Consider the following 142,357-nt stretch of genomic DNA (forward strand, 5'->3'; position numbering starts at 1 on the left):
TTCAAGTCACCTCTCAAGTTCCCTCTCGAGTTCCCTCTCCAGTCTCCACTCAAGTCCCTACTCAAGTGCCATTGGAGGTTCCGCTGGGGGTCCTGCCAACCCTGTGTCCTGTCCCGTTGGGGGTTCCGCCGACTACTCTTCTGCCGGGGGTCCTGCCAACTCCATGTCATGTCCCGTTGGGGGTCCTGCCGACTGCTCTTCTGCCGGGGGTCCTGCCAACCCTATGTCCTGTGCCGTTGGAGGTCCCGCCGGGGGTCCTGCCAACCCTATGTCCTGTGCCGTTGGAGGTCCCGCCGACTACTCTTCTGCCGGGGGTCCTGCCAACCCTATGTCCTGTGCCGTTGGAGGTTCCGCTGGGGGTCCTGCCAACTCCATATCCTGTTCCGTTGGAGGTCCCGCTGAGAGTCCTGCCAATCCCATGTCTTGTTCCGTTGGAGGTCCCGCCGTCACCTATCTCTCCGGGGGTCCTGCCAACTCCTGGTCCTCTTCCGTGGGGGATCCTGCCGAAGCCTGTCCCACCGGTTCCTGTCTGGCCGACACCGGGTCCTGCCCGGCCTCCGGAGCTGTCCTGTCAGCGCCTTCCTGCCCGTCCTCCGGAGTTGTCCCGTCGCCGCCCTCGAGCCCAGCCCCCTGAGTGCCGCGGTCTTCGCCCTCGAGCCCGGCCCCCTGACTTTCTCGGCCGCGGCCCTCGCCCTCGGGCCCGGCCCCCTGACTCTTCCAGCCGCTGCCTTCGCCCTCATGCTCGGCCACCTGAGAGCTGCGGTCTTTGCCCTCGAGCCCGGCCCCCTGAGAGCCGCGGTCTTCGCCCTCGAGCCCGGCCCCCTGAGTGCCGCGGTCTTCGCCCTCGAGCCCGGCCCCCTGAGAGCCCGGCCCCCTGAGAGCCCGGCCCCCTGAGAGCCGCGGTCTTCGCCCTCGAGCCCGGCCTCATGAGTGCCGCGGCCTTCACCCTCATGCTCGGCCCCCTGAGTTCGCCCGCTGTGGTCTTCGCCCCTCCCTGGTCTCTGCCTTGCCCCCGGGCCGTCCGCCCGAGATCCCCTCCATGGTCTCTGCCTTGCTCCCGGGCCGTCCGCCCGAGACCCCCACCATGGACTCTGCCTTGCCCCCGGGCCGTCCGCCCGAGACCCCCACCATGGTCTCTGCCTTGCCCCCGGGCCGTCCGCCCGAGATCCCTTCCGGGCCCTCCGCTGTGCTCCTGGGCTGTCAGTCCAGGCCCCTCCTGACCCCCTCCACCCACCGGTCCTAGTTTTGTAGCTCCAAGATCATGTGACCTAATGACCCTAAAGCCATATACTTGTTCTTCACACACCTCTTTTATCGGTAGAGACCCTGGGTCACATGACATGGAAGGTTGAACTTTCCTATACAAAGAAATGCCTGTGTAAATATTTATATGAAATAAAAGGTGGTCTAAAATCCAATAAAAACAGTTATGTCCAACTTGTCCAGTGTAGTAAGGAGGTCCGCCATTTATTGGGAGATAATGGGTCATGTGACATAGAAGATATTGAAGCAAATTAGACATTTCATTGAAATACTCCTGAATTTACATCTACAATCCTAAAAGACATGTGTCTCACTTGTCCAGTTTAGTAATAGACTTCTGTATTGAATTGTGTTATTTGCTTACATCTTCAATGTAACAACTCACAGTAAGAATGCTGAATTAGTTTGGAGTCATAAGCTCACGTGATATGAAAGCTATTGAAAAAGTTCTAGACTATAAAATCAAAAAACAGCTCTATTGTATTAACAATGGTCATATATAATGTAAGTAGACCTACAATTCAATAAAAGGAGGTCAGTATCTTTTGTTCAGTGTGCCATATTTTGGCATGACTGGGAAGCTATTGGAGATCAAATTGACTTTGAACAAAAGATTGCTGAATTTTTATAAAAAATATTCATTTGAAAATAGAAGACACAGCAGGCCGATTATCGGCGTCGGTGGGCGTCAGGCCGACGATGAGCGTCGACACGTCCCCATTCAGATTGGTGTGTCCCGCACGCACCGTCGGTCTTTTCAGCTGGGCCCACGCCTTTTCGGCCGAAAACCCGCCGGCCAAAGGCAGTCGCCTGCTGGTAGGGAGAGTTATTGCCACTCACGAATGGAGTGGCAATAGACGCAGGAGACGTGAGGCGACGCAACAGTCGGGGTCCGTCTGTGTCAGTTCTTTGTTGTCAGATTGTTGTGTCCGGGCCTTTACATCCAAAACAATAAAATAACGTACCTTCATATTACTGAGCCAGCGTGTAGACTTAATAACTTCTTGGGTGCATGTGATGTGAAGTGAAGGCAGGAGAGAAAGTAAACTGCCTTAATCTGATGCACATACACGGTTAACACCCTGTAGGCCTAGTTCATACTGCAGACACTGAACATTAGAAAGAGTCCCATATTTAGCATACTATTCCACTGAAGATTTTTAACCTGAAATGTACCTAGAGCTGCAGTGTTTGTTGTGTCCACAGGGGGGCAGCAGAGTCCCTCATATGTTTTACAAAGCAGCTTGGCAAATCCAAAGGAAAATCCCGTCTCTTCTCTTAGCCTTGCTGCTTCTTCTTTGTTTTTCTTTAGAACACAATACTGCACGCTTTGTTGTATTAACTATTTATTAAGGATTAGAAACATGAAAAACATACCAAAAGCCTGTGAAAACATGAAACAATCGTACACACTGAATAGCAAAAGACGTGTACAAAACATTGATAATACTAAGGCTAAAGTAGTTAACCTCTATAAAACCTTAATGAACAAATTCCTCAGCAGTCACTGAGGTTGGCACCATGCTAGCAGAGCATTTTCACATGTAGTGGTTCATATTGTGCTTGTGTGAGCAGACACCTGAGCTTTGAGACAATGTTATACACATGAAAGTTGGAATGTTTGGCTGCTGGTGTTTCACCGTTTGTATGTGTGCATTCTGGTGCATCATGTCTGCAGTTTGAGAGAGTGTGATGAGTTGTCCCAGTTCTTGTTTTCTGGCTCCAAAACCAGGTGATGTGCTCCTCCTCTGGATTTGAATGTGCAGAGGCAAGGTGGATGATAAATGGATGGTTAATCTATTATTATAAAAAGTTAGAGTCATGGTGGACATATGGCTGGATAGATTAGACTATGACAGATGTTTGTACGTGTATGGAGGCTTCGTGGAGGTCAGGACAGAACAGGCAGAGATCTGGTGCTGACCGGGCTGCACTTCACTCTGGATGGGGATGGAGAAGGCTGGGTGAGGTGGGGGGAGGAGGGGGAAGGATGGAGGTGTCCACCCTGCTCTCTCCCTGTCCAAGAGCACTCAGAGCCCAGGGCCTGAGACCGACCTCTGGGCCTGCGTAACTCAGGCGGGGTGGAGGAGGAGGAGGAGGAGGAGGGGGGGAAGCTTGTGTACCGGGAGGGGGAGTGATGGGAGGGTGGGTGGCAGGAACTTGGAGCAGAATGACGGCTGGGTGAGGGGTGGTGGCCGGGTGAGGGGTGGCGTCCAGGTGAGGCGTGCCTCCCAGACAAGGCTTCGCGGCTGCTGTGTGAGTGCTCCCTGCTGTGTTTGGGTGATTTATGCACCTTGGGTGTTTTGGGCGATTTGGGCGATTTGGGCATGGGGTGAGAGGAGGAGTATGAGTTGCCGCTCTGTGTGGGAGGGGCGTGGATGGGAGAGGTGGAGTCTTCACTGTTGGGAACCTTGTAGAGGAAGACGTCATATTGAAGGGGCGAGCCGGTCTCTGAGTGGAGCTTGGCCTCTTTGGGGAGGAGCACCTCCAGGCCAATTGTGACTCCATCCTGATGTGGAAATATAAGTAGGATGCAACAATGTAGGAACAGTCACACAGGCAGAAATAATCAAATTAACATTTATAAAGTAGCTTTCGTTCATTTGAAATAGCTGTAATAAAGGCACAGATTAATTAGGCATGGTATTAGAATAGTAATATAGGTGTGGATGAATTATGAGACACTAAACCCATTGGCACATACAAATTGACTCAAATCTGCAACAATTGATCTTTTTAGTCACTTGGGGGCAGTGGAAACAAGTGAACACATTACTGATATGATAGCACCTTTTCAGTTGAGATGACAACAGTTGCCTATATACACATCCAGCACATATGGAGCAACATTAGCATTCATTTGAAGAAATTGTGTCAGATATTACTTATCCTATAAGCTCTGTTTTTTCATTTAAATCAAAACCCAGCCTGTTCTGAGTGGAAGAATAGAAAGGTTACATTTTAAGCTCTTGTGGTGCTTTCTTCATTTCAAAGAGCTGTCCGTGGTGCTGAATGAGCCCACGGTAACCATTGTGTGGTGTAATCTGTGAGCAGCCTACTGTAGCACAAAAGCAGGGTCAGCGGTGCATTCAGTTATTATTAGCAGGGGAGCAGTTGGGCAGCAGTTAGCTTCATTATGAGCAGACATGCAGAAAGAGAGAGAGGGAAAGTAGAGCTCACAGCAACACACAGGGACAAGCTGGATAAAATTAAAAAGATTTATTCCAACAACCTTGAATAACAATCCTCCATGTATACCAAAAAAAGTACAAAAGAACCTCAAGTACATTAAATATTATAAATCACATTGAAATCCAAGACACGCGTGTGTTATATATGTATATAGATTCAAATATCAACTCAATTACTTTGACCTCATGAAATCTAAAAGTATCCACCTATAAGCAATGTCAAACACCAATATTCCGCAAGTACAGATTCACTTGATTTCCACTTACTTCTTTTGCAAATATTACTTTTTTCAGACACTTTTTGTCGATAACAACAATGCATGCGGGCAGAGAGAGACAGTAAGGCGGGGCAGGCAGAGGCGAGGGGAGGGCTTGGGTAAACAGGAGAGGAAACAATGAGGGAGCGAGAGTTCATTGGTCAAAGACCAAGGCAGGGCATCAGTAGAGAGGAAAGTCACTCATTAGTTGGTCCAAGCCAGAGATTTTAGTCCAGCGTAAGAGGTGAAAGAGGAAAGAAAGGAGGCGGCGGCGCCACTATGTGAACAGCATTGGCATAGCAGCCTTGTAAACAGGAATGTTGTGCTTCTCAAGGTGTATTCCAAAATGCATGTGCTTTTGTTTTACATTGTGCCTGATTGAAATACATATAATGCACTTTACCACAATATATAATAATTCTATCCATGCACTTGTGTGTGCTTTAAATATTTTGGTCCGATTTTCCGGCAGCACACTTTGAAAGATGCTGATATTATACTAGGTTGTTCTGCAGCGAGTTTACCTCTGCATTTTCCTCTGTGTTGTTAGGGGTGTGGCCCGGGTCGTGGGCGACAGAGGTCGGACGGTTGTTCTCGTGTTTGGGGGAGTGAGAGTTGAGGATGTTCATTGAACCCTCTTCCTTGGCTTGGGCGGACTTCGCTGGGTCTTCCTGCTTCTGAGGGTCATCCTGGGGGGAGAGTTTATTACTTTTCATACACACTCACCCACAAACACATCTTAATATGTTCACACCCAGACACATGGGGCACAGGTAATTAGGCAGCAAGATTCATGTGTGTCAGCTCTTCGTGATCTTATCTTCCCTTCTTGCATCTCTCTTGTGTTTCACATTTTTATTTATGCCATGAAGATTCAGGTAGTATTTCTTTTTATTTTCGCTGGACTAGATTATCAATTAACAGGAAACCCCACAGCTGTGCGGATATACTGTGTGCAACATTACCTGCACAAAACAGAAGGAGTGCATGAATACGTTTTGTGGCGAATAAGAAGTAAGCTCCTGACCAAAAGGGTCATCTTTTTATTTTTAAAGCACTTTTAAATGGCTAAAACAGTTTGAATGTGCTAAAAAATAAGATTGAAATGAAATGTACTTAAAACATGCAATAAAGTCATGTCCAAAGGAAACATCTCCGCAGAAGCTCATCCCCATACTAAAGATGATACTGTGTTCGGACTGAACCTGCACCTATAATGCTAAGACCTTTATTAAAATGAACCAATCATGTCTCAGCATCTGAAAAGATACCAATCGGATCTCTGACATTAAAAAAACTGCATTGCAGACCATGTGTCTGCAGGGGCTATTTAGCCTCTAGACCTGACATTTAGAGCATCTGGGAGTCACGGTCACTCATTTTTACCCACAGCACTGAAATGCCAGCAGAGCTCAGAGAGTACGCTAGTAATAAACAAGCAAGGCACAGTTTGATCTTGTCATTAAGGCCAACCAAGTAGGGCTAGGACTAAAAATGAACACATGATTTCAAAAAAATCCATCACTGTGTGCTTGTGTTAGTGCTCTTTTTCAGAGATCTATGTTTGTATGACGACACAACTGGTGTCTGTATGTCTGCATGTGTCAATTTGTAAAAGAGCAAGCCATCGATTGATTAGCATGTCAGACATCTGAAGGTCATGGGCACATCAGGCAGAAAGTAGGGCACCATTGATCAGTCACAGCGGCTACTGATGGACAACACTCACTAAACGCCCTTTCACACCAGAGACAACAAGCTAAAAGGCTTAAACTCATGGGGGCAACATTTCTTTCATCTGTTGATCTTGTCAACTTGATATGCTGTTTATATTTAATCTGATTATATCTACACAATCTCCATTGTTTATTGAGATGAAGAATGTAACCACGCATTACTGACCCTATACATTGGCTTAGTGACCCAGTAAGCAAGTGTGATTGAGGAACAACGAACAGGGGCACACAAATCTGCCCCACAAACACAGAAACATAGATGGAAAATAACTCATCAATGTGTACAGACTCTCACACACACACACACACACACACACACACACACACACACACACACACACACACACACACACACACACACACACACACACACACACACACACACACACACACACACACACACACACACACACACACACACACACACACACACACACACACACACACACACACTGCTACAGAAAGCAGCTGTTACAGTAGCACTAAATGCACAGCCATGGGAAAAGAATTGCGTGGAAAAGTGGGAAATGAAGCACAGGGACCCTAAAATGGCTGTCTGAGCTTTATGGGCACAGGAGCAAAGCCAGCAGATAAAACAAAATGGAGGCCAGGCTTTCTCATCGAGTTACTCAGGAAGCTGCAGAGGTGCACAGGTAAGAGAGGCAGCTAATGTGGGAACTTGCTATTTAATCATACAGCTGTGACAACATAATAACTCTGAACAACTCGTTGCAGGACTCATTGGGAGGAGGTGATACATCATTTTAACTTACAGTGCACGTGGAAGGCAGCTGATATCAGATGCAGAGAGAGTTTGGGGAAAGGATGTTTGCAGTTAATGGGAAAATGTGGCCTCTAGAGGTTGCACAGTGGGTAAGATCAAACAAAGCCAGAAAGGGGAAATTGCTTTGGGGCAATGCGGTCATTTATGCTATGCTTACCTGCAAGTTATTATAGGGGTATCTGGGTTTATATTCCCAGGTATAGCTGGCTGTTGATGGCCTCTGAGGGGATTGGTGTGTGTGAAAAACATTAAATACACAAATACTGTACATTCAAAATTCCCAATGGGAATCCCAATGACAAGTAACTGATTTAACAGGGCGTTAAGGGGATTCAATGTGTGCACAACACTAAAAGCTTATTTGGACAAGAAAGATGGCCATGCGCAGAGACAAACAGACAAACTAAGACATGTACAAAGAAAATGTTAGCGGGAAGACACAAAACATGGTCGATGACATCATGAACAGATGGAGAAAATACATTTTAGATGAAGATGGGACTGCAAAGTTAGACTAGGATGAAAGGAGAGACAAAGGTGAGTAAACCTGAGGAGAGTAGGGGCGTACCTGACAGATAATGTTGTCATAGTACGCCAGGTTGTGAGTGTGAGCTTGGGGAGCAAGCGGAGGGGTGTCGCACAGTTTCCTTACGTTTGGCTGCGAGCCGTCGGCCATGGTGGACACGGAGAGGCCGTCTGTCTGTGGCTCGCTGCTCTGTGGGCGGTATTTACTGCAGCAGGGCAAGAGAGAGAGACATTTGTGTCATTAATATTACCATTTAAAAAGTGTTTCCTTTTGCATTCTGTGCATTTGTATCTTTCCATGTCCATGTTTTCCCTATGTTGCTCTGTACAGCGGGAATCTGGGGTTAAAACCTCAAAATATATATTATCTCAGTCTACAAACAATTTTGTGGATACCTAAGACAATTAGATTCTAGAAGCACTTACATTACGGCTTATGATATGATATATAATATTATTTGATTTGACTCATTATATCATAAATTGAACTCCATTCTCACCTCCCAGTCACACACCTGCGTTTGCGAAGGCGGTTGTTCTCGTTCTTGAGGCGGTGCAGCTTCTTGGCAAAGCACACAATGATCATGAAGAGGAAGATGAGTACCACTGAAGCCACGCCCACCAGCACGCACATCACCTGGAACTCTGTGATCGCCCAATCACAGCGTGTGCCTTTGTTCCAGATGTACTCCTGCACATTGCACCTGGATGCAAAGTAGCAATATGTTTTGATCATCAATGTGACACTTTACGGTCAGGAAACAAGCAGTAAATAACGTCCCTTCCCTGACCTGCTGTATAAATAAAAGGCCAAAAGTCAAGAGATTTAATCAGAGTGTGTGTGCCCACTGCACTATCATGTTTAACATATGTATAGCCACATCATGTAAGCCAACGTAAGAATGTAAAATGGTAGCCTGTCCAGAAAAGCAGGGATTCTGCCTGCAGCCAACCCCTAATGAGATCAAAGGCTAAGGATAAGTGCGTGCATGTGTAAGTGTGTGTGTTTCTTGTCCATATTCCTGTCTTACGCTGTCCAATTGCATGCAAGTGTTTGTGTCTTGGAAGTGTGTTGGCATGAGTGAGTGTGTGAGCTGTTGCTCAGCAGGTATAATGACATGACCAACAGTTTACCACCATGCTTACACTGAGTCTGCTGGATGACAGATGGTGCTATCAAGGCGTAGTGTATGTGCACTTGGAGCATGTGCACTTGGAGCATGTGTGTTCCTCCCTGACCTTACTGTATTTTCGTTATACGATCTATGTGTGCATACTGTTTGTGTCTACATCAACTGTCACCAGCCAATGAGCAAATATACACACACACACACACACACACACACACACACACACACACACACACACACACACACACACACACACACACACACACACACACACACACACACACACACACACACACACACACACGTCTTTTATCACCCGGCACCCGCCTTCCAAACTGAGCTAATCCTTTAGCAGCCCTGCTGTGATCTTGATGAAACATTGACACATTAAGCCGACCTTCTATCCAAATGTATGTGTGCGTGTGTGTGTGCGTGTGTGTGTGTGTGTGTGTGTGTGTGTGTGTGTGTGTGTGTGTGTGTGTGTGTGTGTGTGTGTGTGTGTGTGTGTGTGTGTGTGTGTGTGTGTGTGTGTGTGTGTGTGTGTGTGTGTGTGTGTGTGTGTGTGTGGTGTGTGTGTGTGTGTGTGTGTGTGTGTGTGTGTGTGTGTGTGTGTGTGTGTGTGTTTTCAGTGTATGTACGCTTGTTAGAAGTGTCGTAAATATTTTCTTTTGTGCTGGAATGGGAAATCATCCCAACAAGATCATTAAAGAGGGGAATATTTGTAGCGCCGAACAACCCCTAAAAGCCCCTGCTGCCTATGCTGTAAAGCTTAAACTGCTTACTTGCAAATGCTAGAAGGTTTTTTCTCATTCATTATTACTAAATATGAATATAAAATGTAAGACTGTGTCATAATTTCTACAATTTACAGAAGTACCAATACAAACAAGTGTATGCCTTTTTTCTCACCTGCAGAAAGCTCCCATGCCTGCCACCACGGTGCAAACTCCTCCATTGAGGCAGAAATTGGGATCAATGTCACACTGAGACACACAGACTCCAGGTCCAGAGCGCACATAGCCCAGCCTGCAGCCGTCAGCCCCCATGGCGCCCCCTAACCCTAACCCATCACCTGTGTCTGGCGCTGGCATGGAGGGAGCTGGTATGGAGGGCTCCACGTCAGGCCTCACATTGTCAGGAACAGCAGGAGAACCAGCAAGGAGCGGATTCTCATCTTCCATGTCAGGCGGGGGTGAAGGGGTGGGCTCAGGTTCTGGGGTGGCATCCAGGGCTGAGGGGTCGTTGTCAGGGGACAGGTAGTCGTAAAAGTCAGAAAGCGTCCAGGCAGTTGGGTCCCCTCCTTTTTGCTTCTGGGGTTGAGGGGCTTTGGCCCAATCCAGAGCACCGTCAGCGGGCACAACCTCAGGCGCAGGGCTGTGAAACTCCACGGTGATGACTTCATCAGACATGGGGTTTCCCGGCTGGTCTGGCCCCGCGCCTCCGGCAGTCAGCTCCTCCCCCACAGGCGGGTCTTCATCAACAACGTCTAGGTGGGCATGTTTATGAGAATGGTGATGTTTGGTGGAGCTGAGTGGGAGTTTAGCCCCGAGCCCGATCAGGTGGTCCCTCTCTGCTGAGTCATCACTGAGCACCATCCGGGCGTTCAAGGCCTCCTTGTTGACAGATGATTGGTTGTGGTGATGATGGTGCCTTGACAGAGAATGCCTCCCTGTCAATCAGACAAAAAAGATATTAAAGAAGCGATTTTAAGAGTTGGTCTTCCATTAAGTTGGGGAATCATACGAGGAGTGTTACAAAATGAAACCAGAGGCTCAGGTGTCAATCATCGGTCAAGCTGCAGAAACGCTTTAGTTCCAATCTTTTTATCAGACCCTATCTACCTGATTAGTTCCGTTGTGTTTGAAGAAAGTGTCTCTTGAGATTTGAACTTGAGATAAGAAAACTAATTCCCTTTTCGAGGGATATGCAGTACTCCACCTGACATGTAAAGTGACTTTAAAGTATAAAATAACATCATTTTATTAACATAATCTTATTGCATTGTAGGAGTTTGTCTGTTGTTTTCTGTTATTTTATTTAAATGTAGATGACAAAAGGGTAAACAAAGCGTTGTACGCACACAAAGACACACATTATATGTTTTTTTCCAGTTGGCGCTAATCCCAGTGTACTGACTATATTTTGTTTGATAAAGATTGTAGCCCAAGCATGAGGCATTAATGATTTAAATGGATCCCTAAAATATAGTGAAAGATGCCTGAGGCTGTAATAGGCTAGTTTTCTAAGAAAACGCTATTATGTCATTATATCTTTGCGTTCTCACAAGAGATCTGATTTGCTGAAACGTGCGGCTTAGCAAAGAAAGCGTTGTGGTTCACGCTTTAGCGCTAAGTGATTTATTGTCAAAGAAATCAGAACAAGCGCTGAAGACTGCCGTGTAATCAGACTGTAGCGATGTAGGATTAAGCACATTGAGTGACTAATGTGTTCTGGTGACCGAGACTAGGCGAGGATTAGGATTTAGAGCAATAGGTTAGAGGCTGAATGGTCAGGGACTTCTCTTGTACTTGGCAATCTGCAGAGAAAGACCTCATTCAGACCTACAGATCTGTTTAAATTCAAGTGGAGAAGCCAAGTTTCCAAAAAATACCACACCATACATTTTGGGAACAACGTGTCTAGAAAAAAACACGTCATCTTGGGTTTGAATATTCAATATGACTTTAATTGAGAGTGAAAAAGAGTTGTAAGGTGATATAGATACTGTCAGGCAATGTAGAATAAATTGAATATAAACGTTATTAATTCAACGTTTTGTAGAATTCACAAATTCTCTTTCTTGCCAAGACTTAGATCGGAAAATGAAAGCACTCTCATGTGAAGACACAACCAGCAGCCAGTAAGCTTAAACTGGAAACCGAGAGAACCAGCTCACAGGCTCTGTCCAAAGGCAACAAGATCCACATTTCCAGCACATAAAGCTATTTTCCAGCCAACTGTGTTACTTGGAAAGAGCTGGCCTAGCTTTTTTCCAAGGATTTTGCTTAGCTAAACTAACTTGCTGCTGCCGGTAGTTTCATATTTATCGTAGAAAACGTTAGAGCACTATAAATCCTCTCATCTGAATCTTGGAAAGAGAGCAAATATATACATATCTCAAAATGTCAAACTATATATTTGAGGGGAATTGGAAAATAAAGATGGAGAGAAGGAAAGAAAGAAAGAAAGAAGACCCTTCTGTAACACATTTTAGGGAATGTTCCCACATTCGACTGAATTTCAAGAAGCCACTTCTTAAAACTTTCCTGCAAACGGCTTCTCTCCCACCGCCACCCTGAACTCAGTCTGTCCAATCAGATCCCTGCTTCCAGTGTCTGGCACTTCATTCAGTGCTAATACTAAAACCATCTGAACGTGCCTTGAGTCACGAAGACTAGTGGTAGCTGAGGAACCATGAGATCCACCTCACACACACACACACACACACACAGTCACACACACACACACACTGTAGTTGCCATGGTGAGATGTAAAGAGGTGCCATGTTGAAAGGAAGGAGTGGAGCGAGGGAGTTGCAGTGGAGACAGAGAATCCAGTGTTTGTGCTTTCTCTCTCTTGTTTTTCAATCAATCAGCCAGCCAGCAAGTGTTATATGCCAACTCCATCTCTGGGAAAAACCGAGCTGGAATGAGCTCGAATGCTTCCCAGTTTGTGAAAGAGATAGACATGCTCCACCAGCTCAAACTCATTACAACTGATTCAAATTTCATTTAAAGGTTCAATCTGCCAATTTGTTCCCTGTTGACTGTTGATTTATATGCACAGCATCCTGTTAGCAGCTGGCAGTCGTAGCGATTACAAGAGCAAAAGGGAACATGAAGATATTACAAGGGCAAGACGAGCATATTGAAGGCACGAGCCCTGCTTAGAGGTTTCCGTCTTAGAAATACTGTGATTTATGCCTTTAACTGCTGCTCAATTCTCCACCTATAGGCATCATGCTGAGCATGTCACCATGGTAACAAGTTTTACCTGAGGTCACTGTGATTGGCTCGAGTGCAGATTCCCAGCAGCCTTGTCACTTTACCAGCAGGACACTGTTGGAAGTATGTATCATGCACGCTGTTATTGGATGGAGACACAATAGCCCTACTTTGTGAATTTGCACAATTATACACTGTTTGTACCCCAATTGAATTACAACCAACTAATAATTGTTCAACTTGCATGATTCAACCATTATATCCACTTGTATAGTATTCTTCCTCCCCTTCTGTGAACAAAAGGGAGTCAGGGAGAAGCTGGTGATCTGATCTACTGTGACATTTTATCAGCTTTCTAGGGCTAAAGGGCAGATGGACCTCACAGTATGCGCTCGCTCACAGAGACACGTAAACACACACAGTGCACCCAAGAGTCTGGATTTGATCCAAATTGCTTAAAATGGCTATCAAGGACACTGTGCGTATGTTTTGTATTGGTTTCTGAGAGTTGAACTAATCTGTTAATTAATCAATTAGCTGATTATAATCCGAGTCATTGACATCCATTTTAAGAAACCACTTGTCGTGATCTTGTTTCTAAACCAAAGTAATTTAATTTCCTGAATTTTGACTCTTTAAATGTGAAAATGTGCTGCTTTTCTTCACCCCCTTGTAGTAAATGAAATTGATTGTTTGTCAAGTTTAAGATCCTGAAACAATAGTGCTAATTTGTAGTTATTGTCTGTACAAGTTGATAGCTTTGATATAATCATTAAAATGGCAGAACTGCTATGAAAGCAAAATTATAGGTGCAGCTGAAACAATTATAATCATAAAGAAGGCTACTGAGTCTTCAGATTGATTATCCCTATAAGAACTAGGAATATTAAGGCTATCTTCAATTGTCTGCCTTGTGGTCATCTTTTAATGGTCTTAGAGTCAAATAAATACATGTTTCTTCTCACACTTCACTCTAATTCTCCACTGATAGCCAAACAAATGAATGAATCACATCATGTTTTTCGACAGCCATGTGGTCTTTGGGTTTTAAAGTATGACAGAAAGGACGCCTTTCGTATATTTACCGATCAATATGTCACATTGTTAACGCCTGGTTACACATTGAGGGCGCGAGATGAGACGAGGGGGTGGGAGGGGGTAGTAATGGAGGCGCGTGCCCACATGAACCCCGGCGACCCTCCGTGCACGAGCCACCCTGTTGCTGGGCAGCGGCAGCATCTAGAGCTAATTTCTACGTTTCCAAGATTTTTCACATCTCCACTTCTGTCACTGGGAGGAATAGTGAGCCAGACAGGGAAGGGGCTGGTTGTGTCCGATTTTGGTTCAAACACTGATTGCCTCCGTGTCTCAAGGGATGGACAGTAACGAGATGGAGAAAGCAATTGGGGGTGTAGTGTAACAGGCCCGGTTGTCTCGGGCTTTCCCTGAATGTCTGGAGGAATTCATCCTTTCAGAGCCGTAAAAAGGCCTCCTGTAGCCCGGCCACGGTGCACCTAATCCCGCCTTTGTCCTGGCTGTACGCACAACGGAGAGTCGCAGCTGCACAACTGCTCTGTCAAATGTGTCTGCCCCCCTCTCTGATCACCTCCAGACCTGCCTGCCTTCTACATACAGACCCCCATAGACACTAGAGATGATGACATTAAGAACAAATCAGTAGTATTTAATTGTTTCAGGAAGGAGATGCCCCTTCAGACTCAGGATGGACCTTAGATTGGCCGGAGCAAGGGTTCAAGTGTCTTTAATGTTCAATACAACAGCTTGAGCAGCTCAGCATGACAGAACAGGGCAGAAAAAATATCTTTCAGCACTGATCAATTATTGGTCTTTCGAATGCAATTGTAATCCAAATGCAAAGGCTATTGGCATAATACATACTCAAATTCAATTGATTAACAATGCATTTTAAATATTAGAGACCATAGAAAAGACATTTCAAAACCCTGTCAATTCCCACCTGCAATATCTCTCACCAATAAAAACAAGATTATTTAATATTTTATCATGCCCCTGTTTTAAATGCTGCCCCGTGCCGCATTAATGGGTAATTGTCATGATCCATATAATGCAGGAGTGATTTGAATCACGCACGGGCGAACACATGCACACACACACGCACAGGGTGGGACTCCGGTGCAGCGGATTTACCGTGAGCAGACAGCGGGATGATGACCATGGAGATGGTCAGAAGCACCTGCCAGGTGTCCAAACGACTGTCACTGCGCGCCATACTGCTGGCTCTGCCTTTGACACACTGATGCAAACTGTGATCCCGTTCCTCGGTGTGCCGGTCAGATCCGTGGGCTGAACCTCTCCTTACAGCTGATCCTCTAAAGTTCAGATATTGCCCGTTTTCGCCATGTCGCCTTTAACCTCCACAACGTTTGGCCTCAGCTGTGTGCGCGTTTATCTCGGAACCGATTAACTGCTCGGGTTCGGTCCCATTTTACCGAGCAGTTTCCCTCTCCTCGGCACTTTTACCGCGCGCTTTGGGGTCCGTCTGCAGCACCGCGAGGAGCTGTGGTAGTGGGCTACTGCGCGCGACCGGCGTAGGGTCTGCAGACGGGATTTTAATGAGCCGGGTTTGTCGCTGCCTGTCTGTCTGTATGCGATCCGTTAAGCCTTCCCCTAGGCTGCATTGGCGATGCACGGCAAATCACGGCACGGCACGTTGTGCGCGCACAGTGCGTTTGGGTGTCAAAGTGTCAACACACACACACACACACACACACACGCACACGCGCACGCGCGCGCGCGCACACACACACACACACACACACACACACACACACACACACTCACTCGCCAGTGTCCACCCTCAGCTTAGCTGATGAAGAAAGGGGCTGAGTGGGATTTAAGCAGCGTCTGTTGTCACTGCAATTCAATATGTTCCATTTTACACTATAGCTAATGTGTGTGAACATGTCCAAGAATCTCTCTCTCTGGGTGGGTTTTATATGTCAGTGGGTTATTTGGGTGCATGTTGGCCAGCAGAGCAGTGTGTATGCGTGTGCACAGTGGGTGGCTAATCCTCTTACTGTTATACTGTGAAATATGCTCCAGACAATGGCATCTGCTGCTGTATTGCCCCCCTTCTCACCACTAAAAAGTCCTCTTTTTTCCAAATGCCCCCCATTGTTTAACAGTGTTTCTCAATTTCCATTGTATTCTTCCTTTCCCTTTTCCATACGAATCTCTGATGCACACACATTCGTTTTCACACTGCCTTTGCACCACTTGATTTGAATGCCTAGTCTAAATGCCGAATATTGCTTTCACTCCTTGACAGTAAAATAAAAACCTAACACTGCCTGCGGAGGGCTGGCTGTCCATTTCTAAATGGGATTATGTCAAATACATTGTGAAATAATTGAGACCAAATGCTCTGTTCCTATAGTGAAACATTGCAGTTTCACTCATTACTCAAAAAAAATCTGAAGTAAATTGATCTGAACCCCCCACTGTGCCACATCAATGATCCTCCCAAAAACTAAGTCTATACTTTAAATCCTTACCCTCAGTGGAAGCCACAAGAGAGGAAGGGAGAGTGAGTGTGTGATGGGATTCAGTGGATGGACATAGATGGGCGAGTGTTGAAGAGAGGGAGCTGTTGCGATAGGGAAACTGAAAAATGTTCACTGATGCACTGCCAAACAGAGCAGAACGAAATTGCTTCCGCACCCGCCTACCCCCCTACACACAAACACACACACACACACACACACACACACACACACACACACACACACACACACACACACACACACACACACACACACACACACACACACACACACACACACACACACACACACACACACACACACACACACACACACATATCTGCCATGATAAGTACACACAAGCACATCCCATCGTTCAACTCTCTACCTCCTATGGCTATTGAATTCATTCCAGTGTTTGGATTTTCACATATAGGTTAGTTTTTTTAGATGATACTTCGACGAAAGAGAAGTGTTTGTGCAGGATGAACAGATGGATCACACTGAGAACCAGAATGGGAGAATAGCACACCTTAGTCGATGCCAAGATCAGTACGTGCATTTTGTGCTTAGGCCACAACGGGTTTTCCATCCTGTTCCTATGCTGAACAGTGAGGGGTGGACAGGATATCCAAATCTGATCAGGTGCAGTGTCAGGTAGTGTCCAATGTTGCAACGTCCTCTCTAGAGAGAAGAAGAGGCCGATCCCATCTTCAAACACAGCCTTCATCTACACCTATAACATTGTTGTGGTGTCAAATAAGGTCCAGTGTGTGTGTGTGTGTGTGTGTGTGTGTGTGTGTGTGTGTGTGTGTGTGTGTGTGTGTGTGTGTGTGTGTGTGTGTGTGTGTGTGTGTGTGTGTGTGTGTGTGTGTGTGTGTGTGTGTGTGTGTGTGTGTGTGTGTGTGTGTGCCCTCCCTTGCTTGGACCACGCTCATATTTGAACAAGGCTTTCATTTTGATCTCAATTAAACATCCATAAAGATTCAAGACTGCATGTTGCACAATGACGACACAATCACAGTCACAAAAAAAGATTTTCATTGTCATAACTACACTGTAGCTATGCACACATGACAATAAAAGCCTTGAAACCTTGAAAAAAAAATCTCTGAAAAGGTGAAAAAAGCCTACATTTTCTCACACTGCATATTCTTTTTAAGCTGAACCTTTAATCTCATTTCCTGTCCTTATTTTAACTCCCAGTATGGTAAATCAACCAAAAGCTTATTCTCGGTGACTCATCATAAGATTGACAGTTTAAGATGATAACAGGGGAGGCGTCAATTTGCTGGATCGATACAGAAAATAAACTCAAGAGAGCTGTGCTGCCACTAGGTGATGACAAAGCTTTTCAATGATTCAACCAGCAGGGTGCAAACAGACATCTTTACTTTCCTCCAGTGCTGGTTAAGGTAATCAGACCAATGAAAACACCCTACATGTTAATAGTGAGATGCAGATCAGCATATTCACAGACCATGTCAATGTAGCACTGGGCACATCGCATTATTGCATAATATTGTTATTATATGATATGACATTAAACCTTTTCAAGTTTGCAGAGCACTTTGTCAAGCAGTTGTCATTCCTCTGTAAAAGGCATCATTGGAGATGTAGCCTAGTAGAAGATTGTGGCTTCGATATAATGAGATGATGAAAATAAAATGGAATAAAGTAGTATTCAGTTCTGTTTTGTCTTGGAATTTGTATCTTTTCAAATTTGAGATTTGCAAGTTAGCGAAGGTGAAGGTGCTTCATATATATAATTGAGTGATAAAGTGACAGATAGTTTTAAATAAAAAAGTACCCAAGCTTACTATTCCTATGGGATACTATATAGTGCCACTGTCTAATTCATCTAATTATATTCCATATTTGGGGAAATCATGATTTCAATTTCATTTTTTTACATAAGATTTTTGAGTTCAGTGATGTTGATATCAGTACTGCTTAATGGAAAAAGTTACTTTGTGTTTTATTGTCTGCAAACCTAAACAAAAAAGGTTTTTACTGTGTATCATCACTTATTGGATTAAGGCAGATTTAAGACTGTAATTCTAAAATGAAAGTGTGTTTCAAGAAACACCCAAAAATTGCTTTTATACTGATAACTTACCGTGAGAGGAATCAATTCGACAAGACAAAGGTCATATCACAGGAGCCAAGTAACAACTGGTCAAACAAACAAAAGGATTTGCTCAAGATGAGGAATCTAATCCAATTGGAAGTCCAGAAGAATGCAATTTCTGTGTATAAATATGTCTACTACTCTATGGCTATGCTGTCACCGGTCAGTGAATAAATCGGAAACATGCTTCTTTCTGCTCAAATTAAGGTTTGATCTTGTGATCTTTTGGAGAAATGCGGCTTTGAAAGCAACACATAGTTCAATTTCATGAAGTTGTGATAATAAATACTAATCTCTCTGAACTGCCCAAAGAGCTTACAGAATAAGTCTGTGTTTACCATGTTTTCACCCATATTGTTTCCTCAATAACTTATTGAATCTAGTTTGTAACAAATTAGTCAAGTCATACATTGTATATGAAAGTTTTGAAGCTAGATAAGAAAAATGTATTTCTGTATCTCCTCTTCAAATGTCTTACACGTCGTTCGGTTTTTACAAAGATGGTCATTGGAGTGATTGCGCTGAATGTCACTAACGTGCTCAAAATAGAACGTTGTGGATTCAATGCAATTTAATACTCACACTTGGCCTTTGATCCGTGAAGGGAACCAGGAATCAGCCGCCAGGAACACAATAAAAGGGTGTTCTTGTGTCTTTGCTCTGACATGCCACATGGGTCTGGCACTGAGCCGTTTCTATAGCATCTCCTCTTCTTGCAATATTAATACACGATGAAAATAAATGTTTGTGAAAGTCGATGTGCTCATAATAGACACATTCAGACCAAACCAACGCAAAGTGTCAAAGTGGCTCAGACCGAAAGGATCTTTTGTTGTATTGTCACAAAAACTACACACCTAAATAACACAGGGAAGATAGGTTGACATTTTTATGTTGTCCAACTACTGGGGGCACACACTCAAATGTTTGTCCTTTTTTATGACATAATGCTTTAACCACCTTTTTTTGTCACTGAGGTCTGCTTTAAATCGAGGTTAAAGCAGCGAGGAGACAGAGCGTTTTGTTGCAGCTCTAAAGTTATGGAATGAATTGCCCCTCCAGGTTAGACTTGCTCCAACTCTGCCTGTTTTTAAATCTCGTTTAAAAACCCACTTCTTTTCCCTGGCTTTTACAGGCCAGGTGACACTCGTGCTTTTAAATTTGGGTTTTTATCTTACTAGTGTTTTGTATTGTTTTTACGTCATGTAGGAGTTTTTCAGTCTGTGGCTTCTGATCTGGTTTCATCGTCTCATGTTTTACATTTGTTTCATGTCCCGTCTGTTTTTCATGTATTTATGCTATGTTTTTTTGATGTACAGCACGTTGTTCAACTCTGTTGTTTTTAAATGTGCTATAGAAATAAAATGGATTGGATTGTAAGGATGGTTTAGACTTTCGATATTATTTCATCTGTGAGCAACAAACTACCCCCTACCCTCAAACAAGCCTTTGAAACAGTTCCTCAATACAAAGATCTAAAACCCAAATCGCTCCTCACCAGTGCACACTCAGACACACACTGAATAAAAGCTAGACAAGAACAAGAGATACATTTGGTTTCATGTAAAACAACTTTAATGAGTTGAGTTAAATCTTCAGATTTCTCAACTCTGACGGCAGAGCACAAATAATTCACAGATATAAGACGGACTGAGCCGTTGACCAAATTACACATTAACTGCGTCCATGTGCTTGTGTGTCTATAAACATGTGACTAGTACAGAATAGTTACATTATTAAACTTCTTAATTGTTACTGAACATTTCTGCCGGTGTTCCTTGAATCTTCTCGGACATAGGAGGACTGGTATGTGTGCATTTTGTTGTTCTGGTCTGTTCAGTTGTGACTGGCTGCTGGAGGGCCCGGCTGAGCTGGTGCTATCCCATCAGGCTGAGAGGACGGGTCTGAGACAGTGACAGAAGAAGATCACACCCACAGAATCAGAACATGCTAAAAAAAATAACATAAAACATCCCGTTAAAGCTATTGCTAGAAGCTATTACTCACACATGCCATTGGGAGCTCCAGGATGTCGAGGAGCCATTGTCTGGGCGTTTACTCCACCAGGAATCATCCTGTTGGGCATGGGCTGAGCTGAAGCAGGAGGCACAGCTGCAGTATGGAGAGAACCACAGATATAGGACAAACAATGATTTAACAGACACGAAGTAAACACACTTGACTCGTTTCATTGCGTTCTCAGAGGGTTAATCTTAAAGCAGGTGTGTCAAACATACGGATGACTTTGCAAAGTGTAAACATCGCAGAGAAGACATATGGGGGGGATAACTTGACCTTCTTCCTGAATAGTTTCCACTTAAGTTTGTATGGTGGTGTGTCAATTCAGTTGGTCAGGTTTACTACATAGATGTGGAAATTAATGTAAAATCATTTCAGATCTTGACAAGTTGCTCTGATCATAAAGTAAAATACTATGTTGTTCAGCTCCAGATACCTGTGTCGAAGTGTTTTGTCCATGTAGATACACTGTAATCTGTACATTGTCATGAACAAGTGTAAAGGATAAACTGAGGCATGAACTTGTTAAAATTGCACTATTCTTCTTAAGAAATGCCAGATTGTTCAAAGTGTTTTTAAAAAAGATAGTTAATTAAATGTGAACATTCCCCAAATGTACATGTTGTTGCACTAAAACAAAAAGGGAAGGAGTTGTTATTATTATTCTATGATTTTACTGGTCTGACGCACTTGAGATCAAATTTGGCTGTATGTGGCCCCTGAACTAGAATGAGTTTGACGCCCCTGTCTTAGAGGGTGTTTGATTATTGGTCGGTGTGTGTGGGGTCACCTGTTGGCTGCACGGTGCATCCCGGCTGCGCCTGCTGCTCCCTCTGCTGGCGAACCTTGATCTCTGCCTGTTTGAGCTGCTCGGTGTGGAAAGTCTGTCTCTCAGAGAGGAGCTGCTGCCGCTGCTGCTCCAGCTGTAAGATACACAAAGACAAAAAGTATGAATGATTCGCACAGATTACTGGACATGTTGCAAAAAAACTGAGAGCAGCAGATGTTCACTCACAGCCTCTTTCTCTCGGTCCATGATGGTCTCGAGCTCCTCAAAGTGTCTCAGCTTGATCTCCAGCTTCTTCATCTGGGTCTCCACCAGCAGAGCCACCAGGGACTTGATCTTCCTCTCTTCTACTGCTGCCAGGTGCTGCAAACAAATGAGGCAAACATGGAGAAAGTTAAAAGCAGGTAAATGTTGGAAGGAAATGGACACCATAAATGAGTAAGGACCTGGTTTAGAAAGAAGGGAATGAAGAAAGTAGCAGAGGTGAAGATAAGAGGGACAACACAGAGGAAGGAAGGAAAAGATAAGAGGTGAGAGGAGGGTAGAATAAATTGGGTGTGACAGAGCGTGGTAAGGAGTGGGAGAGAAAATAAATTACGAGACTCTTCCGCAGCAAGAGATGGGACAATAACTGATCTAACTCATATAGCTCCCTGGGTTACAATAACATACACATTTTGAATCAAAGCCAATTTTAATCACTTATCATGTGTTTGTATTATTTAAAATAATCCCTGTCTCTTATCTGTCAGACATGCTGAAAATCCAAAATAAAAAATACTCAATTCTATTTGCCGGTCTAAGTCTTAGATATATTTGTTTTATAATTTCCGGGGCTGAAAGGAACAACATTTCGTCTGTTTAATTTTACACACGTAAATGAAAATAAATCCTCTCTAAGATGGTGCATGTCGAGTTGCTTAGACACAGCTGCAGACCTGCTTTTTATTTTTTATAAATGACAACCATTTCTTCACTTTGCGTCCCTGTGATAGGGCGGGCTTTACCTTGGCCTTTGTGGCAGCGGAGGAAAGAGCAGCAGCTGCTGCCGTGACAACGCTGCCATCCACCAGATCCTGCTCCAACAACCTCCCCTCATCCACGTCTGCCTGATCAAAGCTCTCGTCATCATCTACCCTTACTGGATCAAGGAGAGAATTTCTTTAATAACAGACACACAGTCAATTTGTATACTGTAAATATTAACATACCTCCGTCTCCCTCCTCTGCCAGCATATTTTCAGCATTTTCGCTTTTGACTAGTTCTCCCGTCACATTGGCCACACTGGGTTCCACTTTGAGCCCATCTGCCCTTAAAGGAACCTGAAACACACACACACACACACACACACACACACACACACACACACACACACACACACACACACACACACACACACACACACACACACACACACACACACACACACACACACACACACACACACACACACACACACACACACACACACACACACACACACACACACACACACACACACACACACACACACACACACACACACACACACACACACACACACACACACACACACACACACACACACACACACACACACACACACACACACACACACACACAGTTAGCCACTAAACTCACCAGCAGACACAATAAAACTAAGCTCTTATTGCTGTTTCACCTGAAGGGGGGTGGAGTTTGTTTCAATTTTCTCTACTTCCATTGATTCTGAAAAACGGAGAAAGACAGAATAAGATATGCATTGTGGACAGCAATGAGAAACATCTTCATGTCAGGAGCAATATTAAAAAGAGCCCCATTAACTGAGTTTTAAACATCAGCATATCCGGTCATAGTCCGGTAATTACCTGCTAACGGAAACTCTGCTACACAATTATTATTATTATTGAAACATGACCGTAAGTTTCAAATTTGTCCCGTAAAATAAATTATTTCCGGACATTTGACCGGCAAGAAAAAATCCTAGCGGAAACCCTGCTTCATGTGTGTGTGAATATGTGTTACCTGTTTTGTCAGGCTGGTTGGACGCTTCAGAGATCTTATCCAGCGACTCCTCGTGCACTTTGGAAAACTCCTCTGAAGACAAAAACAGAGAATCAATACACACATACTAAACATACAGTAAACCATCTCACAACCACACCCCGACCTAAACACTACACTACGCTCCTCCATCAGTCCACTCACCCAGTGCGGCCTTAGCTGCAGATGATGCCACCCGAGGGTCCACCACAGAGGCCAGGAAGGCCACGGTGCTCATGACGGGGTTTTCTGATTGGCTGAAAGGCACGGGCTGGTACGCCAGTGGGCCGAGGGAAGCCGCGGAGTCTTCTAAGTAAGGGTCTTCTATCGGCAGGCGGAGGAAGTGGAGAATACACTCATCCTGCGTTCTGGAGCCCACATGCTCAGATACTTTGTTCCAGTCATCTCTGTACACCTCTAAGGCCTTAGAGAGAAGGATAGAAGAACAGGTGAGAGTGAGAACAACCACTTTGTGTAAATTACTAATTAATAAAAAACTATGATAATGAAGAGAGGTGATTGAAGATGAGGAAGTATTGTATATGTATGTATAAATGTAAATGTAAGTAGGAATAACTTGCAGAATGATTTAAAGGACAATCATTGATCAAGTAAGGGGTGGGAATTAATAAGCATTTGCTTCCTCCTGCTCCCTTTCGGACACATATGATTTATTATTATTATTAATATGAAGACTTTTTTTTGTTGAATATATAAATATTATCATGAATGTGGATAAATACTGTATTTTAACAATACGGTATTCTGTTTTTCCCATTTGTTATTTTTTTAATCTGTTTGAAAGATTGAAATGAAAAATAAAAAAAGCCATCATGTGTAAGACCTTTGAAAGAAACCCCAAAGAAATGTTGTCTTACCTCTAACAGCAAGAGCGTCTCTTGCTCCGTCCATTCTCTTCCTGATACTCCTTTAGTCTGAAGCACATGTCATAGGAATCATTTTAGAATCATTCAAACCAACACTTTTAAAATTCCTAATAAGAGAAATTGGTGAAATGAGAGAATAGTCAAATACATATTTATTTTAAAACAAATGAACAAAGTGTTTGTGCTGTTTCTGTTTGAGACCTTAGGGATTTTCTTGGTGTAGATGTCGGAGCGCAGACCAAAGTTCTGGCATTCTGAAGGCTTCTCTCTGCTCTTTTCCTGGAAAAACAACATGTTCTGCGAGGCCGACACCTGCGAGAGCAAAGCCAGTGGCAGAGTGAGGAGGAGGCCTTTCATTCAGTTCAAATGTGCGTTTCTTTCACATTTGCACGGAGCTGTTGTCATGTTTTCTGTGTGTGTTTACCTGCAGGGGTTTGTGTTGAAGTGGGGCCAGCCCGGACGGTGTGTCAATCAATACATTGAAATGAGGGGTGGGTGGGGGTCCCATGGGCAGGGGTTTGCTCTCTGCATCCACCTGGTAGTTAATCAAACCCCACTGCTCCAAAAGTGAATGAACCCTGGACACAAAAAACATACATTTTCATTAACCATTTTGCTGCTTTAAAACTGCCCACACAGATGACACAATATAAACACACTGACAACTCCAGCATGTGTCATGTATTCAAAATAAAAGCTGATGCATTTGGTTCACCGCGTACCACATGTTTTATTAGCAACAGATTTAATTATTTAGCATTTTTCTTTTACAGAACACCCACATACCACAGTTAATGTAGCAGATGCAGCAGACAATACACGGATGGAAACGCCCACACACACAGTTATACCTTATGACAGAGCAGACGTCTCCAGTGAGGATGCGTCTGCAGGACGTTGAGCTGAGGTATTCCTGGGGGTTGAGCCGGTATGTGTCGATCATGAAGTTACGGTATGCCAGGTAGCTGAAGTGCACAGGAAAATCCATGTTTTAAAGTGAGATATAATCTCTCTAATCTTTATCAACAGATGAACCTAAGCGGTAACGTCTGGATGTCTGCAGTACTCACATTTCTGGTGATTTTGACTTGTTCTTTCCATGGAAGAATTCAGGCAACGAACGTTTCTCTATCGAGTGAACGCTGGAATATATGGATGGAAAGGTTGTTTGGGGTTCATTTATGAAGTTTGGATGGAAGAAAGCTAAGTTGGAGTATTAGTTTGAGGGGGATTTTATCACCTGTTGTTATTGAACCAAGACGTGTAGCTCGGTATTATGATGTGATGTGTTTGTTCTGTGGTGTTGTCTTCTCCTTCTGAAAGCCGATGTATATCCCCTCTTCCCTCCTCATCTTCCTAGACGCACACATACACACAGATTACATTTACATCACCCTAAAAATAGACTGATAATTGCTACAGAATAGTATTTACACAAACATCTTGGTTGTGAAAAATAAAATCATGTTTACCCTTCCTGGGAAATCCTCCTCCAGTTCATCTGAAAAAGACAAATGAGAATGGGTGAAAACTCAAGGCGAATACACAAAAAGTGTTTTAGATAGAAAAAACATGAACACATGCTTTACTTTATACATCTCCTTTAACATCAGCTATTACACTTTTCTTACCCAGGTCAGCCATGGTCCCTCCTTTGACAGGAATATTCTCACTGTCCTTCTTCAGGTTGACTATGAGAACATGGGAAAAAGGTTTAGAGACAAAATCCTCTACGTTTTTGGGACACATTTGTAAGTCACTGTTTTGTAATGTTTTACCATTCTTGGGTAAAATAACTTCCTCCATGTTAGGGACAGGGGTAGGGTCCTCCATGTCTTTGGTCAAGTCTTCTTCTGGCTCTTCCTCCTGTGGTCCACGCCTTCGCCTGCACACACAGACAAGAATCAATACCGACACTTCCCCTGGAAATGGAAAAAGTATACCCTCCTGTTGGGTTAAAACAAATGTTCCTCACCCCTTCTTTCCCTTCTTCCTGCCTTCAGAGGGAGGAGAGATGGAGCGTCTTCTCTTTTTTGAAGGGGTGTGTTTGGAGTCCTGAAACAGAGGGTGGTGAGAAACTTAGAAAAAGGAGACCTCAAGCACCATAAGATGTAACATCATACATCAAGACTCTTAGTAATATTAAAAGGAAGGTCTCCTGGTTGGCTGTTGCCTTCATTTTCAACCAGGAAACTGAAAATCAAATTATTGATAATTGCCTTTCCCTTAAAAAACCCTGCTGACCAGAAACAAAATCACACAAACCTGCTCGTCTCTGAGGTGAATACGCCGGCGCAGAATGATAGCTACATTCCTCTCATTCACACAATAGTCTTCTTCGTTCATCCACTCGTTGAAAACATCCGTGTCCAGAACCCAGCCAGCATGGACCTGGAGCGCACACACCAGACACAATTCATATTAATGCACACAAGAGATCATACAGTGCTGTACAAGACCGGTCACCCCTGTAGTAACATTGATATATGTATTTTATAAAAAGTGAAAAGGTCTTTGAGTTTCAGCTGAAGATCATGATATAACCAAATTCCAGTAAAATTGAGACTTATGATACAGTAAATAAAGTGAATACTGTGTTGTGTAATTAAGTATTTAGCGTGGTACAGCATCACGTTTTTGTAGGTGTTCTGAAGTACTAACCCGCCACGGCTTTTCTGAATGTGGTGGCTCTTCAACCTCTCCTTCAACATCACTTGAGGACATCCAACTGTCATAACTATATAAGAGTAGCAAGAAAGACAAAAAGGGTTAATAATAATAATAATAGCTTTGATTTATATAGCGCCTTTCAAGGGACCCAAGGTCACTTTACAAGTAGTAGGGCAAAAAACAAACATAACAAAACAAAAGTCAGACAGACAAAACAACAGATCGATTAGGGGCCGAAAGCCTTGGCAAACAGATGGGACTTGAGGGCCCTTTTGAAGGCGTCAAGTGTGGGGATGTTGCGAATCTCCGCAGGGAGAGCGTTCCAGAGGGTGGGGGCTGCCACACTGAAGGCTCTGTTCCCGAAGGTTCGCAGTTTGGTGCGGGGGGTGGTAAGCAGGCCAGAGTCTGAGGACCGCAGGTTCCGGGGTGGGGCATGTGGGTGAAGGATGTCCGATAGGTAATGGGGGGCAAGGGCATGGAGGGACTTGTAGGTAAGGAGGAGGACTTTGTAGGTGATGCAGGACTTGACTGGCAACCAGTGGAGGTGGATGAGGGTGGGAGTGATGTGTTGCCACGGCTTTGTGTGCGTGAGGACCCGAGCTGCACAGTTTTGGACATACTGGAGCCTGTCCAGGGTTTTGTTGGGAACCCCGAACAGGACACCATTGCAGTTAGTGTTGGGGAATAATTTGCCTAGGTATTCAACCTTTGACACAGTTCATCATTTTCTCCTCTCACTGTCTCCTTTCCCATGGCATAGTTCTACGGCCTTGGGTATTGCTGCTATCTCTCTTGAGGAGGAGCAGCTTGGGCGCATTGTTGTTGCCTGTCTATGACAGAGCACAAGCCGCCATGAGGTAGTTTACTGTTCAGGGACGAAGGTTCACTGGCGCGCATTCTTATCTATGGACGAGAGCTCTAGTTAGATTCAAGGTCCATATTTGTTTAGTCTCACTGATGAAGAATGTTGATTATTACACTCCGAACTAGATAAAACCTCGAGCTACAGAAAGAGTTCTTCAGAATTGGTTTGGCAACCGCTGTGTCAACTCGTGACACACCATCTGTCTTGTCAACTCTCCGGCCGAAACTCCAAATAAACCATCAGTGTTTTACATCAAAGCTGCAGGAGCTTTGATGTCCCATCCCATGTCCCATCCCGTGTCTCCTTCATGAGTCGGTGACTCCCACTGCATTGCTACACAGAAGTTTCCTCCACAGTTAGCATTGTGTTTGTTTGTGTATAAGCATCCGTGTGTGTGTGTGTGTGTGTGTGTGTGTGTGTGTGTGTGTGTGTGTGTGTGTGTGTGTGTGTGTGTGTGTGTGTGTGTGTGTGTGTGTGTGTGTGTGTGTGTGTGTGTGTGTGTGCTCATGCATTACCTGTCAGGGTGCATGCCCCAGTGTACCAAAACATGTTTGTCTTTCCTCATGACAGGACGCATCCATTCATCTGAAAATACAAGTGTATGAAAAAATGTATCAAGTTACATTTGAACAAGCACTTAAAAGACAACAAACACACAGTCATGTACAAACTGTTACTGACCTTCCTCTTTAGAAGCAGGTGAGGGGTAGATGTGGTGACTGGCGAGCTTTCGGTCCTCAGTGAGCGTACCCTGTGTAAGAACAAACTGTTACCCTGTTGCACTTATATCGAACTACATTATGAGAGCTTTGCTTAGTTTCATGTTTCTGTCTAAGAATACAGCAAGCTATAAACCTTTTCTCCTACATCAGTCTGGCTTACGCTCTTGTCTGCTCATAATTAACTCCCCTCTGCAGCACTTTACCTGGTGTTTGGCGATCACATCTGTAAGTCTGCTAACCAGCTCCTGGTCTAGCGTAGGGTCCACATATACCACAGGCAGTGACATACCATTGTTCTGTAGACGCACCCAAAACAATTAGTTCATTAGTGGTCCCTGTTAGGCTGATAGTTGTGTGTGTTTGTATTAATGTGTGTGTTTGTATTAATGTGCGTGTCTGTGTCACCTGGATCAGTGATATTCCAATGGCACCAAACATCTCAACATTCCTTTCAGTTCTTGATGGATTCTGCAAGTCAAACCTACGCCTGTAAAAAGATGTAAGGGAAGAGATTACATTTAAATAACATTTCTGGTGAAAAAAGGCAATGTTTGGCATGTCACTCACCAGCCTTGCTCTGCCTTAAACTTGTAGGCAGTGCCAAGAATGTGGCAGAGTCCACCCGCTGGTCGCAGGTCCAGGAAGCTTTGTGCCTGCAGGGAAATTGTCAAATTAACAGCCGATTTTTTTACTGGATGTCTTTAAGCTATCTTGCAAGATTATTTGTCACATAACTATTTTCCCATTTAAATTGAAAGAAGCTTTGAGATTTACTGTGTTATTATATCCTTTGCTTATGCTAATACTATTTCAAGACTTTTCAAATGTGTCATATTATACATAGTACAACGTATAGTGAAAATATGTTGTGCCTCGTTCCAGAAAGCAATGTTCAACTAGAATATGACTGCTTCAAAGGCAGAATGAATGCAGAATTGTATTTATATTGTAGTTAAACAAATGTATGTACCCAATTCCCAACACATTTAATTATACATTGTGATGCAATTAAATAATGATCTCTACCCCTGCAAAAACACTATATTAACTCAACATTAATCATAAAGGATTGAAACTTTGGAAACTACTAACAACAACAACACAATTAGGTATTTCAGATTTAGATTACTCGGACTGAATGACAATTATTTCAATGACAGAGAGAGAGGGACTCACAGGCAGTTTGGTGAGAACAGGGCTGGTCGCTTGTCTGCCAAACGCATCCTCTTGGAACTGGAGGAGCTGCAGGGTGACTGCAGCCAGAGCCTGACACGAAGGAGCATCCACCAGCACATACTGACACACACACACATATTGAAAGTGATATGACAAGGACAATTATTCGTTAAAATGCTTCAATGCAACCTACTGCTTTCTACGATAGTCTAGCCAGTTCACTGTTGTATTTATACTGTTTTTCTTCTAGGATTTGGCTACATTTGCACGTCATCTTTTGCATGCATTATTGTAAATAGATGAAGCACTTATTAACTTTATCACACACATCCTGCTGGGCAGTATACACGTAACATTATGCAGCATGAGACGTTTGTTTACAGTCTGAGCCATTGGACAAGCTAGCAGGGGGCGGCTAGCTTTTAGCTTCCTAACCAGCTAGCTACCTTTTTGTAGTGCTTCCCGATCCACTGTCGCACCACCTCCAGCTGGGCTAAAGTCTCCGGACTCTCCCAGAACCTAGCGGACGGACTGCTGTCTTTTTTCCGGTGTGCGGAAGTTCCGGAGCTGGCTAATCTTGCCCCGGGAATGCCGAGGTTTGTTCCTCCGGACATTGTGGCCATAATAAAACGAGATAAATCTCTTACAGAAGAACAAAACTGGCTAGCGCGCCTGCTAGCTTTTGCGTTCTCGATTTATCTCGCGAGACGCAGCGAGATTGTGGCTGTTAGGCATGGTTTCCTATTTTTGAATAATTACATGTATTTCATTTTCACGTTGTTTTTTTTAACTTAATTGAGCCCGTTTTGATTCAGAATCAGCAGTCATCGTCTTACTGCACTTTTTTTATGCAGAATACACGCCCTCGTTACACACCAAGGGAGCTTTATTTTGAAGTACAACATAACAAGGAAATAAGTACGCAAGACATGTAAACAGAAGTGAAGCAATTTTAAATTGGTAAGTTACAGCTTGTGTGTTGCAATGCTCTCGTTCCAAGATTGATTTTCTAACACTTGTTGGGAAATGTCCGGCATTTTGTTTATTATCTGCATTGTTTTGTTGCAGTACTTTCCGTTTTGTGTTGAATCGACCCTCATACTGCCTTTGAAAAACATATTTCCAGCTGTCTGTCGATCACATGATGATTTTTTTCCGTCGCATTCAAACCGCAGACTGCATACACCCTCAGACCAGACAGGCTACAATACTCTGTGTGGCACTGAATCACCAGCAGTGAGTAACATCTTCTCACTCCATGTCTTCCTAGGCCCTGAGACCCCATGGGTGTACATGGTCTGACCACCTATGTGGAGGGCAACAGAAACTTTCTCCACGATGTGAAGTTCAGGGACAGCCGCCTGGTTATTGATGGCTGCAGCCTGTTTTTCCGCCTCTACTTTAACTATGGTTTGGACCAGCAGCACGGAGGGGACTATGATGCATTTACTTGCCTGCTCTCCCAGTTCCTCTCTGCATTGGAGGCCTGTAACATCCAGCCATATGTGGTTCTGGATGGAGGTAAGGATGCACTCAGGTCATTCTTATAGGAAACTCAAGTAAATGACAGGATATTGTGGGATGCTCAGTCAAAGCATCATGCTCATTTTTGTTTAAAATAGATCAACAAGTTATTTTGAACCTGCTCCAATAATTGGTTTTTTCTTCAGTTGACACACCCATAAACATTTAATTACATTTCTTTGTTTGTTGTGATAAGGAATTCACCCCAGTGACAAGAAGTTTCCTACGCTGCGCCAGCGTCTGCAGTCCAAGATAAAAGAGGCAGACAGTCTCTCCCACGGCCGCAATGGCTCTGTCCTCCCCCTCCTCACAAGAAGTGTCTTCATTGAAGTCCTCATTCAGAGAGGGGTCCCTTTGGTCCAGTGTCCAGCTGAGGCGGACTGGGATATTGCATGTTTGGCTCACCAGTGGAAATGTCCAGTCCTGACCAATGACAGCGACTTTTATATCTTTGACTTGCCAGGTATGGGTAGCAACAGGATTCTTGTACCTTAACAACATTAAAAAGACCATTGTAATAAATGGTAGTGATAGTATCTCACTTGATGTTTCGCTATTGTTGTTTCCCTAGGTGGTTATCTTCCACTCCATTATTTCCAGTGGACCAACCTGAACGGTAAAGCCTCTCACCGCTACATCTCGGCTCGTTGCTACACCACTACCGGCATCTGTCGCTTGTATGGGGGCATGAACCAGCAGTTGCTACCCTTATTTGCTGTCCTGGTGGGGAATGATTATGGCACTCCAAAAGATGCTGATGCACTCCTGGGTCTGTTAGATGCGGGTGTCTTAGTGAAAGGTGGTGGCAGGGGCAAAGGTAGAGCACCCGCTTCCCGCATTGAGGGCCTTCTCCTCTGGCTGTCTTCTTTTTCTAGTCCGGGGGAGGCCCTGGAGGAAGTGAGCAGGCTAATGGGGGAGAAAGATAGAGGACCAAGGGGAAAAAGCAGAGAGAAAGGTGGGCTCAGTTCACAGCTGTGGGCAGGAATGCAAGAGTACCACATCACGGCTCAAAGCTCTTTGGCTGGCTGGTTCTCTGGAGGTAAGACAGCTCCTGGACGACCGTCCTCTGGGATGCCAGCGTGCCTGTCGCTGGCTGCAGCGCAGGGACGGTTAGCTCCTTTGGTGGTAGATGCTATTGTGATGCGCAGGGTCCTTCTGATCCCACAGGTTGAAAACAGCAAGCTAGCCAGCAGCCATTGCAGTGCAAGCAACATACGCCAGGCTATATATGGGATATTAATGCAGAGAGGCCAAGATGTTCAAGCAGAGGATATGACGGCACAAGAAAAAATCAACCAAGGTACGAAAGGTGGGAGAGGGGCAAGGGGGCAGAGAGGTGGTCAGGTCGGCGGAGGTAGGGGACAGGGAGACATTTTACCCACACAACAGGGGGTAAATGTAGGGTTTAGCAATAGTGCAGCTACAGTGCACGCTGAGGTCTCTAGTTCCCCGATGTGTGTCGAAGAGTATGACCGCGTGGATCTGAACTTAAAGAAAAACATTCTAGAGGCACATCAGCTCAGGACCCCCGTACATCTAGATACACTTGGCCAGGTAAACACGACAACACAAATAATGTTTTCTTGTTGAACTTGTTATTTTTAAAGAAAATTGTTCATGTGATTTATTAAACCTTTCCTATTTATCCCGTCATTTTTTATCCAGGCTCCTGTGGCGGTTCGTCTTGGTGTACTGTTAGATGTCTTGGGGATGAAACAGTCCGTCCTGGCTCCTGTTCCTCTCCACCTGAGGCTGGCTGTAGCAGTGATAGCTTTCTGGCGTCGAGTGGCCTCACCAAAACCCTCACAGCCCCAGGTGCAGGCTCTGGTGCTGGGCATGATTTACGGAGAGCTGTCCTCGAACAACCAGCCTGGAGCTACCCACTACCAACAAGCCAGTTAGTTGTGTTGTATATGTTTTACTATCACACCAGGTTACAAACACTGACATGTCATGTAATAACAAGGCAAACAGCATGCATACAAAACTGGCTTTTAAAAAACAGATACAAAATATTAAAAAAGGAAAGAATGCAACATCTTCTTTTTTTAGGACATAAAAACATGTTGCTATGTGTCATCTTAGACCCACAGCTAAACTGGGCTGCGGAGCGTCAAGTGTGCGCAGGGCTGGATCGGCAGCGTGTGAGGCCAGGGGAGCGACGTGGATTGGATGTTGGAGCGGCTCACAGTTTTAGCCAATGGCAGGCCTGCCTCTGGAGTGCGCTGTGTCTTAATCAGCTGTTGCTGCTGCCACTGCCTGAACCCCACATATCATGGTAAGGCACAATGAGAGATTGCATTACATTGCCCACCAATGAAAACCAGAGCTGCAACTAATTTGCTTTTTCTTTAATAATGCAGTCTATAAACTGTAGCAAATATTTACACATTGCCACATTTGTCATTTTCATCATTGTCTTGAAAGACACCACCACGTCCAGGACATTAGAGGCATTTGCACTTATAGGGTTGTATGCTCAAATTACAGATGTGTTCAGTGCCCTTATTGTGATTGAATTCTGTTGGTGCAGGTTTATACATTGAAATATACTGAAAATAAATCAAGAATAATTTAGAACCCTGTTATAAAACAGTACTTTGCTAAAGGTTTTTTTTATCGTATTTTTCCATAGAAATATATATTTTTAATCCTATTTACCTCATCTGTATCAGGGACCTATGGTAAAACAAAACATTTGAGCAGATACCACCATGTGGAAAACAAATAATTGGATTCCTTCTCTCCCTCTGTGTGTGTTACAGGTTGTACAGTGGTACTCTGGTGCACGGCCTGCTCAGGTACCTGAAAGGGGGCCAGGCTGCTGAATCCCTCCTAGCTGGGGGTTCCTTTTCAGTTCATCTTTACTCCTCCTTGCTGGATGCTGTGAGGAGCCGCGACTCCAAAACCCATCCTTCCTCTTCAGCAGCAGGGAGGGGGAAGAGGGGTGGAGGTCGGGGAAGGAGAGAGAGAGGAAGAGGGAGAGGGGGGAGAGGAGGAAGGGGAGGGGGGAGAGGGTCTGAGGAGATAAACAACAGGTTTGCCCTACTGATGAGCGAGGATGAGTCTGATGACGATTGATGAGGAGAAAAATTTACTGATCGATATTAAGCAGTTGTTTTGGGCCAAATAGGGGACGATATTCCAGTGTTTTATTCATCACACTCAGGGAATGCTACAAGCAAAGAACAACACATCTTAATATTGACCACTGAGCTTCTGCCTATGTAATCATGTTGCATTCAATTAACTTAGTCACTAATGTTTATCTGCCTATCTTCTGTTGCTGACTCAAATGAAAAGATGTCCATCAAGCAAAATGTATTTTCCCCAAGCATACTCTTGCCATATTTTACGAGAGCTTTATTAAAGTAATGTCACTGTAATTAAAGCACGTTTTTAATGTGACCGTTTTTATTAAGTTACATGAACCTAAAATCTAATCTAAAAAAGTACATTTACATCTTATCATCTGTTGACCACAAAGGTGTATGGCAGCTAATGTCATTTTAACCTGTTAAGCCCCAAAGACCCCCTCGGCGGGTCTTTTTTTTTCACGACACTGTGTCTCATGGCATCTTAATATTTAAGAACCTATTAATGTGTTATACCAGATTAACGGGAAGAATCTCAGCTAACTGACGATAAACTATTTTTACCAAAACAAAACACAAGTCTCATAAGAAGCATCTAATGGCGCGTTTCCACTGCAGCGGGTAGCTCGCTTTAAGCGTGCGAGCCGTGCGGGGCCCGTTTTTGGTTGCGTTTCCACTTGGCCTAGTACCGGCTAGTGGGTCCTAATTCACAGTTTTTCTGGCCCCATAAAATCGTGGTTCTAGGGCCAGGAACAACCAGGCTGAGTCGGGCTGAGTATGCTAAACTAGAGAGAGAATCGCTGGCAAGGGGGCTACAACTACAAGAAAATGAACATATTTTACCGTGATTTAATTGTAATACACGTTTCAAAATGATGCCGAAGTAACAACATACTGATACCGGTTAGTAAAAACCATGAATTAATGCTTTGACAAGTCTGCAGACAGACGGCAGGCGAAAAACCCTTTTAAAATGCGGGTTTTCTAAATGGAGCTTGGCTAAGCTAACGTTATATATGCTCCGACCGTCCACACTCACAACAACGGCCTATACAGACATAAATAAACCAGCGACTGTATTCGCCTTGACACAGGCAGTCTGTGGTTTGCACTTGTTTAACTTTTGTCTAGTTTCTGAACAGATATGAAGAGCTGTGAGTGCTAAGAGCTAACGGCTGTGTTGTTTTTCTGGGGCTCTCATTGAAGATGACGTCACAGCTCCGCCTACACTGCGTTACTATAGGAACTACCCCAATTCCTAAACTGTAATGGAAGCGCAGCATTAAAGTGAGCCGGGCCTAATAAGGCCTAACCAAACCGAGCGAGGCCTGCAGTGGAAACGCGCCATAAAGGACCCCTGAGCGAAAAATGCTAACACACTTTGGCACAGGACTCAAGATGGGGAAGCAAACAGACATCACAACACGTACCTTTACGGAGCTTTTACGGGAGATAGTCTCTACGTAGCTGTCAATCTGATCAAAAGACGTGTTCAGTGGCGTTAAAACGAGAAAAAACGCGGCTGAATCGTTTAATCCATAGATTGATAATGTGTCTGTAGCTTTGAAAAAATTATTTATAATCCATAATTCCATTTGTATGTAAACATCGGAGAGTAAAAGTTAGCTGCTAATGGTAGCCACCAGAGTTATCGCAGTTTCCGGTTTTGGCGTCACTCTCACACACACATTACCAAAAGAGTATGTGGGAGTTCCCCTCGATTCCATTGGCTCTGACGGTTAGAAAGAGTTGTCAATCATCAAAATCGACCAAGGGGGGGCCACAGATATGGAAAATCCACCCAAATGACCCCAGAAGTGTTTTTTTTGTGCTAAATCTCTCTAAAAAGGTCAAATTTCACTTGTTTTGCAACAAACTTGATACAGAGTACTTATTATATGTTGTAGATTGGATTCCTAAAGCTTTTAGTCTACCATCCCATCATTCAAGGGTGGTTTTCACTACAAGTAATTTACTTTTTTGGACGGACACAATCATTTACATTTTTTTACTGTGTTCAATCTGAATTTACTTTAAAAATAAAAACATGTATATTGATTCTGACACTTCTACATCCAACTCACAGATGTAACATTGCTTTGAGAAAAAAAGATTATAAATGTAACCCTTTTAGAAGGGAAGATATGGTCATTTGTTCCGGGAATGTCATTTTCGAGCCTGAGGCCTGAAAAACAGGCTCGGGGCTTTAAGGAGCAACTTGTAAAATCTAACCTTAGCGCAGATGCCTTTATACTCATGAATTTGGTGCTTGACTTACTTATCTTTCTATAATAAAAAATATAAATCAAACTTATGAAGATGTTGTTGTTTTTTCAAAATGATAATAAGTCTGTGCATTATAACTATGATACCAATTGTTCATGATATCGTATTCACAATTGAAATATTGTCCACAATCGAAATATCACTTTTTATGCAAGCCCTACGAGGATGTTCACATGAGTAAGAGCTGACAGGCCTTGCATATTAAAATCAACTCCATTGTTGATTGTAGGCCTAAAGTGTCATCAAAAGTCACAACTTAAAATATAAATGAATCTTCGTCTTGTCCTACGAGGATGATGAGGTTGAAGCAGATGGAGAGGTAGAGGCAGCAGCTGCAGCGTGTGGCTGAGAGTCTATGAGGTCCATGTCTTCGTCTTCGTTAACTCCACAGGTGTCGACCACACAGACCAGGCAGCTGGTGACGGGAAACGCTCGCACCTTGCTGCAAGATACCCACCTGAACACACAATAAAACTGACTTAGAGGATTTGAAATATGATTCAGGGTTTAGAGTCATAAGTAGAATATCTACTTATTTATTTACGTAATATTTAGTGAATACACTGACCTGTCGGTTTCAGTGTGGTACTCCAGGACGTGTCCGAGCCGCCCCACACCTTGAAACCCTGCCAGCACATAGATGATGTCACCGACCACTGCACACTTCACTGTTATACCTCGCCAAGGCATCGGCGAGGCAGCACGCCACTCATTAGTGGCTATGTCGTAGTATTCCACCGAGTCAAGTCCACCTGTAAAGAAAACACAAAAACTCCATCATTCAGAGGCCACATATGCTATAACTACTTGTTGCGACCTGGCTCAAAAGGCCACAACAAAAAGGAGACACAACATGTCAACGGGTAGAAAAATATGTTTATTAAAGAAAGTCATTCAAATTAGCCAGATTCATAGAGTGCAACAAAGTGGAGCAACTGAGAAAACCCGTACTTCATACTCAACCAAAACCCAGGTGTCTGCAGGGGAAAGCAGAGTGAGAACAGAGAGGAGCAGAGAGGCTTCAAATAGCTGCAGGACACCAGACCCAGGTGCCCTGAGTTACTGTAATCAATACAATCACTGGAGCCAATGCAGCACAGACAGAACAGCCACACCCTCTCCACTGATGGACCCACAGGGGCATCACACTACTATTTCAAATAGTAGTATAACATAATTATGATAACGTGTTTGTACCCAGTGCCCCCTGCCCTCCAACAGCATAGATCCTGCTATTGACCGCCACCAGCCCATGGTTCTTCCTGACCTCTCTCATCTCGCACAGCTCCCTCCATCTGAGGACAGAGGGTTGGAGACAGACACAGGGACAAATATGGGATTAAGGAAGAGTGTAACAGAGAACAACATTACCTGATTTGATCCCTTTTGGGTGCATGTGCATATTATTATTGTGAGGTACAAACTTTGAAACTCAAGTTTCTTTCTAATAAAATGAATAGTTTTGACTGGCATGTCTCCCTGCTTTTTTTTTGTGGAGAAGCTTCTTTGACCTCCTGGCCTGATACAATCTTTTAAAAGCACATTAGTCAAAATAAAAATGTTGTTCTTGTCAATTTGAACTGGTGGCTGTTATCATTTCTACTGAGACTTTGTGATTCTCACCAAACAAAATCGATTTGATATTGTTATGCATATACTTTTCCTCCGCTTTGCTGTATAATTCTGAATAATTTTTGCGTGACTCACTTTTGAGTGCTGGGGTCGTAAACTTCACAGTTATTGAGGACCCTGCCAGATATGTTGTTGCCCACCGTGCCTCCACACACGTATATGAGCCCGTTGGCCTCCACTGAGCCGTGGCTGCAGCGAGCCAACAGCATGCTGGTTTTCACCTGCCATGACTCGGTTCTTGTGTCGTAGCATTCGAAAAGGTCCAGGGCAGAGCTGCCTGCGGACACACACATGGATCATGGTTAAATCCTTTCATAAGGGATGACTTTCTACTATGGAGAATTCTCAATGTCCACTATCCCCAACACAGTCAGTAAACACACAAAGCATCCAAATTCCCAGGTTTCAAGTCCACCCCTTCGACCCGCCTGTACTCACCCACTTCTGACCCCCCAGACGTGTAGATCTTGCCCTGTGAGGCACAGGCAGCCAGGCTGTCACGAGGCGTGGGCGGCCCCAGCTTGGAGTACCAGCTGTCCTTTAGGACGTTGTAGCAGTCCATGCGCTTGATGGGGAAGAGCTGTGAGCCCCCCAGGATGTAGACCACGTTGTCCCAGAAAATAGCTGTGGCATCGCGCCGCTTCTCGAAGGGGCAGCGGATGTCTGTCCATGAGGAATCCTGCATTAAAAGCCAGATTAGAAATTAAACAGTGCAAACTTTTATTTTTACATTACATTACATTACATTGCATTTAGCTGACGCTTTTATCCAAAGCGACTTACAATAAGTACATTCGACCAGGAAGACACAACCTTGAGGAAAACAGAATCATATAAGAACATCAGGTTTCAAAGAGCCAATCGTTTCAAGTGCTGCTCAACTGGCTAAGCCAGTCCTTTATTAGTATATAAGTGCTCTGTTAGCAGTTCTTTGTTAGTCATTCTATCGCTCGAAGTGGAGTCGAAAGAGATGAGTTTTCAGTCTGCGCCGGAAGGTGTGTAAGCTTTCTGCGGTCCTGATTTCAATGGGGAGCTCATTCCACCATTTTGGAGCCAGGATTATTTCCATTGCCATAACTATATACAATGATATAGCTGTAATGCTTGTTTTGGAAGTATTTGGTCTGATTAAAATGAAATGTACTCTTGAAATATGTAAGATGTCAATTACAAAAACTCAAAGTCTTGGTTCTGAAATTGAAAAATGTACTGAACAAAAGAATATACACCTAAAATACATTTACTGCCTTGGTACCTTGGGGTTGAAGTAGCGGCAGGATTGAGGCTGGGAGCCCCCGAACAGAGCGATGCGGTAGTCGTGCTTCTTGCGTCTCGGTCGGCTGCTCTCTCCCAGATCCTCCCGGTCCTCCAGGGACAGCAGGTGGTAGCGCATCCCACCTGGGACAAAGGCATCGGGGGTTTTATTTTTGGTGTTTTGACATGCTCTTTTGAATCAGAATCTTAAATATGAGATAATTTAAGACATTAATTCAGGGTTGGGGATACAGGTGGGTTAACACCATCTTTGGTGGTGGCACACATTTGAAACATTTGCAAGAGCCCTGCCAAAAACTCAGAATTGTACCCTCAATAATAATACATATTTTATCTTTCAATACTATAATAGAGTATGTCGAGATGGGTTGCATCCAGTGTAATGTAATTTGTCTACACCTAGTAGACAATATGACCCTTTACTTATTACACCAATATTTTTGCGCCCCTTTTTTTAAATAAGCTACAACCTATTGTTGTTACATTATTGTTACTAAGCTTACACTTTTATCCAAAGCGACTTGATTGTACGTTTAGCAAATTAACCACCTAAACCTAGTGGTCTATTGTGTGTAGAAATGTGTGTGTTTCTCTCTCTTTCTACTTACTGATGACCATCTTGAGACACTGTGGGTTGTCCTGGATGAGGGGCTCAGCCTGCACCGTCTTTGAGAGGAAGGTTTTGGAGACCAGAGGAAAGCGAACACACCCCAACACTTCCACCATGTACTGCTGTCTGTTACACACATCGTACTTCAGCCATCGTACTGCTGCGTCATAAATCTGAACACCAATGCAAAAAACAACAACATACAGATTATTGCTGTTTTTGCAAGAGCTAGGAGTCATTTGTCATGATGTATTGAAACCATATTTGTTTGGTTTTCCGAGTTGTTCTTTGGATAATTAGCATGTATTGCTTCTTTTTCTAATTTTAAATATTGTTAGGGACTTATTATTTTTGCACTAAAAATAGTCAACAAAGGTACATCTATATCAACAACTATGATATGTTTAAAAAAAAAAAAATATTCCTAAAAATAATAGCACAAAAGATATGAATTCAAAGGATGTGTAGAAGTGTACCTGGGCCTCAGCTCGGATAGTGAGCTTGTCCTGGTGCAGTAAGTGTGTGAGCTGTTTAACGTCCAATTGCAGAAACTCATCCAGTTTGTAGACTTCAGTAAAGTGGAGCTCAAAGAAGTCGTCTGCTGCAGCCTTCAGGTCAGGACAGTCCATACAGTCTGCCAAGGAGGAAATACCTGCAGGAGGACAAGACAAGGATCAATCACTCCAGAGTAACATGATGGGGCAGGATGCAACAAAACACATGTGTAGGACAGATAACTTTAATTCTACTTTTCAAAACAAAAGCAGCTGGAATAGTGTGTGCACCTTAGTAATATAAGTGGTATTTATAATTGATGCTGGGCAGTCCATAGATAAAGCATCAAAGGGCTCAGCAAATGTTGAGGTCACAAACGATGATATGTGATTTCACCTTGATTGTATTTACGTTCTTACCAAGGCAGTTTGTTGCATCAATTTGTCCTTTGAGGAACTCCACACACATCTTTTTCACAGGCTCAATCTGGTACTGGTTGGCTGCATCCAGCAATGACTGGACGTTACTGCTGTTCACAGAGATCCTGGCACACACACACACTTCATCATTAAAGAGATGCATGTGGCTGTTTTGAAAGCAGTTATGATTAGCATCCCCAGAGGCCTGTACTAAGCCCGCTAAAAAGAGAACCAGCGTCGTAGTACCGGAAACCCAGAGTTTTCCCTGAAGTTAGCCCGCTAAGCAAAAATCCAGCTTCGTAGTACAGGCCTCTGGTCACATTACATTTTAAGTTGCCCCATTATGTCTTAAACCAATACTGCTATGTTTCACAATATACTCTCTATACTTTTAGCCAACACGCTTACCGAGCTGTGTAGATAAATTCAATCAAAAGCTCAATGATCTCTGGCTCAGCACTCCTGAGCTCCACCTCGTGGGAGGTCGACTCCATCATTCTGGCTAGAGGTAAGGAAACATTTATTGAGATTTCAATGAAAACAGAAACCTACCAACAATGCATGGCAGATTACATTTCTTGTTATGCCTAGCAACAGTTTGGAGACCGCTGCTTAAATAATATTGTGACTTTCCAAAAATATTATCTTCCATTCTAAATCTCATGTAGCAACAGAGGCATTTTATCACTATGTTTTTATGTTGCAGAGGTACATACGATAAATGCAGACCAGACTAAAACCAAACGACAACAAAAACATACATGGTTATATAAACAAAACCAATTCAAAACATTTAAAATTAGGAATTGTCTTAGCGGTAATCACAATGTAGGCTTTTGGTTGAAGCACATTCTAAGTATGTGGAGCATGTTAACGAAAGCCAGTGTTTTGGCACAGCAGGCAATGGTGTGTACATTAACTATCTCCAGTAATATCTTGGGCTAGTTGTACAAAATATTAAGTGGCTGTCCTGTTAAAAGTTCTGTGTTTCGTTGTCGACACTTACTGGTAAACATGAGACTGAAGAAGTGGCTGGCAGCTGCCAACACTACCCTGTGGGCATGAAAGTGTTTCCCCTGAACCATCAGGGTCACATCGCAGAGGGTACCCTGAAGAGGAAAATCTGTCAGAATTCCCTATTTGTCCCGCAACGGGGAAATGTACAGCATTACAACAGCAGAAGTATAGTGCAGATAAAGTAAAGAAAAAAATGGTTTACATATTAAATAAAAAAGACAATAATTAAAAACTAATAACACGATGGTAAAAATAAGAAGCAATATATATTTTTAAAGTGACCATATTCAATTAAAAAGGTTGCTGGTACTGTTTACAGATTGTAAATACATTTAAAGAAAAAGAAAGCGTGAATTGCACGAGGGTATATTGCACATGAGTGTATATTGCACATATATTATTGTCAAATTTACAGTCAGTGTTATTGCACATCAGGTGTATTACAGTCTATATGTGTGTGAAAAAAGCACACACAGTTAGAAAGCATCAGGACAAGGAAGGACACACACTTACACTAAATGTCTTATGTCAAGCCCTGACACACTCGTGTTCTTTTGTCACACACACACACACACACACACACACACACACACACACACACACACACACACACACACACACACACACACACACACACACACACACACACACACACACACACACACACACACACACACACACACACACACACACACACACACACACACACACACACCTGTTTCCTTAGGTTGTTCATGACTCCCATGATACCGGACAGCTGTCTGTGCTCCTCCTTGATGGCACACTTCCTCTCGCTCTTCTTCTTGGCGCCTGGCGACTTCTCTGGAGAGGCCACCCCCGTCATGTCAGCCAGATTAATGTGATCTGTTCTATGAAATGACTCTTTCTGCACCACTGCCAGCAGTGTGTGCAGTTGCAGCCTCTTTGTTGTCGCTCAGCAACTGATTATCAGAAAGCCTGTTGTTTTTAAATAAACTAAAAAAGCCGAAATGTGTCAACTGCTTCGACTCTTAGAGATAAAATCATAAAACATAACTTTCTGTACATACAAAATGATAAAAATAGTGCATTTGTTAAGCTACAGCTGCAGCTGCAGACTTTAGCTTGGGTTGTGGTTGTTTCCTTCTTCTACGGTTTGTGCTTTGGTTGAAGATGCTCGCCTTCGCCCCCTACCGTCAGATGTGAGAATTTACACTTTCACCTGCAGGATTGCGGAACTGATTTATTCATCAATTACAAATATTTTTTATTTTACTTTAGCGGGCATTGTTGGGTTTTCACAACAAAAATACTCAGAGCTATTCAAGCCCTTGGAAAGACACATTTTTGATATCCAAGGATCTAAAACAGCCAATAGCAACAACAGCAGAGTTGTGTTGTTGATCTCACTGCAACTCACCTGTAGGTGCACCTGTCTGACATGCTCATATCTGTGCACTTGTCCAGTAATCATAACCAGGAAGAAAAGTTGTATAGAGTCGCGTGACGTTGACGTCAGTTGGTATGTGCAGACTCCAAAGGCATTGTCAGAAATTACTGACCTGAAAACAAATTGAGAAAACAAATTGAGAGACAGCAGGAAAATGCTCCGTTTTCTCTGCTGTTGCTTCTCAAGTGGAGACTCCGCCGACGAGGTTCGTGTTTATTGACTTTTATGTAAATGTTAATGCCTCCTATTCGAGTTCAAACGATTCACTTGATCATTGTTTTGCTGTTGTGAGATTAATAGTTTGAACTATTACTTTTAATGTTAAAATGATGGGGACTACTCCCTTTATAAAGATGTTATGCTTTAAATAATAATGTATTGTATATAATAAAGTATTTTTATGGTGTATCACAAGCAGGGCCGGACCTGCTTGTGATACAAGGCCCCCCCCCCCAAAATGCAGACACTCACTATGATTCGCACGTGCATGGTTGTGCATGACCACAAAAACAAAGATATTGACACAAGATGTGTGCAACTGTATTTAGTTTCCTATCCATTTGAACATGATTTAAGTGTGGGGGGGGGGGGGGGCATGCACCCCCGGGAAGACTTTTTTCAATTGTTGGCGCCCCCTATGGGTTGATGCGCCCTTAGCATTCGCCTATACTGCCTATGCCGAGGGCCGGCCCTGATCACAAGACTAGAAGACTCATTTTCGATAATTGTATAAAATGATTATCTTAAAACTCTTAGAAAAGCTACGAAACACACTGGAAACACGTTTTCTTTTCTTCTTACATGACACAAAAGCAACCAATCTTAAATAATGTAATCGTAAATCACATGTCTCCCTGCACAAATACAATGTAATAAACAACAAGTGTTAGCCTGTTCTTTCTCTCATAATAATAATAATAATAATAATAATAAAGGTATATTTTAAAATCGTGAAGACATTCATTATTGTCCCAATAAAATACATTTGCCACTATTATTTAGATTTGTTTTCACACATACATTGGTATTGTCCCATCCCTTTATAAAATATAACTTGAAAGTATAATGTCTCAATGATTAATAAAGTAGGAAACACATTTTTCTATTTGTTTGTTTTCCTCCAAACATTGGTTGGTGCATTGAGTTGATAACAAAGTCATTACAAGTGTCCAGCCTTATTAGTGCTTTTTGTGTCTTTTCTAAAAAGTGCCAGTAAAATAAATGTTATGTAAAGAAAGCGACTCTGCTTTATATTTTAGAGACAGCCTCTCCTGCACCCTGGACCATCGGACCTGAATGAAGCTGGATCAGCCAGGCAGAGCCGATCAGCACACAGTGGTACATTTCTTTCAGACCTTTACACTTCCAATGCATAAAACTATAAGTGAACTGGAACCACATGTGTTCTTTTCTGTGTGTCTGTGCCTGATGTGTGACACTCTTTTCCCTCCAGATGCACAGACCGTAAAGCGGATTGGCAGGCTGGTGATGAGGCGAGTGTGTGTGCCAGAGTTGGACCAGAGGTTTTCTGACATGGCAGAGACTTTCAATGAACAGCATGAGCGATATGAGGCCATGGTCCGAAATATCAGAAACCTGCGCCAGAGCTACAGCTGTAACCACAATGATACCCTGGCTTTAACCAAATATGTGGGGATGATCAGAGACGAGCACGGTAAGTGACACACTCCCTGCAAGTGGAGGAAACTTGATGGCAGATTTCCCTTGCTTCGGTTTTCTTGGTTTCTGTATTTTAATCTCCATTACTCTCCACTTCCAGAGGCCAAGTACAAGGTCTCACTTCAGATAAAGGGATACGAATTCTCCCTCAATGTGGTTCGTGTGGATGAAAGTGATGAGGAACCACTGCCTCCACATCTGCAATTTGCTCAGAATGAAGTGAAAGGCATTTCGGCGAGTGCCAAAGCCACCATCTCAAAGGGCACCACACTTCAAGAGTTGATTGGCTGGCTGCTCCGTAGCAAGGATCAAATGGCTGAACAAGTGAAGGGGGCTGCAGCAACTTACCAGGAGCATGGCAGGCTGAGTGAGAACCTGGAGGAGAACCTGAAAGAAGTGAGGAGGGCGAAGGAGTTTGCACTAGGATACAGACAACGGGCCGGGGAAGTCTTCACTGAGGCTGCACAGATAGCAGGGGCTTATCTTTAATGTTTGTTTTTTTTAGATGTCCACTTTAAATCCACCATACAACATTTAAAACAATAAGGCACACACAGAACAGCATGCATTTAAATAATCCAAGTCTTTGCTTTGCAGAATCTTGCATCACCTTTATTATCAGTACACAGAGTTTTACAATGATGTTTTTTTAAAATGTTTTATCATTTTTTTTAATAAAAAGTCTCTGCTTTTTGAGACTTATTTTTATATTTAAATGATGATGTCTGTAGAATGACTTACATTATTTTCCTTGCAGGGTGTAATCTTACCCACTAACATTAGGTGGCATTGCAGAATCACTGTACATTTCCAAAGGTTGCACCTCAATTTATATTCCTCCAATTATTTTGTTTCTCTAAAATGCACTACATGAATGTACATTCCCAATATTCAAATACCAATAAAAAACATATATTACACACTTTTCTACCTGATTAGACACTTGAATTTGCAACATTTGGGCGGTAAGGAGAGATTGTTCTTTGGCTTTTCTAAAACAGGATAATTGTGAGTGTGACTTGCATAGGATTATACATCTCTTCTATAATGTACAAAGGACAGGACAGAGTGTCCCACAGAGGCATGGCAATAGGACATGAGGCAGATTTCCTGATTATTTTCAAAAAAAGCGCATGTATTTATAAACTGATTAAAACCCAGCTTTCCATCTGTTATTTGCATGAAAACACAGGGTCATATATCATATGCCATCTTGATAATTAATTTTGGAAAATCCATTGTTCTAGAGGTCATTGTCAAGTGGTCATGCATTATTTATCCGTCAGAGACATTTTTAGAGTCGTGCTTTTGCCCTAATCTTTACAGGTTTATTTTTCATGATGGTTTGGTCATTTCTATATGAGAAAGTTTGGAAGTTAAAATGTAATAAAAACATAATTATATGTGTTTATTAAAAACAAATATAAGTATGACCATAATGACTTTGATTCCATGTTTGTTTGATGCAATGCTTTTTTAAGTGTTACAAATTATGTTTACAGTTTAAATCTAAATAATATATTTTAATTAAACTAATTGAATACATGCATTGACTAATCATTTCTCAGCTGCAATGTATATGATTCGGTATAATGATTTGTTCTTACAATAATTCTATAGTAAAACATGTCAATAAATAACTTCTTTGGTGATCAATAAAAGCATCAGTGGAAGATAATTGCTGTCAAAGAGCAGTGAATGACAGCGACAACCTACCTCCGTGGTGGAAATTATTAACATGCCTCCTAGAGTCTAATTTGATTGGATGCTGCATTTGGGGGTTGTGGCGACTGGATCATATACCACTCACCCATTGGTTTAGACGTCTGTCACTCCGTGGAGACCGAGTCTCCTAGTCTAAGGTAGTCTGAGTGGAGAAAGTAATGAAGATGGAAGGAGCTGATGTTGATGAATTATTGAGGAGATTTATTGAGTAGCCAATTGATATCCTTTTACTTGTCTTGTTGGAACGACAGAGGACAGCGACACCAGGAAATTGACAAGATAGCATGCCCGTAAGTAAACAGTAACTTCCACAGTTTACTTGGTGTCGCGCCTTAGCCGAGCTAGCTAACTAGCTAATCTACAAGCAACCGTGGTGACAGCTCGAAGTCATTCAGCGAGCCGAGACAGAGAGCGTGTGACCGCGGAGGATTAATGTACAGTCTCTGCCTGATATTGGTGAACAAATAAACTGAACCATACGTGGGGAAACGCTGATGTTGGCCATTGAGCTACCAGAGCCTTTAGACAGTATTTCACGTTGTTTAAACGCAAGCCGTGGTCCCAGTTTTCTTTGTAGCTGGTTTGTAACTAGCTGGTTAGCAGTGCCTGGGGACAAACTATTCTTACTATTTAAATTAGCTAGATAACATGAAATTAATAAACGGTCATGGTTGGAAGTGTGTTAAGCTAACGTGCTTTTCATTGCACCTGTGGTGTTACAGTAGCCACAGGCAGACTTTGTACCTGACTTCATTGTGTTCAGTAACAGCTGTGTGTGTGTGTGTGTGTGTGTGTGTGTGTGTGTTGTGTGTGTGTGTGTGTGTGTGTGTGTGTGTGTGTGTGTGTGTGTGTGTGTGTTGTGTGTGTGTGTGTGTGTGTGTGTGTGTGTGTGGTGTGTGTGTGTGTGTGTGTGTGTGTGTGTGTGTGTGTGTGTGTGTGTGTGTGTGGTCGGTCTGTCAAGACCTAGTTAGGATATTTCCTCAGATGATTCCACTGTGTGTGTGGCAGAGGCACAGACACCACTGGAATGTTAGATGATGCATTGTAGGATTTTTATAATAGTGATCATGTCTTTCCTCTTTTCATTCAGCCAGTTAGGGGTTTCCTCCTGTACAATGGGGACTTTGCCGCAGAGCCTAGAGCCATGAAAAGATGTCCTTGACTACTGAACTTGGTCTCAAAAGTTGAACAATTACAATCTGTGGCCTTCACAAACGAGGGCTGCTTTTCTGGTGTTGTGTTCAGATATTGTCTAAATAATAAGATACTGTTTCAATCCTATTATAGAGACTTTTCTTTCCATATTGCTGTATGTTCCATGCTAGTTTCCGTGTGTTTGCTTTGTCAAGAGAGGTTTGTCCTTAAGCAATAAACACGGGTTTGTTGAGTGGGTATTTGTGCACTGTTGGTCAAAGTGGTGTCATTAGGATGTGAACGTGTGTCCGTGCACACGTTGAAAGCCTGCACAGGCTTGTTATTATGTGGTATTCAGTTGCTGCTGGTGTCTTAGACCTCCTAATGCTTTCTGACAGTTAGACCCAGCTGGTCATTGAGCAGAAAGATAGCCCAGGCTCTGTTGTCAACCAGCATTACAGCTAGAGTCATCCATGCCTGCGGTTTAATTAAATATCCTGACAATATTTAGCAGATACCAAATGTAGATGTAGCATACTTTTAGATCCATTGGAATTCAAGCAAATCATCTTAATCATTAGTAGTATTTTTAAATGTGAACTCCGTGGGCTGAACATGAATAGATTATGAGAGAGTTTTACAACTGTGGGGAAAAGAGCTGGGACCAAAGGTGATAAAAGCTAGCGTTAAAGTTGGAAAATCAGTGATGATAATGGTCATTGGTCTCTTCAGGCACACTTGCCACAAGAAGACAGGGAGTTGAAAGAGGGAGAGGAAGGATAAAGTAGCGTATAGGAAGCTTTAAGAAGATTCCTCCTTGTTGTATCTCTGTCATCCTCAGCAATAACGACTGTGTGTCAAAGATGAGAAAACAAGAAAGCAGAACTGCCCCCCCTTCTTTTAATCTATATGCAACCTGGTGGCAAAGCGATGATGCAACAGGGTTATCTGCATGCTAAGATAGTCCAAATAAACTAGGGCTGCTCGATTATGGCAAAAATCATAATCTCGATTATTTGGGTCAATAATTGATATCACGATTATTAAAATAGTGTCTTCACAGCTTTTGCTTTCATTCAAGTGAAAACAAGAGTCACTGGTCCAGCTTGTTGACAGTTACTGACCTAGTTTGTAACATTTGGGCAGAGTCTAGTTGCTCTAGTTCCTGGTTTAGACATTGTTTGTGTGGTAAGAGGTTTGGGTGTGTCTGGTGATACATAATGTAGTTATGGATACTTTCAGATAATTTGATCGATGTTTCTCTTCCTCTTTCTGTAGCTTTAACTCTTTGAAGGCTTAGTGATTTAGGTGTCATCGTCATACACAGGCTACCCATTAGTTTGTGTGGTTTGCACCCTGGCCTGTACCACAGGAAAAAGCAGCAGGGCGGCTCTGTCACTCTTAAAACCACCCACTTAGTCTTTCTCTCGGCTTCCTTTCTTTCCTCTATTCAAGCCTTCACTCTTATTGGTCCTCTTACTTCCTGAGAAGCTTCCAAAGCATATGTGTAATGGGAAGTGAGGTAATCAGCAGGGAGGGGTGTATGTGTGTGTGGGTGTCCCCTCATTAATTCTCGCTTGAATCTCGGAGTTCTACACCAGCTTTCCCAGACAGGTATGTTCTCACTGGGTTATATTGAGCTCTGGAAGATACCGCTGGGGTTTTATAATGCCGGTAACTTGTAGTTTTTGTGTTAATTCATGTGTACGGGGTGTTTGCCTCAGGTGTTTTACAGACAAGACGAGCAAGCCCACTTATAACTAGGGTTAGGAATGTAAACTCAAAGCAAACCCGTTTGTGTTGGAATAAGTCTTTGGAAGGAGGAGTCCGAAATAATCTCATTTAGACTGCCTGTGTGTGTGTGCGTTTGTGTGTGTGAGAGTTGAGGACGGAGGCGTGGGTGTAAATTCAGAAGGAACGAGCTGTCAACTACAGCTAGCTCACAGGAACAACAACAATAAACACACTTGCTAATACACAATTGTGCAATAGATGGCACATTCTCACTCTTTGGTAAGTAGTTGGCCGAAATCAGAGCTTTGCATTTGGTGGAGAAATGTAGTAAGCCACTGGTAATCTAATCACATTGGTTAGATCCATATCTTGAGCCTGTTTGGATCTCAGTGTATTCCCTTATCTCCTTATACTTGGGAAACACAGATTAAAACCTTATTGACCCCACTGTCTCTTTCCCTTTCCCTTGGGTTGATACATTCCTCTTATCCAACATCTCTCTTTACTTCCATCTTTACCTCTATTCATTTAGCCATTGATCTGTGCTCCTTTTATCCGACTGCACTGTTCCTCTCCTCCATCTACTTTTTCATCACTTTATTGGTTTGTTACCACTTATCCTCAACGCTGGTGTGTTTTTCTGCTGCACAAGAGAAGCTTAACACCTGCTGCTTCCTTTGAAATGTGCTCTCGATGGCTCATATTGATTTCTGTCACGACCTGTGAGTCCATAATGACTTGGAGATGGCGGCTAACCGTTAGCAAGACCAAGAAGGGAGACATTCATCTGCCTAATAACATGATTAGCTTCATGGTGTCCTCTCAGGCCAATTAGTTTGCTACTTCCCTCTATCAGTTGCTTGTGCCTGCGTGCAGGATGTCAATAGAGCCTTGAAAAGGGCATGTTGTCCTTTGTTTCGTTCAACCCTGTCTGTTGTGGTTTGAAGGACGTTTATAGGTGAATCATCTGCATTTAAGAGCAGAACAGTTACATTTAAGGGGGAGGATGTGATAGGGCTGCTCGATTATGGCAAAAATCATAATCTCTAATAATTGTAATTACCATTATTAAATGTGATTATTCATTGACTTTGAAAACATCCATTTATTGGAGAGAAAAAAATGTGAACATTATGTTTTTAACAGTTGATTACCCTGAACTTTAAGTATAATTCAACTGAAAAACCCAAAAAAAAAGTAATAATAAAAAAAGTATCGTTTTATTTCGATTACGTTGTTTTCGTAATTGTTGCAAGCCATAATCGTAATCGCGATTAAAATACGATAAATTGAGCAGCCCTAGGATGTGATAGGATTTATTAGTTTTTTATGTTATTGATAACAAGTTGTGTAAGGACAGATTCACATCAAAAGATTTATTAAAAACAATGAATCAAATATCACGGATGCCGATAACCTAAACTTACGTTAGAGGGCGTAGGACCAGAAACGTTTTTAAGCTTCTTCTTGCCCCTTTTGAACATGACAGAAACTATTTGAGAAATTATTTTTTTATACCTTGAACGTTTTTTTAATTTAGCTTCTCTTTGTTATAATTATAATTATTGTTTGTTTTGTTTCTAACATGTTCAATAAATTGACTAATAATAAAACAATTTAAAACATGCAAGCCTAGCTGCAGTCAATGTTGTCTTAACTGATTTACTCATTAATCTGTCAACATTCTTATTGTCAATTGAACAGTTAATGAATAACATCCCCATTCAACTCATTTATGATCAATTTGGCTAAATGTTTGTTATTTAAAAATGGTATCATGTTGGGCTTTAAGCCCCTGTCACACTGTCCCGAAATTGACACCCGATGGACACACGAATATGGAATTGTGAATTTCGCACGAAGATGGCCCCGAACCACACACGAAGGCAACATTTACATTACATTTAAGACATACAACTGCAATGAAAGTAACAAAAACAATTATGTTACAGTACTATGATACTGTACTGATATCTTCAGACTTTGTTCTTTACTTTATCCGTCTTTATATGTAGAAGATATTACGTTTTCTCCGCAATGTTGTTTCCATAACAACAACAACTTCCTGTCAACTGTCCTTCAAAATAATATATTATATCCTTTTTAGTTTCACAGAACACAAATTGGGTTATTTACATAATATGTTTACATTATTTTGTTGTGCAATAAAACAACCAGATGGACACACGATAAAGGAAATGTTCAAATTCGGCTGTGATCGTAGCAACATCGGGCCATTCGTGAGGGCATCTTAAGCCATCGTATGATCGCTGGTGGAGTTTCTCAGGCTCCGGCAGCAACTTCGTGAGCGGTGGTAAAAGCTTTGGCATGCCAAAAAATTGCCGAAGGACCTTGCGAAGGTTCATTTTCGTGTTGAATTCGTGTGTCAATTTTGCCCTTCGTAAGGCTATTGTGAGGGCATCTTGTTATCATCGGTGCCATCGGGCATTCGCCCCGATCAGAGTGAGTGTGAATGCACCGATGATAACACGAATATTACACGATTTGACAAGATGCCCTCACGAGTGCCTTACGAAGTTGCCGCTCACGAAGTTGCTGCCGGAGCCTGAGAAACTCCACCGGCGGTCATACGATGGCTTAGATGCCCTCACGAATGGCCCGATGTTGCTACGATCACAGCCGAATTTGAACATTTCCTTTATCGTGTGTCCATCGGGTGTCAATTTCGGTACAGTGTGACAGGGCCTTTAGGAAAATATGATTTTGGGAACATTGGAAACAAGTGTTAGTTACAGTCTTACTTTAGTTGGCACCGAATCTTTTTTAATGTTTAGCCAATTTAACTATTCCCTTGTAAGGTGTACTTGATCAAGTTTATTTAGTTTTCAAAGTTTCAATACACTGACATAGCCACATCCCGTTACCTCACTCTTCAGCTGCTGCTTTGTGTCGCTGCATTTGATTCTTAGCTGGCTGCTGAAGTAGGAGGCAAACATACCAGGGTGGACAAACTTAACTGTGTTAAAGTGACTTTGTAGGAGGAGAGCCATTCCTCTGACCTCATCTGCACTCTAATCACAGCCTTTATTTTGTCACTCAGTGAGCCTGCCATTAAAACCACATGCTGGCTTTAGATATCCCTGTCCTCCTTCTCTTCACCGGCATGGAAGAATAGAACAGCAGAAAGGACTAATTTCTCTAAATGGAGGCTATTCTACTTTATAATCCTTCCCCATTTCATGAGTCACTCGCTCCCTTCCCCCCTGTCATTTCTGACATTGGTACAGTCCATAAATAGACACCTGGCTGCCATAGAGAGACTGTAACCAGAATAATACAGAATCAAGCATTTGGATGTGTCAAAGACAGATTACAGAATGGAAAAGACATGGAGGGAGTAATGTTGCTGTGTGGGAGTATAAACAGAGGGGCAGAGAGAGAAAAGCAGGGAGCCGAGAGGAAAACCAACTGTGAACATATTTGTCTATTTTTTTGTTATGGCACGCATTGCATTTAGGCTTTTTGATGATAAACATGGTGATTGAAAATCAGCCTGTAATCTCCTGAATCTGTACGCTGGTCTATTGCTAAGGGTTATTGCTTTTGAAGAGGAGATTGTGTCTGTCATACATTAAGGGAAGTGTTGGAAGTGGAAGAATATTAAAAAGGTGGAACTAAGCCACCTTCAGCTCAATTTGGACCACATGTTTCTGCATAACCAATATGCACATAGAAGGCCTTCTTCCTACTGCTTTCCTTTCTCCGATTTTGTTACCAGACATACCAAACATGGACTTTGTTTCTGCATTCAACGGACAATTTAGCCTTGTGCTTACACTTTCAGAGCACAGTCACGACCGATCACAGACACTACATATCCAGTGTGAGAAAAAGTTTTTACAGAGTACTTGTCCATGGACAAGTGAGTTTGGCAATTTACTTGTCCGAATACATTTTTCACTTGTCCAGAATGGACAAAAATGTGGGGCCACTGGAATCTTCTTCTTCGCCATCGTATTTTACATTTTCCCACGGTTTTTACGACACCGCTAACGTAAGTGAGCGGTAAGCTTTTAATGCATCACACATAGGGTTGGGTATCGTTTGGATTTTAACGATTCCGGTTCTGCTTTTCGATTCCGGTTATTTTTGTTTCTCGATTCCGGTTCTTTGAGAGGGTAAAAATAAGTCCCATGACAAACTGGGAGAAAAATATATTTATGAAAACATTAAGTAAAATCTGTATTCCTATTTACAAATCACTTCATACTGTTTAATTTCTTTCGGTTATTGAATACAATTATATAAAAATAATCTCTGCATTGTTTAGTTAGTTCTAAGTGGTGCAGTTTGAGAATGTACAGTTGGCCCAGTCTCCTCTGATGTTACACTGCAACCTGCCTGTGAGACAGAGTCCAACCACACATGTCCAACACATAGGACATATAATAATAATAATAATAATAATGACACATTAGATGTATAGCCTAGAGGCCTAGCGCTTTTCTACAACTCAAAGACGCTTGCACGCTTACACATGTCCTGCAATCAGGGCCGCTATTATTAATAGAAGTTGTTTATTTGCATTAATTATATTTTAATCTTTTTGAGAATAGTATTTGGCAGGAAATGCAGACGTATTCACCTGTAAACGCATACTGAACGACATACATGCACAACCATTTACCTCACTGCATAAAAAAGTGTTGATAATAATAATAAACAGGAATTATATTTATATTATTATATTAGCCTACTTTGTTTCGAAGAAGAAAAAAAAAGTTAACTCCTGTCGGTTGGGGGGGGCCCTCATCTCATCTCATCTCATCTCACAATGTCACTTGGGGCCCCAAGTTGGCCAGGGGCGGCCCTGCATGCAATACACATGCTGCAGCTGCTCACTGTTTGTAAAAGTAAATAAATAGTATTTTCATTTCAATAATGTACTTTCTATACCCTGCTTCATAAACAATACTGACATCCCTGTGCTCCTCCGAGTCTGGGGGTCCGGGAATGTGAGGACAGGGCGAGGACACAGACAGGGAGGCTACTTCATAAAGGAAATGGCGGGCAATATTAACAACATAGGAGTTAAAACGCTTAATAACCTTCATTATGTGTTAGAGAAAGAACATAAGAAAGTTTGACAAAGATTAGGCTGTTAAACGGGCAGAAAGAGTGTGTGTAGAAAGAGAGAGAAAGACGCTGAGCTGCACCGCGCAGCGATCAGCTGATACGGAGCATAGAGAGAGAGAGCTGCGGTCCGCAGGGCTCAGCCTCGCCTCCTGTCCTCACAACTCTTATTAATCCCGGTACCGGACAATTGTTATTTGTTCCCACCCCGCTCCGCCCCGCCCCCGTCTAACTGTACAGAAAGCGGCGAGATGCATTTCCTTAGGAATCGACAAGCAGAACCGAAACTAACATTTCTAAACGAACAATGGCGGGCACGTACAATTTGCGAATGAGTTCTGCCTTTTGTAAACTGAATGTATCAATAATTTGTCAATAAATCAGGCCGAAAAGCGTCACTTGTCCGCCGGACAAGTCAATTGAAAGATCTACTTGTCCGATATTGTAAATAACACGTCCCGGACGGTGGGACGTGTACTTTTTCGCACACTGAATTATCCAGTGAAAACATAGTGCTGATGGAAAACAGATCATCCATCAGAGATGCAGACGGTGTCCTCCTTCCTCAGCCGAAAGCAGACGTCTTACGATGGCGATCACAATGCAGATAGTTAAGGTTACCTAGAGACATAGAAAGACTCCAACTACTAATTATCTCGTATACCAATCAGCACCTCTCTTTTCTTTCATAGATTGATTTATTGTTTGATCTGAGATAAGTCTATAAAGCTGTTGCATTTTTTTCAACAGCCAGATTGAGCGTTTTAAATGTGAATACCTATTGATGGCATTATCTGTGTCTGACTTGAACAGCCACAAAAGAAAAACTGCTCTGAGTCGTCGTCATGCCTACATTGTTGTGGATGTTTTTGACATCTTGGTATGAATTCCCCGTCTTACATATTTCTTTCTGTTGCTGTAGCTATTATTCGCTTCTCCGTACTCTCGTCTGCTGCAGCACAGCAGTGTCTCATAGGCGGCAGAAAACGCTTTCTTTCAGTGCACAGATGAAGAATTGAAAACACTTTGACAGCGAGAACATAAGGAAACGGAGAAACAGAAACATTAGAGGTTTAATAGCAACGCTACAGGCAAACAAGGTGAGTGGCTAACAGATGAGAGAGAGAAGTTAAAATGCAGACAGTGTAAGTGCTGTGATGGATGGTCAGGCCTCTCAAAAATAACAAGGGGGCGGGGGAAGAGATGGAGGGAGGTGTTTATTTCACCATGAGTACATTTTAGCCAAAGCTTTTTTGGTCCGTCTCTGTTTTAAGAAATGGAGATGTACAGCCAGTTGAACAGGCTTCTAAATTCAGCTGTGCCACTTTTATTTGTACAGTAATTCAACAGTGAAGCCAGCAAGGTTCCTGTGTGTGGGTGATTTTTCGATTTGATCAAGTTTAGAATAGGCTGGTACTGCAGAGGTGTGTGTCTGGAGAGGGAAGAGAGGGGAGGACAGACTTATGACACTTTGGAGAATTCAATTGATGCCTGCAGCACTTTCACAACTGCACTGACTGTTTACTGACATTTTTATCAGGGTACCAAATAATCGAAGCTTGGTTGCAAGACGTGAATGCTTGTCTGTGTGTGTGTATATGCCCTTTCAAATGCACAACAATATTTGCTGTGTGTCAATAATCATGCAGTGTGTGTTTTTATACAATATACATTTCCCCATAGGTAGAGGTGACTCCACTGCAGATGAGGGAACATGTTGGCGATGGACCAAGGGGTGGTGGAGGAATGGCTGTCAGAATATAAGGTACTGCTTCAGTGTGAGTGTGTGAAATACAACTTAAAGCACATAGCCCTTATTTGTGTGGTATGCTGCTTATTATTGGCAACATTTCTTCCACACATCTAAAAAAACCTACTCTGAAGTGCTTTTCATGAGCACTCGGCAATATGTTGAGTGCTACCAAAGCTCAGCGAGGTGTGGTGATAAAGGGGCAGAAGGGAATGTCCTGTTTACTCGTACGAGGACCTACCTGTTTCCCTCTCTGAGTGAAAATGATCTCTAAATGCAACTTCTGATATGACTGAAGATATCACTCTGTCAATGCAGATGCTCTCAAATATCAAACCAAATGTATTTCTATACTGCTGAACTCCTCTTGATATCACTTCTGTTTCATTCACCTGTAACCATAATATTGTGCGGATTTTTTTATTAAGAATTATATTTGTGTACTTGCTGTAAATCAAGTACATGGTTAAGTGTCAAATTTAAACTGATGAATTTTTTTTTGGGTTTTTCAGTCCTCCTCTTTTTAACTTGTCATGCTGGGTGTTTATTTTAAGGATCAGTCAGTTAGTGTATCAAACTTCAGCTAAGTGTGTGTGTGTGTGTATTTTTCAGACCCTCCCTGACAATGCTGTGTCCAATTATGCTGCATCACTAAAAGACAAAGGTGCTCTGATCCCTGCACTCTACAAGGTCATGCGAGAGAACTACAGCGATGTATGAACACACACACTCTAAAGTTAATCTATAGTAAATACCTGATAACACAACAATTAACAATACATTTGTTTCATGTTTCCACTTACCTGTCATTTGCATATTTCTTCACATAATGCAACATGTATCACAGTCACAGTTAATTCTTATTTTTGGCATGATTTTTTTTTTGTGGCTTGCCTTCCTCCGCAGTTGCTGGAGCCAGTGTGTCACCAGTTGTTTGAGTTTTACCGGAGCGGAGAGCCGCAGCTGCAACGCTTCACGCTGCAGTTTCTGCCAGAGCTCCTGTGGAGCCTCCTGTCCGTCAGCGCAGCCAGAGACCCCCACACGTCTGGCTGCATCGAGGCCCTGCTGCTGGGCATTTACAACCTGGTAGGGGAGAGGGTGGAGCTGGTGTTTTCAAAACACACAACTGATCTGTTTATTGATGACCAGTAGAGTGTCTCTTTTAAATAGCAATATATTTTAGTGTGATGAGGGAGAGGTAAGGAAAAGTTCCTGGATCCTTAGCAAGTGGGTGTAATCATGCAGTTCAAGAAGCAGGGGGCTAAACCGCTCAACTATTTCTGGGAGCTGAGTCATGTGTTTTGAAAGATTCCATTATGCACTTTCTTCCGCATGGAGAGCGACAGGAAAGATGGTTTGGAAATAGAGGAAATTAAACACAGTGACTACAGATTAGGGATGAATTGCACCTTACAAATGTCCTTTCCAAACAAACAGATGTCTGCACTAGAAATGATTTAAGTGTGATGAGTCTTATTTCATCCCTTTAAGCTCTTGATGTTTTATCTATCAGCAAAGTGCAGTGTCGTCTAACTTCCTGTCTGAATAGCAGAATAGGTCAGCTGTCACTCAACACAGTTGGCTCCCATTAATGTATTTGACATTAACATGCACACCGGGGACACCAAAACCCCATGGTTTGTGCGTGTGTGTTCACTCAGTAAACACACAAATACGAAAACGCACATACACTGGCAGACTGATTTGGGAAATAGGGACCCTGAGGTCCACACACAAACACCCACACATAACAGATGAGTGTGCTTGAAGAGACAAGCACACACTCTTTAGAGATTTAGAGCACTCACAAAATAAGCTACTGTTATTTCTCGCCCACAGGAACACTTTCTCATGGTCTTCCTGTCTTTCTCTTTCACAGGAAATAGTTGATAAGGATGGACAAAGTAAAATATTATCTTTTACTGTCCCTTCCCTCTCCAAACCCTCAGTGTACCATGAGGTGAGAAAACGCACAAATGCACACACATATTTTAATTTCCTTTTGCAGTTTAAAATGATATATTTTCTTCATCTTTCCAACCCCAGCCTTCAGCCATTGGCTCCATTGCCCTCACAGAAGGGGCTTTAGCCAACCACGGGCTGAGCCGGGTGGTGTACAGCGGGCCACACCTCCAGAGGGAGAACTTCACCGCACAGAACAGGTGAGAGGGGTGATGGGGGCTCTTATTTTAAAGTCTGCTGGTCGAGTAGTGACCCGTCAGCATGGGGGAGGTTGTGCATGTTTTAAAAAGGGCTTTTCAGGTTGCAGCCTGCCTGCTTAGAATTGGCAGCAGACAACAACAAAAATAGAAATGCCCATGCAGAAGGTTGAACAATCTGACAAAGCAGCACTTAGGAATTCAGCAACTAAATCTTAAAATGTAAGTTTCTTTTTTTATTTTCAAGGAAACTTGCCAAGACATTTATTTCTTCTGTTGTTCTTTGAACAATTCTCATGACTAGTGAAGTTTTCCATTTGTTCAAGGATTTTGATTTATGTTTGGAAGTGGGCGAGGGGGATGGGGGGGAGGGGGGGGTTGTTTTTTGCTCGATTGTTTGTCTCACAAAGAGTGTGAACTTAATTCTCAAGTCAAGAAACATAGGATTGAGGAACCGGCTAGACATTCAGTTTTGGATGCTGTCAAAGGGAAGATGAGTTGAGACACAAATCTATCATTTTGACTTTTAATGGGAATGTAGTCCAACAATCTCTCTTCCAGTCTCCAGGGGGAACTTCATTGATTTCACATTTCAGAATCTGTTTACAGCTTTTGGGGAGTTAGTATTACTTCCTATGTGGGGGGGGGGGGGGGGGGGGGAAATGGTTTTGTGAGGCAGCTGTGCAAAAAAGGATAAATTGCCCGACTTAAATTGATGGACTGAAGATAGAAATTCTGGAGCTGTGGATTTAGAAAGATGGGCTCTTATGAAATCTGTAGCGGAACACACCCATTTCTCTGAACTGCTGGCAGCTGAATTGCACTGTGGGTAATAAAGATGCCACGTTTTGACAAGGAATAGCATGGAATATAAAGACGATACCTTTGGTTGTGGCAGTGTGGAGTACTGCTTTTGAAATCATTAAATCTTGTTTTGTCTTTTTTTCTATCTACTGCATGCATGGAAGCGTAACTGAGTCTGTGGATTTCTGATCTGAACAATTTAAAATGTTGTTTTATATGTCATGATGTAATGAAGGCGAGCTATTTTAAGGTTTTGTTTTGATTATGCAGATTTGAGGTGCTGACCTTCCTGCTGCTGTGCTACAACGCTGCTCTTAGCTACATGACCGCCACCTCCCTCCAGTCCCTCTGCCAGCTCAGTTCCAGGTAACACACACACACACACACACACACACACACACACACACACACACACACACACACACACACACACACACACACACACACACACACACACACATGGACACAGTCTTTGTCATGAGAACTTGAGGACACTTAAAATACACGTTCTAATTTCATACAATGTGTCATTTTCTTGATAGTGAAAGTTTTTGTGAAGTTTACTTGAATAAGGCTACTCACACACACGGACGCTATTTTGCAAGCACTAGCTTATCTGATCCTCTTATAGACTTTGCTGCCGGAGAGAGCCAAGATACCACTATTAGGAAAATAGCTGCATTGTACACACATCCCAGCTCAGAGTTGTTGATACTCTTCCAACTTTAGCATTGCTCTAATAAGCACCGAGCTAAAGATAAGTTATCAGCTTTCGTTCCCAGTGACCCTTTTCTGTGTGTCAGCTGTTTCTCAGATGTGGACAATATAATATAACTGCACTTATCCCTTTTAAATGTGCAGGCGTTACCTCAGTTTGAGCTTAATCCTCTTTTTGTTGCAACTTGTATGATACCTGTTCAGTACTTTTAAATCCTGTTGTTGATAAACCATTATTAACTCATTATGTATCATGTATGCTTTGTTGGTGTGTGTATTGGTTTCGAATGAGTGTGAGTACTGTCTTGATATTACATTATCAGCGTGACACCTATAGAAAAAAAAAAATGTTTTCAATGAAATCATTTTTAACTTTGTTTATTGTGAGTTTTTTTCTTTTTGGCTAATGGATTGCTCTCAAATCAGCAATGTAGAGAGTTTGTGTGTGTGTCTGTGTGTGTTTTAATTATCCAGCTATTATTTGCTCATCAGCTCACTACAGGGAAGTAAATTGCCTTAATGGAGCTGCAGCCAAGTGGCTCAGTGGGATGGTGTCCCTGATTTAAGCTCCCCTGTTTCACTGATCCCCTTTTGTGTTTTTATCTTTTATCCTCCAGGGTTTGTATATGTGGTTACCCACGGCAACAGCTTCGGCGCTACAAAGGCATTAGCACACGTCTGACAGTCACATCAGAGTTCCTGGTTCAGCTCATCACGGGGATACACTACGCCTTGTGAGTGTAAAGACATGCCTGCACAAACAGCCAGATGAACACAGCACTGACTCACTGCTGCCAATACTCAGAGTCTATCCTTTTTAAAGAGGTCTTATTAAGATTTTTCTGGGTTTTCCATTTCCTGTAGGTTTATGTGCATGTAAATGGTCTGCGAGGACTAAACTTCAAAAGTTTGCTCTGTTGGGATGACAGTATTTAATATGTCGCCATAACAGTATTTCATTTGTTGTAATTATGCTCTAAAAACCTGGATAACAGAAGTTGGACTGTGACAATCATTGCGCCTGCTCACTTTGTATTTTCAGTGTTTCTACATATTACATTGCTGTATTGCATTTTTTAAATGTCTTGACATCTTTATCACAAAATGATATAGGTAGCACATTGATGTTCACAAGCTTGCAGTCGTGTTCCCTGCCTTTGCTTCTTATTGCTGCACCGCCTGTTGAGCTCTTAAATGTTGTGACATCATTGCTACGACTGTTTAATTTGCACAGTCGATTGGCACAAGATAAACAAAACGGGGACCCACTCAAACTCTCCATTGAGCTACTAGAGGTTTAATATAACCTAGGGACCCTTTGATATGTATCTTAAACTGTGAATGTGTTGTGCCTGTGTATAGGTGTAGTGGGGAGGTTGACCTTGGATCCAAAGCACTGGATGACGTTCTGTATCGGGCCCAGCTAGAGTTACTGCCTGAAGCTCTGTTGGTGAGTACACTTGTGGTTTTCTTCTTCTTTCCTCCCTTCTGTATCTGTGGTTTTGGACCTGTAGAGTGTGTGTGTGTTTGTGTGTGCTTTTGTCTGAGACTGAGCATGTGATTCCGGCACACATGTCCACCTGTGGTTTTGACTCATGCACAGCACACTATGCTGTATTGTGTCGGTTCCTGTGTGTGACAGAGACTGCAAGCAGAATGTAATCCCACTAGATTATTTACATGCTCCGTTAAGCTATAATCCGTGAGGCCCGGGGAGTACAGGCTTGAACGTAAACTCACAGCAATACTACACAAGTCAAGGTGTGCTCCTCCGCAACAATCAAAACACAAAACTTTGGTTTTCATATTTAATAAAATACATATTAATTTTCATTAAAAAAAAAAAGTGTAGACGCATGCCATGAACACGGTATGGCTGTTTGATATGATGAAAAACGTGCAATAAAGTAATTGAAATGCAACAAATTGCTTCTTAAAGGTGGGGTTGGTAATTCACTTCAGAAACACTTTTTGTTATATTCCATGGAATGCTCTTAACATCCCGATAGCAATGAATACATGAAATGCTTTAACGATAAATTCATAAAAAGATTCATCTGGAAGCCGTGGCACTGTAAAAAGCACGACCAATAACTGCTAAAGTAACTGGATGGCCTACCTGCCGGTCAGCCTTCCATCTGTGCACAAACTTATCTCGTGCCCTCATTGGTCATGTTCGCATTTGTGTGTGTTGGAGGAGGGGCTCTGTGAGGAAGTCTGAAGGAAGAATTGCGATTTTTCTGACAAATATTGCGATTGCGATTCGATTTGCGATATTTGTTTTTATTTATTATATTTGTCTTCCCAACGGAAGTTTATTGTAAAATGCGGCCATATCTCCGGCTAGGAAGGTTGCATCAACGTGCTCCCGTCTCTAGCATCCCCGCAGCCCGAGCTACGAGTGAAAGAACTAAACTTACATGAAACTTCCGTTGGGTTGCTTTAAAGTCAAGCTTCAGTTTAAGATTCACCCTGTAATAGATGTAGAACATGTGATGGAGCATTACTAACCTGACTCAGATGGTTTGTTTCACCAAACCATCTAGGAAAGCTCCATTGGAAGCCATTTGGAAAAGGGCAGGCACTTTCAAAAATACTTGGCAGGTGATTGGATCAATCTGTCTATCACCTTCTATCATGGGCCACTTCTGATTGGTTAACAATGGCTGGTACATGTGGAGCACAGCACTTCTGATTGGTGTGGAGGACTGACACACAAGAAAAAAAAGAAGAAAAGAAAAAAGTTAAAAAAATAATGTTAAAAAAAATCGCAGGCTTTGCGATTTGATAATCGCATCATTTCAAATCGCGATTTCCGTTTAAAATCGATTAATCGTTCAGCCCTACTGCGTACTTTCAAATTCGACCGCACTCGAGCTATTTTCTCCATTCTTACCTACCCTACCTTTTAATTAAAGAACATGCTAAAAGGAAATGATTCAAAACATTATTTTATGGAACAAATTAAACAAAAAAGATACTTATAGTAAAAATGTAATGTGAACAACATGTTGAAGGGACATTTAGTACTGGTAATTGACATTGCGATGACTGTAAAGAAACTATATGTTGTACAGCAGTAACACACTCACCCTAGTGTGGAAGGATTACATATTTAGCATTTTGTCCAGTGTGTTAACTTGTTGCCGTGGTGTGTTACGTTAGCTTAGCTCGGTGACGTGCCCCTCATGAGACCAATGTGTTTCAGCCTCGCACACAAAGACATGTTGTACGGTGATTATAAAGCCCTGTGTAATGTTTCCTACTCAACTGTTACATGATCAAGTGCCACTTGATAACTTCCACCAACAGAATAAGTTATTATAGAAATTGTTAAATGGGGTTGTATACAGCGAAATACAAAGCCTTTCTGAGGTTTAAGGCTTTGCATTAATCTGGTGGAAATTGGATATTTGATCAGATGTTATTGGTTTGGTCACATGATCTTAACCTCAGGCTGATTTCAGAGCATCTTATTTCTTAGTAATGCTGCTCTCACAGGGATTGTTTACCGTGACTGTACTGTACTTTGTTTTTTAGTATATTTAGGTTTTCACTGACGCAAGCTGACTGAAATATGTTTTTCTAAACATTGCAGTACACCCTTAATAGTAAGCATTTTAAAAATGTTTTCAAAATAACCTTTAACCTTTTAATTATAGCACAGGGTAGGCAAGGGCAAACGGAGAGAGGGGACAGCACGCAGCAAAAGGCCACAGGTCAGATTCCACCCACAGGCCGCTGCCAAGGACTTAGCCATCGTACATGAGGCCAATACAAACTGATTCGTTGTCAAATCTAACCAATAAGACCTTAAAATAATGTAAACAGCAATTACAAGACTATATTTGAAACCCTGTGAACTCATTTCACATGAATGCGACTGGGTAAGAAATTGAAACTGAAAAGTACATTTGGGTTATGACGTCAGCTCCACACGTGTGGTTGGAAGTATCACGACAGACAATAAGTTGACCTTTAGTAGCATGGAGACACTAAATCAACAGGATTACCAGGTAACATTTGATAAAACACGTTGTGCCAGCTGCTGTACTCTCAGTGTGCCAGTTCCCCTCTGGCAGATGGCCACGGGGAAATCCTCCAGGAAAAGTCTGGCCTCCTCTGAAGCAGTAATGTTTGTGTTTCTCTTTTTGCCATCAGGTGGGCAATGCCATCAAGTCGTCACTGCACGGCGCTGCACTTAAAAGCAACAACAAGGAGGGGGCACGCAGTATCCAGGTGGAGATCACGCCCACCTCCTCCAGGATCTCCCGAAATGCTGTTACCTCCCTCTCTATCAGGGGACACCGCTGGAAGAGACACGGTATGACAAAAAGGCTAATTGAGATGCTGTGTGAGAGTACAGAGAAGAGCTCTCACACACACTTTTTAAAATCATCAAATTATATAATCACTTTATGGCAAAGAAAAGAAAACGGTTGAATGATTTAAGAACAAATCCACACCAAAGGAGAGAGCAAGAGGTTAATTTATAACTCTTCATTGTTCACCCACTACCATTTCATGTCCTACAGTCACTGTGTACATACGTGTTGTTGTTGTTGTTCTCATCAGTCCCTGAGCCTGGAGAGCACTCGGCTCACTAGCTACTGCTGTCCACCTTCTTTTTAGATTCATCATCATTCAAAGCTATCACTTCCTGTCTAATCTGCAAATCAATTTCCACAGATAGGAGAAAGAAAGGCAGGGAATCAGAGCAGGTAATGAATTGTCAGGATAAGAGATGAGTTGTCGTGTATAAGTAATTAAGTATCGTATATAAGCCATGCACAGTTTTGATTTAATTTCAGCTAATAATCAAAACTGGTAATTATCTGATGTCGTGAACAACGAGTTGGCGATAAATTCCCTTTCTTGTGTTTTTAAAATTATTAATCTTTACTTGGCTAAGATAGGGTTGCTCAATTAATCGTATTTTAATCGCAATTACGATTTTGGCTTGCAACGATTATAAAAACAACATCATCGAAATAAAACGATTATTTTTATTTTTTATTTTATTGGTTTTTCAGTTGAATTATACTTAAAGTTCGTGGTAATCAATTGTTAAAAACATACTGTTCACATTTGTTTTTTCAATAAATGGATAATCGTTTTTAATAATCGTGATATCAATTATTGACCCAAATAATCGAGATTATGATTTTTGCCATAATCGAGCAGCCCTAGGGCCAGGCTAAGATGTACTGAGCAGCAATGGTTATCTAATATTCCATTGTTCTGACTTAATCACAACTGTTGACACAACAGAAACGATATATATGGGTAGTTTCAGCTATGTGGCAAAGATTGCGTTTTGAGTGTGATTTTGAGAGGGCTTCTCTCTTTTCCCAGGGTAGAGATAAGGCAGGTAAATTACAGCCTTCAGCCAGTTTAATGAGTAGGTTTCATCAACAACCCTTTTCCTTTGCTGCCCGTATCAGAGCTGCCTGTTTATGCGTAAATCTTTTGTAATGAGCAGACGATGGAGGGAAAACACTATTAAATATTAATCAATGTGTAAGGGCGGAGCGGGGACTCACTATGAAATTCAATTCCATTCAAGAGCTGTGTTCATATTCATTTCCATATTGCATGTACTTTTACCATGTGTTAAGTTCTGATCACTATGATTTCTGTCTTTTTATTTTTCTGCCATTACATTTATTACCTCTGTTTGTGTTGTGTGACTGTGGTCATGACCGCTGTCTTTCTGTGTTTCATGTACGTGTGCATGACGCGTGTCTTTCTGTCCCATCTGTTTGTGTTTATATATGTTCGTTTTGTTACGTGTTGTCGTGCTACCCCCCCATACTCCACCAACCAGAGTCCCAGGAGGCGAGTGTAGAAAGTGATGCTGCAGTGGGGGGCGTAGCCATCCCCGATATCAGTGTAACCGGTACGAGCGGCGAGCGATTGCCCAACGGAGAATCCATGCGACCACGCCTTGACGGCCGCGCCCCACCCGACTGCGACCCGGTGGGCGGAGCCTCCGAGGTCAGCCTGGATCTGCGGGGTCAGGAGGTCAGGAGGCAGAAGTCTGTGAGGCGGATGGTGGAGAATGAGGGTTCTGGGACGGCCTCCACAGGGAGGAGCCAGTACTAAGGTCCTGCCCCTCCTTCCCCACGCCCCGCTCCCGGGGTAACCTAGGTAACCGTGTGTGGCGGAGTGGTCTGAAAAATCTGCACAATGACTTCCCTTTTTACCTTTTTTGCGCTGGGTTCTACCATCCTCCCTTTTCCTAATAGCACTATTCCTCTCATCTGTCCTTCCAACATCACTCATTCATTCACTCTCTCCTTTGTGGCTAAAGCTTCCTCACCAAGATCTCCAGCTGAGATTTTCTTAAATCTAATTGAATGACAGATCTTTAACCAAATATGAATGCATACTACTGAAATGTGCTTGGCTGAATTTCACAATGGGGGATGTTTTTATGTTGAGCTAAATGAATTGGATCCTATTTTAAGCAGAACGTTGGTTAAACACCAGTCTTTAAAGTAGTTTATTCAACATTTGTCAACACACACACACACACACACACACACACACACACACACACACACACACACACACACACACACACACACTTCCTGTAAATATAAAACGACTGAAGTCTGGACATGCATAACAAATGGACTGATGACCTTCAATCACAAAGCCCAGATATTAGCTCTGTTACCGCTGCCTGCAGCAGCAGATTGTACATTGTACTCATATTGCACACATTGGCACACCTCAACACAATCCTCCTGGGTTGCACTTGGACACAGATAACTTCCTTCTGAGTAGCTAGGAACTTAGGAAAGATACGCAGGACTTGTGTTATTTGAAGCAAAACTGCTCAGAAATTGTAAATCTTCTGTGAGTGTGATGACTTCTGACTGCAAATCTGACCATGGAGGACTTTGACAGGACCTGCCTATCTGTCTAATGACTAGCGTTTTACAGTGACAGCATCAGATTAAAGGTGTGTATCTCTACATATGCATGTGGTTGGCCACGCACATGTTTGTTAGTGCCATTCTTGATGCATATACAGCACAGCTATTGGCTAGTGTTTTCGAAGTGAAACAAGTGTCTCAAGTGAAAACACTTGCACTTAGGGTTTTGGATTTGTGTCTTTGTTTTCCTTCCTCTCTCCCCTTGTGGTCTTTCCTAGGCGTGTGCTCTCAGACTCTGACCTCTCCTGTCTTTGCAACAAAACATGCACTCCTCTGCCAATAAACCGCTCACAGCTTCTGGTTGAACTAACCTGTGTGCTGGGCTGAAATACTGAAATTGCATTTCCTGGTGGCGAGGTGTCCCTGTTAACTGTCACAGTGTGAAGGCGCCACCTGCTGGACAGTGATGGAGCTCCTCTGTCATGCAGCCCTACATACTTTGCCCCACAAGCAAAGCATTCCATTCATTTTCTTTATAAACCGTGTTAATTTCAATTATTTGATTGGATCAGCTGGGCTGGATGACAGATGAGATGGTTGTTTTTTCCTCTTCATGCTCCTGTTTTCATTTCAGTTCATTTCTGTCTCACAGACGCAGTGGATCTGGGGTCCCCGGATGAGCTGATGGATATTTCGGAGGTGGATGAAGGGGTGTGGCCAGGCGGGATGGGGCCGGACATGACCCCCCCCACCATCACTATTAGCAACAGTGTCACCACGTTGAATCTGGGAGCCAAGGCCATGAAAAAGTGTCGGCTGGGGGGGCGTAACAGCAAGGACAAGGAGGCGGGCTCTCTGACAACATGCCGGGCCAACAGCGAGAATGCAGAGCTGTCCTTCAAGCGACTGACGCTCACTTCCAGCCAATCGGTGCCCAAGGCAGGAGCTCTCACCAGCCTGACCCGCACCGCCAGCGCCGTTTTCTCCCGCTCCTTCGAGCAGGTGGCCGTCGGCAACGGCCCCCCCATCAGCAACCACACCGCCTCTGAAGTCGGCCGCTATTCATGCAGCCTGCAGGAGGATGGGCTGGGGTACTTGAGTCCGGCGACAAAGCACACGCAGCGCTCTCCTAGCATCAGCGTGCACCTTGGCTCTGACCTTTGAACCCTTTGTGACTCCTGACTACCTGATCCCTCTCAATCCGGTGACCCTGTACTTGTGAACAGGAACTCCAAGCCATGCCAACTCACATTAGACCACAACAGCATTCAAACACTCCCACTGGGTGTCTTGTCACTCCATTTTGATGTATTTGGTTCTCTGTGCAGCCTGCCGCCGTGCTCCTCTCCTGATGAAGGCGGGGGGTCAGAGATGTCACTTCCTGCTTGAGTGATTTTTAGCAGTGCATTGTTGCTGTGAAATCATGCCAGGACAAAACCGCACTCCGTCCCAGAGCAGTCTCTCTGGGTGCACTTAAAACATATACACAACTAAAAACTGCGGAAAAGTATCTGGAAAATATTTTAATCGGCATTTGTTGCCCTGCATGGCTTTTCCATACGTCCATCCTGATATTGCCCAGGTTGGTCGGAGGGCAAATGTTAAGTATGTTTGAGTGTGTGTACTGTATGTGTGTGTGTTCAATTTTTAGAATAAAGGCGGCTGATTGATAAAATGAACAAGGTATGATTCTCCGAGATTAAACACATTTTTCTATTTTTTTCAAATGACAGATCCTTTTCCTTAGCAATACAAATCTGTGTTTTTCATCTTTTGGGACAATTACACAACCTCTCTTCATTCACACTTCTTTTGTAAACATCTACAGCAGTGTTCCTTTTTAAAGATAATCTGCATTCTTCCTTAAAATGTCAGAAGAAATGACCACTAAATAATAAAACAGTATGATAGGATTTGGGTTTTAATGTTTACCATCGCACAGTATTGTCATCATAATGGAGAAGCAATATTTGTGTCCTTCCCTCCCACTCCTCTAGCACCTTCTTGAATTGCTGTTGGAAGAAAAATCCAACTTCTAACAAATGACGAAGATGATTTGGTGTGTGATTTGTGAAGTATTGAAATTTGCACTTGAAAGAACAAACAAGTTGTGTTTTCAACTTTCGTATTTTCTTATGATGAACAAAAGAGGTTTGACTCAACTGTGGTATTTTCCTGTGAGAGAGAGATGTGCTTTGTTGCTCCGTATATACATGAAGTCCACCTACATGCACAAAGATAAAATAATCCGATGCCCCTGACTCAAGAAGTTTAAAACTCGACCAAAACTGTAACTGAACCTCCTCCTGTGTGTTCTGCAGTGGGAAGGTGTGTGTGGGCAACAAGGCATCTTTCCTCTTCTCTGATCCACCCACCATTCCAGCTGTTAGTAGTTATTTGGTGATGTGTTTCCTGTGTCCCTCCATCATCATCCCTTCACAAGAAATGGTGATATCTTGTACCAATAATGTAATTAAACTCCACCCATTTGTTACCTTTGATGTCCTAAATTGAGCTGTGCCTCCCTCAAGCAATATGTGTTCTGTCATCTGTGTACTAGAGCTGTCGAGTGTCCATAGCTTTGGGGGGACATTAACAATCACATTGTTTCTGTGTGGGTTTACAGGATGTGGATGGGTGAGCTCTTGTTGTACATCATACTGTTGTACTAAAGTTGGTTAAAATTGGCCTTTCTATGTCTGAATATAACTCACTGCTACATCTTCTGGGAATAAAGTGTTTCTATATTTCACTTGTGTGCTCAGTTATTACTCTTAAATGAATTGTATAATTAAAATGGTGTAAGAGGCTTATTGATTTATCAAAATCAGGGATACATTTGTGGCAACATTCCACTATAATTACGTACATTATAAATGCACAATCATTAATTGTGTTGCACTTATTAATTATTAGGGAATATATTTAAGGTTTATTATTTATTTATTAACTAAATTGATAGTGTGTGTATTTTGTCCTTTCAAACCACACATTTCACCTAGTCGAGAGAGAGAGAGCAATAATGTCTCTTCATATACAGATTAAGTCGGCTTTTTTTGTATTGTATAAACATAAAGTATGCATTTCAACAAAACACAGGAAATGACTAAACTAAATTCATAGTAAACTCATACACATTAGGTTAAGAGAATTCTTTAATTAAAGTGTGTCCTGGCTGCTCATATTGGGCTATAGCAGAGGCATACATCCAACGTTTATTTCCCAAAATCATGCAATACATGGGATGTACACGGAAACATACATCACAACATCATGAAAAAGTGGTGAGGACAATTTCTCCAGATTCAACATCAGCATAGCAGGAGACAGAAGATGTCCCTCCCCTGGGTGATGAACCTCGAGCACCTGCATGACAAACCGATGCATAGATCTCTGGACCACCAATGTGTTTTTAGAACAATGAATGCCCAACTATGCGTCTTGCTTTGATGTGATTTTGAGTGAATGTATTCCTTTATGCACACAACGAGCACACATATATGGAGGACGGAACATGACACAAGTAACAAATAAAGGAATAAATAAATACAAGAATAAATAAATGTGGAAATAATTGAAGGAATAAGTAAACACAAGAAAAAAATAAATAAATATGGAAATAAATGAATGTATACATAAAAAAAGAAAAGTTGAGAATAAAACAGAACACACACATACATACATATATCTTTATATGTATTTCTACATTTATTTTCACTTACATTTATATATTTATTAATTTCTGTGTCGTGTTTCACAATTTGTACGTACTTTCACTTGCTCTGAAAGTTGCACGTGTCTTTAACCATATCTTTGATTTGCTATCATATTTTATTTCACTTCCTCCTCAAAATATAAATCATGTTCACTCACAAAATCAGTCCTGCGAGCGAGCGAGGTCACAAAGGTTATAAGGTTATAAACATAGACTGTATATATAAATATATATATATGGTGGGTTATATATATACAAAATATATAAACAACGTATTAAAGCACTCCTCATGGCAGTCGCAGTTACACGTGTGTCCACTAGATGGCGACCAATGACAGAAGGACTGTCAGTTATCAGCCGGGTCCTTACGTCACTTCCGCTTCCTTGTCCTTGGTGGTTGCAGCATCCTCGCTGTTCAGGATAAACACATGGCTAAACTGAGTAAAGAGTCCAAACAGCGGCTGCAGCAGCTGTTCCAGTGCGGCCAGTTCGTCATCCGATGGGGTTTCATCCCAACCGTGTTGTACCTCGGTCAGTATCCCAACGGGAGCAGGGGGGAGACGGCTGGATGAGGAGATGTGCCTCGCTAACATTAGCCGGTTAGCTTAGCACACTAGCCCTCAACAAGAGCTAGCTTAGTGTTTTTCCTCCCGATGTTGCGTTAGTAGTTATACGTTTAAACCAATTAAGCTAATGATTGACACCCTTTTATAGGAAGTATAAAACATAAGACCACCGGGTTCGAATCCCAATGTGGTTTGACTAGTAATACATTACTTTGTTCTGTATAAATCATCTAACATTAAAGTTTTGATGTCTTTGAAGTAGTTGGTAGACTGTGAGTAGCCCCCTCTGGACGAGTTATACAATTCATTTGATGTATTGCATATTGATGAGTGTCATGGTGTGTGTGAAAGTCATGATGGCATGGGAAAACTGCTGAATCAAAGCAGGGAATCCAAGCATCTCATGAATGCAAGCTGTAAACATGTTAAAAGCAAGCTGTGGTGGTTATTGTATGTCAGGGTTCTTACGGTCATTAAAAACCTGGAAAAGTCATGGAAATTCAAAATGCTAATTCCAGGCCCTGGAAAAGTTATGGAAAACAATATGTTTCCCAAAGTTTTTGAAAAGTCATTGAAATGTAACTAAAGTTGCATCAAATATAATTTATATTTGATCTAATTGCCGAAATAGTAATATTATAATGATAATACATACTGTGTCGTATAGTAATGAAACGTAAAATAGCATTTAACTGACGAGGTATTTTGCTGGTGAGAGATTTTAGTTGTTATTTTTTTGGTCATGGGAAATTAGGTAAAGGTCATGGAAAAGTCATTGAAAATCATTGGTGAAAAAGTGTATGAACCCTGGTATGTAGGACTTAGTATGTGAGTGAAGGAGCGATTTATTTTTAAATGGTCTTCTCTATGATGGTCGGGACTGTGCAATGTTCTTAGGGAACACAATTATCAAAAACGTGTGACCTTGAGGTAGTTGTGCAAAGTCCTTGTACTTACAAGAGTGTTAAACCAGGCATTCCTGATGATTTGGTCTTAAGTGCCTGGTGCACTGAAATACCTGGTTGTGGTTTTTGGAGTAAGATGGGGAAGTGGAGACTAGCATGTGTGACCTCACTGCTGGTGGGGAATCTTCTCTGACTTCAGCATTTTGGAAACACCAGCTGATGACATACTTTCTCCCCTCGTTTTCCTTTATTTCTTAATCTTTTTTTTGCATCTCTCTTGTAATGCATTTATATATTAAGGGCAGAATTATCTTTGTTTGAACATGTCATTTATTGCTGATGTGTAACCAACATCAGTCATAACGTTTCATATCCAGGCAACCATGATCTGAGAGTGTAAAAACTGCTTAATTGATCATTAATCAACAATAAAAGTTGATTGATTTGTTAGGCATTTCTATTTTACAAATCAAACTCTTGGTTTCAGTTTTTCTGAAGTGCGCTCCAATGATAATAATCCACTGTGGTGATAGTTATGTAAGATTTCCAAGAGGAGGCTTGATTCAGTTTTCTAAGAAACACATTTTCTCCAAGAAACAGTTGCACCACATTTATTTCCTTTCTGTGAATGAAGCTAAAAACAATACACACACACACCCTTCTGTGTGTGTGAGGCAGAGATTGTGAGTCAGATGTGGGGGTTGTACGCTTTTTGCTGCACGGATGCTATTAAATGAAACTAGAGTATGTTGCAATGGCCCAGTGAAACTTGCTGTGATTTTAAGGTGCATAGGCACAATTTGATGTATTTTATTCCAAGCTGTGGGCCATTATATTTGACTACATGCCTTTTTTTTCTTTTAACTAGATGCTTATAGAAAGTCTTAATGGACATTTAAGACTCACACATTTACTTCATATTTATTTTCAAAAATTCAAACCATGCTTAAAATCATCTGTATGTTTTTGATGTACAGGTTTTAAACGAGGAGCAGATCCAGGAATGCCTGAACCCAATGTCTTAAGGTGAGGACGTATTAGTGTGAGATTGTTGCTTCATCTCAAATCATGTGTTTTCAGAGAAATGTGATGCTTAAAGGGAGATCTTACAGCGCAGACATATTTGCGTAAGTAGAGTAGTTGGGCTAGCTGTCAAATAAGTTTTGAATTTTTATAATGAATACAAATAATGATGTTAAGACAGAAAGAAAACACCAAGAATCATGAAATCCAATCATTAGCTTGTTGTAAACAAACATCTACTCTACATTTCCTTCTCTTTTATGAACAAACTTTCCTCGCCTAAACACTTTTGACAGCATTTGACACCTGTAACGGGATTCCTGGGTATCCTTAATAAGGTTTAAGAGGATCCATGGATTAAAAAGACATGTCTAATGTTACAATCAATATTTTTAGACGACTAGTTGTTGTTTTTTCTTCAATTGTTGTCCTTTTTAAAATCTGCTTGATCCTTTACTTTTCTCCTTTGTAGTTTGCTTTGGGGTTGAGGAATGCCCCCGAACAGCCAATCCCCTCCCATCATCAAGACCATGTGACCCAACTGTCATCAGAAAGCCAGGAAATGGACATTTTCTTTCTTTCCCTCTCTATAAATCTGGCTGTACAACCTTCTGAGAAGTAATGACGTTGTGTGCCGTCATAATGTCCAAGGCCAAACATACAGTAGATGTATGGAGTGTGTTGGCAACATGGATAGAAGAGATTCGGATTACCAAGCTGGAATCAAGAGTTCGTCCTCACCGTGTTGACTGGGCTATCTGTCAGTGTTTTGCTGTGTGAGACAGCAATGTCAGGATGTACCATTCATTCCATGTTTTCCTCTTTATTTGTAATTTAAGATTTCAGAGAATAAATCCACTAAGAAATGTCAATCTGGTCTTTAATTAACAGGATTAATGTTGATGCCTAACCTTAAGGCAAAAACCAATACTAAGTATTTTATCGTTAAAACAAATTCGTTTTTCAAGTTAAGTCATATTGTCAGCCTCCAAATGAAACGTAGATTGATCTAAATCTGTAAAAGAGATAAATGGTTTGTGGAAGAAATGTGTTGCAATGACATGACATGTGTAAAGTCTTGGACTGAAGAAACTTTTACTTATCGAAACATTTTTATTTTTTTATTTCTGCATGTGTACAAAATACCAGTCACTTATTTATTGTGTGAATTCAAAAAAGTCAGTTAAATAATAGTTGTAAATAAATAATTAACAGTACTGTAAGTATAAAATCATTGTTTATAAAACGAAATTATGCAAATAGTGCCTGAATAGCAGCGCTATCAAAGCTGCTCAAGTAATGTCAACATCTATAAATGAATCTTCTTCAAATAACTTATTTTCATAAATAATTTCAGTGCAAGAAACCTACAATCATGGATTTTCCTATGATTAATAAATAACACTTTCCCCCAAAGTATAAATAACTTAAATAAATGTTGCAATACTGGGCGCTTCAAGCCCTGTCTCCTTAAAGACCTACACAATTATAGCACCCTTAACCTGACCCTGAGGATATTCCCTCTAGTGATTTTAAATATCTCATCTCTCGTTGTTTGGTTATAGAATCTGGAAGATGCCCAAACTGTTGTTGGCCATAGTTCCTCTGATCTTCTCCCTCTTAGTAATGGCTCTCTTGCCCTTCAGAAGGAAGTAGTGGAGCTGGCGCAGGATGTTGTGTGCAGTCATCTTTCTCTGGAAGGGGTTGGGGTTGTCGAGGTCATTCAGCAGCTGCACTTCTTGACTGCTGGTCAGAGCCGTCACCTGACCAGGGTTCCTCATCTGTGGGGCAGAAGAGACAGCTGTATTATAACTGAAATCTAGGATGAAGTCAAAGCCATTCCTATCATTAAACATTTACACATTAGACATTTACAAAACAAAGATAAAACAAGGACTTATCATTTCTAATAAATTAGCTTTAACCAGTGTCAAAATATAACTTGGTTACTCATCTACTGAGCTTAAGTTTTGAGGTACTTGGGTATTTACATGCTACTTTACTTAAACATGCACTTGTCAGCTTTAGTTGCTATTTACTTTGCACACACACACACACACACACACACACACACACACACACACACACACACACACAACCTCTAGTTTTAATAATACAATTTGCCAACTTGTTAATATGCAAACATGAATACATCAGTAACAATGATCGGATAATGTAATAAAGATAATGCAAAAATGATTTTAAAACGTTTTAACCTAGGAGTCCTACTACTAAATATGTCTAAACTGTTATTGTCTATACAACGATGATGAAAGACTTCATAGCCATATGAAAAACCACATGAAGACACTGTGCATTGAGACAGCTATGGACATTTCTAGTAAGTGTTATGGAAATCTGAGACCCAACACTGTGGAGAGTACAAGTCAAAGTGATCAAAACAAATACATGGTGAATCAGACAGAGTTGTCTTTCTGGTTATTTATTTGAAGCTTCAAATACATAAGACACAATAAAAATAGACACAGGTCTCACAGAGCATAGAATAGTCTGCGCGAGTGTGCGCAGTACAATATGGTAGCAAAGCTTATATACAAGAAGGAGTGGGAAGTTCAGAAATCTGTCTTCACACAGTCACATATTGTTATTAGACACCTGTCCTTGAGCTGAAGATAGCATAACGGTTCCCAGAGTAGGGAAGTTCTTGTGTGACTTTGTGTGAGTCTCACCCCGAAGGCCAAATCAGCTCTGTGGCCTTGAAGCGCTTGGGAATAAACCCACAGTAGAGTATGAGAAGAAAACAGCACATCTCAGGAAAGGATATAGGTGTTTTACAATGGTTTGAGAAGCATTTGGTTTAAGCATATAAGGATATAATAAAAATGTCCACTACATTAGCCAAAAGGAAGACACCCACTTTTCTTTGGATCAGGTCGATCAGGATGACGCTGTAAGTTCGGACCTCTGCGCAGATCAAGCTGTTGGGGTACTCCTTCTCCACTTGCCTGAGAAGAACTGTGTAAATCTGCAGGCCTTGGACCATCCTTTGGAGACAAGCCTCCTTAAGAGAGGAAAATAAAATCACTGTCAGTGCTCACCCAGTTTTATTTCCTCAGTGTCACAATATGCCAAGGGAGGAGATGTACCTTGGTGAAGTTGGAGTAAGGGCAGCGTGTTGGAAGTGAGGAGACTGTGTAGTCTTCCAGAAATTCGTATTTCACCTGATTGTGGAATTCATCTTCAAACTGACAAAGTGGAAAGGAATACAGGTTGTGATCAGAAAGTGAGACAAGACTAACATTAAAACATGCTGTAAAGTAGATTTACTCAAGTACTACTTACGTATAATTTTGAGGTACTTGTACTTTACACGAGTATTTTTTGTGCTTACCCCACTATAATTATGAGGTAAATTGTGTACTTTTACTCCATTTATACCTTGAGTTACTTAAGTCTTATGTAAGTATTGATTATCAAAATCTGTAAAGTTACACCTGTAGTAAATTCACAAGCTACCCTGCAACATACAAAGTAATTAAAATAATTATAATCAAAATACATATTATTCTGAAATGGACCATTCTGCATAATGAGTGCTTTTACTTTATGTAGACCTACTTTAAGTATATTTTGATTCCAATACTTTTCTACTTCTTCTTGAGTTACATTTTGAATGCAGGACTTTTACTTGTAGAGTTTTCCTAAATTATACTATTACTTAAACGCAATATCTGAATACTTCTCCCACCTCTGAAAATGACCCAGTGAAACTTGATGAAGTGAGTCTCACAGACAATAGCACATCTTAGTGAATTTCCTGGAAGCTTTTTACCTCCTTTTGGTGACGTCTGGTTGCACCAAGGATCAGATCCCAGACCCCGGAGGTGCTCAGGAGGTCAGAGGGCCCCTCCTCTTCCTCCTCACCGGAGGGGTCACCGGCCGCCGGGCTGTCGGTGGGAGCGTCTTCCACCGGAGCTCCGATGGCGCACAGCAGCAGGGCGCACAGCATCACCGCAGAGAGCCAGAACGCGTCTGCGGAGAAGAAATCGAAATTAATTAAAGGAGAAAATACGCAGAAACTGTGCGCACCACACAGGTTGCTCACAACTTACTGAGTGGAGGAGACATGTTGAGCTGCCGGGAAGCCCTTGTTGAGTTTCCACTGATGCTGAGGGCTGCCAGGTCCAGGAGAAGTTGTCTTGGCTTTGCGATAGGCTGTCATTTTATATTCTGCTTGAGGGATTTCCCAATAATCATGCATCAGGCACGGAATTAATAGTTTGCGTCAAAATGTTGACGCAAACTATATGTTCAAGCATCAGATCCGGTCTGATGCCAGACCGGATCAGTCAGCAATTCATCAGAATTTGGTGAAGATGGTCCACATGGAAGTGACCAGCGGGAGCAGGAATTTAAATAAGGTACACAAGCTGCTTTAACCTTTTCGTGCTACTTAAGGGTAAAAGATAAACTGTAGTATTTTTTCTTCAAATAACAGTAAAGTACTTTTCAAACACACAATCGTTGTTGACGAGCAAAACAATCCCTATGACACATAATTAAAAGGGAAAATCCACTTAAAACCATGCATTTGCATAGCAGTATTCCCAAATAAATGTTGGTGGTGAATTAAAAATAAAATAAATACCCAGTGACGAGTAGTCAATTTTTCTGTAGATTTTTTGTTTTAATAACCCAGATATAAACTGCCTATATCTATTTACACACCATTTTCTCCCCTTGAATGATGTTATGATAATTTTTATGATGTCACAATACTTCCTGAAATGATCAGTATCTCTCACACTGTGCCAATTTAGATTCCAGTCTTGAGCCTGTGTATTGAATTTGTCACCATTTACAAGTTTAATAGGTGCACATGTTGTGTCTCATGTAATCAGTGGTTTTCTAATTGTTTCTTCACCATTATGTTCCTGTTCCAATATTAGTCATGATAATCGATTTTTCCATTCATGAGTTGGTTGATTACTCACACATTCTTCTTGTTATAAGTTAAAACAGAAGGAAAGGGAAGAAGTTCATGTGTTTTCACAGGTTTATTCCTTTCTTTCAAATAAGAATGACTTGCTAACTGTTTTCCATTAAATTCATCATTGCAACATGTTAGAAAGTGCTTTGCTCCACAGTGAGACGTTTTGTAATCAGAATATTCAATTTACTATAAATCCCCAAACCTACTATTTTTGACATGTAACTTCCCCTCTGTCTATTGGATTACTCAATGGAAACTGGAGAATTCACAAATTCAATTAAAGATAGCAATGCAAACTAAGAGATGTTGTATCTGTATGTTGTAAGAGCGGGTTTGTGTCCATGCAGTTTTGATCAAGACGTGGTTTGGGACTTTCAGTGGGCAGTTTTAGACTTCAAAATAGCTCAGTGGTTGCAGAGTTTGAGGTTATTGGGAAGTGTCGATGCTGCACATTATCAAAACTCCCTTTCACTTTGCTCTCTGGTATTACCTTTTCAGTCTATGGGTATTACAAGCTCTTAATTCATACATACAGTATATATCAATTCTAAACCTTTAATACACTGAGGCTCATTCATGAATTTAATGTTTTTGTGATAATTGGGCTCAGTTTTGCTGTTTGTGTAGACATTGCAGTGAGCTGCATGGATGAATCTCATTTCTGCTTTTGTTGGGACCAAATGATGGTCAAAGGGCAACATGCAAAGACACTCCTTTTATTACATTTCTTGATTTACTGTTTTTTCTATATAAATAATATACTCTCTACATGCATGTAAACATACATACATAAATACATACATAGTTGATACAAACACTTTGTCCCTTTTAATTAGATCATCATTGAAATCAACTTTTTTACTCTGTTATTGTATTGCATGGCGAAAGGATTTGTCTCAGATGGGTGTGCACTGGTATCTCTCTGTGTGTGTGTGTGTGTGTGTGTGTGTGTGTGTGTGTGTGTGTGTGTGTGTGTGTGTGTGTGTGTGTGTGTGCGTGCGTGCGTGTGTGTGTGCGTGTGTGTGTGTGTGTGTGTGTGTGTGTGTGTGTGTGTGTGTGTAGTAAGTTTCAGGTTGGCACTAGTTTTCTGCTTTGTTACATTATGATTTACTGCATGTTTTTTCTCAGAGTGGATCCCTCACAGAATACACAAAAGAGTTGAAAAGTTGAGAAAACTGAGAGCGTTCAGATAGATAGGACCTAAACCAGCCTAAAGCAGTTCCCTTTATGCCAACTAAGTGCTAGTCTTTGCAATAAGATATCATGGTCGATAGTATCAAATGCAGCACTGAGATCGAGCAAAACAAGAATAGAGACAAGTCGCTTGTCTGAGGCTATTAGAATGTCATTTGTGACTTTAACCAGAGCTGTCTCTGTGCTATGATGTGTTCTAAAGCCAGACTGAAAATCTTCAAATAAATCATTGTTTTTTAAGTAATCACACAACTGTTTTGCGACTGCTTTCCCAAGAATTGTTGAGAGGAACGGAAGATTAGAAATAGGTCTATAGTTGGCTAAAACCTCTGGATCGAGGTTGTGCTTTTTAAGAAGCGGTTTTATCACTGCTACTTTGAATGATTGTGGAACATAGCCTGATAATAAAGACATATTCATAATATTTAATAAAGAAGTGCTAATTAATGGAAAAACTTCCTTCAACAGCTTGGTTGGAATTGGGTCTAACATGCACGTTGATGGTTTAGAAGAGAGAATCATTGAATTTAATTGTTCAAGGTTAATGGCTGAAAAGCATTCTACTTTACTATCTAGTGTAATATTAGAACTTACGTTTCCAGGAGCTGTTGATAACACTATACTGGTCAAAGGCAAAAGGTCATTAATTTTGTTTCTAAGAGTAACAATTTTATCGTTAAAAAAGCACATAAAATCTTTGCTACTGAGTGGGAATAGAAGGCTCAGTCGAGCTGTGGCTCTCTGTCAGCCTGGCTACAGTGCTGAAAATAAATCTTGCATTATTCTTATTCTCATCTATTAATGAAGAGGAGTAGGCTGCTCTCGCTTTACGCAGTGCTTTCTTATATTCATTGAGAGTAATATGCCAAATTAAACGAGATTCTTCAAGTTTAGTGGAACGCCATATCCTTTCAAGTTGTCTCGACTTTTGCTTTATTTTTGCGGGTTTCGGCATTATGCCATGGAGCTAATCTATGTTGTTTTATTTTCTTCTTTTTCAAAGGAGCAACAGAGTCTAATTTTATTCGCAGCGCATCTGTAGCACTATCAACAACATGATCAATTTGGGGTGGTGTACATTTTGTATAAGTTTCCTCCCTTACATGCAGACATGCTATCGAGTTAAGTATTGATGGAATCTCTTCCTTAAATTTGGCTATAGCAGATGACTAATGCTTTGTAGTCTAGTAACAGTACTTCAAAAGTTACCAAGAAATGGTCGGATAAAGCAGGATTATGCGGTTCGACTAATAGTTGCTCAATTTCAATACCATAAGTCAGAACAAGGTTGAGAGTGTGATTATAGCAGTGGGTTGGTTTATTTACACTCTGACAGAAACCAACAGAATCTAATATAGAGTTAAATGCAACAGTAAGGCTATTTTTATCATCGTCAACATGAATATTAAAGTCACCTACGATAATTACTTTATATGTTTTAAGTACCAAAGTTGATAAAAACTCTGTAAGATAAGAATTCTGAATAAGGACCTGGTGCATGATACACTGTAACAAATAAGATTGGCTGCAAAGTTTTCCAGGTCGGATGCGTAAGACTAAAAACGAGGCTTTCAAAGGAGGTATAATTTAATTTTGGTTTAGTATTGATAAGTAAACTTGAGTCAAAGATTGCTGCATCTCCGCCTCCTCGGCCCGTGCCTTCGGGCAATATGAGTATTGATATGGCTGGGTGGAGTGGCCTCATTTATGCTGACATATTCTTCATGTCTCAACCAAGTTTCAGTGAGACAGCATATATCAATATTATAATCTGATATTAAATCATTTACCAATATTGCTTTAGATGCTAGAAATCTTATGTTTAAGAGACCACATTTAATCTTCCTGTTTTGTTGCACTGTAGTAGTTGTTACATTTACTTGTATTAGGTTATTAGGGTTTACCTTAAATTGTCATTGGGCAGACACACACACCGTTAATATTGGGTATTTTATTGTGTTCGGGATTCCTATGGATGACTGCCTAGGAGAGAGCGCAGAGAAGCGTGTAAGACTGCGACTCCGCCTCCTGGTCTCAACTCCAGTTTGTCATGGATTAAGTCCACAAAGCCCTGAAACGTTTGCTGAAATGAGATCTGCACCTTCCAAAGTAGGATGAATGCCGTCTCTCTTAATCAGACCAGGTTTTCCCCAGAAGGCTGTCCAATTATTTACGAAGCCCCCATTGTTTGCTGGGCACCACCAGGACAACCAGCGCTGAAATGATGATATGCGGCTATACATATCATCATTGATCAGATTGGGGAGATTATATAATTGGTTATGTAATTATATAATTGGTATCAGTAAAATGTATAATCTACAATAAAATCTCGTTTCAAATTGTGTTACGATGTCTAAAGTTACTGATAAGTCACATGTTTCCTGCCTGGCCTTGCCCGTGTATCATTACCCTCTCTCGTCTGGGCGCTATGCACAGTGCCCAGGCGAGAGTGCAGCAAGTGCTGCAGAAGCCAACTGTTGCTATCTTTAAACTATTCCGCCGAAACATAATTGCAGCCAATCAGCGTCGTCAAATCTGATGGTCACAGGGCGCCAGCGCCCGGTGCAGTCTGTGAGTTGTTTGGACTCGTATCCAACGAGACAAAACAGGAAGCTGTCATTCACTCTGGAAGCTATCATTAGCAGCTAATGAAAACTCCGTTTTTGACATAAAAATGGAATTATGGATTATCAATATTTTTTTCAAAGTGACAGACACATTGGATTAACCTATGGATTAACCTTCAGCCGCGTTTTTCTCGTTTTTGATCAGAATAACAGCAAAAGGTGAGCATATCTCCGTGTTTTGCTACCTAAAGCTTCGTCGTGTGATGTCTGTATTTGCTTCCTCTGTCGCGAGTTCTGATCGCTCAGTGATGATACTTATATTTCTAGAATCTGTGGAATCTCAGCTTGTTAGCTAAGCTTGTTTGTGCATATCGATTGATTTATACCTAGAGGGCTCACTTAGACGCTTCTTGTGAGACTTGTGTTTTGTTTCGGTAAACACGGTTCATATCATCAGTTAGCTGAGTTTCTTCTCGTTAAATGAGTAGGACACATGAATAGTTTATTACATTTTAAGAAGCCCTGAGTCACAGTTTCGTGAGAAAAAAAACGGGGGAAAAAAGCCCCTTAACAGGTTAAATGGGAATTAAATCATTTTAAGTAATTTTGAGTGTTCCCAAAGTCCCAGTGTTCTGCAGTTTGTGTGGGCCTATGTACTGTTGCACAGTTTATGCTGTAGAAACTATGTCCAGGACAAGGTGTTTGGAAGTTTTGGAAGATTCATAGCTAACCACACCGAAGATTATGGAGGTATTGATCAGTCTTCTCATATTTTTAAGCCTCAATTTGTCCTCCCCCCCCCCTCTAACATCACCAGAAGTCATAATTTAAGGGGTCTTTTCTAAAAAAATATTACCGGGGGAGCATCCCCCCGGACCCCCCTAGTATTGTTTGGTCACCATTTCCACAGCCCCACTTAAAATATTTTCCACCAGCCGACGCTGGAGGAGGTCGGACCAAAACCGCGGTGCAGCCTTTACGCGGCGCAGCCTTGACGCGGCGCAGCCTTGACGCGGCGCAGCCTTGACGCGGCGCAGCCTTGACGCGGCGCAGACGGACCCGGTGGAATCTAGGGGTAAGTAAAAAGGGAGGGATACAATCGGTTAAGCAAACAAACTCTCTACCAGGAGACCATGAGTCTGCATGCATATAGTTAAAAAATGTTACCTTTAAATGAATGTTCTCTTATCTTATTTGCTTATGAGATAATATTGCCTTTGGCTCTGCAGTCACTCCCTGAGGCAGGAAAGATGTAGAGTCATATCCTTTTTTTGTCATTTCATTATCAATGAAACTCAAATTCCGAGGAATTCTGCGCATTTACTTTCACTATATTTAGTGTACTATTAGTATATAATATACTATTTACTTGCACTACATTTTTCTGTTTATCTGTGTTTTGTGTTGTGCCTGTGACCTAATATTTTCATCGGCATAACTATTGTAGCTATTCGTATAACTAAATAAAGAACCTTGAAACTTTAACCTTGAACCTCATTATTTCAGTTTTGCTCTATGCAGTTCTATTAACCCTTGGATTCTATACAGTTCAGTAGTCATGGTATGTCATGGTATGTGTCCTTGTCAAATGATCCTCCCAAAAAATATTTACAAAATACATTATCATATAGAAGGAAGTTGGCAGTATTTTCACACACTGAAAGAACTGAAACATTGTCAACACATTTCACATAACTCTATTAAGGCCCTGACACACCAAGCAGTCACCAGAGGACTAGCCGACGCTGAAGTCGGCTGTTGCCTGGCCGTGTTCTCCTGCGTTTTGGCCATGTGTCGCACGGGAACACACCGCACCGACTTCAGTGCGTGAGTGGCAATAACTCTCCTTACCAGCAGGCGGCGGTAGTGTGTATTCGTCATTCAAAAGAGGTAACAACCGGAAGACAGAGAAGAAGAAGAGTATATTTTCTCCGTAATATCATACAGAGCTGGCCTCTCCTGGATCAAGGTGATGAGCAGGTCTTCGTTTGCATCATTCCAGATCGCCATGATGAGATGAAAATGAATAGCAGTCTGTGGCCCTTTCTCATTTCATCAAATCCCCCTCCTCGACTCCTCGACTCCTCGGTCCTCCGGTAGTGACCCGGAAATGAATTTTAGCGCGCCATGTTGAAGGACATCTCATTTCTCTAAATGCACTTCGAGGACCGAGGACCGAGCGTCGAGGAGGCTCTCTGGAGGAGCTATAACCGAGGATACACTGATGGGTCCTCCACGGTCCTCCACGGCTCCTTCGTGGATGCATTTCCGGCAACAGAGATGTTTCAAAGAGTCGTGACGCACGGCCGGACTTATCTCAGCCAATGACAGCTCTGCATGCATCCCCTGGATATTATTTTATTAACTGCTTTCATCGCGACGCGATGTTTACAGTGAGAACAGCTGTGAGGTCCGTGCAGAAAGCAGAGCAGTGTGTATAATATATATCACTCAGTATAACAGACCTACATTACTCTCTGTATTTGCTGTAGTTTAGTAGATATCTACAAACAAAGAGTCGATATTTTTCTAAAACCATTTAGTGCTTCACAATAAAATACACAACGGCTGTAGCCTGTTTTAGGAGCTGTATGTGTGTGTGTGTGTGTGTGTGTGTGTGTGTGTGTGTGTGTGTGTGTGTGTGTGTGTGTGTGTGTGTGTGTGTGTGTGTGTGTGTGTGTGTGTGTGTGTGTGTGTGTGTGTGTGTGTGTGTGTGTGTGTGTGTGTGTGTGGTACAGTGTGTGCATAGATGCAGCGGACAGACAGGTCTCAGTTGGTTTGGTGTCCTCTGCTTACTTTTAATACTTGTAAATACAACTTTTGGCCCGTAATTTATTTCCCTCATTGTAGCGACCAGAGAGGAGAGGGGGGGGGGGATATATCCAGTCTCTGATAGTGTTACGTTATTATGAGTGCTCTGTTTGATTCTTAAATTGTATATATTTATATAAATATATATATATGTGTGTGTGCGTGTCTGCATCTGTAGCCTGTTATTGTCTCATTATACCGCACTGTGAATGAATCAAAGTAAATATATAAGTGGTCATGAACACATCTGTCCATCAGACAGAGGGCTGCTGAGCCTCTTGTCATCATTAATGGACGTCTCTTTAAAATGACCGCTCAGAGGAGAGGAGTTCTCATTTCTCTAACCGCCTGCTGCTTCCCCTCCTCTCTCCTCGGTTCCCCTCCTCGGTTCCCCTCCTCGGCTCCTCCGCTCGCATCTCCTGTGGGCGGGACTAAGTATCGAGGATAGGAGTCGAGGAGGGGAGTTCGAGAAATGAGAAAGGGCCTGTGTGTGCCTTCTTAAATCGTTTGTTTACGTCCCTCACTTCCGCTTCACTTCTCATGCACTGATTTGCTAGCTGAACAGCCAATCAGAGTGATTATTTGGTCCGACTGCCAGACCCGATGCATGGCCGATTCAACATGTTGAATCGGCCATGCATCGGGTCTGGCAGTCCAAATAAGGCGTGTCACGGTCGACGGTGCGGGACACACCAACCTGACTACGGCGCCGCGAATGCCCGACGGCCTCTGACTCCCAAAATCGGGTTGGTGTGTCAGGGCCTTAAGGTTAAGTAAAAGTATTAAGTGTTGATAAATAATATTAGCTTTAACTTAATATTTTTGCTTTCAACTTACCTATACTTATGGGACATCTGTTGATCTAATAATATTAAAGTATACTTTTCAGTTTTTTCAGTGCAGTAAATTCAAACATTTCAATTCATATCATGCTATTGTAGATAGGCTATAAGGATTTATAATGCAGTGACCCTGGCTAATCTACTGTAGGTTAACCACATTAATGATCAAAACCTCTGACATTTCAGTGTTACTATAAAGCAGTTTACTATAAAGCAGTTTAGCCAATTGATTTACGACATTGGCTCCAATGGCCAAATACTACCCTTTACCTTTTTAAGATCCCCATATTCATTGTTTGCACTAAACCGTGCAGTTCACCATGGTCACTGCTAGATGGCACTCACGCAGCATATATGATGAGAGGAATCGTTCAGTTTGGAGAGAACTGTTCTGTGCTTTTCCCACGCAGCACCAATAATATATGACCCGCATATTGAACTGAAATAGCTTCAGGGTGTCTGTGCACATGGCAGTGTGTGTTTGACTGCATACACACACACTCTAACATGTAAATGCACGTCAGACTCATTATGCTACTGTGGGGTGTGTGAAGTATTTATCATCTAATGGCTTTTTAATTGTCTCAGCAGGAAGGGGTTGCCTTGAAGTCCATTAAAAGTTTCTTCTTTGTTTGGATGCAAAACTGTTTATCTCATCCCCCACATGCTGGTTCATAATGTTTGGCTTCATAGACTAACATGCTTATATCAATGTTTTGCAGGCATAAACTGCCCCTATATGAGTTAAACAAGACGCGTCTCATGCTTGCTGGACTTTAAGGCATATCCCACATAGGCACAATGCTAACATGATGTTTACAGGGTCTAGTATTCACCATTTTAGTTTAGTAAGCATTATAACATTTGATAATCAAACACATTGTTTTTTAAGTATTGAACACACTGAAATGTTGACTTGATGATGAAGCTAGAGGAAAAATCAGGGGGTTACTCATTATAACTCATCCTCTGGTCTAGCTGAGATGGCTGGAAAAGTTGTTTTTGCTGCGTCTAAAGGGCGATGCAGTTACCCGCACAGTGCTTTTTCATGGTGTGAGCTTTGCTTCTGTTCTTTACTTTACCTTATATGTCATATTGTGGCATAGTTTCTTGTTCATTTTAGCACGGCAGTCCTCTCCTCACTTTTTGTTTGAACTCAAATTATGTCCTCTTCTTCTTGTCTGCTTTCAGTTTCTCCTTTCCTGTCTTCGGGTGGTTTCTCACCCTTCACTCTCTCCACTCTTCTCCATCCTCCCCTTCCCTTTGTGCCTTTTTTCTCAGCCCACCGTGTTCTTTCCTCGTCTTCTCTCTCCCTTCCTTTGGCATTTATTTGTTATCCCAATGGACAGAGAGCTCCATAAGAGAGCAGAGGAATTGTATCTCTTCTCGGTTCGCCAGAGGCACTCTTCCATATTTAATCATGAGTGCATTTGTTTGAAGAGGGCTCTGAAAATGTGTGTGAGTGAGTGATAAAGAGAGATGTCTGACCATGTGTGTGTGGATACGGTATTTGCATGCAGAAGGGAGGCATACAAAAGTGTGTATATTTCCGTGTGTGGAGACAGTTTTTGGATGAAAGGCTTTCTCCATTCCTGGTAATTGGTTTACTATCTCTCTCTCTCCTTGCTCCGGCCCCTCTTGTTCTACCCTTTTCCCCATCTCCTTCCTTACTTTCCTTCCCCTCCCCCTATAATTCATTCTCCCTGTTCATCATCATGTAACATGGTGTATCTTACAGTATGGTGCTTGCACTATTACTGTATGTAGGGCTCATTCATTCAAACACTGTGCTATCAGGTTTATTTGATTTTGCTGCATGTGCATATGTGACAGTGTGTGTGTGTGTGTGTGTGTGTGTGTGTGTGTGTGTGTGTGTGTGTGTGTGTGTGTGTGTGTGTGTGTGTGTATGTGTGTGTGTGTGTGTGTGTGTGTGTGTGTGTGTGTGTGTGTGTGTGTGTGTGTGTGTGTGTGTGTGTGTGTGTGTGTGTGTGTGTGTGTGTGTGTGTGTGTGTATCAGTGGCTGGTCACAGTGGTCCCCAGAGACCGCAGAGCAGCATATTTCATCATCCTCCAGAGTCGGCACAAGAAAGCCCAAAGTCCCCTCCTTTTATTTTGCTTCTTCAACAATTCAACACTGTGTGTTTTCCTTCTTTCCTTCTTTCACTTTCAAGCATCTGCTGGTGTTTAAAGTCCAAAATACAGATTCTGCTGCTTTCTTTAGATTTACCGGAGACCTATAGAAGTTACGAGTCTTATGGTATATACTAATTCCTGTCTGGCAGCATTTCTTCATTGTGATATTTTGTCACAGCTGACTGGAGTTTTATCGCTTCTCTTTCAGTGCGTTCTGCCAAATCTCTTTCTCTCCAGGTATCTGCATGAGGATCTGAGAAAGACATGAAAGGTTTGGGTTATATTTGAGTAATTGGGTTTAGCTCTATCTTGGCCCTTTGGTAGATCATGGCAGATATGAGCCTTTTTTTCTTCTGTTCTTCTGTGTATGTATATCACAAACAGATTTGAAACCAAGTGTTCACGATCTTTAACAACTATCAACTTTTTATTCTCTTAACTCACTACAAATTCTTGACATGTTCAAAATGTTTTGTTTTTAAGACAATCTAAAAAAACTTGACATGCATGTGTCTATATTGTTGCACATTCTTTAGCAGCAGACCATGTCTGAATCTTAGCCGCATCCCTTTGAATCTTGGCGTTCTGTCTATCTTTGTCTGTAGATCCTATTAAGCCCATGGAATGTGTTTCAGTACAGCCAAACACCAAATACAGAAGTTGCCGCTGACATGGATCTCTATGTATTGTGAAAAGATTGTATGGTTACAATGTATTTAATCGAAGGTCTGAAGCCAAACAAACTACTGTTAGTCTTGGCAAACAACAGCTTTGTTGTGTTCGACACAGTTGATTACAGTGTTGAACTTGAAGAGTAAAATGTGATGCATCCTTCACACTGCACGGACTATCAGATTTTGTTAAGAGGAAGCACTTTAATAATCCTTCATTAGGGACATTTTTTATGTTATTCATTACAAAAATGCCCCAAATCCACACAGGACCTAATTGTTGAGATTTTAGAGTGTAGAGTCTTCCACACAGTCGGAGCTCCAAGCAATTAGAGCTTTGCTCAAGGGCACATAGGCGGTACCCAGGAGATAAACTGGCTCCTCTCCAGCTACCAGCACATACTCCGCACCGGGGTCCGTGTGGGACTCAAACCCACCACCCTCCGGCTTCAAGCCAAGTCCCCTAAAACTGTGCTAATGCCACCCATAGGCCCTAAGTGTAAAAGTTAAAGCGATACCGACAAATATAGAGAGTAGTGGAGAAAGAAGAAAGCTGACTATAATAGAACATCACTGTTTCTGTTCCTCATTTGAGTCTGGATTCAGCACCAAACGTACATTTATCATGTTATTGAATGAAACGTTACAGCTAGCTTTTGAGCTCTACAAAAAAATGGTGTGTGTGTGTTTTTCAGCTGCTAAACAGTATGGCGGCCCATTACAACTGACAGCCTTGGTGTTGGTATAATCTGAGTCCCTGAAAGGGGCCAATTATCCCAGATTACAAGTCCTATCAGGAAAGCAGACTCGACATTTGAGTTATACAACTAAACCCCCTGCACTCAAACTGAACTCTGCTCACATTTATGTGCAGTGTCAAGCTCAGATCCAATTGGATCTACTGAATGTAAATGAATTCTCCTTCTGATCATCTTCACTTGTCATCTTGTTTTTCAAATTTCCCAACAGAGCTGAGTTATGTTTCAAGCCATACAGTGAATGTCTTCTTGCAAAACGCATAGAGAAATAGTTGCTTATTATGATGCCAGGGGAGTGCAGCTTTAAAAGCCAACATGAGACACACTTGGTCCAACCAGCATGCTAAGTAAACATACACTGCCTCTAACAAAAGAGTTTCAAAGTACTGTCTGATGATGACTATTATGGAAATGTAGAGTGGGGAACCAAAGGCGTCTCATCTTCATCCCCTCACAGGCTGGAGGTTTGAGACCGTCTCATGTTTCAGCTCATCAGCTTTCTGCCTGAGGTAAAACTGGAATGAAAAAGCTCCACAGCTATTCTCACAGCCAGGACACGATGTAGCTCCACACCTGGAACATAGACTCTGCTGCAGCATACAACCTCCCACAGACAGACACACACTCCATGGCTTCTCTTTGTTTACTTTTGGAAATTTGAGCCAGGTAATGTGGTGACGTAGCCCTACCAAGTCTCTTCTGCTTAATTTCTCCCTCCCCACAAGGCTATTATCTTTATAGTGAAGCCTAGGCATAAATAAACATTATAATTGGAAATATCAACTCCACAAGCAAACTTATATGTTTATCTTATTCTATAGACTCCTGAATTCAATTGGTGACTTACAACAATCTCTGCAACATTTAGCTTATTGTATTTTTTTTTATTACATGTACATAGTTTACTTCATCTGCATGACTTGGTCTTGAAACATAATCCTGGACTATTTTGTATAGATGTAACATTTGTATTGTTTTTTGTCTTATACGTTTATGTTGCATTGTACACTGTAGCTACTGTGCATTTGACAATAAAGCCTTTGAATCCCACACACAAACACTTTCTTTGGTTTTTAATTGCATGTTATTGTTGGCATATACATTTAATGTTTTGCTCATGTTGTAACACCTTGTACAACATGCTTTGGCACTTCTATGTTTTCGATATGGTCGTGCCAATAGAGCCCCTTTGAATTTAAATGAAGGGTGGAAGTGATGCAATGTTTTTTTTCACCTGTGACCTCCCCCCCCTCCCACCCACACTCTCACCAACCTGGTAGTGAGGAGTAGGACGCGCGAGCCATTGGGTGGAGTGGAGTGGAGCAGCCTCGCGTGCTGCGGAATACACATTCAGTAGGTCGTGCAGTTTTTGCAGATGCAGGACGCTGAGTGTGAGCGCGAGGTAGAGGGGGAAATGGCGAACGGGCGCGGGCGGCAGTGCGCCTTGTGAGGATACATTAAAAACTCCGGAGCGGTGGCAGGCGGTAGCTCGAGGACAGACAGGAGCAGGAGGGGGACCATGGAGGACTCGGAGCCCGCAGAGGACGGCTTGCTCGCGGGTTTACGATGGAACCGGAGCGCACGAGACCAGGCTCAGCTGAAACATAAAATCCGGGATCTGCCTGGACTACTGAAGCACGGGCTGCACCTGCGGAAGAAGAGCGTGAGTATTTCCGAAAAACTGACCACTGACTGACTGTCCGTCCTTCCGTGTTTTTATGTTTTGATAAACCGTAGCAACGTTTTATCTTTTTAACCATGAGTTTTACCGACCCCTCACTCTGTGCTGCGAGGCTATTTCGTAACCCCGTCACGACTCAGGTGTTTTCATTTTGTTAATGTCGCAGAGGCAATGTGTGTGTGCGCGTGTGTGTGTGCGTGCGTTCGTGCTACATGCATAATAACTAGAATTGCGTTTGGATACCATGCCTTCACACTCCGGTAGTCAAGGCAACACTATCCCTATCCAACACATTCACTACATACGCACATACATGCATACACTAAGAAAAATATATTGGGTTATCTGTCATATATTCTTTTTATTATTCTATTAATTATAGGTTAATTATATTGTTTTTATAAACGTGAAAATGCCCATCACAAGTTCTGAAAGCTCAAGGTGATTGTCCACCTTGAAATACCTTGTTTTTTTCCTATACCTGCTATCCAGTACTCAAAGAGAATCCCTTTGAAATCATATAAAACAAAGAGGAATCAAATCCTCGTATTTGTAGAATAGTATATGGCTGTTGCAGATTATTTTTCTCTTGATCATGATTCAGTTGAACTAATGCTTTATCTCTATTATTTAGCAAACTAAAATCCCAATCCTGGTAAGGCACATTTGTAGATCCACCATCAGCATTTTCTCTCATGGGCTCTCTGGGTCTGTTGTGTGATGATGGGTCTAGTAAGCAGTAAATGTGTGTGACACCATGTTTCCTGATGTGGAACGAACACACCTGACAAGCCAAATGTCTGCTCACAGTGTCCGCTCAGCTCATCTTCATCTCATCTGTGGCAGGCAGGAAAAACGTGTCCCTGTGTGGGAATCAGGGACACATTGCCAAGTCTTCCAGTCCCTAAGGGGCCGAATGTGATACAAATATGCAACATTTGTGGTGGAAAGCCACTGTGGTGATGAACAGTTTTATGTCACGTTACAAGTGATGTTTAAAGGACTTACATGTCAAGGCTGCTCAGTGTTCTTGTTACCTGTCTGTATAATATGATTAAATCCTCTCTGTGTAGAAACATCTCAACCATAGGTAATCCTGTAATGAACTGCAGAACAGAATATGCGAATAAGAACAACCAAATACGAGTCCAGACAACAACATTACACTGAAACCACGAAGGCTGGATGAATCAGTGGATTACTTCCCTATTGAGTATTACAGAGGTTTTAAAATTATGAAGCTACATCAATCATGTCAGAAGCTGGTTTGCTGTCAAAATAGCAGACTGTTTTTAATTGTGACATGAAGCGTATCATCTTTGTGTTTTGGTTGAATAGCCAAGCTGAAGAGAAGGAAAGACTGAGTAGATGAAGAAAACATATTGAGCTTTCTTTCTCATCTAACATGGTGTGGGTGTGGGTTAGTGTGATGAGGCGTGGGTAAGTAGTGTGAAGGTATGGCTGTTCTGTGCGGACTGGTCCTCTCCAGACACCACAGTTGGCTATGCTTCACCACACACGCACACGCACACGCACACGCACACACACACTTCCTTTTATCTATTCATTCTCCAAAAATATGTGTGAGAGGGAATACTAGTGATGTTTTTTTCTTGCACTAATGGCACATAATTGAAATAGCTAAAAAGAAAATAATAACCTAATCTAAAATCACAGAAGTTACAGGGGGGAACCTGCACATATTGTTGTTGTTGACCCATCCATCTTCAACATTTGTTGCTATGATGTATTCAGCCCTGTAAAAGTGCTGGAATAAAGAGTCTGACTCATGAGCTTCTTTGATGTGCGCTGACAGTTAATGAAGTACTTGGAACTGGAGTTATTGTCGCCTTAGGTTTTATGCTGCAGCGACTTCACTTTTGAAAATCCTGTTTTACTTTATTCTCTGTTGTGACTTGCTCTGGCATTCATCCTTTATTGGCTACAATATGATGGGAGCAGAAACATGTTCTTAAAGGAGCTGACTTTTGAACGTGCAGGTCACTTGCCAGGGGGCTCTCTGTCTGTACAGCTGGTAGAAATGTGCATCAAGCTAGTATTCTTTTCTACTTTTCCAAAGACTGGACCACAGCTCAGTCAAGTGTTTTGAGAGCCACTTAATGGTCAGCCACTCAAAACACATATGCAGTCAGTGTACCTCACGTTTGATACTGTCAGAGTAAAACATACAGACACTGACTGGTCCCACTGAGTTATAGTGTTTTGTTCTGTTTTAACAGCACCCTTAAGCAAGTCTTCTGCAACCAGTTTTACTTGTACTGTTAGGCTTTGTTGGTTTTTGTTGCTGACACCAAAACAGACGCAGAACCAGTGTGTGTGTGCTGCAGCGTGAGACATAAAACTTTCTTCACCGATAATGCTGCCAACAGCAATCAGAAAACAGCTGACTGCTAAGACTTTCTCACTGCATGCATGTGTGTTTTTCAGTTTCCTTTTAATGCAGTTGATTTCTTAATGTAAGCCAGAGAGAGAGGAAATACGGAGGAGCATTTTCTTTTTACAAATAATGTTAAAACAAAGTCTAATGGTGGTGCACCCCCACATTTATCACGCCATTTTGTTTGAGGTTGCAGCTTTTTCATTTTTCTTTGAATGAATTAATGGCAGACGACACGCTTGAAATTATTTGGATAAAGAACATGTTGCAAAAGCAACAAAATATGATGAAAGGGTTTACTTTATATGCAATTACATTTTTTTACAAGGGACATTTGGACATAATAAAATATACACTTAATCTGAAAAACCTAGGCAGCCACCTCAGCACCCCCCCTTCCCGCGTCCATTCGCGCTGTCTCGCAGATCCCACGCAGCAAGCAGGAAATGAACCCAGCTCACACTGTCCGCTCCTCGCAGCAGCGAGCCGCGCAACGTCCCGCCAAACTCGGCACCCAGACCCCACGCAGCATTCTCATCTGTTTGTCCTTACTGGTGTCATTTTCTGGTTGCTAACGCCATTGTAACACATAATCACTGACGATCCGCTGTAACGGTGGTGATCTCATCAGAACGGAGTGGGCGAGCTGACCAATCAGAGCACAGGGAGGGGGTGGCAGGAGCTCCATCAAGGCGTTTAGGACAGAGTGAATACACATACTATACAGAGATGCTGTATGAGAAACCAATGTGAGTTTGGAAAATTGCACAGTATAAATCTATGTTCACTAGCAGGAACCACGCCACAACAGTGTGATGTTTGTAAGTGTATTGAAGTAACATGTGAATGATGTGAGGGGGGTGAAGGGATGATCTGGGAGGACGAGCTGTGGTCCGTGCAGTGGGAGACTCAGAGTGGGGGTTCCGTCTCCGGCATGATCTGCGTGGGCTGATTACGGGCCCCCAGACAATACCTGGAATTAAAATGTTAGTATATACAGTATATAAATATGCACAGTTTAAATATAAATGTTGAAGGGATGAGGGATGTAGGGATGTTTAGGGAGGGAAGAAGGGATGGATGGATGTGTGAGTCGGAAGGGGAACTGTATGGGTAGAAGGGAGAGGGAGGGTGGGTTGAAAGGATGGAGACAAGCAGTGGCCGGAAGTTTTGCCGGATATAAATAGGGGTGGCCGTGGTTCGAGGTGGAGTTTTAGGCGTGGCCATGCTCCTGAACCTATCTTAACAATTTAACATCATTTAGTATACCTCAACAATGGAATTATGATCAGTAGAAATGGCCATGACATGGGACCTTTTTAAAAGGACTAAAAATACACAGCACACAACTGTATGTAAATGTACAGTATGCTGCTTGAAACATCATTTAGACTGTTGCATGAGATAATTAAAGTGGTAATGTAAGCTATCAGACTTTCTGAACACTGTCTAAGGGGGTAGTTGATGATACTCCTCAGAAGAAAATCTCATTTCTGCATAATACATGCAGTGAAATAGTGGCTTGTGATGTGTTTTTATGTCTGCCAGCCATACTGTCACATCCATAACTGCATTACATATTGAGATAAAGAAGATGAGTGAAGGGTGCAGAGAGGCCCAACACACATTCAACCCCCACTTACTGTATAAACTCGCACACACATCACTGTAATCAGTGTATTTGACTGAAACGATTAGTATTGGTGACACGAATGCTAATTCTTCTTCCAAACTTTAGGAATGTACTTGACTTATGAACAATTATCAATGTCCATATGCAGAACTAGCAAAGGCTGATACAAGTCAAATAAGATGACAAAGGACCAAAGACCTTTTGATTGAGATTTATGGGATTAAAATAAATAACAAAATCAATTGGCAAGCAATGTAAATGAGAGTTTGAAAACAATGTTATGATCTAAGATGGTTTAAAAATAACAGCTGGAAGGATCTATTTTCAAGACAAAACAACCTTTTAAAAATATAAATCATGACCATCAACTCTGGTCTAATGATGTCCAAAATATTCTTGTCGGGATGCAAATGCTAACAATTAATCTGCATGTATCTTTTCAATTATTGAACTGACAGTTTGATCTTTAAAATGAACGAAGGTAAAAATAGTGCAGCTTAAAAATGTAAAAAGGCCAATTCAACATTAAATAGCTTGTCCAATAAGAGTCTAGTGTATATTCTGTTCTAACCAGCAACTCTTCACAGCTGAGATGCTGAAACCATTGTTATATGTTGAGGGACAATTACTAATAAAAGCCGGTTATATCAACAAGTACAATATAGATTATTGTAAGCCAAAGGTCATGTGCGCTGCTGGCAGATAGGCGTGGTCTAGCTAGCATGTCGTTTTGTTTACAGCTTTACGGTACGTGGCCGTTTCTCAATCTCGAGGAAACTGGCTTCCAAGCCAATATTTCAAGGATACTACGTCGTCGAGTGCCGCCGAAGGACTGTTCCAATCTCCAGCATACTTGGAATTCCACCGAGGCCGCGTTCTTGGTTTGGGGGTAATTTCGAGGCTGCACATGGGTAGACTTCACGTCCTTAAAATCCCCACAATGCTTTGCGCACGGACCAATTTCCCCAGATCTGTGGCGGAAAATGTAAGACGGGGCCTCTCATATGACGCACACCTGCACACTTGCTAGCCTGTTCCACTCTACGTTTTCCGAATGCCAGGAAGGATTCTTGCCTAGCTTCTGAAGCAAGTGACTCGGAAGACATGTGCTACCAAGCAAGCATCCTCGCGATTGAGAAACGGCCTGAGTGTGTGTGCATCCATTGAGCAGTAGGTGCTTTGATGTCTCCATTTTGACTTCCTTGTATGACGAATCTGTCAAGGAGTCGACAGGAGCTTAGTGTGAATGTATGTGGGGGGGGGGGGGATTTGCCAAGCATGCCGTGCTGCAGCTCTTCACTGTGCTCAACAATCTAATCTGAGAGTAATCCATTTCTTTGCAGATAATGACCTCACTCTCTGCTGCTCATTCTCTCTCTCTGTATACACTTTCTTTGAAGTCATGAAACCGATAAGCATGCCAGCATGTGTTCTCTCTTTATTGCTCTCACTCCTCTTCTCTTTTTTCCCTGACACTGTCTCTCTGTCTCCGGTACTGATGGCAGTATTCTGTGTGATGGAGGAGTGTATGTTTGTGAAAAAAATCAGACGCAGACAAATAGACTTGCAGGAACATGGGCAGCAGACAAGTCTCTCGTCGTGAGATACAGTATGAATGAAACTTCTCTCGGGCTGGTGTGACTTGCAGAGATGATGGTGGAGAAACAAAGACCTCTGCAGAGATCTGTGTTCACCAGACCGAGAGATGGAGAGATAAGATAGAGCAACTGAGACAAAAGAGAAAGAAGGAGCAAGACTGAGATAGCGAGAGTCGGAAACAATTTACAATGTAAAGCCAGCCAGCCAAGCACATTGTGCTCTACTTAACCCCCAGTCCAAACGCTGCATGTCGACACAGAAAAAAATCTCCTCTCATATTTACTGATATCTCGGGAGGACGTCCACGCAGAGCTGTTTATCAGGTGAAACTCCACGCTTGTGTTTTATTACAGAAGGGGGAAAAAAAACAACATTTTCTTCTACAACTTTTTCTTTAATCTCTGATTTTCAAACGGTAATTCACAGTCACTAAATCCATTTCCTGAAACCCAAGATGGCCTTTTTCACATTGCTTATTTTGCCCGACTGACGAGCCAAAAAGGGTGCTGGTGGGCAGATTTGGTTACCTTCAGAGAGAGCAGGTTTCCGGTCTTTATGCGATGCTAAGCTAACTTGCTGCTTACTGTAGCATTGAACACCAATGAGAGTAATATCAATCGTCTTTGGTAACGCTCTAAGAAGCAAAAACGTCTATTCCTTTTAGATCAAATTCTACTTTTTTGTCATAAAAATCAATGAAATATAGTTTAGCATCTTACTAGGGCAATGAGTGCAAAGTATTTTTACATATGAATACATACAGTATGATTTATAAGGTATGTAATTCCATAGAAATATTTTATATACACAATAGATCAAATATATACAATATGGACAGTAGTGAAAAGTATAAATACACTATAGGTCTGATGTGTACAGTTTAGACCAGGGGTGTCAAACTCAAATACACAGTGGGCCAAAATAAGAAAATGGGTACTAGTCGAGGGCCAGACTGGTTCAATGTTTATTGCAAAACTTATTGAAATGAACTTATTTCCCATATTAAACCTGGAACTAACAAAGCTTAAATGATTGCCTATAAAAACAACATTAAATAATCAGTTGCATTCATTTCTTATGGCTCTATCTGCAGCTTTTCCAGTCCTTTCTTATGATTACATTTTTCCACAGGCCAACAACAGCTTCAACAAAACGATTTCCCTCAAAGAAAAAACCAAACATGCTTTGTTGTCGTGAGAGAAAAAGTGCCGAAGGAAACGTCCATTGAAACTCGGTGTGCTGCTCAGTGATTCTTTTTCAAGCCAGATACTTGGCAGATGCAAGTTCATCAATGTTTGGGCCCTAGGCCTTGAGTTTGACACATGTGGTTTAGACAGTGGTATAAATAAATGCCTGAAGGTTGAGTGTGCATCAAGATTTATAGTCACCTTCCAGCGAGACCTGTGCTAAAAAGCCAAAAGATGAGCTAGTTCACCAGTTAATTACTAACAGAATAGAGATGAATTGGCTTCTTCCTTCACCTGTTTCACTTCTTGCAAGGTAATATCTCTTTACTTATGTTTATTTAAATCCTTCTGAACTACCCACACATCCCATTTCAATATTTACCAAAGACAACTAACATTATACTTCACACTCAACCCTCTGAGAAGCTGAATCTATCATTATTTGTGTATTTGTATATCCTGTTAATGCTGACCTTACAAGCCATTTGATTTTAACGTAATATACTTAGTTCTTGATTAACTCTATACATCTGTGAACATTCTTCAAAATAACACAACTGTGCATCATTCGCCTTCCTTTCTATAGCAGTGATTGCCAGCTCATGGGCTCCTGAACAAAGCAGCACCTAACCCTTTGATTACACTGCAGTCATATACTGTATACCTTCAATAGGTTCAATTGTACATAGGATGAAGCATACTGTACTGTAGGTGAGCTGTGATCATGTGTGTGTCCTCGCTTGTGTGTGTGTGTGATATCGTGGACACTATCATCGCTCTAATGAGATCACACACCGCTCTACATTTCTATATCATTTATTTCATTTTCTTTCAACTCAAAGCCACTGACGTGCATTCCTCTCGCTCTCTATTTTTGTCTAACTCACTTTTTCTCTCTTTTACGATCACAATTAAAATGATCTCTCTGCCTCTCACCCCCCCCCCCCCCCCCCCCCCATCGCACTCCCGCTCAATCTGTCATTCTCATATCCCCCCCGTCATATATTCTGTTGTGATTTGTTCTGCCTCCCTCTCTTCCTATCCTCTTGCATGCCAATACATTTATATTTCCTCCTCCACATCCATCTTCCACAGTGGCTTCGTTGCTTTTCATTTGTTCAAGCATCTGATCTCTCCGTGTCTTCCCATTCTTCATCATCAGGCGAAGGGCAGCAGCAATTTCCAGAGGGAATCAAACCCACGACTCTATCACTGATCCCTTTTCCCTGACTGAGCTCACAGAGCAGTTACACGCCTATTGCAGGAGACTCTGATGCTGACTTTAATGAACGCTGGCAACGTGATCGTCATCCTAATCCAGTTGATATTTTATAAGTGATGCGCTGCCATGGTGGTTTCAAAGCACAATCTGATTTTTTTTCGCACCATATCCGCTGATAATAATGCTGTATACTTGCAAGATTGTGTACAAAGGCAATTGCTTTATTAACATCGACAAAATATATCCTGCTGGGGGAAAAGGCCTTCTCCCAATTTAGCATGCTATTACAGAAAGCAGTTTTCCCCAGAATGATTCAGAAAATACATTTCCCCTTTATCTTCAAAGCTTTCAAAGGCCTGCTGCATAAAAGCATGCCCTCTGCATGACACTGCCATGACCAATATGGATGCATTTCATATAAAATGATCAATGTTGATCTCATTGGACCAAAGAAACGTCTTCTACTTTGGTTTATACTTGTTTCTTCATTATCTCAGACACTCCCCTTTTTTATGGACACTAAAGCAGGATTGCTGTAACGTACTTTTCTCCAAATCTCTTGTTCACTGTTTTGAAAATGCACTGGTATTTTTTCCCCAATAGTTATTTTTACACACTTTTTACAGATTTGTTCTTAAAGGTGGGGTAGATAAGTTTGAGAAACCGGCTCGAGATACACTGTTTGTTATATTCCATGGAATGCTCTTAACATCCCGATAGCAATGAATATCTTAAGTGCTTTGACAAAAAATCCATTAAAAAATTTCATCAGTGGAAGCCGTAGCGCTGTAAAAAGCACGACCATTCATTTTAGGCGGCCCGGCTAAAGTAACTGGATGGCCTACCTGCCTGTCAGCCTTCCATCTGTGCACAAACTTACCTCGTGCCCTCATTGGTCATGTGCGCGTTCGTGTGTGTTGGAGGAGGGGCTCTGTAAGGAAGTGGCAGATTTTTTCCGGCTGTGTATTTTCAAATTCTAGCGCACTCGAGCTGGTTTCTCCAAAATTACCTACCCCACCTTTAAGTTTGCTCTGCTCCGGTTGTTGAGTTTTGGCTAGACAATTGTTTTTACTTCTGGCTCACACACTATCTCATTCTACAGCTCAGCAGTACACCAATATATGTTTCTGTATAGATTTTATGCGAAAAATAGTTAAAGAAGTAACAGAATCTTCATCGTTGATCAGTACTGCCATGTCAGGGGAGTGACAATGAAGATATTTTTGAACATACATTTCAATCTTTTCATATGAAATACCTCTTGGCCTGTTGATCAGTGTCACAAAGCATGATTCAGTGTTGTAAAACCATGACAAAACACATTTACTTAAAGCATTTAAACCAAGCTTTGAATTCAGGTGCAGAGAATCACAGACATGGTTTTACTAAATTGCATCACAACGTATAACACGGCTGTGAAATACAGAAACAGATGTCTGCATGTAGGGCCTTTTTCCGCTCTACTTGATCTCCTGGAACACTCACTCATATTTAATCTGTTTTATAACCGCAGTGTCAACATCTCCATTTAGCTCCTCTGGCACCATAATAATCCACAAAGATTAAGAGTTTATTTCCTGGTAGAGGAAGTAGAGTTGGAGTCGACACGCCCAGGGAAAAGGCTTCAACGTGATGGTAGAAAGGATTTATTAAGCTGTTGTTATATTGTGACACTTACAGTACACTGGCAATTGCATTTTACTGTAGAGGAATTTAAATGTTGTTTTTACTGGTAAAAACAAAGTGAGTGCATAGGTCACTAACTCTGTCTCTGTTTAACTATCTCTGTCTCTGTTTAACCATTTTGTACACTTAATAAGTCAAAATAAGTGGCCACATTATATAAGTTTGGCAAATTGTGTTGCGGTATTGTATGAATGTATGCACAATGTTTCTTACTGCTGTCAGTTTGAACAAAACCTGACGAATGTTTGGGGAATGGTCAAACTTGTCTCTTATCTCGCTGTGTGTGTGTGCGTGTGTGTGTGTGTCTTTCTGTGTTGGCTCTGATGGCTTCATGTATTGTGTTTTTAACAGCAATCACCTGACACGATACCCGGACCAAGTACTGGACCAACAGTTAACAAGGTAAGGACACACGCACGCACGCACGCACGCGCGCAGAGGTGATGTCATCCCTTTAGTTTTGCTGTGAAGTGCAAGTGAGTGTGTTTGTTTAGCCTCTATACAGGTGACATCAGTGATTGTATTATCTTGGGCTGTTTTCCAAGCTAGTTTACACACACACACACACACACACACACACACACACACACACACACACACACACACACACACACACACACACACACACACACACACACACACACACACACACACACACACACACACACACACACACACACACACACACACACACACACACACACACACACACACACACACACACACACACACACACACACACACACACACACACACATTACTAGTGACAATGATTGTGACAATTTAGACATAGCGGTCTACAATTCACAGTGCCATTTTTAACACATGGGACAAACTATCTAACGCATGCTTGACCACCCCTCTATAAACGTTATAAAGACTTTACATAATCAGCTTCAATGAGAGAGTCTCTCTCTTATGTCAGGCCGTTGTGTCCTTGGGCAAGACACTTCACCCAAATTTGCTCCTGTGGGTATTGTCCACAGTAGATGACCATTACATGTATGATCTGTATGTGTATTTGTAAAGCGCTTTGAGAGTCTTTGATAAAGCGCTATAATAAATATAAGGATTATTATTATTATTATTATGTTCCTCATGAAGCAACCTCTGCTCTGTCGCATGTAAATGTGAATATTAATGACGCAGAACAAGCATGCCTGTAAACAGTTGAATTGAAATACAGTCTTATTTAACACAGTGTCAATAGCAGGATTATTGCAGAGCGTGTAGGCAAAGTCAATGTTTCACTCCTCGGGGATGAAGACATCGAGTTGTCCTTGTGAGGCCGTCAATGTCAGCATGTAGCTTCTCTAGCTCTGGAATCAATGTCCAAAACAATGTTGAGATATGTTTTCTGTGTTCAGATTTTAAAATGACAGTGTCAAATGTAAATTGAATGTGGCTCTCTGTGTGTCAGTCTTGTTCCCAGAGTTTTCCATGCGCTGGTCGGGCTGTGAGGAATGCCTTCCTCTCTCATGGACCGTACCCGGCTAAAGACAAGATACACCTGGCCAGAATCATACGGTACACTTGTCTCTGAGTTTGTGTGTCTGTCTGTGTGCAGGATGAATCGATGTGTCTGGTGAAGCATGTGCACTGGCTCACCAGTCACTGTTGAGCCCTGTCCTGATTGGCCAGTTTAGTTGTTTATGCAGTAAGGCGAGGAAAGTGTGACGTAGACATGATATAGCACAACACAGGACGGAAAGGGAATACAAGCGCTCTCATGCAATATACAATGAATACAGACTCATGCGAGGACCATGTGAACATCTGGACACAAATATAAATAAGAGCTCTTATCCCTCATCGTGGATACAAACCCACACACACACACACACACACACACACACACACACACACACACACACACACACACACACACACACACACACACACACACACACACACACACACACACACACACACAGAGTTTATCCTGGGGGAAAGCATACGGAGAGTATTCAGAGGAAAAAGGCTTACGAAGAACTAATGAATAATCGATGAATATTGATTAAATAAAAAAAGCCTTGTGCAGAGGTAAGTAAGAGTGTGTATGTGCATGTGTATCGTAACACTGTGTGGTTGCACTTGTGTGTGTATTTTTACAGGCGTAGCTACGTGGGTGTGGAGCTGGTGCAGTGGCTGTGTGAGCAGTGTGTGTATGTGCGCTGTCGGACTACTGCTGTGCGTGTCTGGCAGGTGCTGCTGGAGCTGGGAGTCCTGCTGTCTGGTAAATACACACACACACACACACACACACACACACACACACACACACACACACACACACACACACACACACACACACACACACACACACACACACGCCTGAAGGTTGAGTGTGCATCAAGATTTATAGTCACCTTCCAGCGAGACCTGTGCTAAAAAGCCAAAAGATGAGCTAGTTCACCAGTTAATTACTAACAGAATAGAGATGAATTGGCTTCTTCCTTCACCTGTTTCACTTCTTACAAGGTAATATCTCTTTACTTATGTTTATTTAAATCCTTCTGAACTACCCACACATCCCATTTCAATATTTACCAAAGACAACTAACATTATACTTCACACTCAACCCTCTGAGAAGCTGAATCTATCATTATTTGTGATAATAAAGAATAAGTAAAAACCTTGTTATGATGAATCTCCACTTGGTATGATATGCGTAACACATCATCGTAGAGAAGGTATAATATTGAAAAGCAATGCATTTGGTTTTTAAGAATGAGCAAACCTAATCATCTTGAGGCTACTTGCTTTGGAACATTAGTACTTAGTTCATCTGTCTGGGTAATCCAGCGTATCTGAAGAGTTTATTTCGGTTTTTATTCCATAAAAACTATACTGCTATAAACTGTCAACAATGATTGAGGCTCTGAATTTAGTGCATCGATAATATACATTTAATAATGTACGAAGCAATGCTTGTTCTGTCTCCAATCTTTATGTTTTGACTCGCATTGAAACACATTTGACCCATTTCTATATTTCAAAGAACAATGTTCCGTCCTGTTAATGCTGACCTTACAAGCCATTTGATTTTAACGTAATATACTTAGTTCTTGATTAACTCTATACATCTGTGAACATTCTTCAAAATAACACAACTGTGCATCATTCGCCTTCCTTTCTATAGCAGTGATTGCCAGCTCATGGGCTCCTGAACAAAGCAGCACCTAACCCTTTGATTACACTGCAGTCATATACTGTATACCTTCATTAGGTTAAATTATAGCTATTATTGTACAAATAGACAGACTTTGTTACATTTTGGCACTCTATTACTGTGAAAAAAGAGAAAGGGAAAATAAGAAAACTTTAATAAAATCCCTTTTTTCTGTGTCCTTTCCTTCTCCAGTGGACCAGCGGGTGGTGTTTTCAGACTCAAACTCTTACTACCAGTTCAGCTTTGAGGAGTGTGACTCCGCCTCCTGTGACTTTCGCCGCAATGAAGGGGAGTGGTCCGAGGCGGTTAGGCTCCTCCTACAACTCGCCCCGTACGTCCAGTTTCGCTCTGGAGGCGGGGCCAACAGCCCGTAAGTGTCCATTAAAATCTTATTGCAAGTAACGCTGCGATGGATGGGCAGTAGGGGGTTCCCTGTTTTTAATCTAGTTTCAATAAACACTTTTATCTCAACTTGACATGGTTTGCTTCACTTGCTAAAAGGTAACATTTGATTGTTCTTTTAAAGAAAGAAATGTGTCTTTGGGGACGGAGCCGATACATGCCTCTCCTCGCTACACTTAGCCGAACATGCGCAGGGATTAGTCGGAAATGTTTGCATGGCTTCTATTACTTTTATGCAGCCTGTTTACAACTTGTATGTAGTTTCTTCTGTTTTGTGCTAAGACAGAGAACAACAACAGTTTTTGAACACCCTCCTCTCCACTAAAAATCAAAGCCTGTCGCCCCATTAGACACTATCTTTGGTATTCAGAAACATCATACATCATTTATTGAACATTTTCCAAGGTTTTTTTCTGGTTGTTTGAATAAAATAAAGAAATCACAGCTTTAATGGATGGACTGATAATATAGGTCATATTTATCTTTCATAATGGCATGTTGTTAGGTTTTCGTCATTAGAGCGAACGTGTTAAATTTTTGAGGATAGTTGGTAAAACTTTAAATGTGACTCAGTAGTCATTTACTGGATGATCTCCGTTGACCTGAAGTGGAAGCTCGGCGCTCTGATTGAATATCAAAGTCGAAGTGACAGTGTTCCCGCTTAGATTTACAGTATGATTAAGGTCATTTGTCTGTCTGATGACAAGTCAGTTTGTTTGATTTGGTGGAAACGTGCACGGGCACAAGTTTTGCAGCACATTATAAACTCACACACACCCTCTCCAAAGATCTTTCCCAAATCCTAGCTAGAGCCCTAATCTCTAGGTTTTAAATCCTCAGTCTGTTTATGTGAGGGACACACACACACACACACACACACACACACACACACACACACACACACACACACACACACACACACACACACACACACACACACACACACACACACACACACACACACACACACACACACACACACACACACACACACACACACACACACACACACACACCTTAACATCTATAGAAAAAATACACTAATGCACAAAAAACTGAAACATGATGAACACACACACGCACACGCACGCGCGCAGAGTGGTGTCCTGCTCCTGTATGTGGGATTCCTGCTGAGGATGCCACTGAACTCAATCTGTCACTCAGAGAAAGAAAGAGGGTGAGACGGGGAATGTAAACAAAATGGAGTATATATTGAGAGCGAGGGAACAAGAGCACACGTCAACACATTCATCTGTGTGTCAACTTCAAAGGGAGTATTTGCAGACACCAGGGAGAGAGCACGACGGCGAGGGGAATTGAAGGTCTTACTTACTGATATAATTGTCATGTAAATGGTAAATGGTAAATGGACTGTACTTATATAGCGCTTTATCCAGTCTTTAAGACCCCTCAAAGCGCTTTACATACTACATGTCGTTCACCCATTCATACTGAGCAGTGTATGTTAGGACATGCACTAACATACATACACATTCACACACCGTTGGCCATGCCATCGTGAGCAACTCAGGGTTAAGTAGCTTGCTCAAGGATACATCGACATGTTTTAACATATAACATGTAACATGTAACATACTTTATGTACTTTCCATACATCATGATGGATGACGTGCATACTTGGGGTCACTCCACGACACATGGTTTTCCACAGGTTGGTAGTGTGCAGAGACACTAGTGCTTATTAACAGGTTTCTACCCCGTTTTTCACTAATTTAACCAATAATATTTTAGTTGTTTTTTCTCCCAGGCTGGTTTCACCTGGAATCCTCTCTGATTTGCCTGCAAAAAGTTTAAAGACATGTATGCATGTTTTTATCATGTCGTGTTTTAAATGTATTCTTAATCATATTCATATTATCCACACATAAAAACATCTCAAAAACTGCGGTTCAATTTTTGGGCGTATTAGACACAGATGAGATTATGCATTCAACACGTTCCCTCTGTCTGTCACTTTGACCCCACTGCTGTCTGAGCCTCTCTTTGACTGGCGCAACATTTCTCTGCAGGCATCCTCTCGTCTCACACCCTCCCTTCCTCTCTGTCTACCGCTCTGTTGTTGGTGTCAAGGAGAATAGTTGTAGCTGCCAGGGGAAAACACCAAAAGTATATCTCTCAAGCAATAATTGTACGTCAGATATTGTGTATCCGTTCTAGTTTGAGTGCTTCTTATCTAAAAAAAAAGTCTTTATCCAAAAACCACTAATGTCAGATTGGAACTGTTTTTTATCGTAGGTTTATCTACAGCAAAACTAGCATGCGTATTTTTACCAAATTAGAGAATTGCACTTTTCTTGAGCTGCTGCAGCAAGATTTGAAATGCAGCCGTGTGTAACTGATGCTAGCGCTGCTCATGAATTATGGCAACCTATCTCTTGCTGAAGTTTAATCTAATGAGGCAATCATTACATTGATGCTGATAACTTGTTGCCTTAATATGGAGTACCATCAGCTGACTGTTTGGCCTCCTGCTAGTGATTTTCTTTCCTTGGTGAAGCCTGAGAAAAATATGCTACTAATTAAATGTGTTATCTCCTCTGCATCACGTGTAGAAGATGTTGCTCTTTGTGTCAACACTTCCAGCATTTCCAATTGGATCGCTGTGTCTGAACAAACTGCTACCAGGCACAATGTGGTCATTAAATATGATTAGTTTATTGTTCATTGTACACCGTGAGGCTTTCTACAAATAATTGCTGTTTTGCGGGAAAGAAACAACAAGAATCTCATGGTTTCAAGTCTTCTTATTCTTAAAAAGGTACTGTTATATTAATGACAGTCTTATTTACTCTACAAAATAACAGGTCCCTCCTCTCTCATTATGTCCCCATCGGCATTCAATTCTGTTTCTATTTAATGAGCTTTATTGGCAAGAACCTCTCTCACTGTCTCATCGCTGTCTTCCTCTGTGGCTCAAATAACACTTAAGGTCTGAACTTGCATATATAGTGCTTTTTAAAAGCGCTTTATAAGGAGAGGTGATTAAAGTTTAACTATGAAAATATGTCCTGGTCACTGCCCCCGCGCAAATGTCACCACATTTGTTCATTTTAAAGTTTAGTACATGTCAAGTTGATTGTCAAAGTGTGAACTGATTGACTCAAATGAATGAAAATCACTGTATCTAGCATAGTGAAAAAGGGTACTTTACATGTTCACATTATCTTCTAACTTTGTCCCTTCATTAATGCCTCCTCATTCTATATAAAATACAGCATTTTATCTATGCGCATTTTCATTTTAGTTTTCCAGTTTTTCCAGGTATTTCTGCATATCATTGAGCAGGAAGTGGAGAATTGCCACAAGCTTAAATATGACACCTTAGCTTAGGATGAGAAAACACACTTGCTTGCTTTGCATGGCGCTTTGGTCCAAAGAGGGCAACAAGCCAAACAGATTCTGCAGAGGGCTGAAGAAACAGAGCCACACAGTCAAGGGTTTCGACAGAGATAACATCAACCACAATCTGCATTATGGCACAGGCTTTTATCTCTGTTAGATTGCATCAGATTAAAGTACGTTGACACATTGTTCACAATAACAATTTGTCCGCTTTTAATTTTGATTTATCGTGTGGGATATCAACATGACTCCAACTTTGACTTTGAATAAAAAGGGAGACATTGCAAGCCGCGATCATGATAATCCTCTGTCAATACTGTTTGAAAACTGTTCTGTGCTGCTTAATGATTGGTGACACAGCTCCCACTGTGCCTGTCCTCCAGCACAGATACATTCAGCCTCATGGTGAGTCACCAACTTGCCAAATGAACGGCTGCTAAAAACCCTAATGACCCTCCATGATGAGAATACATTTAGCATGGTGACTCAGAACAGATACATCTCATGATCCTCACAAAAGATTAAAATCCTCCATATTTAATCGCATTGACAACTTGATCATTTGCCTTTGTTCATCCAGCTCTGTGAGATTTTTAATCATCAGTAATCTTATTTTAAAGAGTGGATTTATTTCGAACACAGATACTGAAAGGAAAGCACAAGCAGCTTTTATTGTGACAGTAAAAATATGATAATTCCACACTCCTTTAAGTCTACCTGGCTCGTCTCTCTCTGTCTGTGTCAGAGCCGATAGCTGAAGTGTCAGGCTGTGCTCTACATGTTGTCACCATCTCCCCCGCTTTGCCTCTATCGTGCCCTTATCAGATTACAGCACACACACACAGTGCTTCATCTTCTTCCCTTCACAAGTATTACTCGTACCACTGGGATCTTTTGCTAAAATCCAAATTGTATGCAAATCAGTCTTTGTGTGTGTAGTGCGGGGGTGAGGCAGTGTGTGGGAGACCAATCCAAACAGTGGTTTTGTAAGAGAACATATTAGGGGAGGGGCCCTCGGGTGCAGTCTGACGCTATCGAAGACAAACTCTACAACCTTGTATTATTGCTGTGGGAATAACACACAGTTTACCCCAAAACAACCACCTGTTTATACCGCACACACACAAACACACACAAATGTAACTCCTACATAAATGTAATTACAGATGCACTCGGGCTTGAAAAAAGATCCTCAAAACAAGTTACACGTCCATATATATTCTGAATGCATGTACACTCAGCTGCCACGCACACGCACACGCACACAGCTTCACTAACTTCAATAGGAGGGTGTGCCTGCAAGCTATTTTAAATGAAAGCACATTAAAGACAGAAGGGGGGTGCAGAGAGAGATGCTGCATACAGAGACATGTGAGCAGTAAAGAAATGGAAAGACAGATGGGAGGAAAAATAGAACAGATACCACTCGCCAAAAGAAAATATTAACACACAGAAAATATTCTCACTCAAATATTCTCGTGTTTATTGTGTTACCGTCCACAGGCGGGAACATCCAGTAGATGTGTCTGCAGGCTGTAGTTCTTCTCTAGGTTTACCAGGGGGCAGCGTAGATCAAAACCCTGCAGGAATCCCATTTCTCTGGAGAGCATTTGATCACAATATTGCACATGTCAGTTATAAGTAAAGCTGTGTGTGTTTGTGTCTATCCAAGGTCAGAGGAGGACTCTGAAGGCAACAGGGACATCTGCAGTGAGATTCTCCAGATGAAAGCTCTTGAGAGGCTCACTTCTACGGTCAGTGCGACTGAAAATCAATAAATACAGTATCCTATTGCTGCCTCATTACCAATGTTTTCATCAATCATTTATATATTTTTATTTTTGCGTATTGTCTTGACACCGTTTCTTCAACAGGTACAATGTGAGCTGGCAGCTGCTCTTGCCCGAAAGACTCGTAAAGCTTGTAAGTATACATACATCTTAGATAGATAAATATATAATGAGCAACCAGTCGTCTTGTCAGCATTAATATGAGCTTGATCAAGATCTTTTATTGAAATTACTTAATCCTTGATTTGATCTGTCTTTATAATTGTTATAAATAATGTAATATTAAGTAGGAATCAGCTAATAGCGAAATCTAGCCTAAATCGTATATTATTTGTGAATGTTTTCTATGCATGGTCTTTGTTTAATAATTTATAATCAATAACAGATGGAACAATTAAAGAAACTAATCAGAACATTTAAACATAAACCACACAAACATAGCCTCAATGTGTTTTTCTTTTCTGCATCATGAGGACATGGATGACTCACACAATGTTACATAATGAGTGTGTGAAGATAAATGACTTGATTCTGCTTTGGGTGGGTTGCAGTATCAGAGCAGGACTCTGAGACGACAGAGACGAGCCAACATGAGCCTCGCACACCCAGCGAGGAGAGCAGCCCGGTAACACACACACACACACACACACACACACACACACACACACACACACACACACACACACACACACACACACACACACACACACACACACACACACACACACACACACACACACACACACACACACACACACACACCCCTACTTATACTAGACAATGTCCCTGTCATTGCCCCCAATCCTAATCCTTCAATTAATTTTCAATCCAATATTTATATTTTCCCTCAGTAATCTGGTCAGTGCACGATCATCTTAAAGTAGGCTTACAAAAGAGTTTCGTAAAGCCAATCCAGTTTGGTATAGAACAAAATCAAGAGTTCACTACAATTTGAAGTATTGCATAACATTTAAAGTTGGATTTTATATCAGTGGAGATAATGTTTAAAACCGTTTAGCCAGGAAGACAACCACTCCTGGCACAGCGAGAAGAGGTTTGGTTCACCTATAAAATGTTGCTGTAGCGCATGCAAAGCACCTATAGGTTCAACCTGTGTGGTGGCAAAGACATGATGTCATTGTGAATATCTTTATTTGATTAAACTGCATGCTATGTATTTGTGCATGCTGCCTTAAACTTTGCCTGCCTATGAAGTACAGTTCTCTTGGGAGAGGATTCAGTGTGAATAAAAGGGCACAGTAAAGCTTTTTGACAGCTGTCGTCACAGAAATTGCCATTTAAAAAAAGATTCGGAAATGACCAGGCGCAATATGAAAAACACTATCAAATACTGACACTATATTACCAATACAGCCCCGCTTGGGACGTCCATTGTAAGTAGTAATCTTTATTGGCTAGCCTTCTCTCATTTAAAAAGCTGTTTGTTGTGTGTGTGTGCCTCCATGAAGTGGCTGAAGGTAGAAATTGAGTCACAACAGAGTGCAGAGGAAGGCATGTTTGCTTTCTGGTGCCATCTCTTTACAGTGGAAACCTCTTTTTCTACATCAATTATTCATCATCAGATAACACCAGAGATGAGGGGAAAGGGTGAGAGCAGGGAAAAAAGGAATCTTTTTAAAACACAAATACATACACAGTACTATATATGCATGCATGCCATGGTGAGGATGTTTTCCCACCAGTTAATTAAATCGTGACAACATCGCCTGTAACCAATTAACACGGGATGTTTCACAACAAAGTTTAAGAATGAAATTCAATAGACACTCAATATATGCAGAGCACTCACTGTGACCTTGACACGCGACTATTAACTGCTTCAAAATTAAAACGACCCTTAGGGGCTGTTGTTAAGTAATGTAATACATGTATGCTCTAACACCCTGTAACATAGGAGACACTGAATACTACTGTGAGTCTAATCAATGGCTCATACGTGTTTGGCTTATGACCCCTTAACACAAAGAAATGGCTTTTTGCAAACCCCTCTGTAAAAGGTTGCATATGTTTATGATTAAAGAGTAATTATCCCCTCATTTAAATATTTAATGTTATTAAATGTTAGAAGTCTTGCACAATGTTTTATTTAAAGATAAACTTATATTTGTTGTATTGCTTTGACCCCAGTAGTCATCAAGCTATATTTGTTACAGGCAAAGTATAGAGCGGATATGACCGGGCCGACTTATCGTATTTTACGGACCTAAAAGAAACGGATCCTCACAAATAATCCGACCATTTATATATTTGTCAATATAAGTGAAGCCAAAATGATAATTTCCTCCAGTATCACACTTGGAATATCAGTCAATCACAATAAGATATTTTTCTCAAACCGTTTGAGCTTAGTAGCCATAAGATTCATCCTGCTGTGAGGGAGTTATAGAGCTCTGCAGATTGTAATGGTAACAGGAGTATTTATTTTTGTTTATTTGACATAATTGTCTTGTGTTAACCACATACAGTATAAACCACATACTAGTGTGACAACGTTATAGATTGTCATAGATCTTAAACACAAGAGACCAAAGAAAAATGAAGGTCATTCACAATAGGAGAGAAAAGGAGATGGAGACAGCCGGACAGCACAAACACACACACACACACACACACACACACAGACAGAGACAGGTTTATCTTGGTGAGTTCTGTGTCTAGGACAGGAAGTTGACAGCAGGTTAACAGGAAGCAGGAGACAGGGGACTGTGGCTCTGATATAATATCTGTGTTTGTGTACGTGGCTTTTTTCAGCAGATAAGAGTTGTCACCGGGGGGAGTTTTCCTAGTAAACAAAATGAAGTGTGTGTGTGTGTGTGTGTGTGTGTGTGTGTGTGTGTGTGTGTGTGTGTGTGTGTGTGTGTGTGTGTGTGTGTGTGTGTGTGTGTGTGTGTGTGTGTGTGTGTGTGTGTGTGTGTGTGTGTGTGTGTGTGTGTGTGTGTGTGTGTGTGTGTGTGTGTGTGTGTGTGTGTGTGTGTGTGTGTGTGTGTGTGTGTGTGTGTGTGTGTGTGTGTGTGTGTGTGTGTGTCTCTGCTAAAGCATGGCACCGTGGGATAGTTTAGCTCACAGGAAGGGTTAACCAGCTCGGAGCCAAATGAAATACCTCTCTTTTCCTTTTCCAAGGAAAATAAACAGACCAGACCAGTGATAACCATCATTTTAGCAGCACCTTAAGGAGCATACAAACACAAATGTACAAGCACATAGTAATTTCTCCTGTCGTCAGGTCTATCAAAGCCATTGGTTTATTCAGCTTTTTAATTAAATCTAATACTGTTTCTTCTATATCACTCTTAGATATTCACATTTACACACTTTCTATTTGACCTTTTAAGTACAAACTATAGACACACACACACACACACACACACACACACACACACACACACACACGCACTCTCTCTCTCTCTCTCTCTCTCTCTCTCTCTCTCTTCCCACAGACACACACTCTTCCCACACAGACGCACACACCCGCCCACTTACTACTAATCACAGACTACCACTCTCTCTCCAGCAGATCGTCTGACACAGAGCGGTCAGACTCAGACAAAGAGAGAATTTCAACAGATAAAGGGAATTACCGACTGTAATTGATAGAAAGAAAAAGCAACGAGGAAGAATTAGAGAGAGACCAAGACAGAGCCAGGATTACCATTTCATCTCATTCTCCGCCGCACATGGACATAAAGGGCCAGCTGAGAACTTGTCATTGCATGTTTCTGGATTACACCCCAACTGCTTGGACAAAACCACTGAACCTTCTTGAACTCCATCAAACAAACTTTTGTTGACTGTCTCCAGCATGTCCTGGGACTGCGGGTTGAGATATGTTTTGTTGCCACCTGTGTTGCAGCTGGGCGGTGTGTGTGCTCTGCGGGATGGCGGGGGCAGCGGCGGCGTTGGTGGAGGAAAGGGTGGAGGAATGGGGACGGTGTGCGGCCGCGAGGATCTGACCAGCCGGCTGGGGCTGGAGGCCGTTCAGCGGCTGGCCAAGGACGGCTGTCGGCTGCTGCAGAACCACAACTACCGGCTGCCAGACAGGAACCAGGCGGTGAGTGTGATGATCGCTCTAATGTTTTGAATTAAGATACGATAATAATGTATTGTCAGAGAGTCTGACATTTTTTTTGCACCAGACCAGCTCCATTTGCAACATCAACAAGGACAGATATTTAAGACGAGATACAAGGGAATATTTGACAAAACATCAGGGTCACTGAAGAGAAACCTGCACAAGACCCTCTAACGTACATTAGATCTGGGTTTTAGCTCTGCATTTCATTTGAGTGGTGCACAAAAGAATGCTTCAGTTTTACCTTTTTAAATTGCGGGACACTGTGTCTCCGATTTGATGGTTACAATTCATATCCGCTGTTCAGGACATGGTTGGGGTTAGAGGTGATGTGGTGGGACAGCCTCAATATGTTGTAATGGTATGCTGATTCATAGAGTCCCTCCAAAGGTTGACCTACAATCATTGATTTTAGATTTTCATCTGGTGAGCAGTTTTTACCTTAAAGCGGTGGGCAATCACTTATACCTACATATATCATACAGTATTCCCAGGTCTGAGTTTGTTCCGCAAAGTCATTGGTTTCTCACCATGTAATCTGCAAAGCGAGTTGCGGCTATATGGTTATCATGAGTACAGAGTAATGTACGTCATGATGTGGTGAATGTGGCAATTATTGTAGTCACTTTTAAAACCCGCACTTAAGGTCTTAGTTACTCATGAATGGTCAGGAGTAATGCGAGAACATCCGCATCAGGAGGACCATCCTGGTTTGTGTTGCCGTTAGTCTAAAGGACGAAACACACATGTCCACATTTACTCTAATTTACATTATTTAGGGTCACCATTAGTTATTACCACAGTAACAACTACTCTTTCTTGGAAAGACAAAATAAACGACATTCAAACATTACATTCTTTACCACAATATCCACAAAACAGATGAGCTAAAAATAAGCGAAAGTAGGTACATCTCTCCCATTCATAATGTCAACATAAAATAAGCTAAAACGGAAGCGTACAGCTAAACATTATCCAAGGTAGCAACACAAATATAATCAACATTCACATACAGTTTATCATATTTAACCTAAACTAATTTATTTGTATTAATTGCTGTTTTTACATTTCTTTATAAAAATGTAAATGCTGTGGTGGGTTTTGATTTTTGATTTTGATTTGATATACTTTATTATAGTGGGTTATTGCACTACATTTCTTTTTTAGTTCACAACATGCCTCCTCACTTTAGTACATCATCCGAGGTCACATCTGTGCACTAAATTCACCCACACACATGCAAACTGAAGCTATCATTGCTTATATGCACACGTAGAGCTTTGCTTCATTCCTATCAGTTCAGATGAAATAACCAGCTGCTCTCTAGCTCACCTAATGTGGGTGTTAATAAGGGCTTAGTGCAATGTGATCTCATGCCCTTTTACAGTCTGCACAGTACTGTGTATGTCTATGTTCACTTGTGCGTGTGAGTTTTCTTGCTACAGCTTATACTCGTGTGTGTGTCGGTGTGTGTCGGTGTGTGTCGGTGTGGGTGTGTGTCGGTGTGGGTGTGTGTCGGTGTGGGTGGGTGTGTTCATGCACTGCTGGTGCTGGCAGGCTGAGTCAGTGTGTGTGCACTTAATGAGTGGGGTGTTAGAGAAGCGCTGTACTGTATAATCCAGCTCTACGGTGCACCTGAGGGCAGGAGGCGAAGCGAAATGCAGTCTGATTTTCACCCTACATCTTAATATGTGTTTGTGAAATCTGCCACATATCTCATCAGCTTGGTGGGTTTGACCTAAGCCCAGCCTTGGGGATTTTTCCGAAGAGGATATTTTTTCACTTTCATTTCTTGTATACAAAAGTAGAAACTATAAAATATATATTTATTTTTTATCAAAGTAGTGCTTCTGAATGAAGCCAAAGAGAAAATGTGTTTATGCTGGCAATTATTTTCTAGATCAATCAATTAGGCTTTTGGTGGTTCCTAAGTTTGGACACACATGTTGAGCTGTAATCATTTCTAAAAGTGAACAAATGAATGATCCTTTTCAGTTATGCACCAAAATGTAAGATGTGTTTAATATCAGCGAGTCGTGCAGCTCAGGACGCAAAATATGGCAGAAACAAAAACCAACCCTAAATATCTTTTCACCAAAAAGACCACTCTACTTTTACTGTGTTGTCATGGTGATTTTTACATTTCCCCCCCCCCTTTTTTCCAAATGACAAACGAGCTCTGACAAACCTCTGTGGGTCTCATAGTGATTCGAACTCCTGTAGCAGTCATTCATTCTCATTGGATCAGCCATGGGAGATTACCAGAAGCCAACCCGACTCAGTATTATACAAGGTCACAGTGTGCATGTCGCACACAGGCAGGCTTTTGGTAACTTGTGTTACAGTTTCTGTGTGTGAGAGTTGCACGAATGAGAGCTGCTGACTGAAACGCATTGTGTTTCATATTCTTATCCATTATTTCCAGGAATCAGGCCTGGAGCTATCACAACACAGATATCAGCACACACAGCACACACACACATGCAGAAACACAAAGGGAACAGAGAGGGCTTCCTTTAGTATTTCCGTTAGGACCACCTTTCCTCTGTACGTCATATTGTGTCTGTGCACTAGGTCTGTGACCTCATGAGGGCACAGTAAGTGCATGTCCCCTGGTCTCCATTTAATTTTCTTAAATCTCGAGCCTCTAGAGCAGAAAGTCTGACCATTCAAAGGCAGATAGTCTTGGCCTAGGGGAGGAAAAGAGAGGAGAGAGAAAAATTGTTTTCAGAAATGTAGAGGCGAACGTGAGGAGGAAAGGGTGTCGACGAGGTGGAAGTGCAGATGGTTGAATTGTAGGAAGGGATGAGAAGAAAAGGAAGGAAAGGGACAGACACACCTGTTGGCTGAAAACAAGTGACGGCCACAAAAAGCAAACTTTACCAAAGCAGTTTGTAAATGTTTTACATGACTGTTGCTTGAGGCAAGGCTGCAATTTATTTGTTAGCATTGTAAATTCATCATAAATATGCTGATTATTTTGTAGATTAGTCATTTGGCTGATGTTAAAACCTAGTTGTCTTGTTTGGTTAATGCAGAACACAAACACATCCTTATTATTATAATATAAAAAAAAGAGAGAAGCTGGAAATCTACTTATTTGAGATGTTTAAAAACTCACATTTAGATACTTTTGCATGACAAAATACTTTCACGAGTGCTCTAATCAAATAGATGTATTTTTTCAGTCACTTATCATTTAAATATTTTGTCAGGTGGGTATATTACATAACAGAAATAGCCAATTTGAGCATGATTCTGACATATTGGCATTGTCGACAGAGGCAAAATAATCAAATCAATCAATGCAATATTCTCTTTTTAAGTTGATAATGTACCCTACAGCTGACGTATGCTGGCCCTTTTGGATACAACAATATCTTTCCCTCTTTTTCACACTCCTTCTTTTTGTTCTCACTTTAAGCCACACTCCCGTGCATCTCTCACTTTGCAGTCCCGGTCTCTCGCCTTACATCTTGCTTGCTTTTCTTGTCATCCGTCTCCCTTTCTGTGTTGCGTAACTTTCTAACCTCCTCCTCTGCGGCCTTCAAGTGCCTTCTTTGTATATTTTCCCTTTCATTTCTTGCATTCTTTCTCAGGCTAAATTCATGTTTCTTCTTGGGAGCTGCTGTTTGCAATCAAGTCTTTACATCTAGTTGTGTGTGTGTGTGTGAGCGCATATATAGTTACACTTTAATGGTGGCAGTGTTGAAAGTTTTTTTGTTTTGGAGCATTCTCTGGAACCCTTTTGATCTTGTGCGCGGGTTTGCGTGATAAAACGCTGCCGTCCTCCATTCTTGGCTCGGAGCTGTTATTCTTGGCATCTTTGCAAAGAGTACGAGTGTTATCGGAAAGATCAACCGTTTTCTACTGTATCAGGAACACCAAAACAACATTCTCTTTACCTTTTGTTCTTGTAATAGCTGTACTTTAATTAGTTCCATAATCTCTCCAAACTTTGTGTTCATCGGATTGTTGGTGTGTAGAAAGAGAGAAAGGAAAGGTTAATACAAATATAAAGATGGAGACCTGTGAAAAACATCCTGGTTCCTGTTTGAACCCCTGGATGATGTGTTCCAATGGTAGGCCTCAAAACTCTTGTTATCTTGAGTTTATCCAGGGTGCTGGGTGCGGTCTGGGTGCTGGGTGCGGTCTGGGTGCTGGCCCAAATTGTAAAAATGGCATGCAGCGTCAGATCTCTTCACATCAGCTGTCACTGCCTTATTTACCAGCTCAATGCATCTCTGTGTTGCTTAACCTTGAAGACATTAATTTTAGCATTGGGAAATTGCAGATCTTTTGAAAGCACATAATTCCACAACAGTTGGGTTCTCTTTGAAGACCTGGAAGCTATTTGTACACTGGAACCCCTGACATGTATAATACAGTAAAGGATATATGCCTATTTAACGCAATAAGCCTATTTGTACTTGTCATACTCATAATGACCATTTAGAAAATGTTCTTATGGAGTCCTGAACAAGACGTGCCGTGTTGAACACCGCCGTTTTCTTTTCCTCTGAGTGCCAAGATAGAGGCTTCTGCCAATCAGACCAAAGCCTCTGCAGTAGTGGGCGATTTCTTTCTAACCGGAACTTTCAAAACAACCATACAATTAGTCATTATAAGGTGTTACAATGACATTTTGATGAAAATGTTTAATACAAATAATACATTTTATTTTTCAAGCGCTTTATCGGGTGCTCAAAGACGCTTTACGGATGTAAGAAATAAGATAGAAAGTCAAAACAGCATTAACACACATTAGAAGTCAGTCTGAAAAGGAGTCGAAGCTTTTGGCTGCATTTGTACGGAGGAAGGTTTCATGAGACAATTTGACACCTACACACCAAAACACCTGAGGGAGATTCAGTAACCTCACCCCACTGAACATCTGTATCACATCAGGACACGCAGGCACGCACACACATTATATTTGTCTGTCCCAAGTCATACCTCACGTGCTGTCTGTCGGGTTCAGACAACGTCTTTCATCAGAAGATCATAGAGATAGCGAGTGTGTGCGTGAGTAAAAGTGTTTGTCGGCCTGTCCATTGACTTGTTTCTCGAGTTACAAGGTCTTAGTGACTGCATTCATAGTGCTCAGTGTTCGGGCTCAATGCTGCCCAAGTCACAGTTATCAACCTCTACTGTTGGCACTTTGTTTAAACCTTAAGACTTTTTACAAGCTCCATCTATTAAAAGAAGAAGAAGAAGAAGAAGAAGAAGAAGCTAGCTAAGGATAAGACTGTGTGTGTGTGTGTGTGTGTGTGTGTGTGTGTGTGTGTGTGTGTGTGTGTGTGTGTGTGTGTGTGTGTGTGTGTGTGTGTGTGTGTGTGTGTGTGTGTGTGTGTGTGTGTGTGTGTGTGTGTGTGTGTGTGTGTGTGGGTGTGTGTGTGTGTGTGTGTGTGTGTGTGTGTGTGTGTGTGTGTGTGTGTGTGTGTGTGTGTGTGTGTGTGTGTGTGTGTGTGTGTGTGTGTGTGTGTGTGTGTGTGTGTGTGTGTGAGATCAAGGTGCTGTTCATTTTGGGAGCATATGATCATTTGAAGTGTCAGCCTACATTTCCCATTGTTATTTATTACACAATAGCATTTCTTCTAAAGGCAGGAAAGGCAATACTTCCCTGTGATGGTGCCAGCATAATCTGTGCCTGCATGTGTGGACGTGTGCGAGTGCAAAGGCTTTATTCATGTCTGCATTCAAGACATTTTAATCTTAAGCGAAATGGTCTGGGTAACCTGATTGATACTAGATATTTGAGGCCTATGAGAATATCAATGTGTATTCAATATGGCTGGTATTTGTCTTAACGTGTTATGAAAAAAACATTTGGCACATTCAGATTTCTTTTCACTTGATCAGTAAAAAGCATAGTGAGCGAAGTATTTTACAGACCAACATTTTATTTGTCAATCTTCTAGTGATAAATATGTAATGTGTTATTCACCTCAAACATACCTTATCGGATATCATATGCACTAATATATGTATATAAATATCTGTAATCAGCTAGAATAGACCTTTAATATTATCAAACTTTTCATTTGGCCTCTACTGGAAACATAGGCATTTTGGTTCTCTTCCTTAGTGGGTAATAAAAGAAAGTGCTGACAGGGTCAAAAAAGCTGCTCAGTCTAAAAAAAGAGAGGACACAAAGTGAGTATTTAATTGTCGACTAAGTCTGAAAGTATCTATTGTTTAAAAAACAAACATCCAATGTTTACACTTTCTTAAATCGCTTTTTAAACAGTTTATTCTTTGCCTCACTTTGTGACATGTCCCTCTCCCTTTGTCCCTCCCAGGAGGCAGTGGGGAGGGTGTGTCTGAAGGAGAGAGGACGGGACGTGTTGGTGTTGCGGAGAGTGACTTCCTCAGTGACGTCGCCATCGGACCGGCCTTCGCCCACATCGTCAGGGGGCGGGTCCAGAGAGGAGGACTGTGACAAGAGGTCAGTCCCTCCTCCTACATAATAACAGCCCTCTCAACCAACAGTAGCAAGAAAAACATAATCATAACACTTCTCCTCGTCCACGTCCATGTTGCAACGAAACACTCATGCACGTACATGCACCATATCAGAAGTGCTGTCAACACTGTGTGTTTGTCTAAGATAATGTATGCTTTGGCTTCTGGCACAGAGCTGGTAGAAGAGAATGGCTTTTTTGTTTTCAGCTGGAAGCCAAACAAAGATGGCACCAAGGCTGGTTTACTTCCTTCCACGAATCCGTGTATGCGTTTAGAGTTATTTTTCTGTGTGTCTGCGCAAGTGCCTTTTCTAAGTTAATTTCTTTTGTGCAGTGTCTGTGTTAGTGTGTTTTTAAGCCAGCGTGTGCCAAGTCCTGAGGCACATTGCAGGGAGTGTCAGTGACAGGCAGGTTAAGTGGGTATGTCTGTGTGTGTGTCTGTGTGTGTGCAGTGCTCAGCATCTTCAGTAGCAATCCGTTCCCTCCGAGTGCTCCCGTAGAAACTGTCACAGAGAGCGTTTTAATCTCTGGAGCTCTTAGGCTGACGGCAATGCAGTTTACCCCACAGGAGAGCACCCTTCCTGGGTATGAAGAGCTTAGATGAGGGCTGATCCTGCGGAGGTTGTTGGATATGAAGATGACCACGGAGCTAGCTACGCTTGCCAAGGCAGAGGAGGACATAGAGGATGACGATGAGGAGGACGATGATGACGAGTGTAGCAATCACGATGAAGATGGTAGCTGTTCAGAAATATGTGCTTTTGACGTTCCCCATTTTCGCTTCATCGATGACGACGATGTGGAGGAGGAGAAGAAGGAGGAGAGTAAGGGAGGGTGGAGGAATGGAAGTGGTAGTTCTTGGTGCTCTAGTGAAGAAGATTGTTGCGACTCTTCGTCTTGCAGGTATGTGGTGGTGTCCGGGACGCCCCTCAAGATCTTGGAGCATCTGCTGAGTGACCTGCGGCTGGACGACCAAAGAGGGGCGCCAGAGAGCAGGGAGAGCGGTAAGTTTGTCGACACACGTGTGAACACAAATGCTTCATGAACACATCTGTGAAAGGGCAACGATACACACGTGTGGCTGTAGTTACAAAAAAAGAGAACCAGATTGATAGAAGAAGATGACATTTAAACACTGTTTAGTTGAAAATGTGACATTTTGTCAGATAAATGAAGAAGTTGTGGAGTTTTTTTCTCCTATGTTTGAGCAAAGGTATGTTTCAAACAAAGCAACTCCCCGCCCTCTAATTTCAGGGTACTTTTTTTAGTCCCACACAAGTTGCAACACGACACAGCCTGGACTCCTCTTTCTATGTCTCTTTGATATTCTGCACAGGGGTCCAAACCGTGTGTGTGTGTGTGTGTGTGTGTGGACTAGCATTACTATACTTGTGGGGACCTAAATCTGTTTACATAGTCACGTGTGGGGACTGGCTTCCCTTATGGGGACAAATTGGAGGTCCCCATGAGGGGGATCATTAATTTTAGGGTGAAGACTTGGTTAGGTTTAGGATTAGGGTAAGGGTAAGGTTAAGGTTAAGGGTAAGGGTTAGGGTTAGGCATGTGTTGGTTATGGTTAAGGTTAGGATAAGTCTCCAGGAAGTGTGTGTGTGTGTGTGTGTGTGTGTGTGTGTGTGTGTGTGTGTGTGTGTGTGTGTGTGTGTGTGTGTGTGTGTGTGTGTGTGTGTGTGTGTGTGTGTGTGTGTGTGTGTGTGTGTGTGTGTGTGTGTGTGTGTGTGTGTGTGTGTGTGTGTGTGTCCTCAAACCCATCCAGGTGTGTGTGCATTCACTCAACTAAGTCATTGCCTGTAAATCTGTTAGTATGAGGAACAACGGTTGAGGTTAAATGCTCGAATGAGTTTCTGAAACGATTCCCTCAGGCTGCTGTAAGCATTTCTGCTGCAAACTATTTCATCTGTCATATATCATTTTCACAATCATCACATGTACCTGCTATGGCTGCTGGGTTATTTCACCGGAACAGCCCTGCTACATTGTTTTCCCTCGGGACACATTCTGTCATTTGTTTTACAGCAGTGTAGTTAGCATATAGACTACATTGAAAGTCGGGCAGCAACTTATTATTTTCATTGGATTTATTTGCACAGTTTCTTCCCCGAATGCATTCAAGTGAGATATTGAATTTGTATTCAGTAGTTGATTAGTCTATTATAAATGTTTGGATTATTTTAAAGTAATTGTAGTGTAAGTTATAGTAAATAATAGTATTTATTATTCTGTTAAAGTAAGATAATCATTCCTGTAGAATAAAAAACAGAAGCCATCTTCACTTAAACAACTTAAACCCAGTAGCACCAGAAACACCTGGTTCACAACATGTATTTTTTATAAAACCGTTTCTTGTGAGTTGCACCGTTTTAAGACAAGGCGTCTTTATGCATTAACTCCTCAGCACCACCCGGCAGTCCACAGGGAGCCATCTCGATGAATGGCAGTAAACAGAAAGGGAGGGAGGGAGAGACTGAGGGGAAAGAAAAAGGAGAACTGAGATGGTCTTTGTGGAGGAGGACCATGCAATATGTATTTACTGTAGAGAGAAAACACACTTTTGTATTTATTTAGCAGGGAAGCAGATCAAGAGTGCATGCTTGGTCTTTGTCTCTGTGTCTATCTGTTGTACTATGTGCACAGAATAAGTATAAGGGTGTGTGTAGGCCCTCTGGGGTGGTGCTGAGCATTAGTGTGCCGTTTTAGCGGGCTTAGCATGTAGAACAGGCTTGAACACGCTTCCACAGAGAACGATTACCCCAACCACCCCTTCACACGTACACATAAAAAAACCCACACAACAAAAAACACAGCAGCAGATTACTGCGATTAGTTCTGCACACACACATTTTCTCTCTTTTTCCTTCCTGTCTCACAAGAGATAAAGTCCCCAAGGTCAGAACCGAATGCGTTATTCATCGTGTGTGTGTGTGTGTGTGTGTGTGTGTGTGTGTGTGTGTGTGTGTGTGTGTGTGTGTGTGTGTGTGTGTGTGTGTGTGTGTGTGTGTGTGTGTGTGTGTGTGTGTGTGTGTGTGTGTGTGTGTGTGTGTGTGTGTGTGTGTGTGTGTGTGTGTGTGTGTGTGTGTGTGTGTGTGTGTGTGTGTGTGTGTGTGTGTGATGGATATTTATCATCACAGGGAGCTGAGAGTAGGAGGGGAGTAGTAGCTGGAGCAAATGTTACCGCAGGGAAGGAGAAAATAAAAAATGGGGGTGGGGAGGAGAGAGGGAGAGGGAGAGAGAGGGAGAGAGAGAGAGGCACATAGACTGATGGCTGGTCAAGAAGAAAGTCAACAAGGTTTTGAATAAATGAAAACTTATAAGTCAGACCTGTCTAAAAATATTTATTGAGAAAAGTTGTGTTTTTATTTCTAAAGAGAAGACAGTTGATCAAATATTAATGCAGCAGCCTTTGCTCAGTCTTCTATAATTGATTTCTCTTTTCTCTGCCCGACAGAGCCATATTTGGGTCACACATTTTCCCAGGGAAAGAGTTTGACACACACACACACACACATACACACCACACACTGTTGCTGTCTCTCTTGCAAATAAGCTAGTTTTTCTCTAAAATTTTATACATTTGGACCTTTAAAAAAATATACATATAATCTTCTTTAGTATTTTGAACATATTTGACATTTGTTTGTGGTGGGCACCATAAGCCAGCGATATAACCTGTTCTACCCCAAACGTATGCTCTGCAACCAATTTTGTTAACTTCTTGAGATCAAAAGGTCTCTAAAGACACTTAACATTTCAAAATGTACTATGCGAGTAGTTGCATATTTACATATAAAAAAGAAACGGAGCAGCCTTAACTTTTATGAGTCCTTTGTTGGCCGGCTGATGAGTGTATGTCCAATATTCACTCTCATTTTAGCTCTTCTTTTGGTCTCCACCACCTCTTTAAGGAAATATATGTCCCTCTTGAGTCCAGCTGCTATATTCTCCACTTGTCCATCAGAAGCCTCTTTCAAATTACACATCATTTGACCCATTGGTGGATGTAAAATGATGTTTTGTCACTATTTGCAAGCTATTTTAGAGAAGAAAGACATACATGGCAATGATCATTCTTGAAGTTGAGGGCTTTAAAGTCTATTTCTAACAAGACTAACACAAGGAGGATAACTAATAATGTAACCTAAAGGCTGAAGAGAGGGACAAACTATTGGAGACTTTCATGTCACTTTCTACATCTTAATACCACAAATAGGTTTTGAAAACGTCACTTGCACTGTTGCTAGTGAAGGACATGGAAGTAACTGTTGATGTGTTTCCTGTGTTTCAGAAACGCTGCTGGACGACTTCCTGTTAACATACCTGGTGTTCATGTCCACCAATGACCTTTGTCAGGCTCTGCTCGGACAATATCCTTTCTGGCAAACACACACACACACACACACACACACACACACACACACACACACACACACACACACACACACACACACATCCTTTCTTCCTCTACACTGCTATCAGTTGTCTCCTTGACTGCTCTCACTTATAGCAGTGCCCGCTGCAGGGGCCAAGAGGAGGGTAAAGACGCCCTCTTTAGGAAGCGCAAGGTACTGCAGCTTGTCTCCCACTGGAGCAGGCTCTACAAGGACTTCCTGAAAGAAGAGGAGCACGTCAGGAGCTTCATGAAGGTACGGCACTACTCGTCTTTGTCTCCCCTATTTCAACAGTTTGCCAGTCTGATCCTCTGATGTCATTTCACACATGTCACACACACCGATAAACATAATAAGCCTCAGTCATCTTCATTTGTCTTTTGGTCTTGTTCTTTAATGGGGTTGTCCTTCTTTAAGTTCTGCACGACAGGACATCAAGCATTTTGTTTTGAGACACAGAGAGCTGAAATTGTGCATGTGTTAGATCCGTTTGTTTGCTTCTTCTCGTTTTGAACTGTTTTCAGCTTTCTCCCACAGGGAAACCTGACTGAAGTTGTATCTCCTCCTTCTGACAATGCCAGCTAATTAAAAGTAGAAAGAATACAGGCCCTTTTATAGTGTATCATGTGAGAAAAGATGTTTAAATGTGTGGTTCTTTCAGAGACTAATAGAAGATTCCCTTTTACTGTATCTAAGCAAATGTACTGAGTTGGCAAGTTGTTTTTCTAACTTCGGTGTGTTCATGAGCTTCACTCTGTCACATGGAGACATCATGGAGGCTACAAATAAAAAGTATTGGATTTGGATCGCTCAGTGTTAAATAACACTTTGCTGTCTATTTCCGAGTTGTTATTCCACCCTGAAGGGCAGTTCGCACAATGTTAAATAAGATGAAACAGTGCAAATCAGGCCAGCCGTACCTCCGTAATACTGTCACAATAGTGCCACGTTTCTCTTCACAATTGCTGCTTGTATCCACTGTGTTCCTGCTATATTATCACATGGTTGGCTGAATTGCATGATAATCCCCGTGACAGACATGACACGGAAAGAGACACACACACACACACACACACACACACACACACACACACACACACACACACACACACACACACACACACACACACAGGTACTTATCACACTGCTCACCTGCAAGAAGCGCCAAATCACTTGTCCCTCTGTAACTTGGAGGCTCTGTATCTCTGTGCCGGGTTGCCATGGAAACTAAAGTGCGAGGGTTGGCATGTGTATAATCTCATATGGAGTGCGTAACCCAGGTGATAGTTGCCTAGTAACAGGAGGGATGAGAGGAGAATTGGGATGGGAGGCTATGGTGGCGATAAGCAGGTGTTTGGAGACGTGTGTCTTTGTGTGTGTGTATCCTTGCTGTTTATGCCTCCTGAGCTTTCATACTTCTTACTACTTCCCTGCCATGCACACACACACACACACACACACACACACACACACACACACACACACACACACACACACACACACACACACACACACACACACACACACACACACACACACACACACACACACACACACACTACAGAGAATGCCTTGTCACCCTTTTCAGCACAAAGTACAGAATTTGTCTGTTTTTTTTATTTAATCAAACTACGCAGCGTCATTTAAATGACATTTTGCTCGGTAAATGTTCTACACAGACGGTTATGATACTGCCATGTTATTTTGGTCATTTTATTTGACAGCATGAGATTCTGGATGTTGTCTAAATAGTTACCTGTTTTGTTTTGCTCGCTCTCTGTTAGACCCTGTATAGGTGTGTTTTAGAAGATCTGTACGAGTTCCCCACGCTTGAGAAGGACCTGAAGGAGTTCCAGAAACTTCTGCGTCGCCGACAGTAAGTATTTTCGTCTCTGTACAAGACTTTGTTCTTCATTGACTGTCACTTTGTGTGTGTATATTGTTTCAATTTCACACCTACTTGCATCCCTGTTCACCGTTGTGCGTCTTGTTTCCCTCTTATAGCACTGTCGATGACTGCCCTCCAAACCAAAAGGTAAACCAGAGAAGGGAGGTTAGATGCAAAGCGATACATCCATGAGTTCAACTGTAATACAACTATAAGCAATGTAGTATGAATACAGAATTGAACATCTCCACGTTTCTTCTTCTCTTTCTCTGTCAGAGTAAACAAATGTATCAGCAGTTGAGTTTGAAGGAAAACTGTTTGCAACCCCGAAGTCCTTCGACCGATACTAGAGAGGGTGAGTAACACACATGCACACACACATACACAACACAAAATGATACATTATGCATAATGACAGTCCATGAATTTTAATTTCAATGTGTCCAGGCAAATTGCTTCAATTCAACTCGTATAATTGTTTGAAGTACTTAAATCAAGTAAATACTTGGGTTTTTCTGAATCTGCTTCATTTTGATCTACAGTATTTCAGTCTTTTCATGTGTCAGCATATTTACAGTATATGTACCATCTTCCAGTTATTTGCTGTGTGTATGTGAGCGCTGACTCATACCTGAGTGTCCACACACACCCGTCACTGGAGGCCCATGAGCTGCTAAGGATTGTGAGTCTGAAGATGGACAGGACAGAAGAAGACATGGTGCTTGCTGTGGCATCGCACACTGGAGGTACACACACACACACACACACACACACACACACACACACACACACACACACACACACACACACACACACACACACACACACACACACACACACACGACGGACAATGTTAAGTTTGGTTTGTCAGAAAATTGATCTTTGATTATTTTATAACCATAGAACTATCACCTGCAGCAAACAATATTTACATTATTTTGGATATTTATACTAAACATTCATCCAATACTCGAACTATTTGAACAGTTTGTTTATTTATTTAACAATTAGTTAATTTGCTTTTAATAATCATGAACTATTACTTTTAGTAAACATTAACTATAGATTGTTAATCCGCTACTTTTAGCTACTGTTAACTATTTTAACCGTTTAATAGCTTCCATCAGCTAATGTGACCTATCTGTTTATTATTTACTTACTTACTTAAATTGTTCATTAATTACTTTAGGCCATCCAATGTTCTGCTTTTATCTTTATATTTTAATCAATTATCCATTTTCTTTGCTTTTTAAAAATAGGTTTAGCTTGTCCCTTAGCAACTGCATGATTTGCGACCCTCTTGGCTCTGAATGGTTATAATCATCCCTCTTGTTGCTTTGTCTCTGCAGAGCGGAGGGTCTTACAGCCCAGTGACTGTGTGTATTCAGAGTCTCTGACCCCACAGGGAAAGCTGGTGGTCTGTCGCAGGGATCTCAATGAGATTATGGTATGTAAAATCTCTGTCCTACTTTTTCTTTCTGTCATTCTGTAACCAGCCATCTTTCCATATTTTCACAAACATTCATAGAGGCTAAAAGATGCAGCTTGTAGGTTTAAAGCTAACCTCTCAATATATAATTATTTGGCATTTTACTACATTTGATATTATTCTTAGCCTCTGTATCATCTTCTCGCTAAATCCAGCATGAAAGTGTGTATTTTAAATCCCAAACATAAAATGTTTCACAGTGTTACTACGAGTCATGCATTTTAAGCAAGCGAAACTCTTAGGCAAGGTGAATTGTATTGACTCTGACTCAATAGGAGAGAAAAGGAGAATGTTGGTGTTGCCAACCGTGACGGCAGTATTGGAAAGTTCTCTATTAGGGCAAAGTGTACTTCTGTAATGGCGTTTTTTCACAGCGGAGCTTCAGTGGTGAATGCTTTGAATCAGTTTTTGCAGTATTTGGCTTTTCAGAAACTGCAGTTTATTGGATGTTTGTTTCTTAAGGAAAGATATATTTAACAGTCTGTAATCAACAAGCCATTAGATAAATACCTATTTAACTGTCGTAACATACACACATGTTATCTTATTGAGCATGTTGATTTCAGAGTTGCCTGTGAATAGACAACACCTGTGTGTATGTAGTGTTGTTTTGTGTATACCTTGTCCTAACTTTTTATTTGTGTGGTGTGCAGCCTCCCTTAACGGACAGTGCTGAGCTAAGCAGGAGGACGGTGCGACTCTTAGGTATTAACACCTGGGATGTGGCAGCTGCTCTCACACACCTGGACTGGAGCCTGTTCAAATCCATCCACGAGGTATACTCACACACACGCACGCACGCACGCACGCGCGCGCACACACGCATGCAAGCGGTGTGTGCACATCGTTCATAATAAAGTCATGCTCATTGCAAAGATTGCTTGAACATACCGGTAAGCATTAAAGATGCAAATGCTCAAGACTTACTAGGTCATGAGAACATAGTGTTCTTTCGCTGTCAGGACGTGCTGAATGTTTTTGTTTGGAAAAAGTTGAAATAAACACTGTTCTGTGGATGATACTGTATCCTCAGGCACTCTACACCATTTCAATTCATTAATATGAGCATTTGCTTGAAAAAAACAACAATATGTCACCGTGGAGTTTGAAAATTGGACCACATATTTTAGAGCATTTTTCTAAAACGCTTGAGGACTTTCACTCACACGTTTCCTCTTTCCACTTGCAGCAGGAGCTGGCGTACTACACCCTGAGCCGTGTGCCCGGTACCGGCCACACGGCGGCGCTCTCCGTCCTGCTGCAGCGCTGCAACGAGGTTCAGCAGTGGGTCATGTCCGAGGTGCTCATGTGTGCATCGCTCAACAAGAGAGTACAGCTGCTCAAGAAGTTCATCAAGATCGCAGCTCAGTAAGAACGGACACACACACATTCTCAGACATATACATAAATAAAAGTGCATTTATCGACAACATCAAGATTTCAACGCTCTATGGTGTTAATCATTTTGATACCTTCTGTGTATTTGTAGTTGTAAAGCCCAAAGAAATTTGAACTCTGCATTTGCCATCATTATGGGGCTTAACACAGCAGCGGTCAGTCGACTCAACCAAACCTGGGAGGTGTGTTTTTTACGTTTTTTTTATTCATCCATACATAGTATTGTATTTTAAATCAAAACCAATGACCAAAAATCTTCCTTTTTAGAAATGTCCAGGGAAGTTCAAGAAGATTTTCTCAGAGTTGGAGCTCATCACGGTGAGCCTTACTCAACATAGATGGAGCTAAATGCAGAGCTGGAAATATAATTGCATTTGACTTTATTTTCAAATGTTTAATTCTCCTCTCCTCTTCCAATCCTTTCTTTAGGACCCATCTCTGAACCACAAAGCCTATAGAGAAGCCTTCAAGAAGATGAAGCCTCCCAAAATCCCTTTCATGCCTCTTCTCCTGAAAGGTATCATCTCTAACCTCTACACACACACACACACACACACACACACACACACACACACACACACACACACACACACACACACACACACACACACACACACACACACACACACACACACACACACACACACACACACACACACACACACACACACACACACACACACACACTAATAATGATTCACCTCCTCTGCTCTTAGATATCACATTTATCCACGAGGGAAATAAGACTTTCCATGACAACCTGGTGAACTTTGAGAAGCTGGTGAGTTGGGTCAGTTTTCTGAATCTTAATGCGTCACAAACAGCAAATGCCACATATACTGTAAGACAAGTGAGTTTTCAAATTCTCCTCCAGTAACAGCATTCATAACCAGATGAAATGCATCAACAGGTGATTGATTGAACACATACTTGGTAATTCACCCATCATACTCAAGGATGGCAGGGAACTAACGTGCACATTTCCCCAGGCAGTCCCAATCAGGTGGTGGAAAAACCCATCAAAAACAGGCTGGATCTAGTTTGATAACCACAAGCTGGCATTATTTGATAATAAGTTCAGGGTTGAGTTCAGGGTGGCCCTGTTGAGTGTCGTTGGTAGTCAGTCACCTGCCCAAGTACCTCTGTGTCATCTGTCTTGATAGACAACCACGCTGCAGAGGGAATATAATGGTGTTGCTTTGCTTTAAAATAAATCTTTGTCAACTAGGAATATTTATTTTGTAACCATTTACTTCCTCTCGAACACTTAAAAGAAAATAAGGTCACGATTCAATAGCTGAAGCACGTTCGTCTCATTTTGAATAAAAACTGCTGAAATGTTAATGTTGGTGCTGTCAGGCAGAAAACCCTACCCTGAAGTATTGGACCATGACTGGGGGTTTTGTACTGATGCAAACATGTTTTTCTCCTGAACCAACAGCACATGATCGCAGACACAGTGAGAATGATTCGGCACTGCCAAAGCGACCAGCCAGGTGAGTGCGTTTGAATTCTGCTTGTGCAAACGAATCCTAACACAACAACTTGTGAGACAGGCTCTCCAGGCTCATTGTCTCCCCCTTCTGTTAACTTTGGATGAAATATTGATGCTTAGATCCCTTCATTGGGAGGTATCTACTGCCACCTGCTGCTGGGTTAGTGTGCTGCAACTTATGCAGTTTCTAAGCAACCATTCCCAGACAGTCCTTTTCTCTCTTCATATGGCCATAATACAGTCTGCGTTTGTACCAAATGTGTGTTCTTTCAGCAGAGAGAGAAAGCTCTTCATTGTGACGAATGTGCGTGTTTTGTGTGTCTCTTAGGCAACGAGGTTATCGGGGTCGACAGTGCAGACGTGAGGGCGAGCGTTCACTACCTGCACATTATCGACAATCAACAGACGCTTTTCGAGCTGTCCCACAAGCTAGAGCCGCGTGCTTAAAGACACACAAAACGCACGTACCTTCAAAGACACCAACACAACACACCGGACACAGCAAGATGGAATGCTAGCACCGGGAACGTGTGGCTTGGAAGACGCTTTGTACAGCAAAATGCCAAACACTCAGGCATACACTGCAACGAGATCAGACTACCAGCAGTGGTGCCAAGTGGACAATAAGGTGCCACATGTTCTAAAAAAAACAACCTCTGAAGACATAGAGCTGCACTGTTCTTAAACGGCTTTATAACATAGTGAAATGTGTTTATAAAGGATTTACGGTCAAAGGATTTAAGTTGTAAACACTGTCAGTTTGGCAAGTATCCAAAGTTCAGAGAGAGACGAGGACGCTGTAAGTAGTTTGTACAGTATCTATTGGACTGAATATGTTTTTGTGGTGAGCTTTTGGTTATTTATGAGCCTGTTTAGCAGGTGGAATGTTCCTTTATTTCTGTCTTTGAAGTCGCGTCCATCCCCTGGAGGTCATCAAGGACTTGACGGCCTCTTCATCAGACACAAAGCCAACCATGAAGATAAGTTTATAATCTTTTAGCCACAATCTACCACCTTAATGGTCTCATATTTCATCCTCATATCGCATACCTGCCTGGTGATGCACGTATATCCAGGATACTTGCCTTAGTTGTTAGGTGTATGATGTGGAGCATATTTATTTTTGCTATTGTGTGGATATTATGTAACACAAGCAGGAGTACAACACTAAAACAAACCTACAGAACATCTTCTACCTGTTTTACACTAAGGCTCTGGCTTTTAACAAAACACGAGCGGCCTCAGTGAGTGAACGGTGTCTGGCATGTGGAGAAAAGGTTTCTTTGGGACTGACTGACGTTGGAAGCACTGAAGCTCTCATGAACGTGGCCGACTTCCAAAACCGTTGGTGAAATCGTGACATTTTTTGTTCTCCTTGTTTTCATTTTAAAGTCCTGGTTGACTTTAAGCCAACTGCTCCTCATGCCCTCTTCTCTATGATGTTGTTTAGATTGTATTTCAAATGGACCTATAGACTTTTTCCAGTGCCAAATGTCACATCAAGTCCTGCAGCACAGAGTTCCTGGTTTATTATGGTCACTATTATCAGTGTCTTTTTTGTTTTCACCACAGTGTCATTTGCTTAACTAAGCCCCCAAACGATTGGTCTGTGTTCATGGAAAGCAGACCAGATGTTTCCAGATGATTTTTGACATTATGATGACTGATATCAGGGTCTGTGTGGTGGTTTTGGATTAGGACAAACAGCCCTACTATATTTTTCTCTTTTTAAAGCCTTATGTTAAATTATGTCAAGCGATAAGCCAAGCACATGAGGAGATTTTGACTTTTTATTCTTACTGACTGAAATGTCCACATTATTCAGAAGTCTTGTGTAAACTCTGAAAACACAGGGTGTGGAAAGAATAAAAAAGGCACAAGTGTGATTTAGTAAATATGCCTGGTAGGAGTTTTACAGCTTTATTTTTGCCTTGCAACCACTAACTAGTGTGGACTGAAAATGTATCTTCTCTGAACCAACAGATCCTAAATATATATTCCTGTTTACATTGCCCCGACTTGTGAAAAACAGGGACCACCCTGAAAAGAAATGAGGAGCAGCATGAAGGGAATCATTTAGAAATGATAAATGAGTTACAATGACTCGTACAAAGAGACATGCTTTAGATCCACAACATCATCTGGCAAACTATAAATAAGTGTTTGTGTTTATTTTGTCCCTGCCCTGTGTCTGTAAAACGCTTAGCCTGTCACATCAGTGCTACATTTCTGCTGAGTAGGAGAAAACATCCAAAGGCGAGATTCCTAAATGTTATGTTAGCGATGCATGTATCGCATTGTTTGGATACTTTTAAAACACGGGTGGTAACGTGCAATAGTAGAAGTAGTAGAAATGTTGTTGCCACTAGTGTTAATCATCATTTCAACACCAGAGCAGATCATAATTAACCGGTGGACTGGGATTTCCAACTGTTTCCGTGCCAAAAACATCTTTTGGTTCAAAAAGATCAGAGACGATTTAAGGTAAAGACTCACTAAATATAATGTGTGTGTTTTGAGCAGCTTAGTCATTTTCTGTGCAAAGACTCGTTTGACGACTCTTAACCTGTTGTGTGTGTTGAGTCTTGAGATCGATCCTCTCCAGGAGTTGTTCATATCCACAGTCACACATCTACTCAAACTATTCAAGATTATTAGAATAATATTCATAAATTCTGAGTGGATTTCCTCTTTAAAGTGAGACTATGTAGCTTTTGCTGCAGACACTTTCTTCAGGCAGGTATGGGATGATGCTAGTTGCTAAGCTGTTGTTCATCAGTTTAGCATTTAGCTAAAGACTAACCTCTGTAACAGTGGCACATGTGGAAGAGTCACGAGTCAGCAAACTGACTGTTTGTTATATATATTTAGTGACGTAAAGTTTTTCAACAATAGCCACAATGAGGCTTTAGCAGCAACACAACCCGGACTGTTGAATTGGACAATTAGTTGTTAAGCGTTGTATTTATAAGATCAACAATGTGTTTTACTTCTCTTAAAAGAGTTACAAAGTCTCATTTGAAAGATGCATTTTGTGAAGTCAGTGATTCTGTAGATCTAATAAATTAGAGCCGGGGTCTGTTCATATTCAGTGTCATAGAGAGGCCTTGTGGTAGTCATTTTATACTAAAAACCTATACATGACGCACACATGCACAAACACTCCTCTTTTCTTTGTGTTCATAGAGCAGAAATACTGTGTTATATTACCTATTTATTGTTTTATGTATTTTTGAGGTGACAAACGTTCAGGTGCCAGAGGTTCAGCAAAGTACAAGAGCATTTTGAGAAGAAAAGATGTTTACGGTTTGAATGCTCGAATGTACCCGTTATGTTTTGTGATCACGCTCCTCTCTTTCCTCTGGTGCTGTAATGGACAGGAAACCAACAGGAAGGTGTATTTAGTGTTTTAATGGCCATTCTGTGAAGTATTTTTTTTTTTTTTTTTAAAGCAATGTTTAAAACTTGTTTGCATGTTAAAATAAAAAAGTTCACAATTCAAGAAAGGACACATTGAAGGCTTTGTACTACTGTAATATTGTTTGTGTAAATATATGCCCATGTTTGGTATGTAGATTTCAGTTGTAAATGAGAAGAAAAGTCAGACAGAAGGCAATATGTCTCTCCTTGTGTCCCAGCAACCTTGTTACAGCTGAAGCCACATGACTTTTCTAAAGCAGTGTTTTACTACTTCAACATTTGACTGAAATGAATAAATCATAGGTTTTATGTGACATCTCCAGGTGAGCTTGTGGTCTTTTTTGGGTAATGTTCATATTCTGTGTAGTTGTGTGAAACTTTACCAATGTTTTGTGATTGTACTTTGCACAGTAAATAATTGCGGATGGGACTTTGTCTTTCTGGAATACCCGACATTACACAACCATAGACAAACATACTGAATACACAAACATTTAAACTGCAAATGTATTCATCCTTATTTCAACTCCTAAGCTTAGATCATAATGAATCAAAAGGACCGGAAAGAGATACCATTTTAGAGCGTCTTTTCATTCATTAAATGTATTTTTAATATATTGTTCATGTATTTTTAAGGGGACATAAGTGCCACGTTCAGAGGTTCAGAAATGGGCAAGTGCATTTTTGAGCAAACTACAATGCTGGAATATAAAAGTACCGGTTAAACAAACATATGAGTCACAACAGAAAGTGTTTGCCAAATTCAGTGACCAATAATATTTGGCCAACAGTGCATCTCTGATGCATATAAAAGGAAGCAGCCTGTCACTTGTCACAGAATCTCCATCCTATCCAACGGTTCAGTTCAACCTTAACAGACAGAGACGGTGACATCATCATGCAGGCTTTTCTCTTCCTGTTGGGCCTGGCTCTCTGTGCTGTGTCTCCTTCAGAAGAACTAGTCGTGGAGCCACAGCAAAACAGCTGTCCCCTATTCTGGTCTATTTTCAGCGGCCGCTGCTACAAGTACATCGCCACACGTTTCACATGGGCTGATGCAGAACTCCTCTGCCTTTCACAGGGAGGCAACCTGGTGTCTATCCGCAGTCAGGAGGAAGATAATTTTGTCAAAACACTGATCAAAAACTTTGACCCTGCTCAGGGATCTGCCTGGATCGGACTCAGTGACATCCACAAAGAAGGAACGTGGATGTCTTCTGATGGGTGTGCAGCCAAATTCTTCTCCTGGAGTTCAGGAGAGCCAAACAACCATCGACGAAGGGAAAACTGTGTCCTAATCAACTTTGGTTCTGCTAACAAATGGAATGATGTCCCATGTTCTAATACTTATTCCTCAGTTTGTGCATCTCGCATAACTTGTGATGTTACATAATGTCTGATTGAACCAGGTCACTGTAAAACTGTTAAGCTTTGGACCACAATAAAGACATGAATGTACACTTATGTGTGTGTAAAGAAGTCATTTTACCAACCTTCATTTCCATGAATGTTATATATTGACACAGGTAATTCGATTGAATACGATCTCAAACTTAAATGAATGAAAACATATAAGTGTGTGTTTTTATGTGTATAAAAGTGTGCATTTTTCTTTGTAACTATATGTTGTATTGGCTTTCAAAACAATTAACAAGATACTGAAAAAATACATAATTAAAAAGAAATGACAATTATAGTTAATTAAATTAAAATGAATAATTAAATTCAAAATTATAACAAAAACTAATAAAAACAGGAATAACAAACAATATATAAACCAATAAATAAAATAAATTAATGAAAACAATCCTTTAAATATATGTATTACTATTTTTTTTTATCTAATGGGGTAAGACTCATATCAAACTGTCACCCCTCACCTTTCACCAAAACAATTATATACATGTCAAGTATAATAATCTTTCCTACATCAAGATCATAACCAGGCCAAGTATTACTGTATAGATGCTTTTCACATATCTGATCATAAAGACATTAATGTCAAACATCACATTACATCTATACCTTTATTATATAATCATTATTTAAATAATCATTCACATTTAGTATCAATGTTTCCCTCTCCATGCTACTGCCACTATTGCAACTTCATTTATTATTTATTAGTATTATGTATTACATATATATTACTATCAATCATAATATATTGTTTCACTTGCCATGTTCAGAAGTTCATCAACTGCAAGTGCATTCCTGAGAATAAAGCAGGTTTGAAGCTTTAAAAAGTACTTTGTTATGTTTTGTATTAGTAATCTTCACGTAACATAAACTTGCACCAACAAATGTTAATCAAATAACATCAGATATAATATGATTTCCATTTATATATGCTTGAGAAAACTACAATTCAGGTTCCATTTTCAAAATGCATTGAAAAGAATAAATCCTGTTTGTGGTTTGAATCTGTACAAATATTTGTTGTTCATTTTTTGGCCACTTGAGGGCAGTAGAGGAAAAAGTCAGTGTCTTTGTCCTATGGTGTTAAATGCTGTAATGGAAAGGGAAGCAGAAAGTGTGTGACTGTCAACTGCACAACCTTACAACCTCGCTGCTGCGCACCTGCCCCACCACCTCAGCTTCTGGCCCTGCGTCCTCCTGTAGGCTCCATGGGATTGTTATTTAATCATCACTCAATGTATGTACATTTGTAGAGTGATGAGGCCCGAGCCTAGATGCCAAATTCAAACTAAATGCTGCTTCTAATAAACATTACAAATGTAAATTGTCTCACTGAAATGCATCAATGGTCTGACATCATCCCAAGGACACAAATTGAGCCTTGTTTATACATTTGGAGAATGGATTTCCCCTTTAAAGCTAGACTGAGCAACTTTTTCTGAACAATGTGACACTGCAGCCTTTATAGAAAGTAATGGGATAATGACAAAACTATCTATTGCGGTTTAGCATTTAGTTAAGTTACAATTCAGCATCTGGTTAGAAGAGTTGTTATTTCTTCTTTTCAAAACTCCATAGTCTCATTTGTGTTAACCCTTATGCATAACAAGTCAGTCAGTCAGTCAGTCAATCAATCAATCAATCAATCAATCAATCAATCAATCAATCAGTCAATCAATCAATCAATCAATCAATCAATCAATCAATGTTTATTTATATAGCCCAATATCACAAATGTTACATTTGTCTCAGTGGACTTCACAGTTTGTACAGAATATCAGTATGACAATACGACACCCTCTGTCACATCGTACAAGGAAAAACATAAAAAAAAGGAAAAACCCCACAGTTTAAAGGATAAAAATGGGAGAAACCTCAGGGAGAGCAACAGAGGAGGGATCCCTCTCCCAAGACAGACGTGCAATAGATGCCGTGTGTAAATCGAAAAGATAATACATTTACAACATATAGTCCAAATGTTTGGAAATGCATGTGTGTATAATAGGAAGATGAATCCACGAGGATATCCATCCAGGACTCATGATCCAGGACCACAGCAACAGGCACAGCCACGACTCAAGATCCAGGGCTCGCGATCCAGGACTCAGGACCACAGCAACAGGATCAGCCATGACTCCGGATTCCGGCGTATATAGACACCAAAAAGAAATTTGGGGTTATTCGGAACATGAGAGTACACAGGTACAGACAGAGAGAAGGAAGAAGTAAGGTGTCTCCCGACAAACTAAGCCTGTATCAGAAAAACTAAGGGCTCAATCTAATCAGCCCTAACTATAAGCTTTATCAAAAAGGAAGGTCTTAAGCGCACTCTTAAAAAACAAATAGCTAACACAAACTGGAAGCTGATTCCACAAATGTGGACCAGGTCCTGATCTGAAACCACTAGACCTAGACTCATCAAATCTGGACTGGATTATCCCACAGAGTCTAAAGATTCTTTATAAAACAGTTTGAGATTTGTGAAACCTTTATTCTATTTTTGAAAATACAAGAAGGCATAAAGGCTTGCCCAGCTGGGAGGTTCACTCTCTGATTCTGATCTTGGCCTGCTGCAGCAACCTCAGCCTTCCACCTGCGTTTGTATTTTCACAAATAGAATAAAAGGTTTCACAAATCTCAAACTGTGTTATAAAGAATCTTTAGATTCTCTGGGATAATCCAGTCCAAATAAATCGGCTATGCAGCGATTTAAGAGGTTCAAACACGGAGGATTGTTCGCTCAGCGCTGTAAATTAAATATCCCTTAACTTTCCCCTTAACTGCAGAATCGGATGCTCTGAATCAGAAGCCAACTTCAGCGTCGTCCAGAAAAGCACAAGAACGGTTCTTGAAACGGAACCAGTTTGGTTTATTGGCAGTTTGCAAACCACTTAACTGGAGTGTGAAACAAGAGCTATTGAGTCAGTGTTGTGGTGCTGTTGCTTTGGTCTGGATCTGTGAGCTAACCACACCCCGTTCATTTGCATATAAGGAATGGAAATGTGCCATTATGAAATACAAGTCCCCTGAAATAAATAAACGTGTCGTTATGAAATACAAGTCCCCTGAAATAAATAAACGTGTCGTTATGAAATAAAAGTCCCCTGAAATAAATAAATGTGTATTTAAATGTATATGTATACATATTTATTGCCTCATTTATTTATTTCAGAATTAATTTCATAGGCATATTATATATATATATATATATATATATGTATTTATTTAATTAATTATTTATGCATTTATTTATTTATTTAATTTTAGCTTGAATAATAATCCTGGGCTTTTAAAAAATATGACATATGTGGGGGTGTGGCTTTGAAAAAGATAAATTCATTGTATTTAAAAATGGCGTCCATCAACACAAGCACTATTTATAGAAAGAGAAATGGTAAGTTTGTAATTTTGTAAATACCAGTGTTGTGAGTTCAATATTTTTAATTAATTATAGTAAGGGAACATCTTAGGAGTTAGTGTTAGTGTAGAGTTTTCAGAGCAGTGTAATAATTATTTGACCTAAAACTAAAAAAATGTATATCAATGTCCTCTGAGAAGGACATGGGGGTTTACTAACCTTTTATTTCCCCCATTTTACACAACACAAATGGAGGCAGCTCACTAACCAAGGCAGAGAGAATTCTGAACAGAATCATTGAGGGAGACTCAGACATAGAACTGTCAGATGATGAGGATCCACATGCAGTGATTGAGGAAGTGGAAGAGGCTGACAACTCAGAGGAGGAGGCATTGACTTAGCAAGGAGACAGTTACAGAAAAAAGGCCTGTCGTCCACTATGGGCCAAAACTAACACGTAGGTTTCTGTAGGATTCATGGCAGACGGATGCAGTGGGAAAACATACATCAAGTGTCTCGAGTGTCAGATGTATCTCAAAAAAAGAATGGAGTACAAATGAGGGCTCAGTATTTGTTGCATTGAGTTGTTGTGCTCCTAATGTTGTCTAAATGTAATTGTATGTTAATATTGTTTGTATACTATGCTTCGCATAACTAACACCTAATGTCCTCTACAGAGGACACACAATAAAACAAAAATTAAAATATATTAGTTTAGTTTGTGTTAGTCATTATTTTTAATACCAGCCTAAAGACTTGTGTGATCGAAAAAAAAAAAAAAGGTCATTTTAAACCTTTTTCTTTCTGGGTCTCAGGAGGATAGATGCTTTTCACATATCTGATCATAAAGACATTAATCACATTACATTTATACCTTTATTATATAATCATTATATAAATAATCATTTACATTTAGTATCAATGTCTTCCCCACCCCCCACACTACTGCCACTATTGCAACTTAATTTATTAAATTACTATCAATCATAATATATTGTTTCATTTTAGATGTTCAGAAGTTCATCAACTGCACGAAGAGAAGAAAGCATGTTTGTGGTTTGAAGCTTTAAAAAGTACTTTATGTTTTGTTGCCACTTAATAGCAGTAGTAGTAATCCAATCCAATCAATCCAATCCACTTTATAGCACATATTAAAAACAGAGGGTTTTACCGAAGTGCTTCACAGCAGACATAACATTATAATAAAATATAATATTACAATAAGAGATAAAAGGCACACATAATAGATAAAAAGGCACATAAGGGATATGGACAGACAAATAAAAGCATAACAATCGATAAAACATAGCTCAAACTGGGAGGGACGAGGAAAAAGAGGTAGGTCTTCAGGCGGGACTTAAACGTTTGAAGGTAGGCTAATAGTAATCTTCACGTAACATAAACTTGCACCAACAAATTGTAACCAGTCTGTTAGGTGTGTGAAAACTGGGCCAGTATTCCAGGTTCTTGAAGGATGGGTAATAAATGAAGTTGAACACCAGAGTGAATGGAGTGAATACTGAGATTTTATAAATAACTAGAGAATGCAATTCCTGAAGAAATTGCTAGTGGGAATGCTTTATGCGGAAAAGCTGCCGCTAAACTGCTATGCTGAAATGTAATGTGTAAGAAGAAAGTGAATAATTTTGATTTAAATGATACATGAACACAGGGGGCTTGAATGTGTGATGAGAGAAGAAAATAAAGTAAAAAGGCTTGTAAAAGCAGCAGAATATTTGAACTGCAAACTTTTGAACTAACTTGATGGCGAATGATCTGTCTCCATGGCAACGGTATTTGATGACACCCCATAATATGCTTAGATATGTTGATGGCTGCATCGTTACCAAACCTGTGAAGTTTTGGGCTGTTTGGCGCATTTTCACTGAAGTTACAGTAGATGTTCCCAGGCCCCCTGCGACCTGACTCACATGTTGGTTGTGCCCTAAATTATCTAGCTTCTGGCAATCTTTCTTCGAATGTATCTCTGAAATTGTAGGTCTAAAAATCTCATGCATCCCCTCATGTAGCTATTTTCGGTCAACACATCCTCACTCCCAGGTCGGCCTATATTGACGTTATGTCAAGTCCCCTGCCGGCTTTTTCCAACGCAAGGGGGGGGGCCTTAGCGTCCATTTTCAACGCAAGGGGGGGGGGCCTTAGCGTCCATTTTCAACGCAAGGGGGGGGGCCTTAGCGTCCATTTTCAGCTTTCCGGGATGTCCATGTGCTTCTATGGACGCTCATGGAAGCACGGCATTCGTTTGTGTCGACTGCCCTTAAAGGCAATGTGAGCGTCCATTGGATAGCGGAGAATTGTACACCCGGAAGTAAATATTCCCCTTACTGACGATTGATTTTACAGTGATATCTGCACTACTCATCGACTAAAAAACACCAGATTATCCTTGTTAATTACACAACATTGATTGGTTTAAATTGTGTGCAATGCTTTTGTATTTTTCCCCTTCGATTCGGAGAAACTAATCTTTTTTCGGAGTAAAGGATGGCAGAAGACACTACACTACCCAGAATCCCCAGCTATCATTTCTCCCTGCAGAAAAAGAAAACATGGCCGAACTTCGTTTTATTCTGGGTGTAAAATGCCTATTTTAAAGTTAGTTTGGCCATTAAAATGCGTTTTGATGTCATTTGATGCGAGAAATATGAGTTGTTATTTCAGATTATGTGTGCAGTGGATGTACATGATCTTTAGTTTGCTAGTTATTACGAAGATTACTTCAGGAAATTGCGTCCAACGTTTTCATTGTTACCAAGGTGGTTGCTAGGGACGCTGCTATCGATATTATTTATGTTATGTTGTGTAACTGTTTAATGGTGTTATCTTTATTGCTACCCCCTTCCCCGTCAATGTATAGTGTTGGTCCACAGCGCAAACATATTAGTTTAACAAAATCCGCATCTAAAGATACGTTATTTCCCCTTGTGCAATTCCAGTCTCACATCTCACAGCACATCGTCATTAACAAATACCGGAAACAGACCGAAAACATTTTAAAAAAATAAAATAATACCTTATTCCGAGTGTGCTTGCTTTTCTCTTTGAAAGTCATCACATAACGGCATTGTAGTACACGGTTCGGCTGCATTAAATATTACATATCTGCCGTAGTTCTGTATTTATAGCCCTGATGAGAAGACAAACATGAGGAACTGAAAACGTGACGTGGATCATAAATATATCAGCCATTAAACAACATCTTACATTTCTTTTCACACAATACGTCTCCTTGCCGTATCAACACTAATTCGGCTCACTTTTATATTTGATCCAATTGGTAGATAGGCTGTATTTACACCATAAAGGTGCACAGATGATATAAAGAGACACCTGGTGGTTAAAGCATGTTATTGAATTTCATTATTTTTATTATTAGATATTAATAGGATCCCTATAAAGTATATTCATTACTCGTTATTCTCTACTAATAGTTAATTAAAGACTGTATATAATGACTATTTTGCACATCCCGTTCAAGATTTCAAGATGTTCTAAGGTTTATTGACATATCATATAGGCCTAACACAACTATGGTGTAG

At 41.5% G+C, this 142,357-nt stretch overlaps 10 protein-coding genes across 15 annotated transcripts; 6 read left to right on the forward strand and 4 right to left on the reverse strand.

Annotated features, from left to right (window-relative positions):
• Nucleotides 1–2,651: 2,651 nt before the first annotated feature.
• On the reverse strand, nt 2,652–15,635 carry cspg5b (chondroitin sulfate proteoglycan 5b). Of its 2 annotated transcripts, none has more exons than XM_034093865.2 (6): nt 15,000–15,635; nt 9,796–10,555; nt 8,272–8,460; nt 7,884–7,962; nt 5,236–5,400; nt 2,652–3,772 (listed from the first exon to the last, which is right to left on the reverse strand). In XM_034093865.2, the coding sequence occupies exons 1-6, from the start codon at nt 15,079–15,081 to the stop codon at nt 3,155–3,157; spliced, it is 1,893 nt and encodes a 630-aa protein (XP_033949756.1). In that variant the 5' UTR covers nt 15,082–15,635; the 3' UTR covers nt 2,652–3,154. The 2 variants fall into 2 exon arrangements, with proteins under 2 accessions (XP_033949756.1, XP_033949755.1); XM_034093864.2 differs by having other exon boundaries at nt 8,257–8,460; nt 15,000–15,633.
• A 4,402-nt stretch (nt 15,636–20,037) lies between these two features.
• On the reverse strand, nt 20,038–30,493 carry smarcc1b (SWI/SNF related BAF chromatin remodeling complex subunit C1b). 2 transcript variants are annotated; one of them, XM_034094224.2, is made up of 28 exons: nt 30,081–30,493; nt 29,635–29,754; nt 29,026–29,111; nt 28,864–28,945; nt 28,662–28,754; nt 28,418–28,487; nt 28,252–28,321; nt 26,863–26,938; nt 26,467–26,592; nt 26,177–26,256; nt 25,980–26,086; nt 25,833–25,892; nt 25,674–25,702; nt 25,442–25,557; nt 25,272–25,343; nt 25,053–25,166; nt 24,626–24,779; nt 24,403–24,513; nt 24,193–24,249; nt 23,480–23,738; nt 23,297–23,368; nt 22,953–22,999; nt 22,503–22,614; nt 22,299–22,432; nt 21,520–21,654; nt 21,295–21,427; nt 20,493–20,597; nt 20,038–20,389 (listed from the first exon to the last, which is right to left on the reverse strand). In XM_034094224.2, the coding sequence occupies exons 1-28, from the start codon at nt 30,255–30,257 to the stop codon at nt 20,322–20,324; spliced, it is 2,865 nt and encodes a 954-aa protein (XP_033950115.1). In that variant the 5' UTR covers nt 30,258–30,493; the 3' UTR covers nt 20,038–20,321. The 2 variants fall into 2 exon arrangements, with proteins under 2 accessions (XP_033950115.1, XP_071060962.1); XM_071204861.1 differs by having other exon boundaries at nt 22,503–22,618; nt 22,951–22,999.
• aste1b (asteroid homolog 1b) lies at nt 30,142–36,567 on the forward strand. 2 transcript variants are annotated; one of them, XM_034094227.2, is made up of 7 exons: nt 30,142–30,230; nt 30,905–31,155; nt 31,355–31,621; nt 31,730–32,712; nt 32,824–33,055; nt 33,244–33,436; nt 33,924–36,567. In XM_034094227.2, the coding sequence occupies exons 2-7, from the start codon at nt 30,918–30,920 to the stop codon at nt 34,237–34,239; spliced, it is 2,229 nt and encodes a 742-aa protein (XP_033950118.1). In that variant the 5' UTR covers nt 30,142–30,230; nt 30,905–30,917; the 3' UTR covers nt 34,240–36,567. The 2 variants fall into 2 exon arrangements, with proteins under 2 accessions (XP_033950118.1, XP_033950116.1); XM_034094225.2 differs by lacking the exon at nt 30,142–30,230 and adding an exon at nt 30,505–30,594.
• A 101-nt stretch (nt 36,568–36,668) lies between these two features.
• Nucleotides 36,669–43,106, reverse strand: klhl7 (kelch-like family member 7). The gene is made up of 12 exons (XM_034094603.2): nt 42,703–43,106; nt 41,977–42,079; nt 41,379–41,472; nt 40,971–41,095; nt 40,533–40,708; nt 40,055–40,229; nt 39,427–39,569; nt 38,610–38,850; nt 38,247–38,448; nt 37,737–37,834; nt 37,108–37,291; nt 36,669–36,996 (listed from the first exon to the last, which is right to left on the reverse strand). The coding sequence occupies exons 1-12, from the start codon at nt 42,829–42,831 to the stop codon at nt 36,825–36,827; spliced, it is 1,842 nt and encodes a 613-aa protein (XP_033950494.1). The 5' UTR covers nt 42,832–43,106; the 3' UTR covers nt 36,669–36,824.
• A 427-nt stretch (nt 43,107–43,533) lies between these two features.
• Nucleotides 43,534–45,585, forward strand: LOC117454891 (uncharacterized). Its single transcript, XM_034094159.1, has 4 exons — nt 43,534–43,621; nt 44,676–44,754; nt 44,870–45,091; nt 45,197–45,585. The coding sequence occupies exons 1-4, from the start codon at nt 43,571–43,573 to the stop codon at nt 45,583–45,585; spliced, it is 741 nt and encodes a 246-aa protein (XP_033950050.1). The 5' UTR covers nt 43,534–43,570.
• A 1,354-nt stretch (nt 45,586–46,939) lies between these two features.
• hycc1 (hyccin PI4KA lipid kinase complex subunit 1) lies at nt 46,940–69,849 on the forward strand. 3 transcript variants are annotated; one of them, XM_034094335.2, is made up of 12 exons: nt 46,940–47,111; nt 56,467–56,548; nt 57,146–57,247; nt 57,440–57,619; nt 58,413–58,493; nt 58,580–58,695; nt 59,767–59,862; nt 60,831–60,947; nt 61,576–61,663; nt 64,375–64,537; nt 66,041–66,363; nt 67,750–67,839. In XM_034094335.2, exons 2-11 carry the CDS (start codon nt 56,498–56,500, stop codon nt 66,316–66,318), a joined length of 1,272 nt encoding a protein of 423 aa, XP_033950226.1. In that variant the 5' UTR covers nt 46,940–47,111; nt 56,467–56,497; the 3' UTR covers nt 66,319–66,363; nt 67,750–67,839. The 3 variants fall into 3 exon arrangements, with proteins under 3 accessions (XP_033950226.1, XP_033950224.1, XP_033950225.1); XM_034094333.1 differs by lacking the exon at nt 66,041–66,363 and having other exon boundaries at nt 67,750–69,849; XM_034094334.1 differs by lacking the exons at nt 46,940–47,111; nt 66,041–66,363 and adding an exon at nt 49,476–49,569 and having other exon boundaries at nt 67,750–69,849.
• Nucleotides 69,850–71,168: 1,319 nt separating this feature from the next.
• Nucleotides 71,169–74,178, forward strand: tomm7 (translocase of outer mitochondrial membrane 7 homolog (yeast)). The gene is made up of 3 exons (XM_034095188.1): nt 71,169–71,343; nt 73,261–73,309; nt 73,779–74,178. Exons 1-3 carry the CDS (start codon nt 71,241–71,243, stop codon nt 73,792–73,794), a joined length of 168 nt encoding a protein of 55 aa, XP_033951079.1. The 5' UTR covers nt 71,169–71,240; the 3' UTR covers nt 73,795–74,178.
• A 96-nt stretch (nt 74,179–74,274) lies between these two features.
• Nucleotides 74,275–77,457, reverse strand: LOC117455618 (interleukin-6-like). The gene is made up of 5 exons (XM_034095186.2): nt 77,380–77,457; nt 77,100–77,299; nt 76,414–76,512; nt 76,185–76,328; nt 74,275–75,087 (listed from the first exon to the last, which is right to left on the reverse strand). Exons 1-5 carry the CDS (start codon nt 77,393–77,395, stop codon nt 74,866–74,868), a joined length of 681 nt encoding a protein of 226 aa, XP_033951077.1. The 5' UTR covers nt 77,396–77,457; the 3' UTR covers nt 74,275–74,865.
• A 13,067-nt stretch (nt 77,458–90,524) lies between these two features.
• On the forward strand, nt 90,525–134,447 carry rapgef5a (Rap guanine nucleotide exchange factor (GEF) 5a). The gene is made up of 26 exons (XM_034094196.1): nt 90,525–90,902; nt 100,997–101,047; nt 102,066–102,172; nt 102,760–102,881; nt 104,011–104,188; nt 109,256–109,337; nt 109,458–109,506; nt 109,925–109,998; nt 113,245–113,442; nt 119,766–119,911; nt 120,831–120,931; nt 124,228–124,306; nt 124,441–124,585; nt 126,115–126,206; nt 126,335–126,365; nt 126,495–126,573; nt 126,815–126,964; nt 127,568–127,665; nt 128,361–128,483; nt 128,897–129,075; nt 129,197–129,287; nt 129,373–129,423; nt 129,535–129,622; nt 129,822–129,886; nt 130,547–130,601; nt 130,929–134,447. The coding sequence occupies exons 1-26, from the start codon at nt 90,759–90,761 to the stop codon at nt 131,045–131,047; spliced, it is 2,697 nt and encodes an 898-aa protein (XP_033950087.1). The 5' UTR covers nt 90,525–90,758; the 3' UTR covers nt 131,048–134,447.
• Nucleotides 134,448–134,850: 403 nt separating this feature from the next.
• LOC117454919 (lactose-binding lectin l-2-like) lies at nt 134,851–135,484 on the forward strand. The gene has a single exon (XM_034094197.1). The coding sequence runs from the start codon at nt 134,919–134,921 to the stop codon at nt 135,411–135,413; it is 495 nt and encodes a 164-aa protein (XP_033950088.1). The 5' UTR covers nt 134,851–134,918; the 3' UTR covers nt 135,414–135,484.
• The last annotated feature ends 6,873 nt before the right edge of the window (nt 135,485–142,357 follow it).

The sequence above is a fragment of the Pseudochaenichthys georgianus genome, chromosome 11 (assembly GCF_902827115.2).
Source record: "Pseudochaenichthys georgianus chromosome 11, fPseGeo1.2, whole genome shotgun sequence".
NCBI lineage: Eukaryota > Metazoa > Chordata > Actinopteri > Perciformes > Channichthyidae > Pseudochaenichthys > Pseudochaenichthys georgianus.

Bases quoted from the DNA above. Each gene is read 5' to 3' on its own strand.
- rapgef5a (XM_034094196.1), top strand. From the start codon at position 90,759: ATGGAGGACTCGGAGCCCGCAGAGGACGGCTTGCTCGCGGGTTTACGA. The intron at 102,173-102,759 runs GTACACTTGTCT...GTATTTTTACAG, and splicing joins CACCTGGCCAGAATCATACG to GCGTAGCTACGTGGGTGTGG. The intron at 129,076-129,196 runs GTAAGAACGGAC...GTGTATTTGTAG, and splicing joins TTCATCAAGATCGCAGCTCA to TTGTAAAGCCCAAAGAAATT.
- LOC117455618 (XM_034095186.2), bottom strand. The intron at 76,513-77,099 runs GTAAAAAGCTTC...CCACTTTGTCAG, and splicing joins CCAGACGTCACCAAAAGGAG to TTTGAAGATGAATTCCACAA. The intron at 75,088-76,184 runs GTGGGTGTCTTC...TCTGCCCCACAG, and splicing joins TCGACCTGATCCAAAGAAAA to ATGAGGAACCCTGGTCAGGT.
- klhl7 (XM_034094603.2), bottom strand. From the start codon at position 42,831: ATGACGGGGGTGGCCTCTCCAGAGAAGTCGCCAGGCGCCAAGAAGAAG. The intron at 42,080-42,702 runs GTGTGTGTGTGT...TTTCCTCTTCAG, and splicing joins TGAACAACCTAAGGAAACAG to GGTACCCTCTGCGATGTGAC. The intron at 41,473-41,976 runs GTAAGTGTCGAC...CCTTACCTCTAG, and splicing joins CTTCAGTCTCATGTTTACCA to CCAGAATGATGGAGTCGACC.
- hycc1 (XM_034094333.1), top strand. From the start codon at position 56,498: ATGTTGGCGATGGACCAAGGGGTGGTGGAGGAATGGCTGTCAGAATAT. The intron at 56,549-57,145 runs GTACTGCTTCAG...TGTATTTTTCAG, and splicing joins AATGGCTGTCAGAATATAAG to ACCCTCCCTGACAATGCTGT. The intron at 60,948-61,575 runs GTGAGTGTAAAG...GCCTGTGTATAG, and splicing joins ACGGGGATACACTACGCCTT to GTGTAGTGGGGAGGTTGACC.
- tomm7 (XM_034095188.1), top strand. From the start codon at position 71,241: ATGGCTAAACTGAGTAAAGAGTCCAAACAGCGGCTGCAGCAGCTGTTC. The intron at 71,344-73,260 runs GTCAGTATCCCA...TTTGATGTACAG, and splicing joins CCCAACCGTGTTGTACCTCG to GTTTTAAACGAGGAGCAGAT.
- cspg5b (XM_034093864.2), bottom strand. From the start codon at position 15,081: ATGGCGCGCAGTGACAGTCGTTTGGACACCTGGCAGGTGCTTCTGACC. The intron at 10,556-14,999 runs GTAAATCCGCTG...TCTGATTGACAG, and splicing joins CATCCCGCTGTCTGCTCACG to GGAGGCATTCTCTGTCAAGG. The intron at 3,773-5,235 runs GTAAACTCGCTG...TTTCCACATCAG, and splicing joins ACACAGAGGAAAATGCAGAG to GATGGAGTCACAATTGGCCT.
- smarcc1b (XM_071204861.1), bottom strand. From the start codon at position 30,257: ATGGCCACAATGTCCGGAGGAACAAACCTCGGCATTCCCGGGGCAAGA. The intron at 28,946-29,025 runs GTGAGTGACATG...ATCTTTTTACAG, and splicing joins TTTAAGGCAGAGCAAGGCTG to GCGTAGGTTTGACTTGCAGA. The intron at 22,433-22,502 runs GTATGTTAATAT...TCCTTGATCCAG, and splicing joins GGCAGAGGAGGGAGACGGAG to TAAGGGTAGATGATGACGAG.
- aste1b (XM_034094227.2), top strand. From the start codon at position 30,918: ATGGGTGTACATGGTCTGACCACCTATGTGGAGGGCAACAGAAACTTT. The intron at 31,622-31,729 runs GTATGGGTAGCA...TTGTTTCCCTAG, and splicing joins TTATATCTTTGACTTGCCAG to GTGGTTATCTTCCACTCCAT. The intron at 33,437-33,923 runs GTAAGGCACAAT...TGTGTGTTACAG, and splicing joins CCTGAACCCCACATATCATG to GTTGTACAGTGGTACTCTGG.
- LOC117454919 (XM_034094197.1), top strand. From the start codon at position 134,919: ATGCAGGCTTTTCTCTTCCTGTTGGGCCTGGCTCTCTGTGCTGTGTCT.
- LOC117454891 (XM_034094159.1), top strand. From the start codon at position 43,571: ATGCTCCGTTTTCTCTGCTGTTGCTTCTCAAGTGGAGACTCCGCCGAC. The intron at 43,622-44,675 runs GTTCGTGTTTAT...TTTATATTTTAG, and splicing joins GTGGAGACTCCGCCGACGAG to AGACAGCCTCTCCTGCACCC. The intron at 44,755-44,869 runs GTACATTTCTTT...TTTTCCCTCCAG, and splicing joins GAGCCGATCAGCACACAGTG to ATGCACAGACCGTAAAGCGG.